Genomic DNA, 134,965 nt, shown 5'->3' with positions numbered 1-134,965 from the left:
GTTCATTTGCCACCGCTTCTTGAGTGATTGAACTAATTAAATTTCAGAACTTTTCAAACTCATTTGCTTATGTTTTTAGCTTTTTCAGAATTCAATTAAATACAACATTTCCAACTTCCTACTCTCTGTAACAGCAGTACCTAAAGTGAAACCTTTCTGTGTGGCTCACAAGTGGCATTGTAGGAAATCCCCTTTAAGCTGAAGTATTGTATTTAGCATCAGTTTTGCCATGTGGCCCATCAATAGAGTGGCATCTCATCTACCTTACAAGCAAAACTCCCTGAAGGTGGCTTCATTTCTGTACTAAGACACCCTGTTCTTCCACTTTCTCAGCAACAATCTTTCCAACATGGCATGTTTTGATCCAGCCCTTTAGTGAACATCTTATAAAAAGGGGAGAGGTATGAAACCCAGAGACCCAGCACTGTGTCCTTTAGGGATCCCCAGCTGATAGGACTGTGAAGCACCCGCTGTCCTTTCTCCAGATGCTGCTTTGCTATGTGAAATATAATAAACTTGTGGCTTGAGCATAAGCTTGAGTCTGTGTCATTCTTTACCTGTGGTCAGCACAGCTGCCAGAAAAGTTTAATGTGCAGCTGCTAGCCAGTGTGCTTTAGCAAAGCTCTGCTTGCCATCTGGGGAATGAAGAACACAGCCATGATTTGTTCAGCCTCTCTGTGTGCTTAAAGCCTCCACTTCACAGTTTTCCACTGTGAGGTATTCCTGAAAATAAATCTTACTTGACAAGTTTGAGGGATGAAGGAAATATTACTGTTTCTTTCAGTCAAGAGAACATTCTGAGAAAAAATATTTTTAATGGGACCTTTCCAATACTGTTTGCGATTAATTGCTGTTAATTATTGTCTCAATGAAGATATTCTCAGGAAGCACTTTGGATTGCGAGTAAACATATCTCTTCTTAGCAGTAAGCTTTATTATTCCTTAACACAGAGAGCCAAATACCCACAAATTGCTTGTGAAACCACCTAAAATTTCTCATACTTCCAAAATTAGTTACTTTTCTACTACCAAGCTGTGTCCTAGTTAATTAGGGCTAGATATTTGCTTAGCATTAGACATAAAAGAAATCTCAGTGGCTTCAGTGGGGTTGTTTACATATCTAAGCATTTGGTAGTTTTGAAGTGTAGTGTTCTGTGTGGAGCTTATCAGCTTTCCAACACAGTTGACTAATTATTCACTTTGTACTAAAGCTCCAATGTATGCTATAATAAATATCTCCACCTCAGAAATAAAAAGTCAGTAACAAAAGAAAATGCCTTACCCAGCACACAAGTGACTTCTCTCTACAGATTTCTATTAGGTGTGTATTTTTGCAGCTAGGTGGTCTGCAGTGGTTCCCAGGAACTCAGAGTTCACAGAGAAGTGATCTTCTGCAGAGCCTCATCAAATGAAAAGCTCCTGCCAACAGTGCTATGCAGATTTTTAAAACTAAAGATGCACTCTGAGAAGGGACATGGAGAACATTTGCTGAATTTGTTCTCTGCTCAGCAAGGCTTGCCTGTGCCTTCAAGCTCACAGGAAGCCAGTGACCTTGTATGTTTTGGCTTAAGCAAACTTGGTGGGGAATGATAAAGAAACAGTGTTCTTCAGATAACCTTCAAGCTGAAAACCATCTGGTGGAAGAACTATGTTTTGTGTTTTAAGTTACTGTTCTCTGGAGCTCCTTGAGTTGGTGCACCTTGCATTTGTCCCTGCTTGGAGCCTGTGCCCCTAGCAGCACCTGGGTGAGTGAGGTGGCCCTGAGGCGTTTACCTCAGCTCTGGAGGCATTTTCAGCAACAATTATCACTAGTGGCAACAACTTTGCAAATGGAGCAGGCTGTCAAATACATGTTTTTGGGAAGTCTTTGCAGGAGGCATACAGAAATTATATTGTCCCAGGTCTTAATTTTCAAAGGCGTTTTATAAAGTAAGAAGTGATTTAATTTTTTTCTTGGTTGAAAGCCTAACAATGTGGTGTGCATGATAACATCAGTTCCACACTAAATGCTTTTAGCTCAAGGTTTCTAACTACATTAATCAGGAAAGCCTAACAATGACTAGGGAGCAATTACAAAACCATTCCAACTATTTTTTATTCCTTTCAATTATCATGTTTACCTTAGTCACCTGATACACACCTCTTGTTTTAAGAAGGGTTTGAGATTTCTCACATTTTCAAAGCCTCAAAATAAAATTTATTTGATTTATGAATCAAAAAGAGGAGTACTGTATTCTTCATCTTCAGAAGTTGTATCTGCACACCTTCACCCACTCCTCCCCAAGAAGTTCTTTGGGCATCATGTTTCCTCTCAGCTGAGCAGCAGTTTCTCTTTCAGAATTGTGTTAACACCATTTCTTCAATGTTTCTGAGAAGTTTGCCAGATAGCAATATAAAATACTGCTTCCTCCTATCTTCTGTATCCTTCCCTCCCCCAGATTTGGACAGAAAATGATAGGAGCTGCCACATGCATGAAACTTACTGTTATCTGCACAGAGTAGGAAGGGAGCAGCTGCTGAATCCCATTTGTGCACCGCTCTGTTCAGCAAAGTCCAGTGGCATCACTTGCAAATGTATCTGAAAAATACATTTAACAAAATGTATTCTGAGGAAGAAAATTACTAATATTTTCCTTTGTTTTATGCTGGGAGCTTTTGGACACAAAGTACATGAAATCTTGAACCATATGGCATTTGCAGGAAAGCACGATTTTGCCTCTCAATTACCCAGAACCGTGCCTGGCAGTTTAAGATGATGCTCAGGAGATTACAGACACGCTTTGCAATCTTACTCTGCACCTGGTGCTGGAAGATCACTATCAAAACAGTAAGGCAGCCAGTCCTGAAATACTGTTGGATTTTAGGTCCAGACTTATCTGGAAAAGCTGCTTTAGAAAATTGCACCCAAAATTGCACCCAAATTCCTGTGAATTTTCTGTCTCTGAATAAGCAGTTCTAAGAAAAACTGTGCTTCATGCATTTGATTGTGAATTAAGGATTTTATCTTCTTAGACCTGATAATCCAATACCATTATCTGAACTGTGGCATATAATGTGGGCCCTTTTCAATGTAAGTTCTGTTTTTACATAGTTATATTTCTAATAAGCATACAGCCAAGACTGGTTTTGTGTTGCATATGAATATGCTGTTTTCTTTACACTATGGGAAAAGTGCAATGCCATGCCATGCCAAATTCTTTACTCTCAGGGTATTGGGGTGTTTTTAACACATCTTTGTGAAGCTAAGAGTTTGAAGTCATGGTGGACTCCCCAGATTCAATTTTCTGTTAAAAATTCATAAAAACAGCTTCTTCCACAGAAGATATGAAAAAGCTACTCAGCTACTCCAAAAAAAAAAAAAAAAAAAAAAAAAAAAAAAAAATAAAGAGAGAGAGAGAGAGAAAGGATGGTTATTCCAGAGACAAGATGTTGTTGCAATGCACTTTCAGACGTGGTCAATTTTCTGAAACCTCTTTCTTTTTTTTTTTTTTTTTTTTTTTTTCTTTTTTTTTTTCTTTTTTTTTTTTTTTTGTGAAGTTGATTGCAAAGAACATGTTTTGGTGCAGCTTTGATCACACTCAAGGGAAATATATGGATTAAATACCTAGTGCAGATCGTTATGGATGAGCACCATGGCTGCAACAGTTTGGAGCTTGCTTGGTCATTATGATCTATTCTTTCTTTAGATAATAGTGGGGGAACCAGGTTTTCTCTCCCTTTTTCCATTAACTGTAACCAATGTTTTGAGCAATTCCGATATTCTTTTTCTCACTTTTCAGCAGAATAATCAGTGATAGATGTATGTAATTTTAAGCAGTATAAGCTTTGAAAGAAATTATACAAAAAACATTCTTTCTTGTGCAAGGGATAAAACATTTCTTAAAACACCTGACACTAATAAAATTCTTACTTTTATGCATTCCCTTCTGAGCTGTACACTGTTTGGTATTATAGATGCTTACATCTGAGATGGGATACTTGGACCTGCATACATGTCATGCACTTTAGATGGTTTGCTGTGAGTTTGTGGGCCACAGTTTGCATTTAGATTTTTTGTGCATACTCTATGTTCATTTATGTTTTAATGCAAGGGCTGCTGGGATCAATAGGTTTTGAACTCAGCTTTCCTGAAAAATAGAATACAGTTTAGTAAAAAGTATATTTTAAAAGGGATAAATATTTCATTTTTTCTTCTTGCTAGCTTTAGTAAAAGGGACATACCATTAGCACTATTGATTCTTACCACTACTGACCCTTTCCATCTGTAGTGCTGTCTGCCTGTGGCTTATTTCCATTTTTCCTGTTATGGTGGAAGAGCTGTGCCAGCTGCTGTGCCCTCACATCTTAGGGGACTGCAGTTTCAACAAGCAAAGCAACAGGAGTGTGATCCACTACATATTCACCTAAATGTACAAGTATATAAATCATGAGGTCCTGTCAACTTCAATAAGCTTTTGCTTCTTAAGATGGCATGCAAATTGTCTTCCAAGACACAAGATAGCTGACTGCGCTAAAGATGCAATTGATTATTCTCTGTTGACATGTTTCGATGAAGGTCCAGCTGTTTGTCCTCATTGAGAAGTTCACTGAGAAGAAAGCTACAGAAGGCTGCAGGACAAACGTGGTCTGAGCCCTTCTGTGCTGGTCTCTGAGTTTCTTCAGATGGGAGCAGTGGCACACTATGAGTCTGCCAGTGTAGCACTAGGCTGCAGTTTTTTGAGGCAGCTTAATGAAAGTAGGGTCAAATCTATGGGCATACATCTACCAGCATTTATATTTAAATTCAAAGGACAGTCAGTATCAAAGCTTTGTAAGATATACTTTGCTCTGCATTGTGACAGTGAGCACGCAAAGCTGCAGACCCTGTGGATAAATGCTCTGTCATGAGTATATACTTTTAAATGTAAATAAACTAATTTGTGTGCTCTCTTTATAAAAACAAGAATTTTCATATCAACTGATCAGCACAGATTTCAAATGTATTGTATCCCTGGTTTACTCTTTACTCTCCAGTGTGCACAGCATTCACTCACAATTTTCCCCCATGACACAGACAGATGTTTTGGAGCAATACATTTCTGACTTTTCAAAGTTTGTGATTTTTCCTTTCTAACAGTTTATTACTCTGTTACATTTTTTCTGTTTTCATCATGGAAATGTTGGAGATTTCAGTGTCTCTTGTTGGCTGTGTTTCCATACACAAGGAATTCAGTTCTGTAGCATTTGTATTATGAGATCACCAAAAGACTAAATCAGGCTTTAGCATCCTTTAACCCGCAAATATTATTTTGAGCCACTGATCCCTTTAGAAACAATTGAAAGTGAAATTATTTCACAAGAAGAAGCTGCTGATCAGCAGCTCCCCCTGCATTCATAAACCCACCTTTAACGATCACTTTAAGGTCAAGGTGATGAGAAACGCTTCAAAGCAAATGCAAAGAGGTATTAATTTCCACTAGCTGTTCTCTTTAGTCGGGTTAGGGTGTCCTGCAGCTAGAGAAAGAGCTATGAAGCCTCTTTCTAGTACTTATATAATTCTCACTTTTGTCAACCTTTATTAGATCTCCAGTGCATAATCTGTCTTCTAGCCCAGACAAGTCCAAGAGGGGATAAAATAAAGGGAGAAAGTAGAATCTTTCATGAATTGCATTGTAATATAACTAGATGTAGACCTCTTGTAAGTTTATCCTGTCTTGAGGGAGGATCTTGGAATCTTAAGGTCCCTTAGACCCTACTTCTTGTGATTTATTTCTGTGCATTGTAGCCAATAAAGATCATGCTATCCCAGTACATAATGATGTACCAGAGAAGAAAAAGGAAAGCCTATGGCTAGATGATGGGCTACAAAAGAGGCTCTGTAGGCTGCATATCTTGCATTGCTGCTGAGCAAATTATGTGACTGTGGGCAGGTCAGAAAATTTCAAGTATCTAAGGGGTTTTTTTGTAACACAGCCTCAGGTTTTGAAGAAAAGCATTTTTCTTTGGTTGCAGGGTACAAGAACATTGATTAGTAGGAGTATTAAATAGTTTGCAGTTCCAAGATACTTTATAGAATTAAGTATTCTAACCTTTTTAAAAAATCCTGTATTACTAGTAAAACCAATGAGTCTACTCAAGCATTTAATTTATTACTGGTGTTAAAAAAAAATGATACCTTAGGGATACCTTAGGGATATCTTCACTTCTTTCTGCATATGAGATGTTCATACTAGCTGGCACTTCTTTTCTTCAAAATATCAGAAGCAGCCCTAGGGATAGTTCTAGCTACCCAGGAAAGGCAGACATCAAAAACCCTACAAATATTTCCTGGAAATCTGAATTTTACACTAAGGTTAAAGAGAGAAGACAGAGAGGAGCAAATTCTGCTTCTTCCTTTTCCAAAGTACAGATATTCTTATTTTTTTGATAGAGGGCAAATTTTGGAGCTTGCTTTAATGAGGACCTCTAAACATATTCTGCAAATTGAGAGTTCCCCTTTAAGTTTACTTGTTCAAACTGTTTAAACTGAAGGGGAACACAGCAAACGCAGCACTACTCAGTCATGTGTCCTGTTTGTGGTTAGTCACACAAAGCCAATTTTTTCAGATGCTAAGCTCTACTCTTTTTTTTTTTTTTTTAATAAAGAAGATTGAACACAGCTGCTCTTGACATCAAAAACAGTCACTGAACAAATAAAAAAGCACTATGCTATCAAAGTAACCACTGACATTTAGAAATTACTGCAGTGAGCTTACCTAAGAGATGCTGAGGACAAGACCTGCTATATGATGAAGTACCTTTTCTCATTTTCTTGAACCCAACCTGTGCATTTTTTCAACATATCACATCATTCAGTTTGTCTCTGGTGATGTGTTTACCCAAAAGCTGCTCTTTATCAGGAGGTTGCTGGTGTTTCCTGTCATTGCTACATCAGTCCAAGGTGTTTAGAACAATAAAAAAATGCTGCTACAGGCAATGTCACAAAATTAAATTAAAGTTAAATTGAAAAGAGACTCCTTAAAGTTATGATAACAAATGGAAGAGGAACTGGAAATGTCACAAATGGAATGTGACTGTAATACGATATTTAGAAAAAACACAAACAAACATAAAACCCCTTAAGCACCGCAGTGAGTCATGAAACCAAATATTTTTAGTTGTCTTTTGTGAATCTTCTATTTCCAAGCTTTGTTTTCCACCATAAACAATGCAGGATCCACCCTGCATCTGTGTGAGATAGAACTGGTGGCAGCCTCTGGCCATCCAATCCTCAATCGTGGCCTTCTCTATGAAGGACTGTACCCACACCGAACATTTTTCCCACATTTCTAAATAGTTGACCTGTCTGTCAGGTTTCCTAACTATCTCTTTCTTTGTCTTGCAAGGCAAATTCAAAGCTTTAATTCCACGTCAGATCCATAGATTGCTTTTTGCTGGAATTTTTAATGGCAATGAAATTGAAGAGTTTCCTAGCACCTTTCCAGGCCCACAGTGTCTCTGCAGAGAGGTGAGCCCTGGGCACTGCAGACCACCATACGAGGCAGTTCCAACACAGATAAAAATCCTGGCCTTACCTCATCTTGGTCCCTACAGGTGATTCCTGACCTGCCAAGAAGTTTTTCCCAGTCCACAAAAACTCACTTCTGAAGAGGCCACTTCTCTCCTTGCTAACCTCTTCATTGTTTTCCCTAGCAATCCCCATCCAAACCCTGCTGAGCTTCTGCTTTGACCCCAGCTGGCAACAAGCATTTGTTGGCTGGGTTTTTTTTTCCCTCAGGCTAGAGCTGCTCAGCAGCTTCCTTGCATAAGAGCAGTTCTAACTGCAAAGTTCTCCTCAAGGACAGATGACTTAAAGACTTAAACTCTCCAGCCTCTCAGTCACATGATTTGGGGAAGGATGGGGACAGGCAAGGTGGAACTTCTGCAAAAAGGCTGTTCTCCTGGAGCTAAGAGGTGTTCCCTGACACAGGCAAACCTATTCATGTGTATCCTATGCCCAATGGCCAATGCAACAGCCAGATATGCTCCTTTTAAACAAAAAGGACTGTTCCTGTAACTCAGCCATCAGAATATCCTGACCTGATCCAGCACGGATATCTCTCAGCCATGTAGATGCCATTATTCCATTCATGTGGGCTGACTGCCTGGAAACTTCTCTGCAGCCAAACCTAGAGTGGTGTCCCCTGCAGCAATTGCTGCTGGCTCACTGTCTTCTGCCAAATGCCTCTGGCTGTGTTACAGCCTTGGATTTTTTATTCTGAGTAATTTTCTCTCATTTGTTTTTATGCAAGATGTCGAGTCTCCCTTAGGAGTGTATTTTTGTGAAGGGAAATCTTGACTCCTCTTATGTTTAATTACAAAGCATGTGAGAAGGGACACTTCAGGTTGTTTTCTACTGAGTTCCTCTGGCACCATCCCTCCTTCAGGTATCCCCATTAACTGGTAGTTTTTGCAAGTGTCTTTCCAGTATAACTGAGCCTGATAGCTGATATTCCAACCAGTTGGCTTCTGTGACATGAATGCCAACAGACAGTTCAGAGTAACCTAATAACATTTATTATTTCTCCTACCTGCTTGGCAAAGTCCAGATTTCACAATGTCAAAATAATTGTAATGTTACCATCCCTAGGAGAAGTTAAACCAGCAGATTTTGCTGTGGGCTTTCAGTGAGCCAGTCAAATGAGGACAGGGGCTGCAGTCTCATTTTAAAGCATTGGTAGATGAATTGCGGTGCAATGAAAGTCTCTGTTGGCTCAGTGACAACCTGAATCAGCAGAGAGCTGGGGACTGGCAGGGATGATGCTGCCACTGCTGCTGCTGTACTTTGCTCTCCTAAGGCTCATTCTCTGCCACCAGTGGCAGAAGCGTGTGGGGAAGTGCCCTGGCTGTTCTAGGGGCCAAAGGTAATTTTAAATAAAAGCTGAATGTGTAATAGCTTTTCTTTGTCAGCTTTCTGTTATTGTATCATTATTTGGCCATTCTTTCACTCAAGCAGAAAACTGTCTCCACTGATAAAGGATGTCACAGTGTATTTCTGTTTAAATCAAATGAGCATCTTTTTTGTCAAGCAAGAAGAGAACCACTTGCTTTACTGTGTAATCCTCATGGCAGAACAGCTCATGGGGCTCCCCATAACTTCAGCATAAGTGCTCCCAGTGACAGGTACGGATTCTCCTTTCTGATACCACATGGTAACAAAATCTCTGGAAGCGGCACACTGCTGTTGCTCTGAATATCCATCTCTGCAGAAGATACCTGTGCTAATGCCAACACAGCAGAACCAAGGGCCTGCAGTTTGCCAGTCTTCTGTGACTGATTGTATTGGTAGGCTAAAGGCAGTCACTGACATTGGTAAACCATGAGGTTTTTCTCTGGCTCCATTTTGGTCGGGGAACATCCCCAGGCACACTGGATTTCATAGGGCATGCACTTACTTTACTGGCTTATACCAGCATACACAACCTACGATAGCAGAGATCCTGAGCAGGAAAGCCCAGCAATAAGCTTGAGTTTAGACAAGTAGGATAAACTTCTTGAGTAGTCTTAGAGTTTTATAAGAGTTTGGGTGAAACTGCTCACATGTTAGATGTTTCCTTGTTCGACCTACTGCATTTTGACTACCAGAAATTCCTCTAGATAATACTAACTAATAGAGACCTTAGCTGAAGAGGTGGAATCAGAGTTTATGTTTAGCAGTGAAGGAAAAAGTGATATTTATCTAGTATATCATCTGAGTAGTTTGAAACACAAAACTTAACTGGGTCCTTATTCTATAGGTCTTGATAGGGTAATTACCTTGAAAGTTATGGTGTGCAAAGACATGCAGAAGCCTTTTGGACTGCGTGGAGATTCTGGATTCAGCATCTTAGACTTTAGATTTATGGATTTATGAACTGATGGGTACAACTGACAGGAACAAAGTATGGAAATGAACAACAGGATTTAGGGCTTCTCAAGACTGAGACTGACACAAGAACTTTAATTGGCAAAGTGAATATGTGTCCTACAAAATGTCCTAGGCTAGAAAGCCAAAAAGAAATACATGCTAACAGCTATGCTTCCACAATAATTCAGAACTGCTGTTTGAAGTACTGTATATCTATTTTCAAACCCATATAGTTCAGTAGATAAGAGTGTACTTGCCAAAGCCTATGCAAAAAGCTAGAAAATTATTTTGTAAAGTTATCCTCCTTTGAAATAAACTTAAAAGGAATAAACTTATAATAAATTAAAAAGGAATAAATTTATATTAAATTACAAAGGAATGCTAATTGTCACATTTTTATTACAAAGCTTGGCTTGGATAAACTAGCATATGAAATAACTTAAAATAGCTTTTCAGTCATGTCTTTGGTGATCTGAGCTTTGAGACCTGCATAATTGAGTAGGAAAAATCTGAAAAGCTGTCATATAATTTATTTTAACTAAGAAAAGTTCCCTAGATTTGCAAAGCCAATTTTTAGAAGATGCTAAGATTCTGAAGTTTGGGGGGGGGGTTGGTTTTTTTCCTTTGTTTTGGGGATTTTTTGGGAGAAGGTTAAAAATATTGACACTAAATTCTGTTAAATGAACAGTGAAATCTGACCTTTTTTTGTAGGAAAAGTCTCTGCTTGTAGGATTTTGGAGACTTCTCATCTTCAAATTCCTCATAAACCAAGAATTTCCTCATAACATTCTTTCAAAATACATTCTTAGCTGCAGTTTTTGAATCTGAGTTCTGTTGCTGGATTTACATTTTCAAAAGCTATTCCACTGATAGAAATGGACAGGAAAGCTTATTATGCAGCTACTTATATATAGGGGAAAATATACTGGAGCAATAAAGGAAATCTTAATATTTTGGCTACTGAGATAAGCAGGATAGTAACAATGTTTAGCATAAATGTGGAGGAAGTCTTAGTTCAGAAAGAAGGAGGTAGTATCTATTTTGGGTTACAGATAAGCCACAGCCCAATGGGAAAAGAAGAAAATGTTGATTCTTTACTATAAAACTTTGTATTTTGTCTTTATTAAACAATGTATTCACACTCGCATAGCATTTCCTTTTACATGTGTCCGAAAGCAGGACAGGATGGGGGATGAGGCTCCAGAAGACAGGAAGAAAGGCTGCATAACGCCAATTTTAAACAGAGGAAAATGGAGGAAGCAGCTAATTATAGTCTTTTCAGTAGGAGGAAACCACTTGGAAGAGCCTTGGCCCTTCGGGAGAGACTAGGAAGCGAGGTAGCTGTCAGGATGGCTTCACGGGGAGTGGTCACAGCAGACAAAGAGCATCTGTCTAGGCATGGAAAGGAGGTCACATTTAAAAGCAAGCTATCTGGGGTAGAGACAAAGACTGATCCTAATCTCTTAGATATGTTAAACCTGCTTCAAGTAGCATTTACCATTGGTTTGTTTGGAGGTGGGGGTGCTAACAGCATGTTAACCACTTCTTTTTCAACATGACCTGTTTTCCTCATCTGGCAGAGACAACATGGAATTTTTTTCCTGTCAAAGGGAAACTAACAAACAAACAAACAAACCCCAATCAGGAAAACTCGTAATTCATATCAGAAACAGGCATTTTCTGAATGGATTTCAGATTTTTAGTAATATATTTCAAAGAAGATTAAATATTTAAATATGGTCATGATGCTTATTCTGAGAGAGAAATTCTGCAGGAGGCCAGGTGGGAGCACATGTCAGAGACTGTAACTGGGCTTTGACCCAGAATATTTCACATCTGGGAGGAAGTCTCCTGTTTGGGATTTCAGAGAGAGCATTATCAAAGCTACTGTATATCACAACATAAGATGGGGAGCTTAATAGGTTCATCCTGTCATTCCACTACCTTTCTGCAGTATCTTTATTCTCAAGATGCTAAGGTATTTTAGCTTGCACTGCTCATAAAAAAAATGAAATAATAATTTTTCCTAGTAGTTAACCCAGGTGCAGAGAAGTTAAGTACAAGATTTTGTAACCTTTGCTCAGGTTGGTGATTGCTCACTCACATGTCTTAGCCAGAGCAGTCAGTGGGACTGCTCATATGTTTTCCATGGTCATCATCATGAGTAAGGATGATACTACCCAGCCCAAGTGCCTGGTACACAAGGTTGCATGGGAAGTATGTGGAAGAGCTGGCAGAATTCTCCTGATTCCAGTACCTCTGCTGATCAAATAGGCAAAAGTTCAATGCTATTAAAGTAGGAAGTTATCTGCTACAGTAAAATCAAATTGCAAGTGGTAACACATTAATACAAAAGAAGGAAAAAGAGAACTGTGGACAAGCATGGCCTAGAAGTACAGACCCTGTGTAGGGAGAAAAAAATTTAGTCCACAAAGTCCTCTTGGTGACATTAGTGTTTTTACTGGGTGGAGGAGCTGTTCTCACAAACTGTTCTGTGCCATCCTATAGCCAGAGCAAGACTTCTAGGGGCAGAGGTCAATGGACAAGGAGAAGAGAAATGGGATGTCTGGTTTTTAATTAATTAAAATGTAGGTGGATGGACTCTATCTCTGAATAAAAGTTCTTGGTTTTGACCTCATTGATCAAGTCTGTGAAGTAAACAAAGCCTAATGCACAGTATTAATCATGTGACATCTTATTATAATATTGGATTAATATATTTCCCAAAGAAAAAGTTTCTATAGGACTTCATATTCTCAGTGACTGTGGAACTAGTAAGTGGGAGGAAAATACTGTAAAAGTGACCATATTTAAATTCAAAGTGCTAACAGATTAGAGAATGGTTTAGCCACCAAGCTGTAGCTATCTCACTAAGTGACCTCTATCAGCTCCACCCTTCCAGCCATTTATTTGGACTCATGGCACATAATTTTTCCCCACAAAAGATGATGCTCCTAGACCAGATCTGCTCCTCTCTTGACACTTAAAATGCTGGAGCAGGTGCTGGCGTGGGAGGCAGCAGCTTTTTATCCAGAGCCATCTCTAAGAGGGAGAATTACAGGACGGCACAGTCAGCACAGCATGCTAATTTCCATTTTCCCTGTTCTCAAGTGCAATGGGTGTTTTTAAGTTTATGGCAATGATTTCTTGAGGAGGCTTTTAAAACTCAGATACTTTTTTGTCCTATGGTAGATTGAAACAGAGCAATATTATTTGTGAGATAAATGCTAATCATTCATTAGTAAAACTTTCTGCCACTTTCCAAACCCTTTTGGCTTTGCCTCAGCTGATGGAATGTGTACATTTGGATTTATAAAAGCAGAGAGCATTTTTGACTATAGGAAATTTCTTTTAGCAATTAAATAGCAAATCAAGACAAAATAAAACTTTTTCAATTGTCTCAAATTTCAGGAAATTGTAAACAGCTTGTTTTTCTCCCCTCTCTCATTTTTCAGCTTTTCATAACAGCATAAATAAAGCTGAAGTGTTTGCTGGTTAGTTTTTGTTGTGTTGTGGGTGTTTTTTTTTGTTTTTTTTTTTTTAATGGAGACTTTACAGCCTGATGAGCAAAGGACTTCCTGAATTAACTCCATTCAGCAATCTACTGGCACTGACACTGCTCAAACACCACACACTGCTGAAGTCTACACTCTTTGTGTTGCTTCTTAAAACTAGACATTATGTATTCCTTATGGTAGCCAAAGTGCCCTTGCACAGATTTATCTCGATACTAGGAATGCTCACGGAGTTTTAATCGCACCAAAGCTGACAGACACCCCCTTACTGACCATGGACAAGCTTTGGATCAAGACTTAGGTTGAGCCACAAGTCAAGCTGTGGCTGGGCAGACAGATTAACCTCTTTTCGTGGAAGGGAGCATGACTCAGTACAATGAGCAGGCAGTTGTTCCCTGCCAACAGGCAGAGCTGTCCTTTTATATAATTTAAATTGATTGCACGTTAAACCCACCAGATTTGGAGAAGGCTGCAGAATTGGGTTGTTGCTGTCCACATATTCTCCTACATGGCAATCAGGAAGGTGAAGAGAAATGAGTCTTACATTTCCTGACTTCTTACAGTTCCTAAAACAGCGAGTAGCAGCAGTGATTTGTCAAGTTTCACTGCAGTTCCCCCTCATTGCCCTCCTCACCCAGTCCTCGCCGGGGGGAGAGCTGGCTTGCTGCAGCAACAGCAGTTCTGCCCAGACAGCAAATTTCTGTGAGCAATGAGGTCATGGAAACTCGTGACATCCAAACCCTCATTTCCAGCAATATTGATGCCTACAAAGTGCCGGCCCTCACTACAATTACACAGGTGTCTGTCTGTCTGCTATCCTGGAGCACAGGAGCATTGTTTGTGCAGGGACAGGTACTTTCGCTTGCTGTGCTAGCTTGTCTCTACTTCTTTGTTTTTTTGATAACTTATTTTTGAAGATACTTGCAGCATGACAAGGTAACCTATTTTACGGAATATCCCAGAAATATCACAGAGAGCAATTGAGTATGTACACACAGCTACCCAAACTTACCTGGTCAAAACTTCATATGCACTTTAAAAACTCTTGAGCTTGTTAAGATTTCTTAAGCATTTGTTCAAATACTATATTTTAAGATGCATACACCATTCTGTGATCACAGAAATATGACTGAATCCATGCTTAAGGTGTTTTCAATTGATTTTCATTGATTGTCTACATCAACATTATATTTGATCAAAAGCCTTCAAACCCAAAATCTGAACGTCTCTCTATCAGCGCTTTGCAGTGACAAAAAAGGGAGAAAACCCTCACATTTTTTTCCAGCCACTGCTATCTTTATAACTTCATTTCACTGCAGCTCAGATTACTTTTCTTTTGAAGGTGGCATGTATAATTATCATTTGTTGAGCTAGATGCTAACATCACCTATCTGGCCACAGATATGTAATAGAGCTGTGCTCTTAAATCTTCACAAATCATTATTTAATCTTAACCTTACAATTAAACTCTAGCTCTGTGTTGCTGGTCCACTGTCTTTCTGCTTTAGAACAGCCCCTGATCTGTGCCAGCAAGCTTGTTGTTGAGGTCACTTCCACTGTGGCCAGCATCTCCTCACCTGAGGGCTCACACCCAGAAAAACACTCAGTGATTCATCACTGCAGCCTGAAAAGACTGAATTATCCACTCAGGGATTCCTAAGCCATGAGTTTGCTGCTATGTCATCACGTGCTTTGCTCTGGATTATAGGCAACTTCCATTCCCCAGCTCTTTAAGCCTGATGGGTCAGCAGGTGTTTAATCCCCTCTGCTAGTCGTTATTTACTCATCCTCCCCTGATATGGCTTACTATGGCTGTGAGTGTGTGTGCGTGCGCTCACGCGTGTTTCAATGACCTGACCGCCACATTTCTTCACAAAGTGAATCACACTCTTCTGCCAAACCAGTCCTCCACCCATCAGCAAATAGAGCCTATTCATGCTGTCCTGATGCAATAACCATAAATAAGGATCATGTGATAAGAGCTTCAGGAAGAGCTTGAAAAACACAGCGACAAGATGGAGTCACTGAGAAGCAGCCTATACCTGGAGCGAGGCAAATGCACAGGGCTGGTGCCCCATACATGTGCTAGTGCTGAACTTCATCCTCAAAACAATGTTGGCTGTCCTCTATTTTTTCTCTAAGTTCCTTGTACTCTCACCCCTACAGACACACCTGCTGAAGAAAATGACCCAATAAACATAAGTAAACCCAGAACTGGCTCTTGTATAAGTTGCCTGTGTGGAATAGCTGGCTGCTTTTTACAGCATACCATAAAATCTCTGAAGAAACACAAGCTCAGCTTATATGCAGGCATTGAGAAATTTTTCAGAAGAATCTTAGAGTCAGAGCATAGAAATCTTGGAAAAGCCAGCCCTTGATAGCTGCTATGATGCCTATCACAAATACTTTGGAGGAAGCAGCAATTATTATACACAATAAGAATGTATATAATTTAGATTGCAATTAGATTTTCAACAGGAAGAATAGATTTATCATATACCCTTGGGCAAGGCACAACATTTTTTTCCTGTTAGATCATATAGCAACCATCAAAGTTGCATTCTGTAGAGACAGTAAGAACATAAACCAACACAAATCTTGAATTTCACTCTAATGACCTACATACCTTTAATCAACCTTCACTGCTTTATCTGTATGCATCTGCTTCAGACTGGATTAATGCATAGTTACAAAATAATTTACAAAAAGACCTGCAAAGAACTTCATAGTATCTTAGCATATTTAGGTATCTCAGAATCATCCTGACTAGCAAATGACATAATTAGACCCAAACAGCAGGGAAATTCAGGATGTTTGATAAAATATTTCTTTTTCACAAGCCTCTGGAGGAAATTCAGTGTCAGATGCATCCTGAGAAGATGGATGGTATCCTGCAATTAAGAGGCCTCTATCCTGCAAAAAAGGCATTTCCCTTTCCTACCTTCTCCACTCACCAGAATGGTATTGCTTAGTTAGGGAAAAAGAACTGAGAGATGGGGTTATTTTTTGAACAATATCATGCTAAATTTAGGTTAATCTCCTTGTCTGCCTTAGGGCGATATGCCAGAGGGATGAGGAACTGTTATCACCACATTGCTACAGAGAGGGCAAAACATGCTGTGGTGACAGATAGAATCAGTCTGAGGCAATTTTAATTTTGCCAGCCTCTGGCAGAGCGGAGGACATTCCCTTGCACTGTGTGTAATGGACTGGCTCACCCTTTCCCCAGACAAACTGGGCAGAAGCAAGGGCTGCTGGACTGAAGTAACTCCTCGTGTTTCATTAAAAGCGTTGTGAAACCACTTCATGCTGAATCCAGGAACAATCCTCTTTGCTGTCCCACTACTGCTTCTGTCTAAAAAAACCACACCATGGGTACTAACACATCTCACACAGCTTTTAGTTCCTGTACCCTTCTGCCCCGTTACCCGAGCTGCTCATGGGAGATTCAATTTCCTGAAAACTAGTTCTTGAATCTAAATTTTTATCTTGCCACTTTACATTGTAACTAGAAGGCATTCTTGCATACTATGCAGAATTCCCTGCCAAGCCACCTGCCCAAATTTCAACAGATCAGAGTATTTCTAGTAGTTCAGAGCAGTTCAACATCCTGAAAATGTACTTTTAACTAATTCTTGCAACCATTTGCTATGCCCACTAGAGTTTGGCTGCAATTACTAAATTCATTATTAGAAGCAGGTGATTATTATTATTGATAGGTAAATGGAGCATACACGTTAGAGTTTGATTTCTTTTTCAACTGTTGAACTGAGATTTTTTTTTTTTGTTTGTTTGTTTATTTAAAATACTACAATCAGATATCAGATTCATAGATATTTTAAGCCCTTAGAAAAATGGTGCTAGGAAGCATTTTTGGCTCTTTCCCAAAGTTATATGACCATGCTGATTCTGACGTGAATTTCTTTGGATGAAGCTATTCTGGTGATTATGTTTTGTGTTTGAAATAACATGATTTTTCTCATCTTGAATTTTTCTCTTCTGAGTTCTCAGATTTCCTCAGATTTTATACTCTGTTACACACTTTAAAAAAATTCCCATTAATAGGTAGTGATTACAGTGAAAACACTCCAGATAGACCTATACAAGGCCTGAAAAAACCTATCCAGTTGCACAGAGGCCAGCTGGAGAAAAGCAGCTGACTTACTGGAAAACCAGCCATATGTGATCTTCAGAAGGATTACCGGGGGGGCAAGAATTTCCATCCTGGATGCAAGGAAACCAAAGCAATTTGGGATAGAAGTTAACGTATATATTGTCTGTACCTTGGAGTCCCTTTAAACAGATACCAAAAGCATCAGTATATAATATAATAGATACTGACACAATTAAATGCACCTTAAAAATTGTAAGTTTCCTGGTTTTCTTTAATCAAAATGTGTCATAATTTATTTGGACTAGAACTCTAGCAATTGATGTTTTTAATCGGATGCACACAGCTGGACAATATTTTCAGAACCATATTTTCCATTTGCCTCACATTAGTCACTTTTGGGAAAAGATCAGCTTTCTGGGACTTCAGACCATTTGTTCCAGGGTCATCGCTTACTGACATTGAGTCTGTTTAGACAGAGGCTTTTTGACACAAATATTGCGTAAAGCATAAATATAGCATGACACTCTCAGTGACTGTCAGTTCTGTGACAGAGCTGGATGCTTCTGCTAAACAAAGCCAGGAAACAGTCAGAAGCATCTTGGAATCAAAAGGCAGGAGGTCAATGAAGGTGACCTTTTACTCACCTCATACTAACAGGACCAGGAATGCAACAAATCTAGCTTTATTTAATTCAAGTGTCATAATATCCTCTGACAAGTTCACTAGATTTATATAAGGCCTAAATTAAAATTGTAAAGCAGTTAAGTTTTTAAATTTTATATGCACATTAGATGACACTGTAAGGAAACTATTTCTAATATTGCCATTCACTGCATTTTAAGGTATATTTTCTTTCCACGAGCAACTCCCTCAAGGAGAGGATAGATTTCATTTGTGAATGTTCCAGTCTGGACTGAAATTTGGCATGAAACCATCCAGATTCATAACTCGAGCCATTTGGATTCATAACATTAATAATATTGATCAAAAGTATGCAATGCTTTCAGAAAAGCTATCTTCATCTAACGAGCCAACACCGTAACACATTTTTCTGTGCTTGTCGTGCTACAAGTGGCAGCCAAGGACAGTGCCCAGAACTCGGATGTCAAGTGGATCCTGGAGTTTTGTAGGTTCCCCAAAATTCCCCAAATTATGAAGGCTGGAGGAGCACCCTGCCAGCCATCCGCAGGAGTGCACAAGTCCTGCCTCCCAAGGCAGGAGCCCCCGGCGGCCCCAGGGAAAGCTGTCCCGGCACAGTCGAAGGTGTCCCCTCCTGCCCAGCCGTGCCAGCCTTGGGGCCACGCTCCTCCGGGCAGCACAAAGCAGCTGCAGTGCAGGAGAGGATCTGGCTCTCCAGTTTATGGCAGGAGCACACACTGGACTCCTTCTCGGCGCACAGGAGCAGACAGACGAGGTTGTGTTCAGCCGCGCACAAGCGAGTATTTATTCTGTCCTCCGCCGGCTGCCTCTCTCCCCGCCGCCCGCCTCTCGGCTTCCCGTCTCCTCCAGCAGGAGAGAAAACACGGCAGCGCAAGCCAAGGACTCGTGAGCTCCAGTTCGGCTGCTGGTATTGACTCATTGTTTGGCCTTGCTTAGTCATTTAACCTCTCTGTCCCTAGTTCCCTCCTGGAAAAGGACAAGGCAGCTGTATTTCCCTGGGCTCTCCCCAGGAAACAACCCGGGGCTATTTCGGAGAGCAGAGGCATCAGCGCTCTCCCTGGGACAGCCAGTCCTCAGCCGGGGACAGAGCAAAGTGCAAGGGGCAGAGTCATCCTGTGACTCGAGGTGTGCTGCTGCTAATCTTTAACCTCTGAGAGCCATGTTCCTGAGCTCCGGCAGCGAGATCCCTGCAGCTGCTAGAATGTATTGTACAATGAGCAGGTCTCTGCCTTTCTGACAAAGGAAATCACGGCTTACCTCGGCTTACCGACAGCGTGATCCCCTCTGCTCAGAGATGCTGGCTGGCTGCCACATTGCCCTTGGAAATAGAGCACAGAAATGTAGGACTAACAGGCCAAGCCTTGGACACAGGCATTAAATGAAGGAATGGAATTGCTATGCCTTGGAAAGTACCCACAAGTCCCTGCTAACAGCAAGGAACCTTGTAGATACCAGCCATTACACCAACAAACCTACTGCATGGAAGGCAAGTAGTGCTGCCCAAATGGCTGAACCAATACAGCATGAAGATTTGTGTCAGTGTGTTGTTGCCTGGATAATTTCCTCCTAGCAAAATTTTAAATTTCTGTGACCTTTGGTAAGGGTTATTCGCTGCCACATGTCTCACACACAGTGTGACTAGCAGTGTAACATTATGGTTTTATTATTATTATTAACAACAATGAATAGTCACTTCTCTTTTTTCCCCCCTAATTTCTAGATTTTTAAATTCTGATATGGTGGCATTTCTTTCTCAGCCATAAAAAACCCCTCAAGGGTAGAGGTTGTCACTTATCATTTGGCTTTAGGAGCTGAAGCTTAACAGAGCAATGTGATGGCTTCTGACAAAAGCCGGAAAGCTGCCAACAGAGGCACTTGCCAATATTAACAGATAAAAGAGATAGGAAAATATTTCAAAGCACCAGGGAATGCTCTTCAAATGAGAGGTGTCTTTCTACATTTACTCAGCCAGGATGAGGGCAGAAGAGGGAGCTGTGCAGTTTTGGCGCGCGTAGCTACTCTAAGCAAAGCCTGAATACTTGCCAGGGCACCAGCTGGCTGGCTGCTTTATAATTCCTATTGCTCTTGCAAGGATGCAGCATTGAAGTGCCCAGCAAGGGGGAAACTTGGGCACGTGTGTACCCCACACATCCCACGCTTGCAGGGCACGATCTGTGGGCAGGTGCAATGATGGGCTCCCATCCACCAGGCAAGGACTGTGCTGGGGGGCTTGGTCTGGGAGGAAATGCAGTTGCAGTGTGCCAGGAACAGAAGACTTGACTTCCTTTTTCCTCTCCAGAAGAGGTCAGAAAGAGTAAGCCATTTGGCCTTGGAAGACACACTTAAATCCCTGCTCCAACACAGCCTCACTCAAATGCTTCACAGCAAGTCTTCAAAATAATTTAAGCACCAGTCTTACTTAAGTGCCTGCACTCCTACAAAAACTGCCGAAGCAGGTAGCAGGTGTCCACTACCTTTGCCGACCTGTTTTTACCAGCTGGATATGACTGTGCTGGTGTAGAATCAAAGGCACAAGCAGTCCATCTCCAGGACTTGAAGGGAGATTGTGGAAGAGCCCAACCATACCCTCACCTCAGCCCGGGGCCACTGGCAGGCAGAGCACGGCTAAGGTGCAGTGTGCTATGAGCAGGTGCCAGCACATATCCTGGGCAAGTGCAGGACATGGCAAAGTGTTCAGATGTGACAGCCACAGGGCCTGAAGCAGCACCTCAGACAACAGTAACAGCTCCATTCTGATGGATAAATATCCCAAGGCAGCTGCAGCTCAGGGAGTTGCCATGGGGTAATGCTCCTGCATTCTATGCTATAGAAGCATATAATCCTGTACTAGGTCCTGTAAGGTCCCAGGTTTTGCCACCCCTTGGGGAGGCTCCTATGGTACATCAGTTCCTGCCCCAGTGAGGGACTGTGCAGTCTGCTGACAGAGATTTTGTCCCTCAGCTTCCTCCAGGCCTCTTTTTGCAGAAGGAATTATTTGGACCCAGGTAATGTTTCAGATCTCATGCCTTGGTGAAGAAAAGCCAAAGTGTGCTGCTTTGACTAGTCAGTCACATGAAGAGAAAACTCACTGTTTCAGAAGGAGGGTTTTGGCAATCTGCTCTTCACAGAGGCTATACTGCACTAAAGAGATTTAATCAATACTGCATCCACAGTAATAGGGTATGTACAGAAAACCCCATTCATTTTATATGACAAATTATACTGTATACTACCCCATAAATTCATATACCCATATCAAGTACATGGATAATTATGTGAAAGAACCTGCAACCTGCAATATGAATGTTGTCCAGACTCATGTGGAAGGACATTCTGCTTCACAGTGGGTTTGCAATCTGTTAGGACTCAGGTTGGCTCTGAAGTGCTAGTTACTTAATAGAGTTTAACATTTGGGAAGGCAGGAACTGCAGCAGGAGATGACAGCACAAAGTTTGGCAGACAGGAAAATGAAACTCCAGGGTCAAAAATAAAGTAAAAATGGGATATACTAATGATCCTACTTTGTTAATCTAAAGTTGTCTCTTGCAAATACACCCTGAAAAGACTCAATCCTTTTCAGCATCTACAGCTTGTCACCTAGAGAAGGTGGAATCCAAGACTTTCACCATTAGATAAATAAGCATGGCTTTTTTACTGTCTTTTGTAAGAACTCAGAGAGAGTTTGGAACAACTCCCCAGGCACACCTTACTGAACATGGTAAAATGATAGGGAAAAAAAGTCACAAATCAGTCCTGGTAAAAGTAAAGCTATTTCAGAGCACATGGGTTTGTGTGCTTTGCTGAGGGAACACCTCCTGCACCAACACTTGATTGAACCTCAAATTCCCTAACTTGAGAAAAAATTGTTGAATTGCATGGTTAGTGCTGTACACAACCTAAACCACTGGCCTCTGCTGAGAATACATAGGGAGCACTCATTTATTCTGCTTCTATTCACCCAGAAAATTACTTGTTCAAACAAAACTGTTTGGTTCATGGTATGGAATTAGTCCAGCTGGATGTCTGTGCAGCAGGCAGCAGAATGCACCCCCTTTAAAAAAAATGCAGTGCAAAAAAGCTGGCAAGTGTCGTGCACAAAGGCTATGAAAACACTGATTCAGGCAATCTCTTTGTTTTTTAAAATTTGCTTTGAGAGATAAACAACACAAGCAACCACAAGGCAGTCAAACCCTTCTTGCCCCAGACTCTTGCTACCCTGGGAGGAAAGCCTGAGTACTTCTCCCAGATCCTCCCAACACTGGTGGTCAGTCTTTCCTGCCCTCCTGATCACAAGGTCTTATTTCACTAAAAGCAGGCCAGGGGAGAAGAAAGGAAAAGCACAGGCATAATTAAAGCTTTCTACAATTCAGCTACAGTACCAGAACCTTTGTGGATGTATAGAGGTGTTCTCCAAGAGCAAATAACACATCAGAGGCTGAGCACAGGACTTGGGTGATGGATACCGGCTGTTGCCACCACAGCACAAATATCAGAGGGCTAGAAGTCAAGATGACATTTGCACAGTTTGTAGACCCTAATTAACACTGCAGCTTTCCCATGCAAACACTGTGAAAGTGAAAGCCTTCTGTCCATGTTTAGCTGGAGGATGTTCTATGGAGACATTAAGGTATATGCTCTCAGCCTCTGTTGAAGAAGGCTTCGTAAATTGCTGCATTTAAATATAGCACACCTTTAAATGTGAACACTGGATGGTCAAAGCTCCACAGTTATTTCTACTGCCAGGCAGCTGCACAAAAGTAGACACCCCAGCTCAGCTCCAGTGATTTTACTGGAGGCAAGTCCTGGAGAAAGCACTTTCTGGAGACAGCCCAGGGGGTCCTGAGCTTTGCTCTGAAGAGGAATGATCTGCAAGGAGTGCTGCTCTCCAGAACTGGCCCTGCATCTGTCTCTATGTGCAAGCAAATTGCAGCAAACCTAAATTCACTGATGACCTTGTACCATAGACAAGAAATGCTCATGGCAGGACATAGTGCATCTTCCTTCTGGCCATTGCAATCAAATGTGACTGGACTAAACAGATCAGTGACCTGCCAGCTGTTCTGGTTCTATGTTATATGTGTAATTAAGCATAAAGAAGAGGCAAATTTTAAATTTACAATTTGAAGTAACACATAGTTCTATTTCTGAAACTTTCTATTTTATTAATTGTACAAAGACATCTCTAAATGATTCAAAGAATCCTGAATAATAAGGAAATAAAGAAACCAACCAGCTCCAGGAACCTTTTCATGTGAAACTAGTCCTGACTGAATTAATCTAAATGATTTATTAGAACACTACAGATGCCAGTCCTTCTGCTCCCAGGGAATTAAATAAAAAGAAATAAATACTAAAATTAATTTCATGTTGAACAGATTTGATCTACTAGTGGATTTTTAGGGAACAAAACTGTGATATTAGCCAAAGGTTTTCTACAGAACAGCTTTTACTTTTACACTCGTGCTAGTGAAAAGGGGCAATAAAAACTATTATTTTTGTAAAGCTTACTGAGATTAACTTAACTTACAGAGATTCTTCAGTTTTCTAAACTTTTCAGTAAGAAAGAAGCTATTCATTTCAGTAAGATAATTTCCATAGAGCAAATGCTTCAGAATGAACTAAAACTCACTGAGCTGTTGGTATCTTTTCTTGTTCATTTGGGCACTGGAAGAGCAGTTGCAAGCCAAGCAGATACAGCTGGTCCTCATTCCCTTGTGTCTACTGCAAGCATGTATCTCTACCTTTGGCTGACTGAAATCAAACCCTCTTCTCTCCTTGCAATCTACTGATTTATCAAAATAACCCAAACAATCAGAAAACCCCAACCAACCAAAAAACCACATCCAAATACAAACAAACAAATAAACAAACAAACAAAAACCCACCCCATCTACAACCTGGAAAATAGCCATTTAAATTCCACTGTGATTTAATTATAGGCTGAAAATAACAAATATCTATCCTTCAAACATGTATAATTTTAGCCAACATTACTATATCTGAATCATCTTGAAATATGGGTTGACAGGACAAAAAAAGGTGCAGAAATAAGACTGTGTTATGGATACAGACCCATGCACTGTGTCGAAATGCAGATCACAGAAAGTACTGGCTTACACACTCCTAGGAAATAATAATAAGGATTGAGAGGGCTAATTAATAACAAGGGTAGCTACAGCACAGGCACACGTTCAGCTGTGAATAACCACAAAGGTAAGGAAGGGGTCTTAGTTAATGGGATACTTGAAAACTTGCTGTCCACATTGGGGTAGTGCTAGACTACAAGGGAAAGAAGTGGGACTATTTTGCACCCAATAAGGACAGCCCTAGAATATGGTCAACACCATTTCAACCCTGCTTCTTAAGTCTCTCAGCATACATGTCTGCCAGACATTGGCAGATACACTTGATCTCTGCCAATGAGACAGCCTCATCCAGGCCATAGCTCAAATATAAGAAATCAGAATATTTCCTCTCTTCCAACTCCATGTGCTTAAAAATCTAGGACTGGCCTAGATTTTGGCTTGCACGGTCACTGCTTTGAACTACCCTGGCAGCACTAAAAGGCTCTGAGGCTGATGTCATTGCAAGGTCTCCACACTGGAGAGCAAATCTCCAGCGGCACCATGACTGTGCAGCATCTGCACTGCATTCCTCTTGGATGAGGAAGTGTGGATCCTCACACTCTGCCAGCTCTTTTCTGCTGCACTGGATTCCTTCAAATACTATCAGATAAGCCTGAGCTGCAGCAATTTGTAGGACACCAACCTGCTACTCAGAGCATCAGGAGACCTCACAGCTGTCAGTGGTTGGGGCAGCACAGAAAGTAAAGTAATTTTTGTGCAGTCTCCCCCCAGAGCTGTACCATCCTGCCTGTGACCAATGGGTAGGATCCATAAATAAGGACTCCATAAAAACTGTTTCAGGATCTGGAAGGTGGCAGCAATATGCCTCAGGAAAGTGCTTCTGTAATGCCTTGGAGAGACAGCTGGGGGAGGAAAGACATGACTTGGCGTTTCAACACCCTGGCATGTCTGAACTCCTGTGCAACTCTCGGAAATCTGAAGGACAGATTTACAATGAAGCAAACAAAGCTGCACTAAGATCTTCTGAACCTGGACTGCAATCTGTCCACACAGATTCTGGAAGAGCAGGAAAAGGTTTCAGCTCGGTACAGAATCATGTGGCTTGGCAGACACTGCAGAAACATTGTCTGGAAAAGTCTGGCAGAGCCAGAGGTTCTCAGTTCAGTTCCTAGACTGAAAACGACTGCTCTTCCTTCTGCTAGCAACTGATAACATCTTTATGGCAATAACAACCATTTTTTTTTCTTACTAAGGCAACAAATTAAAAACCAAATTATAATTTTCAGCTTCTGTTAAGTCTAGTACAGCAGCAGCAGGAAACAAGAACAGCTCATTTTTTAATGGACTACTAACAGGAAGTTCAGAAATTGCAGGTAGTCTGAGAAACAGGCTTTGGAAACAACTAGTTTAGCTATCATTAGATCCCTGTAGAGCATCTAACGTATGGTCAAAGTTACCACAAGGTTCTGTTCAGCAGCATACCATAGGAAACATATTCCACTTAAGAAATATAATGCCACTTTGCATTATATACTTATTAACAATATAATATTTACTTAATTTATCGAGTATTAGTAAGTAAGTATATAATAAAGTAAACTTCAATTGAAGTGCAGCATTGTCACATTTTCTCTCCTTGCAGAACAAAGCATTCCTGAATGGAAGCAGTTTAATGCGTGATGATAACTCAGGAAGGGGAGTGATCTTCCTCTTTGCTGACTGTAACCTGCCATGACTATCAATATCAGAACGTGTTTATCTACACACAAATACAGCTATTATAATGTGCTTAGGTGTAGGTTTATGTGCACATATGCAAGTAGTAAATTTATACAGTAAAGATCTTTGTGAAAAATACTTGATCCCTGACAAGTCTATAATGTGCTATAACATACACTTAAAGCACATCACACTATAGCACACATCACTCCAGCAACCTGGAGCACCTGGGGACTGCAGAACATGATAAACTTGAACTCCAGAATTCTCAAATTCAAAATCACTGGTATGTGTTTTCATTGAAGTAAGCAAATCTAAGTAAATACAATTCCTCTCTGGAGGGGAGGGAGGGAGCAAGAAACCACATTTTACGTATGAGGAAACAGAAGATTATGAGAAATTCCTTTTCTGCCTGGGAACTGCATCTTTGTATTGTAACACAACATTAGTTCCCAAAATGAACTCAACCAGTTTGTGGAACATTTGGTACAGCAAACATGATGACAATAAACAACTTGCTTGAGATCACACAAAGCAAGTCAGCCATCCAGCTTCCCACAGCTCAGTCACGAAGCCTAGATCTGCACGGCACACTTGCTCCATCTGACTGGCTCTGCTGACTGAACACCAAGATTAATTAGCCTATGATTACTGTGCAGACGTGCCTTCAACAGTTCCCAATCTTAGAAAAAAAACCCCCCTTAGTGCTACTGCCTTGTATTCAAAAGAGGGCTTTCATCTCAACAAAAAACAACTTGGAAAGACGATGAGGTTTGAGTGTTTGTGAAGCATCAATTTTTCATAGCAATGACTACTTTAATTTTGTGTTTCCTACTTTTTTTTTTTTTGTTTCCAATTCCCTGTGTAAGTGATAGCTTCAGCAAAGTGGCCAGTTCAGAGCCCTGCTATTTCCAGTGATATTTTTACAGGATTTCTGAGAATTGTTCTTCACCTCTGCTCACCTCTGCTTGCTGAGATGCCCAGGCTTTTCAGATGTTTTCTGCTGAGAGCTGAGCTGAACCAGAATCTGACATGCATTCTAGGTTCTACTTGTCTTTCATACTTCTCTCTTCCTCTACAGCTATCTCATCAAGCCATTTGTAAGTAATAATTGAAATTGCTTTGGAAAACACTGAACTGTTGGAAGTGTATTTGCCTGTTTAGGGCAGGAGGTACATGTAACCAAAATTTCTTGCCGACACATCTCTCACCTGCTCCTTAGAGCTCCCTTTCAAACAGTTGTTCAGGTGTCCTCTGAACACCCTTAGAGCACTGCATGAACCACAGCAGTGCTAACTGCCAGTGAACAGTAGCACCCTTCTGGCCCTGCAATGCCTCTCATCTAACAGAGAATGTCAGCAATGCTGCTTAGTTCAAGTTCTCTGATAAATAAATAAATAAATACATACATAAAGAAATAAATCTCCCATACAAACAGGCTGCATTTCAAGTCTGTGAGAGAAGGGAGCGAAGGACCTCTGAACTGACCAGTCTGCAAGCTCAGACTTCTGCTGGGGCAGCTGAGCCCCAGGATATTTTACACCAGAACAAGTGGACTCAGCATTCACTGCAGTATTACTGGGGAGCACAGGTGCTCCCCATGACTGAGAAGGGAGCCTGAGGGACTAAAGGAACACTGCAAATCCACAAATGCCTTGCAAATGGTAGGTGGCTTGAAATTACACATTATGTTCCATTTAGTTGGGTATTTGCTATTTATGCTATTTTCTCTGGGGTGAGAGCAGGGGATGTGCTGCTTTTAAGGTCCTTTCCACAGAGCAATCAGGAGGCAGCTGCTGGAGCATAAAATTTGTTTAATCTGTGCTGAGCAAGCAGAACTTGCCTGTAAAAGCACAGCACAGACTCCATATATCCAAATGATTTCAGCACAACACATCCTAAAGTGCAGAACTACATACAAATAACCTTCTTACTTAGACTTAAACCAGGTAATAGTTCATGCCTGTAGAAATACATGCTTCTTCTTTACTTCATTCCTTTCCTTCTCTCCTCATCCTTCCCCATCCATCTCCCAACACACCTCAATTTCTGAAGGATCTGTGTTGTACCTAAACTTTATCAGAACTGTATTATGAAGACAAGTTTTCTTTCAAAAGAATTAAAACAGTTGTATGAGGAATTTTGGATGAAATGACATCAACAGACTGTCACAAAGCATCCACTGAAATAAAGTTTTTTAAAATCTCCATTATCTTCCCCATGCTTTCGGTAAGATAATAGGATCTAACTACTTGTTCAGATTTTCATCACTTTTATTGCATCTTAGGAAAAAAAAAAAAAACCAAAATAAAATCAAATCCAGTAATATGTCCATTGAAGACCTTTATAAGCAGGATTTATAAAGCCTCCCTAAACAACTACAGTTACTTGTTTTTACAAAACAGCCCCAAGTGTCCTATGGAAACATTGCAGAACATGGCTCAAGCAAGTAGAGCTGGCTGGGTAGCAGTTCTTCAGTAAAGATCTGGGGCTCAGAGTCTCAGATTTGGCTTTCCATGGGGTTGCTGCTGGTCCAGTGAGAGGTGGGAGAAGGGGAATGAGCATGGTCAGAGACCTGGAGCCTCACCAGAACAAACCAGCACCTTTGCTCATGGAGAACTCAGGTGCAAGTGCCAAGAAAAGTGCTGCCTGCCCAACATCCCCAACAGCCATGACAAGGGATAATGGGAACCAGTCACCTTGTGGGAGATTTAATCTAAACTCATAGAAAATATAATTTAAGATTTAATTGAGACCCTAGGAAAACGTGTCTAATGAATTCAGGCTGCTGAAGCAACAGAAGGTGAGAGCCTGGAGACTCACCCTCATTAAACATAATATAACCACAAATAGTTCAGGCTTGAAATGAGGACTGAGACAGGTATTTGTATGTCTTGAGACACAAGGATGGACTAGAAGCTTTCAGGGTACCTTGCAGCAATACTCCTTCTCAATAATTATTTCCTGAATTTAATCTGGGGTTTAACACTCAACCCGTATATTTTGTTGTCTGGGAGATATAACCTACTGCAGTACTGACATCTGTTTAATGATTTGATTGGGCCACACACCTCTAATTTAGTTTTCTCACAGTGAAAATGGGAGTAGGGAATAAAAAAAATCCTTAAAAACCATGTTTTTCTTCCTTGTGGAGCTAAACTTTCCATTCCCAGAGCCTAGAACATGGATTAAATTAGAACAAATGATGCCAATTTTAAGACTGCGAGGCTTCAAGCAGAAAAATATCCCCAGCTAATTTCCTGCAAGACACAAAAGCTTCTTACTTTCTTGGAAATTATAAGAGACAAGTTTATATAAAAACTCCAAATCCCAGAAATTACTGAAGGCAACATTAAAGCAGCAAACAAGGGAGGATAACAAAAATGTAGGCTGTTTGCTAGGTCACACATGCATCTAACTTGCATCACAGCAGAGCATCACTGATTCTATAATTTAAAAATTGAACCCTGCATCAATGTAAACTTCTTTACTTAATCGTTCCTTTAAAACATTAACCTGAGGCAACGGTGACTCAAAGCTTGGCGGATAATGCAATAAAGAAATCAAATGAAAAAGGATTTTTTTTACTACTTGTTAATCTCATTTAAATCTTAGCTGATCAAACCACTGGATGATGAAGTTTTGTATAATACCATGTGTGGTAGCTTCCAACTCCTGTTACATGCAATGGGTAAAATCATCAATTGCTAAGCCAATTTTGCAGCATTACAGGTAGGAAGGAAAAGCCTTTTAGATGATCTTGACTGCAGACAAAATTGGGGAAGTGGGGTCCTTTTTTTCCTCATGGGAATTATTACAAAACTCTTTCCTATTCACACAATTTTGCTAATTTTGTCTACATCAGATACTGAAAAAAGGAATTTTTTTTCTTTGACTTATAAATATATCAATTCCCAATTAATCTCCCATTTCAAGAACAAGGTCTTCACAACATAAAGACATATAGACCACAATTTTGCACAGGTGCCATTTGTGAAGGCACACTTCACAGTGTTTTTCTTCAGTTTCACAAAAAATGATACTACAATCTTCCCATATTATTTTAAGTGGGCACAATTATTGAATGGAAACTTTCCTTTTTAAGAAAACAGCAGCTACGAATTATACTTCAGTAAGTTAATGGAAGAGATGCATATTAAGATGATCAGATAACACATTTGTCTACAGCACAGATCCCTTCTGCAAATATGTATTTTCACAGGAAAAGCAGCAGTAAACTTTCTGGAGGACTGAAACAGCACATCACTGAACCAACCTGCACTGAAACAAGCAGTTATTCTGGAAGAAAAAAGAACAACCAACATCAGTTTTTATAATCCAAAAGGTTTTAAATGCTACAATTAAAAAGGGTTGTTGCTGTTCCTGTTACCTACTGGATCTGGGTGCATAATCCTACATCCTTTATTTAATGTAGAATGACGAACATTGAACAATGCTGAAGGACAAAAAATTACATCTGAAAGCAACAGATTTACTTTAATACTGGGTGAGTCATGTTTCTTTTTGTATGTGCCTATTCACTCAAGTGTGAAGTGTTTTCTGAATTATAGAACACATAACCTAGCTTCAGCCCTTCTGGAAAGACAGGTACTAAATAATTTACTGGTTGAGTCGTCCACCAAGCCACTTACACAAAGTAATCTGCTATCTTGAAGCTTTCAGCAGACTTTCAAATGAGCTCAAAGAATTACTTTGGATAAAACTCAGAAACCCAGGGGAGCTGCAGAAGTGTAGTGAAAAAAGCTCTACTCTATGGCTTATATTCTTTGAACAGGAAAACAAAACCAGGTTCAGCATTACATGTGTGTGGATAAAAGTCCATGTTACAGTGGACTTGCTTGTAAAGAAAGTCAATGCATAGAGCAAAACTGAGCAGACTTTTTAGAAGGGTCTTCTGAAGAAAAACAGATTCAAGCACTTAGCCTGAGCTTGAGGGTGTGGATCCTCCTAAAACCCTTGGAGCTGCCAGAGAAGGATGACAGCAAGCAGTTGTATGGTGGGTGGAGATGGGCTTCTGTCAGTGTGCTGAGGGAAGGGCTGCCTGAGGGAGCCTGAGGCAGGACAGAGGACTGGCAGCATCCCTGCGCAGTTCAGCAAAAGCCAACACAGAGCATGGCAGCCAGAGCACAACAAACCCCCGGAGCAATACAGGGAGCAGGGATGTGTGTGTGTATATCTATATCTGTACATATATGAACATTACAAGGCTGTGGTAGATGGTCATGCTGCTGTGGCAAGAGAATCCTAGAAAAGAGGAGTCTTGGGCAGGAAACCAATACCCTTAAAATAGAAAGAGTGAGGCAATATATTCTTCCATCACCTAGCTCAGAGTCAAAATCGGTGTGTTCCAAATTTAGAAAGCAAATGCAAACACAAAAATGAGTAGTGATGATAAGTGACAGTTAAGTAACAAAGGTGAGTGTGGCCAGAAAAAAGGCCTCCTTTAAAAATCCCAGAATGCAGAGGAGCTCTTTTCCCATGTTAATTGGATGTGCCTTTTTGTTTGCTTTCCAAACGTATTTCATTGACAAACCCAATACAATCTTGTTATTCCCCATTCCTTGAAATTCATACAACTATGAGGAAAGCTTTTTTCAGGTCATACATCACAAGAACAAGTTTCGAATTACCCACTCACTTGATCATAAACATAACTGCATCTTTGTTATATCTGTAAATTCCTATATTCACTGAGGAAACTAAAAAAGACCTACACAAATGGGGACCCCTCCCAGACATGAAGTCCTGTCTCAAACAGAGGACATGACACCCAGGACACCTGAGAAGGTGGAAGGCTACAGACCTCACCGGCTTCCAATCTAAGAACTGAACATTTGAAACTCTGTGTACAGCTAATCCCTCCTTGAAAGAGGTGCAACTAGAAATTGAAAGAGAAACACAGCTCCTAGGAATTAAAGTTCCTAGTAAAACATCTTGTTCTAGAACCAAGTCAAAAAAACAGAGCAAGACAGAAGAACATCTAGAAACCTAGAATAAGGAAGTGCAGGAGACACTGTAGATGTAAGTATGAAACTCAAGTAGCAGAAAAAAAGCCTGGAAAGATTTCCTGCCACTTGATAGGTGCAGAACTGTAGGCAATTGCATTATCCATTAGATAAAGTTTTAACATTGAGCACTAAATAAAGCAGAACACTGCCTAAATCTGTGAGGACAGAAAAAGCACCTCAGATCTACGTTATTATAATGACTTGGGAAAACACCAGACAGCTCTGTGAAATCAGCTAAACACCTTACTGAGACAACAAATGTGGATATTTGATTTTTGATATAGGTTATACAATATCAAATATAATAGAACAGAGTATTGGAAAGCTGTGTTTAAAAAAAAGTAAAATCAAACAGACTTTATATGCTCAAGAATAGTACACTGGTCTTTTAATCTATCTTGCTCATAAAATATGGCTCATTTAATTACAAGAGTCTGCATGTCAAGAATATTGTTATATGAACAAAGTATTTGCCATTTGTAACTCCTGAAATGATAAAACCAAAATAAATACAAAGCCTTTAATTATGTGGGGCTGCCTGAACTAAGTCAGAGATTTGGGCCTCTGAGCTGTATTTTTCTTTTGGAAATTCCACTTATCTAAACTTACCAGCACTCTCAAGACAAATATCCAAAATTGTGATTTCACATGAAGTCATGCATGTGGTTATATTTCTAAATTACTTACAAATTGTAAATTTAATCTTAATAACTAATCATGTAACACTGCATGTCCTTTAATTCATGTTAGCTCAAACATTTTGGTCATATAAAACCGCCTAATTATAACCCTGGGGAACCATTTGTAAAGAATTTTTTTTTTTTAATTAGAAATAAGCAAAAGGTAGCTTGAAGAAAAATCAAGAAATGGATATGTTTTGAGACTGATTACTTACAGTGTGCTTTGGTACAGGATTTTCAGTATGAACAAACGGCTTCAATGCAGATGTTCAAGCACAGATAACATCAACAGCATGCTGGGTCAAGAGCTAGTCTCTAGACTAAGACAAAAGTACTAACCAGTTGAAAATTTTAGGCTTGTATGTGTGCTTGATTTGCACACAGTCCTTGTGAATCACGTACCAGGCTGCAAGCAGCATTCCCCATTCATTCTCCTTTAATGAGAAGGCAATACATCTGGAATTGAACTGTGCTATTAACAACCCGTTGCTGTGTACCTCAGTGGAAAGACATAGAATTAAAGACTTTAAGGCTGCCTCTTCACACTCACATTGCTTTTCCACAAACTGTAGGGTGACCATGAATACAAGTTCGTGTGAATGTGATACTGCTTGAATGACACTAGATAAAAGCCAACATGCTACACGATGTTTCTGTTTTCTCTAATGCAACTCAATATTCTTTCCTTACAGTCAGTGGGAGAAACGCACCTCTTAAAGACTTTTTAGGTATGTAATCTAATGAGTTCTCCTTAATTATCCTTGACATATGTGTCAGTAAAATTCTGTAGGATGCTACTGTCATTACAGCCAGCAAACGCATGTAGGAAGAAAATATGCAACCATCAGTCTTAAAACATGAATCCATTCCTTAGGCATCAGGATCACTAATTACTATGTTGAGGATGTAAGATCAGAGTGACTGCCCATTGAGCAGAGACAAAAAAACTTGCCATAATTCAGCAACAACATAAATAGTTGAAATACTACATTAAACTCTTCAAATAGACTTGCATAAATTAAAACAAAGCAGAAGCCATCTCCTTATAATAATTCATGCTAAGTTTCATCAACTAACCAAACTGATATGGACCAGAAAAGAGGCCACAAGATTTCTAGATTACAGGTTGTCAGAATGAATAGGCAGCTTACACAGGAATATGATGCTACTGAAAGATAATCCTTGAAATGCATGTGTTAGTCTTGCATGTGACAAATTTCCAGGAGCATTTTTTGAGCACATTGTTAATGTAAGAATTATTTTTTTATATTTTAAAGGAAAACAACCTATGAATTCATAAAAGCTAATTTTGACAACTACTAGGTTCTTGGGGTTTTGCTTTTAGTTTTTTTTCCACTAAGAAAGAGCACAACTTCAGCAGTATGGACCAGAGGAACAATACAAGTCAGTTAGAAAACCAATCTATGGTTATATCTACTTTCATAAGTAGTGAGTTTAATATGCATGGATTTCTGCAGCAAGACATTTGGTGCTGCTCACCTCATGTCCACACTGTACTTCTTTTGAGGACAGAAACTCTGAACCAGCTCCAGTCTGGTCCTGTGACCATTTGGATTGCATTAGGTATGCTGCTGGAATCTAGCTTCTGGCTGATTTTCTGTTTAAAGGAAAACTAGTTTGTTTCAAAAGACTGTTCCATGGAATGAGTCTTAAGTGCTAAGCAGAGGTAACAAGAAAACAGATTTCCAAAATGCATTAAAATACACATGCTGATACATACTCAACCAAAGGGCAGAACAAACTCAGTCCCAGACATTTATATCCAGAACTTTCTGATTAAGTCTTCTTGCTCCCTCCTCACCATTATATTCCTTTTCCATAACATATTTTAGGCTGTCAATGCAAATTTTAAAGGTTTTTTTTCAGTATGGTTTCCTACGCGTATGGGCCAATATGTGGAATCCAGAGCAAGTAATTTCATATCAACTGCATGAATCTATTGCTATTGTGAAGTCTTGTGACAGAAGTAATAAAAAATAGCATTTTGATTTTTTCCCGAGTTGTGTAAACTGTTTTTAGTTGTCCTGACTTATCCTATCAGAAGTTTATTAAATAATTAAAAAAACAAGGTACAATGTGTTACAGAATATTCATTTACAGATGAAAGAAGTTTTTAAATCTTTCATATGAGAGAAAAAATATTCAAGAGAAAGACAAGAATTTTAGGAACAGCAACTACACATGTAATTATGGAATAAAGCATTTAACTTTGTTTTCTTCTTCATGTCTAACTGTGGTAAAAGCGTGTACCTGCTCACAGCAGAGGGGCTGGAACTGGATGATCTTTAACATCCTTTCCAAACCATTTTATGACATTGTGAATACAAAAACATCAGAAGAACTCTGAGATTATTTTTTAGTATTTCAATTTAATATATGTAATAAAATAAACACTAAACATCTACTGTTTATTTTAAAATCAAACACCATTTGTGTTCCAAAAAATTCTTCAATTTTAGTCTCCAGAACCTGTGGAAACTTTTTTGAACTTTATTTTTCCTTTCAATTTAGGAAGGTACATAAAAATATTAGGTACCTTCTGCATGCTAGAAAGTTAGGTGGTGAGCACTACAGAGCACGCTTTTAATTTTCAGTGACCTACATAGAAGAAAACTTAACATATCAGTAAAAAAAGGAAAGTTATCTAGCTGTGTCCTTCCCATTCCAGGCAATAACGTTACACCACCAACTGCTCCACTACCACAAAGCAGGTAGCAGGGCAGACACATTAGAAATCCTGTAACCAATTTTCTGTTTATTGCAATGAAGTTGTAGTTTGCCTGCAAAACCCGACATCCTTGAATTATCAACTGTTTCCAGCACAAATCCAAAGTGTAGCCTCATAGTAGCTACTATGAAGAATACGAAATAGAGAAATGAACTTTCCTTTGTGAACCCATCCTGCACTAGCACTCTCTCTCCTGACAGAAGACTCGGGAAGCAGGTGCCAGGACTTTAACACCTTTGCTACCAAACCCCTCATGCCTAGTGACAGCATGTGACAGGAATTGCTCCCAGCCTTCACACTGCTGGAAGTGCAGTGCCACCGCCTCAGCTGAAGTGCCCTGTTCTCCGAAACTCCTTCCCTAGCAAGTACAGCCTCTAAACAGTCCAGCTCATTTCCACCTCTGAGCTGCAGTGCGCAGGGCAGCTGGATCCCTGCAGATTGCCATGGACAGACACAGAGCACAAGCCCAAAGTGAGACACTTCAGAGCCGGCTTTTCTCAACTGATGGTGCTTTTAAGAGGAGCTAAAGAAAGGCTACAGGAGTTCTCCTCACATCATAGATCATTCAGCCAAGTTGTTTAAAGGTGGTCCCTTCATGTCCTTTCTGTAACTACACCTAAATACACACAGATAAGTTTCAGCAGCTGTTACCAGCTTTGGGTTTGAGGAGATTTAAATTGCAGTTGGATTAAACTGTAAAAAACTGTTGTTTTTCCAGGTTTTTAGAAGTGGCAATGTAGCTAAAGTTGGAAAGCACATAAAATACATCAAGATAACACTGTCATCAACATTTTGTTGCGAGTGGAACTGACTTCATTATATATTGCAAAGTAAATACATCTTTGTGGGACAGATCTTTCCAGTTTTCAAACCACAAACTTTATCTAGCCTGTAGTCTTAATTCCAATTTGCACAATAGTCACAGAAACTCTGACTGAATTCCAGGCTTCATGTTAAACTGGTGAAACTACTGCTTAGGAAAACACTTCACTATAAGATGGGCAAATTTAATTAAGTCATTTAATTTAGAAACAACCATATTACATCATTCATTTTTCCAAGACAATAGCACTTCCAGCATGGAAATACAGAAAGTTCAAATGATTAACAGTATGGAAATTCAAAATGCTAAAAAAATTTGCTATTTTTATCACAGTCAATGTCCTTATATTCCTGTCAACTTCTAAGAAGTCAAGACTTCACCAGTTTTTATATTTACAGATGTGCTTTCAAAACAGAAATAGAAAAAGAAGTTAAGGGAGAGGAGCTTGAGGGCAAACTAACTTCTCACATTTTCCTTACCATCTTCATACAATCACTTTCTCTCAAAAGTCTGACCTTATTTTTCTTTCCTAGAATAATGACTTTTAAGAAATTTCTCAAAAAAAAAAAAAAAAGAATACCAATGAGTAATTTTGGGTTTTTTTTTAAATATTGTTTGATCAATATTAACAGCTGTCCTCATTTTCTTTCACATGAGGCTTTTTGTTTATACCCCCCTCCCTTTCCCTCCACAACTTACAGGTAATTCTTCTTTTCCTCCATGTCACTGGATAATCTCTGTTCGGCTTTCACTCTTTCTCCCTTTCATCTTCTTATTCCAGTCCTCTCTGACCTACCTTAGAAACAAACTCCTATTTAATCTCCTTAGAACATCCAAAACCTGTTCTCCCCAACTTGTCTTGTTTGTGGTGAACTTTCAAACTGTATAGTTAAATGTTAACAGACAGTTGCCTTCTGGTGATAGAACTGAATTGCTGCAACGACTCATAATTCACCTAGATATCCACAGGTTTAAATAGCTCACTTAATCTCATGAGCCTTTTGGTAGCCCAGGCAGTGCACTCAGATGTCAAACTGCAACATCTTTGCAGGCAGGCAACCAAAATCAGGGAGCCCTGACCCAGATGAATCCTGAAAACTAGGACAGCTCTGACTTAAGTGAGCCACATCTACAGCAACTGTCTAAAACACATTTCATTCATATTTTGGACCTAGGAGTATTTGAAACTGGGCTGAAGTATACTACTTTATTTCATGTCAGTCCCTAAAACAAGATCATTTGGGCAGAAACTGGCTTTTAAAACCAAGACTCAGAATGGCCCATGGTTGAACACACCATACTCAGCTTCAGACTACCACTGCTGATAAGGAGGGGAAGGGACAGAAGGAATAAGTCCACAAATACATGACAGTTCCCACATATAATTTAAATCAGAATATAACTAAAGTAAGGATTGGATTTCTCTCAACATTGCTGAGTTGTTCTTCAAACTGTATTAAATTTGGGAACTAAAAGACAAATAGAAGCTCAATTTTGTTGGTTTGCCAGTGAAGTCCCTTTGTTAAGGATTTTGAACATTATGCAACCATTTAGTTACTGTGAACTGCTACAATCACTGAATAGACTGGGAAAAACAAAAAGAAAATCTACATTACCACAAGTTGGTCATCACATTTTTAAGACATGTCTCATAAATTTGTCTTACCGGTGTCTTATGTCTTTGGGTTTATGAGATCAGTTTGCTTCTTCTGGGATGCACACAACTGCAAAACAGCTAATCTTCCATCTGCAAGATTATTTTTAAGGAATGCAGAAATACATCTACCATGTATCATGAGTTCACAGGAAGGGATGAAAAGTTACCAAAGGATGTACTATTATACAAAAATAAAGTAACACCTGGACATTTATTACATTATTGTCTAAATGCTGTGAATATAAAACTCCTTTTAAGATAGAAATATCTTTGAGAAATCACAAAAATAAAGAGACTTAAAAATTTTTATGAAGCACTGTATTTCATTCCACAAAGAAGATTATGTAGACAACTAGAAGGGGAAAATATTATTAAAAAACCAAAGCAGAATAAATATTTAAAATCAGATAGACTAACCAGTTTTTACACATTCAAAGATTTTAGTCTTTTAAGGAAAAAAAAACTTACTCTTCTGAAAAATATCAATTTTTATTCTAGATTTATAAATCAAACATGGGAACAGCTATTTAATAGTAGTATACTGCCACAGAAAAAAAATTAGAAAAAACCCTGTGCAGTACTCACAAGGATTATAATTTTGGTTCTTTAATCTGCATGCTCAGTAATCATAGTTCAAAATAAAATATCAGCAATCAAATCTGTAGAGAAGGTGATGGATAGTTATTTTGCTGACTCATTCCAGAGATATACACAAGTTCCAACGAAGGGAGTGCCCAGAACTGAAGACAGGTGTGATGGAGGTGAGGGGAAGCATCCAAAAACCCTGTTAGAATTACCTTTTTGATCAACCTGCAGCTGAACCACTGACTGCTGTCAGTCAAAGGCTGCAATTACTGATCCACATGGGTTAGGAATTAGTTCCCAAGCCTTCCAGCAGATGTCCTCGCAAGGCAGGCATGTCTGGGAGGTTCAAGATGTCACCATATAAAACAGACAGATGTCGAGGAAAAGACTTAAAATAGGGGTGATATAAATGTATAAACGAATTCAAAGTATTCAGTATATTCTCAAAAGCCCAATTTAAAAACATAGGCACACGTTTATAAAAAAAGAGTGTCATCTTAAAAACTAAAAGGAAGTCACCTGAACAAGTACATTTGAAGCAGCACATCTGTTTCCACCAATGTTTCATAATTCTTACACTTCCCATGTAAACAAAACTGAAGGTTCAAAAAATGATGGTGAAAAGTACGAGCACAAGGCAAACAGCATAAAGACTCTAATCCTGCCCCCCTCCCTTCCCTTACATGTTAAAACTGACACTAATTTTATAGTGCACAGAGCCTTCTTCACTACTCCCTAGTGGCAGTGACATAAAAATGTTGTCACGAAGCTGGTATTCTTGGAAACATAAAATCCATCTGCTATTTCAGGGAACCTTAAAAAGAACAATTTCCTTAAAATAATCATCCTCATCATGACTCGTACAAATGGAAAGTTTTGATACCAAATTAAAAATATTTGACTTGCCCTTCAAAGTGGTGAGTAATCCACAGTTAACTACCACATCCACAGTTAACTACCCACAGACACCTATGAGAGAAGAGAATGATTCATCAAGTACTGGTCTACAAACTCAAAGATGGGATTCTTTACCCAGCTCTATCAGACCAATATCTCCAGCCCTCAATGCACTGCCTGCTTTAATGCAGATGTTCATGGCTTCATACCTTAAGAAGCTGTGTCGGGGAAAGGTGAAATCAGGAAGATGAGCATCACTGACTTCTTCAAGAGCAGACACAGAAATGCTGGAACTCATGGCTTACTGGGAGACCAGCCAACTGGGACATGTCTGTCACTACACTTTGGCTGGTGGAAAGAACTCCAGACTGTCCCAGCTTCTGGAAAATACGGGGAAGGTGGTTTACAATAGCTGGGACAGACTTGTCTGCCAGAGCTTCTTCAGTAGCTCAAATAACTAGGACAGATTTGTCTGCCAGAGGTTCTTTGGTGGACCATTGTGGCACTTACAGACAGAAAGCACTGTTATGTTCTACACACTGATTTAGGTCCAAGGTAACATCATCAGTTTTAGAAACAGGCTGCTCATGAAAGCTTACAGGAGTAGGGATTTTGTCAGCATTTTGTCTTAGTCTTCAGTAGTATGGGTGAATGATTTTCTGCAGGCTGATTGTTATAAATTTCAACAACAAAAGTTAAAAGAAAAAAAGCTTGGAGTCAGTGAATGACCATGGTCGACAATACAGAACTGTTACATTTCTTAACTGGCAAATGCTTTCACACCATAGAAACATCAGATAAAGCCCGTTCTGTACGTAATTTGTCCTAAGAAAAGAAGAATCCAGGTTCCACACCCTGAAAAGTAGGTAAATACAGTACTGAAGGTATTACAGTTTTTCAGCTTAACTAAGGTTCTCTTCAGCTGTCACAAAAAATACTTATAAAATTCCCTTTAACCTTTTAGTTGTGCTTTACTTATGGAAACAAAGAAAAAGAACAGAAGAATTCTATGAAATCAAAATTTCCATTTAAAATATCAAAGGACAAATACAAATGACGAACAATGGCCGAGAAAGCGCTACAGACTATTATTCATTTAAGACTACTTCACTAAACTCTGTCTTTGTCTTGAATCTTAAGCCCCTCACCCTTCAGCCACACTGAATTACAGTGCAAGCAGAGGTTAATTCTACTGGTTCTAAATAAAGACCTGCTATGGGAACAAATACACAGCTCAAAGAAAACCATAAAAAATGGTGAAGCAATCCTAATTTTAACCAGCTATTCCTCCATAGTTTTATCATGTACACATATTCCAGTTAAATCTTTACAAACTATGTCAACAAGTCATGATTTCCCCTTCTTTTCCCCATGAAAACTGTGTAAGGATAACTGTACACGTCCACGAAATAGAGGATGTCATTTTATTGGAGGTCCACAGTAACTGTATCACATTAGGGAGTGGAAGAATCTTGTGGTATGGCACAACACAATACCTCACTTAAACACTTAAACAGAAGGTTAAATGATATGCAACATGATCAAATCAGTAATTCATCATCTTCTAGGCACCACTGATTAATTTAAAATAAAATTTAATAAATTCAAAAAATATAGTCCATTAATTTGTTTGCTGTACTGTCTTTAAATGAAACAGCACTTTGAAAGTCACAAATAAAAAAGCAGCACTTTCTCTTAATACCAACACCACTGTAACACATACTGTAGCGTGGCATGCAAATCCACATCTGCAGTCTTTTGTTTTGTTTTGTATTAACAAATGGAATGGCAATTTTCTATCTCAAATATTGGTAGCATAACATGTAAGTGCAGATCATTCTGGCCACAGGTGTGGTAAGCCGTAACAAGTGTGTATTACAAGAGCATAGAACACAGAGCATGACACTTACATCCAAGAATCTCTCTCTTTTGTACTGTACATGGTGTTTGTTACAGGCTGACTTCCAACTCGCTGTACCCAAGCTTCAGGAAGTGAGATTATTGACCTTTTCTGGTTTTATTTAAAAGTAAAATGCAGTCATCCATCAAAGCACAACTGTTAACAACCTGGTCAAAAAAATGCCATAGCTCCATTGAAAAAAAATACCTTGTCCTTTTAGTAGACTCCATTAAATGATAAAGTTTCCATTACAGGCATGTTATGAAGCCTTAGAGTGGTACTGCAGTGTCATTCCTGTCAAGCACAGATTTGTAGAGACACCAGGAAATGGTGTGATGTTCAGAAAAGCTGTTCAAACCGAGCTAAGCTTTACGAGGCCACGCACTGAGTCTTCATGCAACGAGTCCTGGCTGGCCAGACTCAGGACGTGCATCGTACGGCTGTGTGCAATAGGACTTCCACTCGGCAGCATCCCAGGGGGTGACGGAGCTTCTTCAGGAGTGAGAAACTGATGGCCTTCGTGCTCCTCTTTTAATGGTATGATGTCTGTCAAACCTGAATCTGATGTGAGATTAGGCATAGAAGATGGTGGTGTTGGCTGCCCTAGAGTCAGAGTTGCACAAGGCCCACTGATAGAAGTCTTTCCTGGTAAAGGGAGCTCTTCACTAGTTATGCTTGGCTCACTCTGTAGGAGGGGGGTGGCAGCAGCCTGCAAAACGAATTTAGTGCTCTGAATGCACTGATCTTGGTCACACTGTAGAATGGAAGGGTGTCAAAATCATATAAAAACAAAACAAAGAAAAAAAAGGGAGAATATGGATAAAAAGGTATGGAAAAGAATGGGATGCAAAGAGAAAAAAAGAAAGACATTAGTATCATTCCATGGTTAGCCACCCAAACATCCCATTGCATGCTGCCCAGGAAAAAAAAAGAAAGGCATGCATAACTGAGCCAATGCTTTGGATTATTATCAAAGAAAATGATGATATACATTTACAGTGTTCATTTAAGGGTTCTTTAAAAAGCACTAGGCAATTTTTTTCCTTTTAACTGGTCTTCACATGTAGGAATTAACCTACCACAGAGGTTTTCCAGAATAAGAATTCTTTTGACAGAGATATCTTACACAGTTAGCAATAAAGCTCTATGAGTAAAATTTTTTTCTCTCACAACTTAATACATTATACATAAATTCTAGAGAATGTGCTATGCTGTACTCCATACTCCAGAGGATGTGTAGAAACCAGGCAGCACTGCAGATGCATTGAGATCAACCTTAATGATTTTTAGGCTGTTTCTTGATTAATTCTGACAATGTGACAAATCAAGGTACAAAACACAAGTTTTCTGGCAAGCACTGTCTCAATAATAAGCCAAATTCAGCATTATATAAATCCAGTTAAGCTCAGTGAGTGTTACCAGAAATAGTTTTTTTTTGGCTCTACACAATTCCTAAAAACAGTTTATACAAAATTACCACTCATTCCTTGAGATGAAAAGACAGGTATGCATTTCAATAATGTCCAGCTAGCTAAGTAGGTAGTATATCTACTGCCAAATTAAGTTTCTTTAACATGAACTGGCATGATTTTTGAGAGCTCCTAAGGAAAAAAATATTTAATTCATTGCCTGATCAGTTATAACATTGCGGTTTTTCAAAATCTTGTTAAGTTTTATTTGCCAAAGTACTGATCTGCTGGGTAAGAAAAACACTACGATCAGTGAATACAACTACAAATGCAATGAAGAATATTTGGAGGCAAGCAAGCTGAATAAAAGACATATCCAGAGGTAAGACATCCTGTTCACTGTTATTTCAAGTATTCTGTTAAAGCACTATGTTCTACTCTATGACTGACTTAGATTTTTATCAAATTACTACATATCCATAATCTATTTAGATATTCCTGATCGTAACCATTGTTACTAACATTACAGAAATTCTATAAAATGCCCACTTGAGTTTAAGAAGCCACTGTGCCACACTCTCTGAAAACTTATGGGAAGACTTTTGCCTCCTTTATTGTATGATGAAAACCATGATTAACAATGCTTCCTCTGTTATTTTCAGGTTCTCCAATTTCACCACTGAATAGCTTAATGATGGATGCACACACTTAGCATTCAGCAAGTGTGCAAGCAGACTACTTGGTCATAAGAGATAGGTAGTGTTTAAAACACATCTAAGTGGTTTAGGACTCCCAGACCAATTACTTTTGACGGGCAGAAGCTCAGTCTTTACTCAGGTATGTATTTCCAAGACTTCTGCCTTCAGAAAGATAAATGGACTGACCTCCTGTTACATAAATTGAGTTCATATAAATTGCAAGCAATCTTCCCCCCACAAAATGATGAACAGCCTCAGCCAAACAACTAAAGTGGTTCCCTATCATTTCAGAGGGATTACTCACAGGCTTAAAGCCATAACCTTGCTTAAGTACTAAGTACCTTACCAAGAAGAAAACTGTCAGCATCTTTTAAAGTCAAGCTTTCAATTAGTAATTCAGTGTGAATAACTCATTCTTGATTAATATCTTGTTATTCACGCCTGCCTTTTTAAATTAAAACTTCAACCAACCTTACTATGCAGACCTTAAAAATATGTTAACTGAATTTTCAAGCTTCAAAAAGACCAACAAACCCCATTTTCTCTGAAAGGCAGTAGCCAAAGAACAAGTTCAATAACAAAGGAATGCTTATAACCACTGGGGTACAGTGAAAACAAATAATGTTAGCAGTTAACTTATTGCTTTAGTGAACCTTCAGCTCTGATCTTCAAAAAGAAATCATTAACATGTTCCAGGCAATACAAGTACACAGCTTTGTATTAGCTGAAGATAATTTACTTGAACTCATTGTATAGTCTGAATTCATTCTCTTCTTATGGAACACTACTGCTCTTCAGTTAAATTAATATCGAAAAGATAAAGTAGCCTCATAAAGCTCCATTAAATAGTGTTATAACTTCAGGTGCTAAATATCTCTTCATTTTCCATGCACTTGTCACTTCCCTAAAGCCTCTCATTTAGATAAATTTCAAGTTTTCTTTTTCTTGTCTGTTCAACACTGATCAGCACAAAATCCTTAGGAAAATACAGGCTGTAAAGAGCTTTCGAAAGGGAACTACTGCAGGATCTAAAAGCCAGAAAAAGTATGTGTGTTCTATGAGGCTCTCAAAAACATCTGATACAAACAACACATAATATACAGGGAAACTATTCTTGAGTCTAAACAGCCAACACACAACTAGAACAAGGAAATCATATTTGTTATAGGGTTGGCATGCTGGTTTTTTGTCAGTTTTGTTATTTCACTCTTTACTGAATGAAATTTAGGGCAGGAAGTGTTAGCTGCTACTAATCACATGAATTATCCAACACCAGAATTTCAAATGAAACAAAAAAGCCTATGACTGTAAGAAAAAGGAAGCTAAGCATTAAAAGCTAAAAAAAATCTACTGCAAAAATTATTCCACCAGCATCTTCTTATTTCAAATAAGCGGACTTTATTTTTCACTTAAAATTTCCACTGTTTCAGAGAAACAGCAGATTCTGAAGGTAGGACAAGTTTAATAAGTTCTGCAAGTACAGAAGTTCAACTAAAGATATGCATAGAAGTTTTTACATATCTATTTATTCCCACATAAAAAGGAACAAATTGAAGCAAATAAGACAAAACCTAGAATTCTGTGTTTATTTCACAAATAATAAATATAAACTACTAAGGAAAAATATTTTTTTATTTTTCTGAAGAAAATCTGTTTTTTCTAAGCTACACAGAAAATATGATAACGTTGTACATGGCAATATATTTTTCACATTTCTAAATGTGATTGTTTTGAAATAATCAGAATTATTTTCTTTAAATATTAAATAAACTTAGTTTAGAAGTTCCTAAATGCTAGTAACATTCAGGAATTGTTACAGTTCTCAGAAGATGGAAAAAAGCAGGTTGAATAGTCTCACAATCTCTGAATAAAGTACAAACAACATGGAGTTCAGAGGAGGCTTACAGTGGCCTGAAGTTGGCATGAAGTTACGGGAAGAATGTTGAAATCCTATATTCTGGATACACCAAATGGGTAAAGAGTGGAGGGATAGAGCTGTGTAACTGTTGCCAGCAGGTGTAGCATTTCACAATCAAAATCAGTGTGTTGTGGATATTGTGCAACAGCTGAGCCACAAGCCCCACCAAGTCAATGGCTCCACTATCAAGCAGTACAGTGACAGTAGAGGAGTAGATAGAGATTCATGATGAGTAGATCTATGAAGGGAAACACTTCTGAAGCCAAACAGGAAGCTACACTTGGCCCAGAGACTTTACTTCAGATTGGAGACTGCTTGTTCTTACGGACTGAAAGTCTGGGAATGCTTAGAGCAACTTGGGTGCATTCCAGGGGCGTATCTTCTAAAATAAATCTAATTCATGTGTTCCAACACTGCTCTGAGATGAGAATAAAAATGCAGTAAACATGCACTATCAAAAGAATTGCTCCTAAAACATATCTCAACCCAAAGCAAATGCTGAAATTTATTTACTTGCCCATAACCCATTTTACCTGTGAAGTAAAATGCATTGAGGAAACACCTCTATCAACCGTGAATGTGGAAATGTTGACTTGGTAAGAGCCCTGAGTTCTGTTTTGGGCATCTGGGAAGTACGTCAGTAAATATCAAGGAAACACACTTGCAAAACTCCCAGAAAAATGGGTTGTGGTCCTTGCCAATTCTGTTATTGTCATGATAGAAATACTTACTCCTAATAATGCAAATATAAAAAGCAAAGGAAAAAGTACACAAGGATGGTCAGAGTTAATGCTCCCTGAGTCAGCTGGATCTGTTTCCAGATCAGTAACAGAAATACTTAAGTGAACATGTGGGAGAGGACTTTCCTGCACTTAGCACTGGTAATAAATGTTGTGCACGTACTACAGTTCATACAACTTTCAGCAGTACATACACATAAGAAAACACTTTGAAGAATTTGCATCCAGGAAAGGAAATGGAGAATTAAAACCAAGGGAATTTGGTACACACAGAACTACCTATACACTGAAGAAGAAATGTCTAGGAATGCAGGAATACAAGGAAATTTCTTAAAAACAAGGAAATAAACCTATCCTGACATGGTGTCAAACCAAAGTGAAGTCTATCATTTTATAAGGCATTAGAGAATTCCTAGAGATATCATAGTAAATATAAACCAAACTAATTCCTCCAAAAAACTTTAAGGAGTGAGACAGATTCTGTGTTTTCCCCTAATGGATTACTGAAGAATAAAATACTCTATATGAAACCCCAAGAAACAACTGCAGCTTTAAGAAAAAATTAAGTACTACAGTGGTCCAGATCCAAGTAGTGGTAATTTATGGGTTTATGGATAAATAAGAACTTTTTTCAGAACACAAAGAAAATAAGCTTTAAAATAAAAGAGAAAGAATAAATTGCAGAGAAAATTATTATTTCATAATGGGTGAGATACTGTGCTACATACAAAAAAATTTCTTAAGAATAAGGAAAATATTTGGGTAATCAAACTAATGACGAGCTCATAAAAATAATCAGCAATAAAATGCAATAGGGAATTACTTTGGAAGTTACCAGTAACTATGCTTTTCATGTGGATAAAGATATTAATAAGTTGGTTAATGAATTTACCAGTGTTTTCAAATTATATTGAAGAAGAAATTAAAAACATTGGGAATGCACCAGGAAAATAATTGTATGTGCTTCCAGCCTACATGGAAGTAAATATAGATTCAGCTTTTAGTAAAACAGTTCTCTCCTTTTATGGAGAGAACATGAGAAAAACCTCTTCTATGAAGATCTAGAAAAAAACCAAAATCACAGTATGGGTCTATCAAGCACTGATTATAGCTATGACTCTCACTTTCTGAGATTGTGACAAACTGGATCACTACCATGAGTAGGGTAGATTCTGTAATAAATATTCAAAGTCTGAGAGGCAAAACTACCACAAAAGCTATTAAATACAGAAAGAGTGCCCCACAAATGGTATCCTGAAAAAGAGATAATGTATTGCACTGAAAACCAGCGTCTGGCAACTTTACACTTAGCCTGATATTTATTTTGAACTTAACGGCAAAAATGAAGCTATGCTAAAAGTTTCATTAAAATCAATGAAAAGAGAGTATTATACTAAGCAACCCAGAGACTTAATGAGGGATGAGAGACTCGTTGGGTGAAACACAAGAATTCTGTCTAGAAAGCCACAAGTCACTGACTTCTATAAAGAGCTGCTGAGGGAGCTGGGGTTGTTTAGTCTGAAGATGAGGCTCAGAGGAGACCTCATTGCTCTTTACAACTCCCTGAAAGGAGGTTTTAGCCAGGTGAGGGTTGGGCTCTTCTCCCAGGCAACCAGTGACAGGACAGGAGGACATTATCTTAAGCTGCACCAGGGGAGGTTTAGGTTGGACATTTGGAAGGAGTTCTTCACAGATGGGGTGATTACACTTTGGAACAGGCTACCTAGGGAGTGGTGGCGTCACCATGCTTGGAGGTGTTTAAGAAAAGACTGGATGTGGCACTGAGTGCCATGGTCTAGTTGACAAGGTGGTGTTTGATCATAGGCTGGACTCGATTTCAAAGGTCTTTTCCAACCCAGCTGATTCTGTAAAAGATTCGAGGGAAGAAAGGGAAGTGAAAGAAGGAAGGAAAAAGAGAAGACAAGTGAGAGAGAATATGCTCATTTAAATCTTTATTTTTTTCGTCAATGATGAGAAGAGATATTTTAGCATACTGTGGATTAAGCAGGGTAACATCTAAACATGAAGACCTGATGTAATACATTCTGCAAGAAAATCAAGAGAGATACACCACAAAGGTGTACTGAAACACAATTCAGACTTCTAGCAATTTATTTCTTGTAATCAAAAGCATTAAGCTTGTTAAAGTAGTATAAATATCTCTGATAATGTATAAATGGCCAAGCTTCTGTGATTTGAAATGTACTATGGTCTTACAGCTATGATCTACACATGCTCCTTCAAGTCAAGGAATTTCACATTGTCTGTCTTTATCTGAAATCATAATACCACCTCCAGTACCAGATATATCCCCTTCAACAGGGAAGGGAAAATAGTATTGGAGAGATGGGTAAACTAAGCCGGTTTTGTTTACAACAAAACTCAAGGGAGAAATTTTAATGCTGATAGCCAGCAGTCCTTAGAAACCAATTGGTCTTGGATACAGACCAAGAGAAAAGATGCCCTGAGAAAAATGGCATCACAGTCTTTCAAAATAGTCCTTCAAATCAAAGAAGACATATTACATTTTTCAAGCTTTTTCTAAGAGGTCATTTTCCAGAGTGAAATCTGCACATTTCTAAGCAATTCTGCTAACTGGTAAAGAACGCAGGCTTTTCCCAGCTCATGTGGATAAAAGCTCATTTCCCAGCTCATTCTAGGATATAAGAAGAAATCTTTGAAGAATTTGTGGAATTAGAGGTACTACACTCTAAAATTGTAACAGCTACCTGTTTGACTTAAAGTAATACCATAACAGATTTCTCCATTTCTAGAGACAAACTTAGTCAATTTTTTACCAAACTGGCAAAGATTTTCTCATTAATATCTAGGAATAATAATAGTGTCTAAATTCTTGCAATGATAAAGACAATTTAATGCTATGAACACACTGTGGGTTTATGGTCCTCACAAATAACAAGCCTTGACAGCGTCAGAAAGTTTGGGTAATCCCTGAAAGACCTCAGCCCATTTCTAACGTTTGCTTTCTCTTTTTTTTTTTTTTAAACTCCCTTTTCTCTCTTCAGAGTTATAATATTTTGAATAAAATTTACATAGAGCTTTACCTTGTTCTGCTCAACTGTACCTAAGAAGATTCAGACTTAACACCATGTCTCTAATACATTTTCTTATTAAGGAGACTAACAAATCTATTTAATTCTCAAAACATTAAGTAAAACCAGCTTAGGAACTACAGTAAAAATTTTATATGAGTTTATCAGTGACACTAAAACTAATCTGTCTGAGAAGCGTGCGTCTTTTCTTCTTTTGTTCAAAAGAAAGGCTGAACTATGTCAGAAGGCCTGGTGGCTTCCTCTTTTTTGGCAGAAGGAGGGTATCCGTAACTCACGTCTTCTTTGACAAAGTATTAGAACCCACACGCTGTAGAGATATGTGGACAGCAATTCAGAAATAGGCACATATGCAAGATGGTTGCCTTCAGGAAAAGATCTCTTTCCAATTATTCTCTTCTTCTTGGCACTGGAAATCCTATCTTCCATTATGATAGCCAATACTACCAGCAAAAAACCAAAGTAAATACTACTGGCACAGTTTCAAAGATGCTTAAAGAACTTTTGTTGTAGCAATTCAGTTGCCTTTTTTTGTTCTGGTTCAGTGTTCTCCTGCTCTTTCTTCAAAATATTTCTTCCCTAGAAACTCCTCTTTGTTCATCTTTGCTTTTTAAAATACATTAGTCTATACAAAACCACAGTGCACAAGCAAAGAAGGAAAGAGTATGAAGAAAGTGCCACACAAAATAACAATTAGCTGGAAAATGACGAACCAGAGTAAGTCCACGATACTTGAATATTCCAGTTCAAAACAAAGTAGGTGTCAACAGCAAAAGTCAAAATGCCAGTATATTCAATAAATCAACAGCGTAGAAAAGACTCTTTTTTTTTAGAATCCATGAGCAGTAACTATTACACTGTGTGAAATGTACATTAAAAACAGCCTTGGATTTTGGTTTTTTTCTTTACTGTTATTAAACAACTCATTCCACCCAGTGTGTCAGCTGTATCCAGTTAGTTATTACTTGATTAGTTCACATGAAAGTGGAGAAGAAAAACATTGACAGGAATCCTGATGAACAACACTATGGGATGATTCCTACCATGTTGCTCTGAGACTGTGTGGCCCCATACATGGTAATGCCATTTGATGGTCCTGCTAATTGCGGTGTATCTGGCTGTATAAATCCTCTTCTGTCAATTAAGCTACAAAACAATCACAGTAAAGGAAAATTATTAGAGACACTGCTGATGAATAACTATCTCCTCTCAATAAAAAGAAATAAAAACTTTCTATCATACAACAGACCTTAATACCTTCTAATGTCCCCTTTTAGTCAAAAGAAATACTGGACTTCATTTTCTACTCATCAGTAAGGTACTTGTTTTCTTTGTGATACTGCCTGTCACACACACTGCTACTTTTTTTGATCTTTATCACATAGACTTAGAAGCTCACCAGCAGATACCACAAAACCAAAGAATTTTAAACCACAGGTGAAAAAACAAATGACAAAACTCACTTAGGGCAATTTGATTCAGTATCTCTTTTAAAGGTTCTTTTCTTTTTTACCAGCTTCCACATCTAAACTGAAACTAATTAATCATAAAATTTAGCAAGAATGAAGAAAAGTTCACCTTTATTTCTGACAGACAACTTAACTTGCCAGGTGTTTCATGACAGCTACTTAACACTGCTTATAGTGTTCCACTGTGCTTACCAAATTGATGCACTCATAAAATTTCTTATTTCTAAGAAAATGCTCTGTGGAGAAATTACTAAATGTAAGCAAAAAAATCTGTGTAAGATTATAAACTACTTATGCAGAATGAAATAATCCAACCTAGTTAAAGATTAAAGATGCCTAAAGAAGTTATATAATTTGTTGCACCAGAATACTGGTTAGACCTATGCTGACAGGCAAGATTCAAATTAAGATCTGAAAGTAACTGTTGAGGACATGTAAAATACATTCTGAATTTGCTAGCACAGGTTTAAAAAGGATAGATGATCTTTAAAATAAGTTAGAAAAGTTCTGGTTATTTACAAATCCTCTCTTCACCTGCATTCCATGCTCAAAGGCACTTGAACATTTTCAATTTTGAGCTGAAATTACTTATAAGCCACTTTTCCTGAATTTAAGAAAAAACTTAATATTTAGTGACTTGGGACATAGCTGAGATTAAAAGTAAAAGAAGCAAGCTTAAAATTTACATGTTACAGTCAGTAAATTTTCCCTGTGGTCACACAATACCTCCCTGCAGAACCTCTATATATACATGCCAATGTCTGAATAAGTAATGTTGCTAAATGAATTTAGGAAAAAATGCACAAACTCTCCTAAAACACATGAGTCTGGTCCAATTGTGTTTTGCTACTTTTATCAGCCTAATATACTATTTCATATACTGAGAAACATGATGTAGTTTTAATAAAGATTTCCATTTGGAGTCAAAAGAATTTGAAGTGCTGCATTGAGCTTTTATGTCACATACTTTTATCAAAAGCAAAATTTCAGAATTAAAAGGTTGGCTTCAGGCAACATCTCTACAGGCAGGAAGCAGAGACAAAGCTATTCACTCTCACCAGGGGTAACCCTATATGTGGAAATCTCTATTATGTTGTTTCCTCTTTAGGAAAAGATGTCAGTCTCCCCTGTTCAACTCTGACTGCTCGTAGAAGAACCACCTCTGACATTCCTGACAGCAAAGCCAGAAATCTCACTCCAATTAAACACCTGAGACTCTGGACTATAACGTCATTTACTTTCTTCTTCAGATTCATAACTTTGCAATTCCAGGTAAAGCAGAACAAACCAACCAAGGAGCAGGCCACAAAATTATCTACAAGTTTTTCTGCTCCTCTCTACACTGGAACGGGCCTCTACTGTGTATGTGGTACATGAACTGCCTAATCAGTGAGCACTGGAATAAGAAAATAATTAAGTTTTTCTGGCTGCCAGTTTTATTTCTCTAGTCTCAGCTGCGTACATTTTCTTCAAGCTGAAAAAAACATCTCCATCCTCAAATATATAAATATTTCAGACTTCCAAAGGTGAAAATGTATTCCACAAAACATATTCCCTTACGTGTTCTTTGGGATTGCTTTGGTGTAAGACCACCAAAATAATTTAAATGTATATACATTAACAGTATTAAATTAAAAAAAAAAACAAAAAAACAACTGTCAATTTAAATACAACATTTCAGAGTTAAAAGACAAAAATCAACAATTATCAAGTTAGTTGTAGATTTAAGGTTCCTCAACTCTCCTCAACTCATGTTACACTTGTTAGGTATGTAAAAGTCTCATAAACTTCCAGGATAACCTTCATGCCACAGGTAACTACTAGAAATTTTTTCTTGCTATAAGCTATTAACTGCAGCAGTGAAAGTTCAAATAACAAACAAGCTTAGTTCCATTTCAGATGTAATTTTACAATACCTGATCACTAACTTAGTTTAAACACAATTTACCAACTTATTTCTTTACCACTGAAGAAAAACTTAAAGCTTCTAACAGACATTAATCCAAAACTTTCACTTTGTTGAGAAAACTTAAATAATCAAAAACAGTATTTTTTTCATTAATAATCACATGCTAACAATACTTTTGACACTCCTACCTTGGAGAAAGGGGCCCACAGAGAGCAGCACAGCAATTAGTAAAGATGTTGCCATAACTGTAGGGATTATAGTTTTCTTTACCTCTTTTATTTGACCATGATCCTTTAATCTGAAGAGATATGAACAATATGCATCACATGTAATACAATACAGAAAATGGCTGTGAGAAATTAAGGTTGCAACATGCTATTTGCAGAAGAGACCACGGAAAATCCATAATGACACTTTCCAAACAATTTAACGAGTTCTGGGTTGTTATGAAGGCTGGACCCTACAAGCACATGCTTTAACTCCATAGATGTAGACAACCCAGAATCTCAAGAGATCAATATACTCGAAACAGGAATTTCAGCATCTAAACATAATGGTCCAAGTTCAATTTTACAAATATTATAGCATGTTTTACAGAAGAGGCTCAATTGCAAAATATGACTAAAGCCAGCAATTGAGCACTTCTTTTCCATACTCCTGGGTAAGTTTTCAAGCTGCGCAATATCCCACAACATTATCTTCCCTAAAGTTCACAAAAGGTTCAAAAATATTGTAAAGCAAATGCAGCCATTGCTACCTTTTACTGCATATTACATTTTCCCTTAGCTAGTTTGCTTTTCTGTTTGTGAGATACTTAAGAGCCTGAGTAAAACGTCTTGCTGCATTCAATTTATGTTTTAAATTAAATTACTGAACAGTTTTCTTGATATTCAGACATGTTCAACTGCTGCAGATCCCTGCAATCTATCTTTCAACAATCCAGAAGAGACTTTTATTTGAGGGAAGAGGGTGGAAGCACACTAAGTCCATCTAGAGAGAAAACCTTAGCGTAAACCTAATGACTAAGGAATAACCGAGTATCTCATCTGTCTTCTTAACAAGGTAGATTTCTTCCACATCAGGCTACTTGCTCTGGTACTTGATGCTGAAGCACAATTCATTTTGACCCTGCTTGGGAAGTGTTTTTCTGGTTGATTGGTACTTACTGTAAAATTTATAATTTTAACTGTGACCTTAAACAATAACAAAACATATTTGACAATATTAAAGATGCTATTTTTGTATCTACCAGATACCTATGAAGAAGGTACAATAGGAAGCTACAATAAAATAACTTAAAGCTTGCAGTGCTTTGTTAGATCACTTATTAAATTTCCAAAAGCTTTCTATAGAATCAGTTCCCAAGTTAATTTTGTATATTCCTTTCATTCATTACATATTTCTCCTTTTACTTAGGGAAGGACACATGAGGACTCCACACAGAATTAAGCATAATTCAACACCAAAATAAAGGAATCCTATATGCAAGATAGACACCTGTAGAAATGAGAAAGTTGATCTTTAAGTTAATTATATACTCTTTGCCAGAGGTTTTGGACCTCAGAATGGCAAAAAAATTTCAGAGGTAAGATAAAATAAAGGATGAAATTTTTGTTTAGAGAATTCAACACACTTTTCAAGTTTCACAGTAAGCAATTTTTGAGTTAAAGGATATTTACCACTCCCAGTGAAAAGGAGATACTGTAAAGTACTCACTAATTTCCAACTGTATAAAATATACTTGTTTGTCTCCTCCCTCCTGCATTTTCCTATGTCAAGACAGAGATCCTACATGTGCAAACCACAATGGACATACTAAGTATATAACGAGCACATCTTGAAACCACAAAAAATATAGTCAAAAAGATTTCACCTGATTTTTGAATCAAGCATGAGCATATTACTTTCCTTCTTTCCTACTGAGGTATTCACAAAATGATGCAGACATGTCTGTTTTTAAGAAAAACCTCCTCATTACTATTTAGAAATACATATGTAGAAATATACTACAAACTTACATCTTCATTTGTTGTTTGATTGGAGCTGATCAAATACGTATGAAAACCTGAGAGGCCAACAATGGACCATACTGAGAAAAAACACACCACAGCTTCCAGCACAGTAATTAAAAGTCAAGGAAATATATGCAAATGGGAAAAGAATCCAAAACCAAGTAGTTAACAAACACAAAATACAGGGTAGTCCACAAGTCCTTTGAGATCTCTGAGTACTTCAAAGGGGTCAGAAAAAAATAAACTCTAGGCATCTGCCTAGCCCAGACACAGCACCACCCCTGCCAAACACTGGAGGAGCGTGTGCCCAGCCAGCAGACTGTTGCTATGAGGTGCAATGTCCAGGGCTGCACACCCCAGGTACAGGGGTGGGAGCTCTCATGTGTGACTTACAGGGAACAGCACATGGACAGGCTCAGCACAAGCATCCTCACCTCCAACGGAGAAGCAAAGGTGTGAACATCCACGGATTGGTATACTAGGAAAAACAGTCAGCACTCAACATTGCATATTTACTACAGTTTATATAATTCTTTTAACTCTAAAGAAGTCATTATCTCATAAGACAAAGTTGCTTCTAAACTTTATAGGATCAAGCATAAAGAGGAACTTTCCAAACTTTCTGCAGAAGGCTTTCTTCTATAGCTTTTATTTGTTTATTTACACAAAACAGCCATGAACTCAGAATGCACCTGCTTTGAGAATGCTATTTTCTATAATACTTCAATATTTTTTGGATTTATTTTAAGGGAACACGATTCGACAGAAGAAAAAGCTTTGGTTCCTAGAAAAATACATAGAATTTATCACTAGGAACAAAATGATGAGAAAAGAATAGGATAAAAATAATCTGTATATTAAACATATCAACCTTTAGTGAAGTCAGTTTCCAAGACAACATCAACTCAAAATTTTCCAGAATAAGGACTCAGCCTTAGAACACAGAAAATACACTGAACCTATCAACAGAAGAAAAATATGACAGCTCCTCACCATTACACAGAGACATAGCCTGGAAATGGCATGGATGGACATAAATACTTGCAATAAAAAATCCTAACATTAGTTAAAAGTGAAAGTTTTGTATTGCAGGGCCGCTCAGCCCTAATGAACTGGGAAATACCTGAAGTGTCTATATAATCTTCCCTAGGACCTATTTCAGAGTGGTTTAAAGCCAGAAAAGAGCCACTTGCACTCTGAGCAGATCTGCTGCAAAAGCAGCAGGGTGACCAAAGTGCACTGCTGAGCAGCAGGTTCACTACTCTCTGCCTCTCATTTCCTCCTCAGGCTGTGTCAAATCAAACCAACACAAGACAGGAACTCTGACTCTCTGCAACAGCTACAGAAAGAAGTATGAGGGATAATGGGTAAGGAAACAGACTCTTGGCAGAGGGTTCCAAAACGTGTAAAAGAAGGAAACAGCCCAAAACATCATGCACCACACAAACTGGGCTTTCAAAGAGTAGAAATAGTAAGTAAGGCTGCAGATGAGCACTGTTGGGTAGAATCTACATACCAGAAGGAAGATTCACCAGGTCAGAAAAGAAGAACCTTAGAGGGAAAAGAGCTCCCTGTAACCTGAACCAACAGGATGTTCCTCATCACAGTTACACTCAAAAGGGTACTGAAAAGTGTGTTTTCCCCTCCATGGCATAATTCCTACTGGGATTTAAAAAAAAATGAATTCCTTTCAGTTCAAGAGCTCTTTCAGTTCCCCATAGGAAGGGACACTTTTCAGTTCCCCACACAATGATCCAAAAACAACTTGAGAACAGCAGGGGTAGTTTACATCAAATTAACCATAATCCACTAATTCAACCTAAGTCAATTAACTGTGAAACAAATACAAAAAAGCAATGTATTCTCAACAAAGTATAACCTTGTAACACGTTATGGTGTAATATCTTACTAGCATCATACAGTATAATTTTTTATTTTCACTTAGTATCTCGCACAGGGCTGTTAGCAAGATTTAAATGGCCATGTTCTCTGTGCCTGAACTGACTGGCTCCAGAGTAGCATTCCCAATACTATTTGGACAATCTAATTTTTTACTGTTCTTAATTGTAACCTAGCTTTTAAATTGTCCAACATATCAGTATCAAGCCAGGCATTTCTGCAAGATGTGCTACTAAGCCTTTTAAAGCAGCATCTCTCTGAACAAAAATTATGAATTCCAGGCCATTGTTCCTGTACAAAAATCCTAAAATGCATAAGCAATTCTCTTTTGATTTAAAGAAAACAGAAAGCTATTATCAGTTTGAAAATAGTTTGAGAGAATTCTCTTTTGTAAGAATTGACTGTAATTGTTTTAACTGGAAGACACTGGTGTGCTATTTAGAACTGTTTGTTTGTACTTTTAAAAAATATTTGTGCAGAAAAGTCTGAACATGGCTTTAAAAAGGGAGTTTACAGCTCAGTGTTTCTACCTGATGAAGACAAGCACCCAAAAAAAGTATCTGCAGAATTTGACACTTGGGAAAATTACCTGGAAAGAGGTCTCTATGCACAACTACGAACGACAGCTTTTTCTTCCTACCTTTGTGTGCAAAAGCAAACTGTGTGAGGCAGAATGGACACATGGGAAAGAATTCTTCTTACAGTGTCTTTGTGAGAGGTGAAAACCGTTTATTCAGACAGGAACCATCCAAAACATACACATAAGCAATGGGAAGCTTACTGTCTGTACAGAAACTAAGCAGTGGTTTCATCAGTTTCCCATTTTTTTATTATGTTAGCTGCTTTCTAGCTCCATTCTCATTGAGTAGAAAATATACAGAAGGCTCCCATTAAGTGATAAAAAGTGCATGGAGCATTTCAGAATAGAACCACAGAATGGCTTGTGTTGGAAGGGACCTTAAAGGTAATACTGTTCCAACCCCTCTGCCATGAGTAGGGACATCATCCACTAGACCAGCTTGCTCAGAGCCACCTCAAACCCGGCTGTGAACATTTCCAGAGATGGGGCATTGGGGCAACCTGTTCACATGTCTCACCACTCTCATTGCAGAAACTTTGTTATGGTAAATCTACCCCTGCTCTATTTCAGCACAAAACCTTGTTCTGTCACTACAGGCTCTGCTAAGAAGTCTCTTTGTTTTTCTTAGGAGACTTCTTTACATACTGACAAACCACAATGAGATCTCCCCAGAGCCTTGTCTTTTCCAGGCTGAACAACAACTGTAGTCCCTGTGTATGCAATTTACACACTGCTATGTCACTTAATGCAAGTTGCTATTTGAAAATGATTTCTCTAAAAACATAAAGCAGTTTCAAAAATCGAGTTCTTCAAGGAAAGCATGTTGTTTCTGTTGTTCCAAAATCTATTTTTTCTATCCCAAAAATAATCAGCCAATTTGGATACCTTCAGTTGTAAAAGCAGAACAATTCATGAATCTTTTTAGTGAAACCACAGCATGTTTATAGTGCAAAATGTATTTATGAATTCCACCACAAAACATGAAGCATATTTAATGGACTTGGAAACTACAGATCTTTGTCAAGAGTACTGCTCTGCAAAACATGAAGAATAAAAACCACTCCAGGCTATAGTCTCTTTCCTACCTCCAACATGTGGCAAGAAATCCTATTGGGTAGGAAGTGATGAAATCATTAACTGATAAAGTCTAAAAGCACACATTCAACAATAGCAAGGAAACAAGCAAAACCATCTCAGATGTTATTTTGCAACAAAATCTACAATATGTTTCTGTGAAAGGATATCTTGCAGGACTGTCCTTCAGAGCATTGAGGAACCCTGTCTGTTGAGAACCTGTAGAAATAGAACCCAAAATTACCAGCCAAGTAAGAAACTGGACTATGGGCTGTTTTTACTATAATTAAAATAATTAACATTTAAAGATAACCAAATAATCATAGAATAGATTTACTAATATGAATCTGAGAATATGTTGCTCAGCAGCAACAACATTAGAAAAGCCCTTGAGCAACTTATCAGGTTTAGCATCTGCAGAATATTTTCTCAGTCATACCAAATTGATGCACACATACTTTTCCATGAACGAGATTTCTGATTACCCTTGCTCTTTTCAGACCTAATATGGAAACAAAAATTATAACCTCCTATTTAGTTTTGAAATATCATTTTTCAAAGTAACTTTTTTACTTGGAAAATTTATTTGATAACCTCAGATTCCCAACTTTCCATCCTTTGTTTTGGACACAAAGCTCTCGTATTTATAATTCTGCTCCTACTGCACCTACACAGAAGATCTTTCTAATAGGTTACTATTGCCCCTGGGCAAATAAAATACAATCTAGTCGCTGAAAACAGCTCAAAAGTAGCATGAGCCCATCAACTAGAAATGTAGAAGCATGCAAAATAAAAAAGCACTTGGGTTCCATAACCATGCGATATTAATCAATTAGGGTTATTTCACAATTTGCTGATTGCAACAAGTGAATTTGTTGTAGAAACTGACTTAATGTGACATAGCTACAGGCACACAGTTTGAACTTTACTGTATAACATAAATTATTTAAATGCATCAGGCTGAAAGTTTTCCCCAGAGCAAAAATCTTCCACTTAGCTAAATTAATCTGAAGATCTGCATGGAGAGAAGAATCTTGTCTTGACAAGAATAAAGAAATATATGTATAATTCTCTAGACCTAACTGGTCAATTTTACTGTTTATTGTTACAAGTGGGAAGTTACTTACCTTGTATTTCTGAGCCTTTTCAGACTCTTTTAATTGGTTCTTAGTGTCAAGGTACTAGACTAATAGAACTTTCCCTGCCTTCTTACTATTTTTAGCATCCTTAATGGCAATGGCAGCAGATAGGTGTGATTTCTATACCCTACTGCTGGTCACACTCTTCCAGGCAGAAGGGGAAGGCTGTTCACTGCAACAAACAGGTGAAATACTGATGCCTCAAACAGAGATGAGTAACTGTAAAGACAGATACTACTATGGGAAATGTGTTCAACCTGGGGAGAGGGAAGAAAATCTTGCAAGACAGTACCTCTAGTAAGTGATTTACAAATTAGTTTTATCATCTTCAGCAATGTTATGTGCACAAACTCTTAAACCTAGAAAGAACAAATTTCCAATGTATGTCTCAGAAGGCCACAGAAAACAAAAATATGTATCTTATATCTCATCACCCCTTAGGCCCACCAAAATCTGTAAAATGCCAGCTTGCAAGATGCATTATAAAAATATACAAACTTTAAAAAATTGTCTAAATCAAGAGGCATTAAAATAATTTTTCCAGGACTTATGTATTACTTTGAAATATTGTCATAGTCTGAGGAAGGAAGGAAGGTCATAGTCTGAGGTCTAAAAGCCAGGACTTCCTTCAGTCATGCTAACAAAAAGCAATCTATGCCAAGAACAAAGGTTCAGACTCAGTAACTGAGAATCCTGCTTAATGGTTAGCATCACCTAAAGAACTGAAGAGCTACAAACCAGAACACAAATTGTTGAGTGGTAAATGATTAGAAAGGCAGACAGGAGGACTTCTAGAGGCATGGTGGGCACAAAGTGAGTGGAGTGATAAGAGAACCTTATTTGTAAAGAACTCTGTTTTGGACACTGTCAAGACTATAGCAGACAAATTTGAAAGCTTGGCTGGAAGCTCCAGTGTATCAATTAAACATCAAGGAACTAATCACATTTCATACCTGCTCCCATTGCCTTTGAGGACTGACCAATCTTTAGAGTTTAACAACATTTTTTCTTGTCTCATTCTAGGTAGATGAACCTCCATGGCAAGAATATTTTGCAGCTGACAGGCAATTCAGCATTTAACATTTACTATACGTAATCTGTAACACCTACACAATGCTCAAGTGCTTCTCAACCACACAGAGGCACAACTAATTACTCCGCTCTTTGTCTAAATCATACTCAAGAGTTAGGTTTGGACACTGCAAATTTAAAACCCACTAGATAAACCTAATTAACATACATAAAATGAAATACTGACATTATATTGATAAATCATATACTGAAAACTAAACAAAAAGCACTGAAATCCTTGTGAAACGAAGGTAGGTTAGTGTCAAAACCAGCCTTACATTGTCAGACTAGGAATGTTTTCAACTACTGAACACTAGTCAAGATTGCAGAAAAAACCCGTGTGTCTTTCTTCTTAAAATGTATAAGGTGTGCATGTATATGCTCATGTATGCCCAGATAAATAACAAGCATTTTATTAATGGCAAGCGTTCTTTTTCCAATAATTTTCCTTTTTTAAACAATATATACATTTTATCTCTGCTTTTTTCAACTGGTATTAGAAATGCTGTATCTGGTAGTGGAAACAAGTTGTTCATTCAGACTCCCTCAAAATTACATATCCCTGTTCTAGCCTATGAACTAGACATCTGAGCTATAGGAGGGCCTCTCAGTGCTTGCATCATAGTTTTGCAAAGAACAAGTAAGAGCAGGAATTCTGCTCTTTAAAACACAACTTTTCCCTGCATGTTGTAAACAGCTTTGGAAATTGAGCACAATCTGACATATTTTTTCCAGTAAAACAGTCTCTGAATATTATCATTATCAAGTTAGCTTTATAAATGTGTTATATACTGAAATTATTATTTCTATCAGGTTTCTGTTGCAATACAGAATACAAAGGAACACACAGATCACATTTTCAAACTGGTTAAAGAAACACTCTTTAAGGGAATATCCTATATAATAAGTGAAAAATATAGAACGCTCTTCTAGAGATAATGGATTAAAAAACCCAACACACAAAAGGTGTTTAAAGACAAGTCATGTAACCTGTCACCATAAATGTCACCATCATCATCATATAGGAGCCAACAAAATTAGTTAGGGGTACGGAATCAAAAGACAGTACCCAAAAGAGTTTTGACCTCATACACAACCCAGAATACAAATAAAAATTAGTCTCAAACTCATTAATATTTCTGATTCATATGACTCTATTATGAATTAGCTATTCTCAGAAGGTCTATGCAAATGGAAAAAAAAATATTAAGAATAGGGTTGAGAATGATGTAAAGCTAAACAGCAAACTACCAAAAGTATTGCTCCAATCTATTTTCTAGTAATTTACCCTTTGTCTGGATGGCACAGAAAAAAAAGCACACAGAAGTTCTTTAGGTAAATGATACTACCTGTATACTTGAACATACAGTATATGTGATGCTTTTCCAATTAATCATCCATAAAAGGACAAAAAAAAAAATAAAAAAAAATTAAGACTGCATTAAGGTAAAGCCAGTGACTACTATGAGCAGTGCCTACTATAGACCAGAATGGGACTCACTGGGGATTGTGAAGCTTCAGAGAAAAGGCAAATAAACAAACAAATAAATAAATAAATAAACCCTGAATGATCAAAATATTAACTTAAAAAAACTCAAGCAAATGGCTACATACGTAATCTGATTTCACCAGCATACTTACGAAGGATGACGTGGGTGATAACGAATGCAAATATAAAGACTGTCAGAAAGGACAGAGATAAAATAAACATATAAAAAAATCTGTAGTTTCTTTTCCCCACACAGTTGCCTACCCAGGGACAGTGGTGATCAAACCGTTCTGAAATGAGAGGCAGAAGAAAAAAAAATGGAAAACAATTAATAAAATGCTGTTAATTCAAAAAAATGCTCTCTGAATACTATATTAAAATTCATGATTAATCTGGCATTTGCAAAGTAGCCACAGAGAAGTTCTTATTTAGAAAGGAACAAAAAATAGAAAAGAAAAAAAAGGAGCACTTGAATGAAACCTTACAGTTTTTAAAGAAATCAAAGCATGGCTGAGGTGAGTTCCTGTTAAACTAACAGCCTTATTGTGACAAATTGTGCAGTCAGACCAGCAAGCATGTATTTATGCATTGTCACATGGAGCACTAGCGCCCCAGTTGTATTTGAGTTTTTCAAAACAAGGTGGCTTTTTTCCTTCAGTGCATCTTCTACTCAAAATTGGAATTTCTGAGGTTCTCTCCTTTGCATCTGTCATGATCACACCTCTGACTTATGCCTACTACCATATCATCCATCCATCTGGGGCATGAAATATTTACACCTTCTCACTTCCTTTTATTGCTTCATTCAAGATATTCTTCATTCTAGACCACCTATTTTTCCACTTGGAGTTGATGCTGTCATACAAGATCATTAAAAATAGCAGAATCATTCACATCAAACATTTTTCAAATGTTAAAATTAAAATACATCATATAAAACCTCGTAATCTGCATACTGTGTTACCCTTTGCCCTATAGTCTCTGTCTCCTTTTTACTAAGCGAAACCCTTTCTCTTTACCTTCCTGAGAGAACTCGTTCCTGAGATAGGAAAGGCCAGGGTGGATCAGAAACAAGTGTCCCCAACATGGGGGAAATGCCTCAGTGCTGAACAGCAGCAGAGGGAATGGCTTACTCAACTTCTCCCCAGGCAGCCTGGATCCACCCTCCACGTCCCAGTATGCTGGGAATGAAACACAGCTATTGCCAGGAAACAAACTTGCATTTCCTAACTTTACTTTGGAGAGATTACACTGACAGAATTTTAAGGTCTTTAATCAAATCCAAGACCACAAGACAGATGCATTCATGCTGACTCTTTCTTTCACCCTCTGATCCTTGTCCAAATCCTGGCTTGTTTTCTGTGATTTTTATGCCTCCACTGACGTACTATCAAACTATTTGTAACTCCACGGGAAAGGCGAGCTATAAATCCAAAGTCCTTTAAGCCCTGTGTTAGAAAGGCACATCTGACCAAGTACACCAGCTTATTTTAGTTGTGGATTTATGTTAAAGGCCTATATTAGAGGTTTTTCTTGAAGGATGTATTTAGTATTATCTTCCTTTTTAAAAAGTCAAAACAACATGCACAACAGATTTCTGAGTCTACCAGACTTTCAGGGGCTTTTTAAAAAATGGCGTTACATAACAGCTGTTTGGACCACATGTTTCTGCCATAAATCTGTTTCAAATTCCAACAGGGCTATTCAAGGTGAAGTTACTGAACTTTCTTAGGATAAGGCTTCAAAATACTGTGATTGAGGGAGTACTGCTAAGAATACCAGGAACTAAACACTCTGGGTAGGTGAGGTTTCTCAGTGCACTACAGTTGTATTCCCAAAATAAACTGATATTGCATTTTAAAATGCTTGTCTTTAAATCTGTGCTTCTGAATGAGCCCTCATATTCTGATAAACACTCTACTTCATTTAAATTCATTCATATATACAACTCATAAGCAAGCAACACCACAAAGAAACATAGCTACAGAGACATTTTAAAAAGCAGAATCCTTGGGTATTTTTGTACCCTACTGCTAAAGAAATACATTACACGTGTCTTGGAAGATGAATTCCGTATACACAGATTCATTCTCCTCTATGCTGACACAGTAGGAAATTGATTATAAAATAGATACAGACTTAAGGCTGTTTCTAGCCATGAAACAACATTTAGATATATGCAGACATCTATTTGATGGATTCAGATAAATGCAGAAAAAACTACGCACATACACACAACCCCTCCATTGATAAACTCATGTTCCTATACATACACACACTCCTTACGGAGGACTGACTTGCTGTTTTTAACCTATTTGTCAGTCCTCTTCAATTTCCATCTTCAAACTTTCCTGGTGAACTGAAAAGCTCTGCTTTTTCAACAAATACCTTACTAATTATTGTGAACTTGAGTAACTATATAAGATATTTACAAAGGAGGAATGGACCAAAAAGGCTGGATACAAAAACCACTACTACAGTATTAAACTGGAATCAACTCGAATGAAAAAAGAGGCATATTAAAAAGGTTTACATGAATCTTATGATAAATACATTTCATCTCTTTTTTTCTCAGTCAGAAAATAGAAAGGCATGTGACATGCCACAAAACAGTATATTAAAAGGCAAGACATTATTCTACTCAGCAGAATACAAATATGCAAATGCAATTTAAAGATAATAGCCTTACAGCTTGTGAGCTGCTCTGCTTAGTTATTAATGCAAGAGAAAACTGCCAACCTGGCAAAATGAAGAGACAAATGCTAAGCAGAAACTTCTACTGCTGTTAAGAAACATAAAATCCATTAAATCTGGAGGTGCTTCTTCTTCCTTAGAAAAACACATGACCTAATAAGTATTAATGAAGAAGTAACACAATGTCTTAAGGTTCACCTTCAGCATTCTGGATGCCTAACAACTGAACAACCAATGATTTTGTAAGGAAGATCTATCTGACATCTCCACTTGGACAATGTTGGCAGCAAAATTAAGACAACTTAATTGAGAAATGAAAAACTGCTGATGCTGAGAAAAACTGGAATTCCAGCCCTCATGAACTTAAAATGCAAAGCAAATAGAAATGCAATTTCTTGTTGTGAAGAACAGACTGTTAAGATGTCACGACTGCAGTTCTGGATAGTTAACATACTACTGTATTCAAACAAACATTTGTCGCAAGGTTAATGTAAAAAATTTTGAGGAAAACACAAAACATTGGTAATATAAACTCTTGTCAATATAACTGTATTAGAACTCGTAATGAGGGAAGAAGAAAGCTGAAGCACTCTATGGATAGCAACATTGTGATATATCATCCTCCTACACTTCAACAAACAGTTCAAACAAAAGCAGCAAGATATGTCTTCTTGATGTTACAGCTGTATTTTGTATCTACCTAATCAAGAATTACTGATAGAACAGATGGCCCAGTTTCTACCATTTCAGCAGTTCTGTGAAGTCTTTTGCCTGTGTGTTCATGGCTCTCCATTCATAGGCCAAGCCTGGTGCTTATTTTACCCGGCAGGGAGCAGGTTGACAGAGCCAGATAAACCTATAGTTATGGCTTTCTTATGCCTATCTCCTCAAATCACCTCATCAGACAAACACCAAAGTTGGTCCAAGTGAAGCACTGAGAACACACTGCCAGAGAAGGGATAAAATAACACCTTCAGAAGCAGCTAAGTGTTAATTCAGCCTAGCTGTGACACCAATCTTACTACAGGGTAAGCAGTTATCACAACTGCAGGAGAAATACACTTTTCATTAATTTTTCAGGATCTGAGATCAAAACCTGAAGCAAATTTAAAAAGCCTGAAAAAATGTGTGAAGAGTTTACAAGGTCAATGAAAAGAGGAGATGAGTAAATGGAGACTATAAATGCTGCTGTACAAGTCACAGAAAACCAAAGACGTTTGTATTGCAGAAATTGTCAGTAACAGTAACAAAGACTATTTCATTACTCTTTCCCAAGTGATCAGCATCTTTGAATTTAAATAATAACTTCTAAGGATAGCCAGCAACCCCGTAACTAAATCCAAAGGATGAGGCTTCACAAGATAATTGAACCAACCCAAAACCTTTGCAGCCGTGAAAGAGATGGTCAAATGTTGCATTTCCTGCCACTTCATCCCATTTCCTTCTTCCATTGTGTAAGCTGATAATGAATCAGCTCAGTTCCCTGGACTGGCAGGAAAGAAAAAAAAATTTTGCTCATTGATGAGTGGGAAAAACTGACTTACCAATGGCTGTGTTACTAAATGGTCTGTGAACAGGCACAAACAAGAAAATCACGGAAATAAGGAAAAGAAGAAATAAAGAAGAGGAAGACATTCAAATCCCTTTGGATGCAGCAAGCTGTCAGCATGACTGAGCCGTCTCATTAACACTCACCCAAGTGGTCTGATTAACACTCACCTAATAATCTATGCTAACTGGATGACAGAAAAACAATATACATTCCCCATTTTTTACCTTCCCTGAAACATTTATATGTAAAACTTGCATATGAAACATTAATTACTGGATATCTCAGATAAAAACAAAACTGAGAACATTTCCCATTTTACTAAGCAATGGTCTTACACATACAGCTTTTCCTTCAGAAGCCACACCAAAGCATGTTCCTTGCTGCTCAGAACCAGAGAGTCAAATCTCTACTTTTCCATAGCACAGCATGTAGACGCCTAAATACTTAAATGTTCGGCTTCCATTCTTCAATCACCATGCTCCAGGAAACCATGCACAAAATTACCCAAATGCTTTCCTTCCCTTTTCAAAACATTTAATGAAAGCCTAATAATTTACAAGGAACACAAAAGCATTTTTAAATGGAACATTTATAGGCCAGCTTGGCCCTTCAGTTTGCAGTATTTATTAACCGTTTCCTCTTTTCTTTGCTCAGCTGCACACCAGCTCACATTTTCTAAAGCTCAATGTGAAGGTAGGACTCAAAGACAAGAAGTCGACAGGTACAAATATATCTAGGTCACGTTACTACGAGATACCAGTGAGCAAGAGTAAGAATTCATTTGGTAATTTTTCCACCCTGTGCAAGTAAAACATTGTAGGACAAAGAAAAAAACCTTAGGCATTCCCTGAATGTTACCATCTTTATTTAAAACATGCAAACATGCATCCCATGACTGGAAAGAGTCAAGAGCCCACTGTGCAAATCCTGCATCAGTAGGAAGTCACATTACAGCTCAACCAACTGGGCCACGATTACTCAAAATTACTTTTGAGAGCAGCAGTAGCACAACACAGGACTACAATGTCCATTGTCAAGGACTTACACTGAGTAATTATGTAGAAAGACTGACATCTGCACGTACTTATAATGGTGACAATTAAAGCTTTTTGAAGGACTATGATGTCATGATATGATCACATCTATTCAGGCTTCTTGACTTCACATTTTGTACAACAAATAGTACTTTCAGAATTTGATTGCTCTTGAAATGTTTAAGAAAACAAATGAGGTTTTTAAAAGTCCATATAAGAAATATGTTTTATTACAAAGAGTATTTCTTTTCTTCTAAGATACAGAAGTCCAATCCCAACTGCTGAAAGTAATGCACACAGGCACAAAAGCAAATATAACCATTACATTAAGTCCTTTACAGTCAGTTCAAAATATCTGATAATTTAACATAACAAAAAATTTATATCCAATAATCATAGCATATTCATAAAAACTATCCTTAGCTCCAATGTTCAGTTTTACCGACTGAAATCATCACTACTAAGACAATTATTTTAAAAATAATATTGAAAAAACCACCCCCACTGATAGGATTTGCCATCAACTGGCAACAGCAATCAAATACTTGGATCAATTTATCTTACACACCATTCACCTGCTTGACAGTCATTCCCCTGACAATACCTTTGCTGTTACTTTTGTGGAGTGAAATCTGAGTAGAAATTTAAATGAAAAAAGCAGTGAGTAACAAAAGATCAATTGCAAGTTATATTTATAGGCACACAGATGTTATTTTAGAACATTTGTTATGGACAATGCATAATGGATCCTCTAAATCACCAAGCTTCAGCACTTTCATACACTGATTCCAAATTAAAACACCCCATGAAAACCAAACAGAAAGAAAGCATCTTCTGGCCTCATGTTAACATTTAGGAAATACTTACCAAAAGTTTAGTTCAAATTACATTCTGGACACTAATCTCTACAAGGTGATGCAAACTGAAACAGTAATGTAACACCAGGAAAGATGGGCCTCTATAAATGAAATAAGTTAATAATGTGCATGGGTATCTACAACAGAAAGTCAATCAGAAAATCAAACACAAGGGCTACTTAACGTGTATTTCACTTTCATGACTGTTTAAACTGTTCCAGACAGCTATGATATTTGGGTGGGGTTTTAAGAAAATAAGTTGCAATGACAATTTTTTGCATGCTAATCAATGTCAATATTTGCAGACTATTGCACTTCACAAAAAGAAAATAAACATGCTTAATTTTCAAAATAAAAATAGCAATAGATTTATTAGGAAAACATCCAGCCATTGCCCTAGGATAGCTCATAGTAATTAAACTGTATTGTCACATAGATCACTTCACTGCACCCTCTAATAATAAATATTGACTAATTAACAAACTCCTTTGACTGCATGTGCATTAATGGTGACATTTTCAAAGGCAGCAGCAGCAGTTTAGAATGGCTGCCCTTTGAGAGGTACAAAGAGTGCACAGTGAAGGACCTCACTGCTTAACAATCCCTCTTTACGTACGCATTCGAGTACATACACCCTGGCATACCCAGACGAGTGCCTGACACACACCCAGCTGTGGAGGAAGAGATTTTAAAAACCCAAATTTGTCTCTAGAGGAAGCATAGTATCCTTACCAAGTAACAGCATCCACAAAGTTTATGGATTAGTTTCTCTCTTTTCTACAGGAAGGCACATTTTTTTTACACACTTCCGTTGCTGTCTTTTACCAGAATTTGAATTTTTTAACCATTCTGTAAATTGTTACTGCATTGACTGTAAATATGTGTTTATTTTCTTAGGTTCCTAATTTTTTTAATGGATAATTTCTCTCTTTAATTTTTACTCTGACACCTTCATGTTTAGATCATCATTTACACAGTCAGATATTCTGATCATCTTCGCATTTTTTCATATGCAGACCAATGCATAAGCCACAACCTCTCTTAAGTAACCTATAGTATGATTTTCTTTCTTAAAGAGACTGACATATTTTGCAGTCTGCTGGCTTGGGATTTAGAAACCCTGACACACATGCCATGCTCCCTGAATTTCCAAAGTACATCTAATTTTACAAGTGGCACAATCATAAATAATACATCACTTCTGAGAGTGCTCGTGTGTACTCCATTTGGTAGCTCCTTGTTCTACTTTTTTGGAGCACCCAAACAAAAAGAGTCCAAGCCATTTCTCACCTGTAAAACTGGGAAAAATACATAAGAAAAGAAAGAAAAAAGAAAAGAATGGTCACAGCAGCCAAATTTGTGCTTTTAACTGTTCAGCAAAAGAGTAATTTCAAGACAACTGCAGCTAAGGTTTAACAGGTTCAAAATGAACTGAAAATTGTACTCTATTCACTGCAGGAAATATAAGGAAGGAAATAAGCAAAGGCCATGAAAAGGAAGTGAAGGCAAGAAAGGAAATAATAAGGTAATGAAGAAAGAGTTCAATTCTACAGAATTAAATCTCTACAGAATAGAGTTTAATTCTACAGAACAGAATTCTACAGAAAACCAAGTAAACCAATGTCCTGACATTCACACTGATTATAAAGGACTACAAAGTCCTGAGAAAATTGTTCTCAGAAACATTGTCTGTGTTAGAAAAGCCAAACTGTTACAATGCCACCTCTCAGTCTGCTTTTGAAGTAATTGGTCTTCTTCAGCCAGGAAGATGGTGGTATCTGGAGTAACTACTGGGAAAAGCTTGTCCCCAGAACACACCGGCAATTCTCACTATCTTACATTGTCTGTGTTATGTGTGCTTTGGAAATTAATTCCCCATATTGTTTAGATATAGCCACCTGCTTCTTGTTCAGCTTTCATTATAGAAATCAAATTAAACAAGACAAAAATTATTTATTAAAACCAAACAAAACAAAAGGATATTACACAGTCAATGTTGCAATGACCAAAAAGAAATAAAAAAGCCACCATTAGGTCATTTCAGGAGCAAGTCCAACCATTGCCTTCTTTCTAGCATTCCACAGTGCCATCAAAACCTCTTGTCAAGACACAGCAATAACTACCTTAAGCTCAGAATTTATGTCTGGTTTGGTTACTTGTATCCTGAAGTCTTTATCTCTTGTTTTCAGATGCATATTATGCTTAACTCATTTGTAATTCTTAAGTGGCATAATGGTACACAAAACCCTTGAGGGGCTAACTTCCACTGACATTCACAGGGCCAGTAAAGAAAGCAAATCAGGAACACACCCAAGGTAAGTGCTTCAGGGAACACTTATTCAACTAAATTTTTTAAGGTATTACATAAATGGAGCAAACTACATTTGTATGAAAATAGAGATTTTTCTGGACACTACTAGGAAAATACTGTAGAGCTAAAGGAGTCTGAAATATTACCATGGCTACAACTCAAATTAGCTCATTTCCTATTTTTTTCTTATTTTAAGCTATTTGCTGTTATTCTTTATCTATTTTGTTATCTAGAAATATCACATAGACATTTCTAAAACTAGTGGTGAAACAAAAATCAAACAAGGTCAAGTAACAGATACGCTTACTAAATAATTAGACTGAAATAAAGAGTAACTTTTTCTATGTACTTACATATTTAAAATGCTGCAATAGATTCCTTACAGAATAAAAAACATTAATAGAAAACACAGAATGAAAGAACCTCTTTCACACTGCATTCATTTGCCAAGTATCATAAAACACCTTTAGGTAAAAGTAGCACACTGTTTTTTCTGAGCAGTGAGTGCCGGTTTGAGGACAGACTCCATTCCTGTACCACAGAGTCTCTGTAGCTGGTTTGTAACTGTAGCAAAATCTTTGGAAAGATGTGGTAAAAAGGAATGCATGGTCATACTGGTAGTGAACCGCTTAAATATCATATATTATGTGTAAATAGCCCAAGTTACTTAAATATCTATATGCATGTGAAGCAAGACTACTTGTGCTTAGGTTTGGTTAAATCAGTAACGAACTAACACACAGTGGCACAAGAACATTCATCATATTAAAAGATTTATTCAGAAACTAAATAAAAGCATCATCATATAGACAATACTAACTTAGAAGTGGTGGCAAACTGCATAACATACTCTGATTAAGTGTACACTCTCACATTGTTACATTTCCACAGGTACATGAGCCATCCAATTTTCTTGACACCAATTTTTAAGAGAAAATTAATTGCAGGTACTCGTGGATTTCACTTTTTGCATTCAGTACACCCAAATACTTATATGACAAACACCTGTATCTAATAAGGAAACAAAGCTACTATATAGTGCACCCTGAAAAAGTCAATTTATTCTAATTCCCACTATAAACACTGAGGAGAATAATCATAGCAAATTCATTACTTTAAAACAAATAATTCAAAATTTAAAAACGTGCAAGGGGAAATTACAATGATCATACCTATCCTATGAGCAGAAAAGACATCTCAGTTTTGTAAGTCATTTGCTCACTCTTTTCTGATAAATATTAATAATAATTCATATCTGTTTTTTCATCACAGATACCATCAGGAAACTGTGTAAGTTGTTTCCCTGCCATCACAAATTTTATGTTTTACAGAATAGGTTTTCCAGATATGGTATGAAAAGGACACAAATTACAGAAAAAAACCTATAGGAAAATCCTTCATACCAGTGCATTAAAAAAACCAAAACATTATTTTAAAATAAGCTTCAGGTTGTACAGGGGAAGTTGCTCTTATCTTTGCTCTCTTGGTAAAGACAACAGCTTTTCAACTTTTATTTATCACAGTGGTCAACAACTGTATTTACATATTGCTGAGCAACATCACAACACTGTAATGTTAAAGTGACACATTTGCTAAAATATTTTTCTGAAAAATGTACCAACTGCAATTCATAAGCATCCCTACTTGCTCACTAAAAGCACGCTCAATAGCTTTTGCAACACTCAAAAAATTTTAATACATCAGAAAAATTTATTTACTGAAGGAACCATCTACAGATACCAATCAATTCTATAGGGTGAGAAGGCTAATAAGCTTTTCAGTCTGATGTAAGTGCACTCCCTAAATGAGTATCATCTAAACATAAAACTCCAATTCTTCCAATGACTGCTTTATATCTAAAAATATCACTGCTGAATGCTGCAATTACATTTCTCAGTTGGAGACATCTTTGTACATTATTTTTTTGAATGTGTAAGATCCAGACTCAACAGTGTGCTAATCAACTGCACTAAACTGCAAATGTGATCTAATTAACTGGAAACCACTAAGATCTGATTGGTAGGGGTTTCTTGGTTTGCTTTTAAATCCAAGCATATCTTAATCACCTTGTCTGACCTCTGCAGAAAATAGTAATGAAAAAGGACAAGATATTCAGAGAGAAAAAAACCAACCCCATAATTATAAAATATGCTTAGGTCCTGACAACATGTACTTACTCTCAAAATAGCATGTTTGCCCAGTAATTTCTTATGGATTCTGACCTAAGTATGTCTAGTCATAAAACTGCTCAAAGGTAGGAATCACCTACAGTGTGTATTTTGGTCACACAGCCCTAACCATTTGCACCATGCCTTACAGTTTGTAACTGATGGACTGGAGAAGCAGCTCCTTGCCCTCAATTTAGTTTGGTGAAAAAAAACAATTCTGAGACTCCTAAAAAGTTTGGAAAGGTCATCGCACATTATATGTGGCCTTATTCAAGCTGGGTGTGTTCTTTGTCATTAGGGCAAGTTAGGAAAGATGTTTGCATCAGAAAATAATCTCCTTTCTTAGAGTGGCAACATTGCTAGGCCAAGTCTCCTTTTCTGCCTCCTCTAAAATTCTTAACCTTTAACAGATCTTGTAAGAAAGGAAGATGAACAGAGCAAGTCACCTCATGACTCATCTTGTCACTGGTTTTTTTTTCTGTCTCCTATGAAAAGTATTCATAACAAGATATAAGTTACTAAATTGAACATATGCCACATCTTTTTTTTTACTCACCTACGCAGTTATCACAAAGGCTGCAATGTGAGGCACGAGGTGGGCGGAAAATCTTGCAAGTAAAACAATATTTTAGTTTCACTGTCTGTCCATTGATGATCACTTCTTTTGTTCTGGGAGGGGGGCGATATCCTCCTGAACTGCAGCCATTTGCTATATCTAAGCATGAAAATACAAGACATGAAATGTTGCACATGAACTATGATGTACGCACAAAACTGTCCTTGATGGCAATCTATAGCAAATTTCAAATTTGTATTTACACATTTAAAAGAAGCAATTTTTCCCTTTCTAATTCTCAAGTAATAAGCAGTAAAGAGATATTTCATTGCAAATAGCATCCAAAGCCAATCAATCTGAATCAAAGAAATCATCCAAACCCAATTCTCAAATGCTGACAATGACCTTGATCCCAGAATTCTTACAGTTTTATATCCCCTAATAGTTCTTAGATAACATATTAAGGACAACTATAACTACTGGTTTACGACAGCAAAACTTGGAATTACCTTTACAAGTGTCTTAATTTTTTTCAGAATTTCTGTAATAATAAAAAAATTCCCTAGAAGTGCTGCAGAAATTCTACAGCCTAAAAGGGAATCTGCACATTTACTTAAGCAACAGCAGCTCTGTCGTCTGAATCTGGTGAATGTTGAGATCTCTTGCATGCTGTGATACAACAGAGCACATTCACAAAAGTATTTTACAGCTTTGGCTGTTTAGAAGTTTGAACACCCAACTCCCAGTGTTACTTCTACACACCTTGAAGTTTGTTGCACAAAACCAGTTTCCAACTACTTTGCTTGATACAAGTGGTAGAGTTTTGTTTCTAAGCTTCCTTTTGCTTTATTTTAGAATATTACCAATCATTTTTCGAGCGTCTAAAGGATTGATTAGGCTAATAAAGTGCGATTTTGCTCAAGCTGAGCTTTACTCTGAAACTTCAACATGTAAAAGTGGTGCATTTTTCTAGGTTTATCTGTTCTTGTGTAATCTTAATCAAATCAAACCACAGAAGTAAAAAAGAAACCCCTAAATTTATTACACTTGGATAACAGATTAGCGTAAATAAAATATTTTCTAATATATGAATGAAAATACATTTCAAGATCACAGTCAAGTCACTTGAACAACTGCGTTTTAAGTTGTCCCACTTTCATGGGGGGCTTGTTACTAAAAGATCTATGACTTGTATTTGAGCTCAAATTGCTAGAAATATCACCCACAATTTCTATTTCTGCCAATTATACAACCTACAAATTATGTATTTTCCAAAAGGGCAGTAAGAAAATCTCCCACCTAGCAAGGCATTCAAGCTGGCAACAGCACAGCTGTGCTAGCAAAGGCGCAATTGTACGATGTGCTGATTTGGTGGCAAATCCAACTTAAGGAGTTCTCATCTGCAAAGTGCTTACCCATAAATATGATCCATAAATATGCATCAATAAATAAAAGTCTTTGTGGGACACCACTGTAAACCTGACCATTAAAACAACTAGACTTTAGAAAACTCTAATGGAGAAGAGGATAAAATTAAGGGAGCAACAGCTGAGATGGATGGAATCTGGATATAAAGCTCCTAATCATCCATTATGAGAATGAAGTGGTGAATACTGAAAAAAGAGCAGCTTAGAAGCAGCCTCCTGCAGCCTGATGTGGTAAAGACATTCACCTGTGTCGGATATAAAGCAACTCCTGCAATGTGTTTATGATGCTTGGCCAGGTCCTACAGTCTGCACGTGGAAGCATGGATTATTGTGTGGTTCCCATAACAGTTATACTAATTTTGACCTCAAGGCCAATGCTACTTGACAAATATTTTTGACTAAGTAATGCTACTAGGGTATTTCAGCATATAAGCTGAGAATATGTTCTTTGAAAGATACAGCACAACTGTGCTCATAGTATTTAAAGCTTTAGATAGAGACATGGATGTTACCTAAATCCAGAAGACAGGGAAGAATTTCTTCTAATTCACATTACATTATGAAAGCTTCCGGTGACATTATAACCAATGGGCTTGTAATAGTCACAGTCTTTCTAGAAATCTTTGGGCATTACAAAACACAATGTTAGAGCCATTTCTGACCATATTTTGGTCAAGATAAGACTGAAACTGTGAACATAAATACAGGTCATTAGCCCTACTTAATCTTTTTTATTGAATAAAGCATTTAACACATGCTGGCATGGCATATTCATTATTAAACTAAAGATTTTCATTTGATACTCAAATTTAGGTGCATAATTATAAAAAAATACTACTAAAGCCTGAATTTCATCTAGGTGTAGCTTTGTATGCTAGAAATACTGATGCATTGAATTTCCTAACATATCAGTAATATTTCAGATTTTTTTCTTTTACAAAATACTATTCCTGAGTATGCACATAATCATTGAAAGAAAATTACTTAAACCAGTCAAGGGGAATTGTTTAGAGGAAAAATGCTCTTTTTCCTAGATAAACATTTATTTTGTAAAAGGCACATTGACTAAATCCAGTTATTTCCCCTCCTTTCAAGAAACTCATAAAGTGCACCACAATTATTTCAGATGGGCTCTGGCAGAATCTCAAAGGCAACTTCTCTCTTCTCTGGTGGAGAAGTGAGAATACCGTCCAGCCCATTTTATTTACAATACCAGTCTTCTAAGAGGATTTCCTCCCAAACATTTGCAGGGAAGTTCACAGAGACAGCAAATCCTAGCTCTCCAAGGCAAATTAATCTTGAAATCCAAGGGTGGAAGCTCATGCAAATTAAATCAGTGTAAACAGTCTTGCTGACTTTCCAAGGACTGAGAATTTTTCTCAAAATCCTAAATTGCATAATCAAACCTGAATGTTCCAATCTTTCTGTTTACTAACATTTTTTTCCTGGAAACAAGCTGCAGACCAAGGTCAAATGTGCTTGGATTTAATACAATTTATCTAACCTAAAAGTGCTAAACATGTCCTGGTCTCACTGTGAATTTTCAGACTGTAATTTGCCTTCAATTCAACTGCTCATACTTGGGGTCTAACACAGTTAAATCTTCAATATATGAGGTCTCTTTGAGGAATAGAAAGCTTAACCTTTATGGAATCACCTTCCCCAAATAAACTGTGTTTGACCACTACTACATTTCACTCATCCAACCTATCACTGATGTAGTAATGCAAGTTCTTTGACAAAAAAGCTAACATTTACCCACTCATGGGATTGCCATCCATCCTCTCTGCTCTGATGCATTTTGTAACTTCTCTAGCAGGGTTAACTGTTCATGCACTAGATGGGGCTCCAGCATTTTTATTACCATAATTACAAAAACCTCATGCATGCAATTCATGGCCTTGCAGGACCTGAAGACCTGAACTGCTCCAAGAAAGATACTCCAAGTATTTAATGGAGATACAGCACAACCTAGCAACCTTCTAATGGGACAACAAACTCCACTTAGATTTCTCAATTTATTATGCTACAAACAAATAAGCGGTGCTGATGAAAGAAGCTGAAAGTTTGTATACGTATCACTAGGACTCTCCTGCTCAATCTAGAGTTGGATTTTTTGGTCAATGTTCCTAAGAACTTGAAACAAACAGCCTCTAGAAGGCAACCCTACATCGTCTCTATACAAGCTTCATAACCATATCATGCAATGTTTGTTGACAACTTTAAAAGGACACAATTTCAATCTTCAAACAATATTATTTGAGAAGTCAGTAAACTGAAACAATTCTAATGTTTCCTGAGGACTAAACAAAAAGGTAATGAAAAGAATCTTTATGTATAACCCATCACATCTGAAAAACAATAGAAAAAAATCCCAACCAAAACAAAACAAAGCCTGCCAACAATGCAAATCTCTAAGAAATGTCTTCCTCTGTGTTTAACCATTTAAGGTACCAGTTTCGCCAACAGTTGGCTACAGGACAAAAAAGTAATTTATTTCTTGGAGGGAAGAGAACTTTAATAAAATACTTTTGTTTCCAGACAGTAATCTCAGGGACAAACAATAGTGGGGACCTGGTTTAGACTGAAACCAGCAGCTGCTAACTTCATTCTTCACATAGTTCTTCATCTGATAGCCATCAAGTGATACTGACCACATATTGCTCCTGACTTTAAGGACTTGCTGCCTTAGATTTTTCTGAAATAATGTATTATTTTCTTAAAAGTAGTTTCAAGATCTTCTTGAAGCCTAAAACTTCATGTGAATAGTATGCTCATTCCCAGAAAGAAATGTAATCTTTAGCGATTTGCTGAGGGAAAGCATAGACAGGAAGAGCTTTCCAAGACTTACCTGACACACAGAGTAATGTCACTATACTTATTTTAAGAATGTTGATTGAGAGTGCAGTATCAGGTACAACTATAAGCCTAGGAAGCTGGTTTCCCACCTTTGTAAAGAAAGCAAAACCTGATAACCACAAATGGTATGTATTTGTTCAGGCCATTGCCAGTTCTATGAAATGCCTGTGCTGTGGCACGGATTTAATTTTATAAGGCTATAATGAAATCAAATTGTGCATTTCAAAAAAAAAATGAAAGACAAGCAAGGAATTTTGAAGAACTCTCAAATGTGGTCTTGAGCATCAGCATAAATTGGACAGCCAAGACATAAACAATTTGCAGAGAGAGTGTGCTGGTGTAGCTCATACACTGAGCTCAGAGCTTGGAAAACACAAAAGCAAGCAAGCAGAAGCTGTCCTGTGAACTGGTCTGAGCTAGTTGTATGGATTAAATGAGGAAGAGACACATAACTAAAGACAGCCTAAAGAAAAATCCAAAGCATTTTAAGGCTGGAAGAATAAATTACTGTGACCATCTTTTCATTTATCTGCATCACCTACCCGATGCAAACAAGATCGATTTTGTGGAAGAATTGTTAAACTTGTATACATCAACTGAACAAATGCTTTCCTACCTACAAAACCCATTCTCCTCGATTGGGTTATCCTTCTAAGGCTTCATATTCAGAAGTTTACAATTTTTCCACTTGAAGTGACTTAACACTGACCTAAACCCCAAGAGAGACACGTAACTGCAAAGAGGTTACAAAGTAAGACTGCTCTTAGTATTTTGTGTTTCCATAGAAGAAAAAGCTCCTCTCGATATAATATTTTGTGTGATTGCAGAAGCCATGCTTATATGCATCATGACAATAATGTAATTACAGCTAGGATACCCCTGGAAAAAATTATTTTTCAATTTTAATGAAAGTTATAATTGAAGTAGAAATACTACATCAGTACATTTGATGTTGCATTAAAGAAAGAAAAAATCCTGCTGCATTTCAGTGAAATTTTAGCACTTTTTAAGCAAATAGTTACCCTCAGTGATTTTCACATTTTATAAGTTGCTTTTGTTCTAGTATGTTATATGAAAACCCCAGAAAACTAGAGGATTTTAAGACTTTTGCTTCTCCTCTCTCTTAGGCCAAATGCACATATGTATTAAATACTCTTACAGGTCCTGTTTTCCAGATTTCTCTGTTTCGCTGCCTTCCACTTGAGTTTCTACATATGTTGTGGAAAACCAGACAGTGAACTGAGCCCTTGTCACCACTGGGTAGCCCAGAATGTCACTTCTTCTGGTTCATGTAACGACTCTTCTTCTAACATCCTTCCAAAAAGGATTTCCTCTTTTTGTCATACCACAGCGCTAACTCAATCTGTTTGCAAATAACACTCATGTCTCCTCTTCCTGCACCATTCACCACTTAGACCCTTCCCATTAGTATTTGATTTCCACTTGTATTCATGCATTTTGTGGTTTTTCCCTAACATAGTTCAAACTATTTAAAATACATTAAAAAAAAATCAAATCCAGTGATTGCAAATTTCTCCATCTCAGCACCAACTTCAGAGTTAAGCATACTCCTCATGAGCCCACAATCAGTCTCTGAAAGGCCCTATCTGAGCACTTCGCATTTGCTAACGTGTCTTTTTGAAAAGGTACTTACTGACATAGTGGCAATGTCATCTAGAACTTATTTCCAAAACTTATATAGAAAGAATCTTATGCAAGACATCATCAAGAGCTTAATTAGAGTGAAAAATTAAAGCACATCTTCTGCTTTCCCACCAAGACAGTTACTCTTTCAATGAAGGGTATCAGATTGGTTACACTTGATTTTCTCTTGAAATTGTTTGTTTCTTGTTTTGAGACTTGAATAGCCACAAGTCCCAACCCTTTGACAGTCCCTATTCTTGTAATTTGATCATGTAGCATGTCTTTCCAGACAGAGAACAGTTTCTAGTGATAGAATTGACAGATTTCTATTAAAGCAGAAAACTAGATAAACCAATAAAGATACAGTATAGTAGATTAACAGACTTTTAAACTACAACTACTTACTTTCTTCTGACCTGCTCTTTCTATCAGCTATCAAGAAGCATACAAGTTATCTTCTGAGATCAAAGCAGTGTTGAATTCTACAGATTGTCCTCTGCTATTTCTCATTTCCCAATTAACACAGCACGCCTTCAGCTTTTCCTTCTTCCTCTGACCTCTAACAGAACCTGTCCTGTTGTCTTCTACTGCTGCTTGCATTGATTGTAACTGACTTTATTCTCCTTCTGCCTTTCCCAATATGCTTGTGCCATCCTTTTATACTGACCTTTAGGAACTATCTCCACTTCTGGCACTAGTGTCTTTTCGACTACAATCAAATACAGTCAAAATGGCCTCTTATTACACTTCCCAACCTTCCTCTGTGTGAGGATAGCTTGATGATCTGCATTAAATACAGTAGTTTTGAATAACAGAAGTTCCATTTGTTTTTTGGACAATTTCTTTTTTTTCAGTTAGTTTAACTTTTTTTTTTTTGTTTACCTATGAACACAGCAAATTCTCAAGAAATAACTGCTTTCCATTTCTGCAGGGGGTAGTAACAGCAGCATCACAGCTCTCTTAGTCCCCCATTCTTCACATGAAGAATGATGTTTCTACCTAGGCCTACCTAGGCTGATAGCCTAGGAAGAAACATTTTTCGCTCTTAATATGACCACCATGTTCCCAGAAAGACACCTGAAAGGACAAAGTACTGTCAGCTTCTTTAGAAGGTCTTATTTTGAGAACCATTCTTCCTAATCAGCTCATTCTATTCTAAAAAATAAAGTTTTATATGTTTCAAGAGAACTTCAAAATAGCATTCTTAAATCACAATTCCTTGTCTTGGGACACAACTGTTTCTCAGTGCATCTGTAATGATTTCTGGTAGGCTGCTTCCCAAAGAGACTAGTAGGGCAGGGTAAGACTCGAGTACCTAAGAATGATTAGAATAAAGTAAAAGCCACAGACAGGACAGGTTACATAAACACATTTTAGAAAAGAAACTATTTGGTAAAGGCATTATTTTTAGGTGAGTTATCTGAAGAACTTCCTTGTCTAAAATAAATTACTGTTAACCTTGCACCCCATCTTTAGAAGGCACCTCAAGTTGAAAGGTACAGCAAGTTACAAGGCAATCCAGCCTAAATGATAGTTTTGGAAAATCTAGTCTTCTTTTCAACTGCAGGAGCCATTCAGCTTTTCCTGCTGCACAGATACCATTCCACTAGGATATACTTTTTACAGGTACATTAAAAAACCATACTGTAACAGTACAAAAATGTTTCTTTCCGTTTCCATTGTTGAATCCAGAATCACAATTTTAGGGCAGAATGATTCTGCCTAGCTTGTTCCTCTATTAGACTTGCCCTCAAGTCTCAGAAGCTCTCATGCTTGGGAACTCCACATTTGCTGGCACTGTGATTCCTCGCTTCAATACTCCACTGGCCCTACTTAGAAGAGTACTGCCTTTGCTACTGCTGAAGAAAAGACAATGGCTTTGATCAGCTCAGCAGCCTCAACCTATGAACAAGTATGCAATACCATTTAAAAAGAATTATAATTTGTAAACACAAGTTCTGAAACTGTTGCACACAGGAACATTCTGACTGTCCTCTCTACTACATTCAATTTGTAATTTTAGTTTTGCATTTCGCCAAATCTCTGACAGATGACAACATAAAATTATTGTCATGAGCTGCTTATTTGAAATAATTTATTTCCTGACATAGATCAATGTTTCTGTGAACACAAGGCAAATAAGCAATTCCTTGAACAGGAACCTGTACCTGTGTTTTGAACTAAAGGAGGTACCTTATTCTAAGTAAAGAATTCCTCGAAGGGGATCAAAAAAGTAAACCATAACACTGGTTACAAAAAGGTGCTAAATTAATGTTTCATTATATTTTTCCATATTTTTTATGCACTTCTGAAATTCAGATGAATAGCAAACGTTTTAATACTGCTACCATAAAAAGCCTAGGACTGCACATCCTATCAAGGATGTTGCAAGTATTTCTCTTGTGCTTGCACAGACCTGTTACCTGTTTTTTCAATTACATGAGGAAGCATTTCTCTGAAACTATTTCAGAAAAATGGGACTTCCACTGACTATCATATCAAAGCAGATATAGTAGTATTTAGTAAGGTTGAGAAGCCTACTAAGCACATAAACCCACTATTTATGAAGCAGCTCTGCAAACACAATGTGTGTTTTCTTATCCAGGTGGCACATTTTAGCTATTCAGCATATTTGTACCAGTAGAAGTCCCACTCACAGAATTTAGTTAACAGTACTCTTGCTAAGTTAGAATGGCTAAAATCTAGCTCTCTAATTATTTATTATGCTGGCTTTACTCAAAAAAGTAACATTTTTACTGTATACTAACACAGAGACTTTTCCAACTCTTTTGTAATATAAATAACATAATTAAATTCAGTTAAATTCTGGAAAAACACTGTTTTAATAATGCACAACTGTAGATCTTTTGCAGTATCAGCTTTCTTGTCAAAAACACTTCACAAAGTATTCTCTTATGTACCACAGAGAGATTTCTACCAGGCTTGCTGAGAAGTATTTACAGTAATAACTGTCACTGTAAAAGGCCAGGGTTTTGTTTACTTTCTTGGTGAAGAACTGATCAATCATCTTTCCACAGGAATCACTGCAACGTCACCAGACATTACAGCCCCAAAACAATCACTGTGGCAAGGTAGGAGTAACTCCTCCCATGAGCAGAGCAGCACACTGCCTTCACACAGTACATGCACCCTCGGGAGGAAAGCGAAGAGACAACAGACCTTCGGTGTTACCTATTTGTCTCTCTAGATCTGCTGCCTCATCTGGTGTTGCGCGGGGGAGGACACCAGGATCACTGAAACTAGTACGCAGCAGGGTCCCCATCACGAAAAAGAAAAGAATCCCACCAATTGCAGGTATAGCAGGCGTAATCTTCTCTGACAAATATGGGCAACTGGAAAAAGAAAAAGAGTCAACAATCAACAACACATAATGCAATTTGCTCTCAAAAACTGTTTACCTCTATAAATGCACGTGAAGAATTCACTTTCTTCTCTTGATACATTACTAGCTTTGGAATGTTTATTGAAGCTGAAATTTCTTTGTATATGTTCATGACACTTCTGCAGTTTTCCATAACATGCTCGATATAATAAAGGCACACGAAGCATAATAACAACCTCACTATATACAATACTCATTTATGTAAGAAAATAAAATATTTTTATCACAGCATAGTAAGCTTATATATTTCTTCATCTGCTGCCCAATTACATAAAAGTAAATTGGGCAGAGAAAGGGGAAATAACCTGAAGAAGCCCATAGCATGAAGAAATAAGCCACACTGAAAGATATCATTAAGTCTATAAAATGGATTTATCATCCACCAGAAAGATGGTGCTCAAGAATATGCAACACATTCCTTTAACAGTCTTGGTGTATACCAGTATTGTAACATCTCTACTGTTTTTCTTTTTTAACCCATTACTTGTAACTTAGTAAATTTGTTTGCTCATTTACAGAGTAAGAAGAATGCAAATGACAGTTCAACATACCTGGGAGCAAACAATCCAAGGGCATCATCAACAGCCCTTGACCAGGGCAAAAATGACTCTATGTTTACCAGATTTACAATATACATGCAGGGTTTAAGACTGCATTACAGTTTAAGCAAATTTTCCCCTGTGCTTCATATATGATTAAATCAAAATGGACAGAAACACTGGAATCCAACCAATACACAAATATAAGTATCTCTTTACAGCTCTGCAAAAAGAATGGATATGAACACTTGGACATTACAGAAGCACTGCAGCACCATCTTAGAAAATACACAGGCTGAGGACTCTCTTCATAGCTCTTACATTAAGTAGGTGTATGTAGAACACCAAGTTGGCTTCATGTACTTCTGGTGTCAGCATAAGAAGTCATAAAATAAGCCTAAAAACAGATGTCAACAATCAACACATTCTAGGCCTTAGGGCTTCATCTAAAGTTTCTAGGTATCGATCAAGTTTAATTAATGTTATCTTCCCTTTTTCTGCTGACTGCCTTAAATGATGATTCAGACATGCAAGCTTTTGCACTGCAAGTCAGATAACCTCACTGGAATGTTAACTCTAAGCAAGCGATGACAATGTCAGCTCCACTGTCCATCACTTCTGCAACAGGATGGGGAAAAAATGGAAACACTTTTCATACCAGCTGCCATGTACAAAGCATTTATCTCCCCACATAACCCTATTAAAAATACTTGGCTGCTTCACCAAACCTAGGGGGTTTCATGGATGCAGTGAGTCCATATGCATTACATGGTGCACACCATAACAAATGGTAATTATCTCTTCCTACATTAATGCGGTACTACAGGTGCAGCAAGTTACAAAAGATTAAAAAGACAACTGGGTATTAAAGGTGAGCACCAAGAGATACTGGGGTTTCACATAACAAATTGAAATACTAGGAAACATCCTTCAAATGTATGCTTTTAGGAAGATCTTCAAAGATCCAGATTTATGAAATCAGTGCTAGCTAAAGGAAGCAGCAGCAAAATGTAAGCTTTGGTAGCTATAAGCCGTGCTCCTCTCATGTCGGGAGAAACCGGTCAGAACGAACAGCCAAAGAGAAGCTTTCATACTGCATGAATGTCCTACTGCTCAATTTATTTCTCGCCACAAAGGACTACTGAAATCAAAACCACTGTAATGTGCTCAGAGAAGAGTACAGATAGGCTGCAAGAACATATTTTTAAAAGGATGAGAGGGAACATGTACATTAATGAACACTAAATATAGCACAGTTCTCTCACTCTTCTGTTGCATTATTCATTACACGTACCCAAGAAATTGCAACTATGCTGAAGTGTGTTGACCAAACAAGAGCTGTATGTGTGTGAAAGGTAGCATGAGATAATCTCAGGGTAGTGCAGTAGGCACAGTACAATTTCAACACTTGCCAACACAAAACCAGCAATGGCATTACATACACAAATTCTCACTGATACTCACAGGATGGAAACTAAGGGCCATCATGACTCTAACATTTCCTTTTAACAGTAATTCCATACGAAAATTGGTAGAAAGAAAAAACTGATGTGCTGAAATACTAAGAAAGACCAATACTGCTGAGAAGTGATGTTTTCAGTATAGTAAAAAAGCACAGAAAAATCTCTCTCTGCCTTGCTGAACCAAGTCCATCTGCAGTGAAAAAATCCCTACCCTCAAAGCCCTGTATAATATTCACAATAAGCAAGTGTGAGGTAATCTGCTTTGCCTAAAGTTGCTTTCAAGGTTTAACAACATGTATTTTACCACCTTTGACTTGAAATTAATTCAGCAATAATGCAGAAAAGACTGAAGATGGCATCTTTGGGAATAATAGCCAAGTAATATTCCACCAATTAAAAATATTTCAAGCTGAGAAACCAGTTTCTTACTCCTCTTTAGAGAGATTCAGACAGTAAGTCTGCGCTGGACCATTAAATACAGTCTGATTTATGTACAGACCATATAATATTACATGGGCTTGCAGAGAGCTCAATTAAATCTCTCCTTTAAAAACATCCAATTAATTTTTGAAATACTTGTGAGATAAATCTAAAAAAAAACAAACCAAACAAAAGCCAGCAGATACCATTAGACCTTTTTCTTCACATTTGTTTAAAAAAAGGGGATATAACAAATGTATTTGTACTGCTACATTAAGTCAATATTATTTTAAACACTTCTAGTGTTACTACTTTTAGAATTGTCAAATACTGAACACAGAAAAATATTATCCCTCATATTTGCTCAGATTCCTTAATTAATTTAATTGAGGATGGAAGCTTTAGCTGAGGAAGGAAAGCTTCAGGCAGCAGCTTTCCTCAGATACTACAAGAAGTATCTTTTTTGGAAGGTATTTTCAGTGTGTTTTTAAAGGAAACATTAGTGGGTATTTCCTGACAGCAAATTTCAGAATTTTCCCTGCAGAGGGACTCCCTGTGCAGAGACCTGCCCGCTGCCAGTAGCACTTTGATAAACAGCAGAGAGCTCCAGGACAGATGTCTGTCCTACCACAGAGCAAGCAGTGACAAACCTTTTCCAATTGGCACTTGGTAACAACTAGATGTGAACTGGCATCCTCAGTTTACATCTTAGGGTAAAACAGTTGTTTTTAATCAGCATCTGAAAGGACAGCAAGTACTAACTAGGTCTATCCCAGAAAACACATTTTTAGAAACTATTACTAGACCACAGACCCCAATAGAAACTGTTACTGTGAAAATAGCTTTTTCAGATAAAAATGTTTGGATCCGCATACAGCAAACTGTAACATAACTTGAAGTTTTGAATTAATTGAGAACTTTGATACTTTTAGCCCTGCTTTTTGCTTGGCTTCTCAGCTGCTTTTTTGAAGCATCATGTGAAAGTTTGCACGAGTGTAGGAGGGAAATAAAATCTGGTGGAAGACTAGTCTGTCACAGCTCGATAAAAATAAAAACACCCTGGCACAGAGGAGATAATTATCAAGCATCACCCCTGTGAACAAAGGATGCAGGGGAAGTACAAAAGCAACTCTTACCACCCAGCAGCCTTAGTAACTGTGTAACCACACTCCCTGTGGCTACTGAGATCAGCAGAAAAATACACATAGAAACTGTGCTGAGGAGCACAGAGTCCTACAACCTTCGAGCATTGTCATTAGAAAAGGGGAGGAAAGAAAAAAAGTCTCCTGAAGGCCTTTCCTGGAAAGATGACTGCTTTCCTGAAAGGTTCACTGACAGTTATTCACTGATGGGGAGACTCAGTACATGACAAATCTATCCAGTATGGGTATCTGGAGAGAGGCTGAGCCTTTTTTTTTTTTTTTTTTTTTTTAAGGGTTTTATACGTTGAAAATTTAAATTAATATTTGCTCAGTTGGCATGCAGAAAACAATAAAAGTACAAATTTAATGCAAAGATGAAATAGCTATCACACTTAATTACACTAATTTAAAAAAACCCAACCCTACAAGCTTGGCTTGCAAGACTGCTAAGAGGATACACTATGTCAAGCTGCTCATCAATATAAAACTCTTTGTAGCAGACATATGTACCCTAGGAAAAATATAAATATAGTTGAGCAATGTAACATAAACAAATAAAATTATTGTCCCTTTTCCTGCATCATCAGCTTCATTTCTGGTTTTACACGTAGTGCCTGTTCAATACACCAGTGGCTACTGGCATGCAGGTGATGTCCAGCAGAAGGCTGGCACTGTGCACCCTGGGTTCAGCTCCATGTGTTACAAGTCAACATCAAAATGAGACTGGGCTGCTTTCTTTAAACTAGCCCAAGGGGTTTGTTGTTTCTACTTCCACTCTCATTTATGGCTCTTCTCAGCTTACCCTTCATTTCAACTCTACTGCATCACTGCTCCAAGACACTGTCCCAAACTTCTGTCCTTATGTCATCAAAAATCTTCATCAGGTTCTTTTGTGAGCGAAATTAGTTTACTAAAGTGTATGAAAATGGTGCTATTTTTTTAACTTATCTTTGTGTCACTCTAACAAACCAAACATGCGCTTGAAAAGGCTATTGGCACAAAGCAAGGGAGAAGGAAGCACACATGAAACCACAGGGAGAGGGAAATTTGGATGGTGGGAGGAGACCTAGTTTCAGCAGCTGTCAGTAAGGTTTTCATTCAAACCACAGCCTCTTGTGAAACCATGTTCTAACCTTGACCTCTTCCAATTTAGAGATGGCAACAGAATGCCCATATATAGATAGATTAAAGGCACAGCAAGACTCTGGGCTAGAAGAACAAAAATAGTTTATAACTTATTTTTCTAATGATAAGTTGCCAGTGCAACCAAGGACATGCATGAAGAGCAACACAGGCAGAGGAAGACGTAAAGATGGGCAAAACTTGAGGGCACAGCAAAATCCTTGGAGGCTGCTGCCTGATGAAGAATTTATAAAGATAAACAGGACAAAAAGAATGATCAGAGTGAAATACTTTAACTATCATGGGGTTTGGAGGCTTCCTTTTTTTTACTTGTTTTTTTTCAGAAGCATGCTGTTGGCACACAAAAAATGTAGTATTATTTGAGTATAGATTAGTCCAAATAATGTAAATTCCTAACAAGATTAGCTAAGGAAGTTTTGCATTAGTTTCCTACATCTGCTTCATTCTTTTGTACAGCTTTTTAAATCCCTATTGAATTGTTTTAAGGGATATTAAGGAACACAGAGATTGATTTCAATAGGATTTGAAATTCACTTTTACAAAATTAATGTATTTCATTATTATTTGTTTTGTGCTTTCTAAGTCATACACTCTTTCATTTTACAATGGCAAAGCAGCTTCAAAAACTTACTTGATAAAATACAAGACAAAAATCACTCTTCTGACACTTTGCTTCATTTTAAATTAAGGAAATCTGGAATGTTGCAAGCATGTGAAGACTATGGAAAACAGAATAGTTGTCAAACAAAAGGCAGAATGACAACAGGAACAGAATCAATAGTCAGAATACTACCTCCACATCATCTTAATAATCTAAAATATTATGTCTTAATCAGAAAGACATATTTATCGAATGGATTCAGATGAGAGCCATTGTCAATTTATTCTCTATTTTACAGTATTAGATACACCTTATTTTTTTTGATACTTGCTATATTTCTAATTCAATTTAAAATTAATTCTAATTGAAAATAATTTTTAAGTGGACACACATATAAACTAATAGTGATTCTAGTGTGTAACTAAGTATCCTAGCCTCAACCAGCATGTAGACATGATTACTTAAAACAAAGATTAATATGATGAAATCGCACACATTACTGAACCAGCATGATCCTTAAACCTAATAAGGCAAGTGCTTCATAGGTTCACTCCAACCTACTACAAAATAAAATTAACTTAACATTCCCCTGAACAGCAAAAGCTCAACAATTGGTCTTTGAAGTCTGATGCAGAAACTGGATGCAGTTTGGTCTTTAAAGCTGCTCAAACCCATGAGCAATTACTAAGAATGAGGGAATTCAGGGACCTCTCTCCTCTGGTTCAAATCTGCAAGCATTCAATGGAACTCCTTACAGCACTGACTCCATTAAATTGTAATGCATTACCATTGAAGTAAGATGTACGCTGCTTGCATTTGGATGTAGGAGTTCAGATGAAGCAAAGCAAGCACTCTTGATTAGGACATTGTAGAAGGCAAACTCTCTCCTACAAGTAAAGATCTCAAGATCTCCAATGTAGCACATATACAACAATCAAATTAACAGCCTTACATGACCTCCCAATTTTTATTGCTAAATGAATTAATTCTATTGATCCGCTGTCAAACTCCAAAGCTGGAATAAATAAAATGCATAATGCAAAATGAACCTATCTGCAAAACAGATGTGATTACTGAAGCTCCTGCAAGGGCAATTATATCTCACTTTGTTCTAGAAGTAAGGAACATCTTTGTTTTACAAAACACTATTTTAAAAACTTTGATTCCATCAACTGTTGACCAGAAATTTCCAAGCAAGGTAGTAAGAAAAGGGGGAATGTCTACCAAACTGGTAGATACAGTGAATGTCTGACTTACTAGAAATGCAAGTATAACACATTCTCAAAAAACAAACTTAGAAAAGGCATAGCTTCCAAACATGCAGCAAACTGAAGTCTTGCTTTATTGCTATTTCTGTTCCCTAATTACTTACTTGAAAAACTAAAAATATATTTGTACTTAAAATTTCCAGTTTTGCATGCAGTGCAAGAATTGGTTTTCATAATCTAAGACCACCAATCAATGAATTCCACTAAATACATAAACTTGTGATTTCTTTTAAACAGCCCATATAGAACACTTTCTTTCCTGTTGTGCTTCATATTGCTTCCTTATTACCTCTTATTATTTCCTGTTATGTGATTTTATAACTAAACCATCAGGTTAATCCCAAGTACTAATGAACCGAAATTAAAACTGGGACAAAACAAGCGGAAATGCTTTACGCCACAACTAAGTCCCTAAAGGAGTGTGAGCTTTGAGATGATTTTTCACAGGATCCTCTGGAAACTGAAGCACACACAAATAAGCTGATGCCAGTTATTGGACTCTGAGCTTTCAATGAGCCATAGCTTGTTTTCACCCTCCCCAGTCTATACGGTCTAAAGGCTAGATGTAAAGCCTAGCTCTTGCTGAAGGGCAAAGGCCTTTCAATGCAATCCCTACCTCTGGCCACACTCCACTGTCACTTACCCTGTACAGTACAAATGAGCTGGCTAACACTGAGTTAAAATAGAAGAATTGATCTTCATCTGTTCCCTTTTCCCAAAAAAAAACAAACCCACCAAACAAAAAAAATTCCCAAAAATATTCATTTTCTGTTTGATCAATTTCCCAAACAATTTAATTCACTGTGCAATTAATGAGTGCCAGAGAACAGGTAGGAGCACACAGAAGGCAGGATGAAGTTCAACTGTGATTTCTAGATCCACTCAGCTGCTATGTGGAAATCCCACCCATAATCATAATCTTAGGAATAGTGGATCCTATGTCCTATTGCCATGATTTCACCTGGCAGGTATCTAAACTCCACACAGTTGCTCATTTACCCTGGATTATTTTTTTTTTTTACTCTTCTTTTCTCTGTAGTTCTCTGTATCACAAGTCTTTTGTATAGAACACACAAATGAACTTTCATCTAAAATACAGTAAAAAAATATTTACATTTAACTTCTCAGCAAAAGCCACTATAAAAAAAGCCTTTGAATATTCATTGAAAAGCAGATACAGCACTTCCTAGGGCTCCTTTATTTATAAAAATGGAGAATTGATAATGCTACCCATGCTACATATCAAAAGTATATATCACATTGTTATAAATAGAGCAACAGGAAACATAAAGCGAGGAGGAGGATAAAACCAAGAGAGCTTAATCTCCTCTTCCCGAAAAGAAGCAGAACTGAGCAATTCAGCAACTTGATCATAGAAAGACTCAAGAGGCTTGTTTGTAGTAACTTCACTGCCACGGGTCTCCACAAGTGCCAAAGGAGTTTTACCTGAAATGGCATCCTTTGCTTTCTCCTGCTGCCTCCTCACAGTCTCGTGTGAATCTCTTGTCCCACACTTAGCACTCATTGGAGAGGCAGACTGGCATACTGCAGGCTACTTCAGACTAAAAAAAACCCCAACAACTAATTTGCACTCATGATTCCTAAGCAGCACCAGATCTCCATATCTAAAAATGGGTCAGTTTAAATATATCAACTTGCAAAGACCAGCTTGAGGCAAATAATTTATTTCATAGAAAAAGTAAAGCACACAGTGCTTCATCTACACAGAGAGCATCACCACTACAAATATTTGGATTAGCAATATAATTGAAACAACTAGGAATAGCTGTTTACTGTTTTGCCTTAAAACTGAGATTTGGGTGCAAGTCACAGAAGTCCAGGCATGAAAAGTTTAAGAAATACATTGCTTCTGCTTTCATTTGCAAGAAAGATTGCTTCTGAATCACCAGAGTTTAACAATGTCATAGCATTTAATTACCTTCAGGGATGTGTGCAGAAAAGACTGCAGTGTTTGATAAAGCAACACTTTTGTCTGAGTAGTTCCTTTATTGAAGACATTTAAATGCTCTTTCTAGAGTTCTATGTTAAATACTTATCAAACCTAGATAAGCGTGTTCAAATTGAAAATCAGTGGCTTTATCATATTATACTTTTCTCTGTACTTCCACAAACACATCATCGAGGGGCACTTTCCTCTTGGGAAAGGCCATTGACTGAAATTATTAATTTCATAGTCTCTTCCTGAATACTTCTATAATTCACCAAAAGTTATTTCTACCATACATCAGTGCTGCATTAAATTAGGTGATTAATAATTAATAATTCTGTATTAAATAAAGGTGATTAAATCATCCATTTAAATAAGAAAAAACATATTCCAGCATATTCTCTCTTAAGCCAGCAACATCAAGAAATACAGATCACAGAAAAGTACAATTAAGTTATCATACAAATGTTACTCCAAAAATTAAAAACTAAGGATGAAAATCATCCCTGTGAATGGTTTAAAGTTCAGGGTATCACAGAAGATTCTGTAGCAAGTGCAACAACAAAAAAATTTCCACATTTAAAATAATTATGCTCTTCCCACAAATGTCACTTAAGAACTACAGTTGTAGTTGTAACTTTACACTTACATAACATCCAGTAACCAAGTATTTTGACTGCTAATGCATAAACCAGATCTGAACGTAAAATGAACAAAGAAATGCCCAGTTTTTACAGTTTCTTTAAAATATTTTGTTCAAAATTCCCACTCAGTTTTAATTTTTTTGTCATATGCAAATTTCCTTTAATATTGCTTCACTGAGATTTTCAAGCCTTTTCCCAACTAATATGCTATTTTGTCCAGTAATTATCACAACTCCTAATTTTAATGTAAACCAAAATAGGATTTCAAGTAGGGGAGATTAACAAACACAGGGTGTTACTGCTATCCTTCTTTGAAAATGTAATTTAGTTCTTCAATTTAACATGTCTATTTTTGTCAGACTGCCAAAACTTCTAAAAATTGTCACAAGAAGGTGAAACAAAGAAAAGGTCTTTGTTACATCCACTGTGACTATAAACTTCAAATTCTTTTCTTCTTCTAACATTTCAATTATGCAACTTGCTAGCACCTGTATATGACATGATCCCCACTGAAGGAATACTTTTTTTGCTAGTATTTATACAGGCATCAGCAGACAGCTTTGCAAGTGGAATGATGTGAACTTTCTCCTTAAGGCAAATCAACCATGAGAATCAGAGAAAAGCTCAGTTACTTCATTGTTCCCAGAATATACTCTCTGGAATTGCAACACAAGATTTATTCCCCATCTTTCCACTGTCAAACGTGTTCTGCTGTCCACCTTCCAGTTTCAGATGCTGACATAAAAACCATTCCCACAGTCGCTCTCAACCATGCAAAAACCACACCAAGTCTTGCTCTTCACTTTGGCACTTTTACATAAACAGGAAAACAGTGGGGCACGAAGCTAAATAGCAATGGAAATCTTTTGAATACCCAAAACAATTGCACAGAAGCTAAAATAAAACAAATGTTGCAACTGGCTGTACAAAATGACATCACATTACAGCCTGTGTCTCCGTAGTGCGCCATCTCTAACGTACATCAGCGATGTGCAATCTATTTCACTGAGTCCTTCGAGCACTGATATCATGAGCTCCACCTTTTGCCGCGGTGTCCTGTCTTTAACAAATTTTGCAGCTTTAGCCAGTCCCTCAGACTCTCTCCTGGCTGAGAAGCTGCCCGAGCCCTTTTGCCAAATCTAAATGCACATATTCCTCATGCACCAGATATTCCTCATGCACCAGAGGGGAGCTGCCGATTTTACAACACTCCACCATTGTCCCAATTTATCTGGGGATATTCGCCACTGAATTTCAAGAGAAGCTGCTACCCTGGGTTAATCAGTGGCTTCATACACAGCAACACAAACCGACCGTAATCAGGAGGAAGATCCAGAGTTTGGTAACCTTCTACAGCTTCTTCTAAACTGTCTTCTGATTGCATCTATTCTCCATGGCAAAACTTGCCTTTCATGTTGGCAGAACATACTACAGCCAAAGACATGAGCTACATGGAACTAAGAAGCATGCTGATTATGTCACTTCAAATAGCTACACTAAATGAAAGGATAAATGACCAATGTGTTGCTCTTCCTTCCTGTGTCCCTTACATGACAACAAAGTTCAGGAGTTTTCAGGTTTGTGCCCAATTTCTGAATAGTTTTTCTATGAAAAGGTGCAACATAATGTGGATTTATAGCATTTTCTGTCTGCAAGTGTTCAGAAAGGAGCAACGTTGGTACATCTAGCTCCTAGTTCTAAAAATTACACTAAAGCTCATGGTGAATAAATGACAGAGCAAAGTGTACATCCAACACTGCAGCAAAGTAAGCAATTTCTACTTACAAGTAAAGGACAGACCAGGAGCACAAGCTTCTGTTTCCTCACAGGTATACAAAACCCCTTTTTCCTAGATCACTTCCATTCTTTTCTCATATTTCACAGTTTGTCTGATACATTTCTGTTCTGTTAATGAAGTCAAAGTTTACAAGGATACAGAAGATTATGATGAGATTTTGCTGAATGGATGAAAAAAGGACTGAAGACTATGCATCTTAAAAAAACAAGACATTATATTAAACCACACTCTAACCTAGAGAGAAACTTCTCTTTCAAATTTATGTTAATTAAAATGCTAAACATTACATTTTTGACCTGAACTGCAATACAACATTAATAACCTCGATGTCCCAAATACATACTAACAACCTTGCTTAAAACACGCAGAAAATACTAGGGCTGGAGGGAAATAGAAGTGAACATGCAAGAGCTACGAGTACAATTATTCTATTCAGAAAAGCTACAAACCTTAAAAGAGCAAGCAACATGGCAAATACCAAGTCACCAGTACAGCTGTATTCATTCTCCCTAAAGATTTTTAATGCAACTACTCTTGATTTAAAATTCATAGCCACAAATTCATATGAGCCCTATTACTGGTGTCTTGAATCCTCACCAACACTGAGAAATACTAAGATAAGAGCTCTCTGCAATTTTTCAGTCTGTCAGAATAGTAAAGAGCCATTAAAATGTAATAGTCCACATCTGCCAACCCAGAACCACTGCCAGGCTTGTGTTTCAGGCTCATGTACTACGCAAAGGGTATGATCATCTCACTGTGAGCATCCTCAGGACAGCACTAATCTCCCTCTTTGAACATGAATGCATTCTGCTGCTTCTCAACAGCAGTGATAATTATTCATAGCATCTTCAGCTGTATTTTGTTCTGTAACCTAAAAAAAAGAGTAAACACTTGTTCTGAAAGCCTGTCCTACCCCAGGGTAAGGTTCCAGGAAAAGGACAGCATTTAGGAACATGATTAACACTGACTGTAATAGAACCTAGTGTCCATATGAATCCAGTCTTTGTGAGAGTTTCATTCATTCGTACTTTATTAACCCCTTCTCTCTTGTTCACGGAAACATACATAAAACTGACAAAAATAATTAAAACATCTGTAGGCACACCGCCCTTGACAAAAACCTCTCAAGGTATTTCTCATATGGTACTGAAGAACTAAATTATATATTAAATCCCTATGCCAAAGTAATCAGCAAAAGCAAGCAAAAGGCAAACAAAGGCCCTGGCAGCATTACTGGCCAGAAGCAGTCTATTAGGGTCAAACTGGTATAGGGAAGTGTCTAGATTACAAAATAAGTACTGAAATTATCTTTGAAATATATGGCGTGAACCCCCCAGTTGTTAATATGCTACATTACAACCCTACAGTGCAATCATCTCTATTTTGTATATGATGTTATAATATTCACACTAAAATTAGCTAAAACTATATATGCATTTCAAAACAACAAAGAAGCATTCCTTATTTTTTGAACTACTCTGCAGTCATATGTTTGTAGCTTAGCCAACCCTCTGCAGCTGCTTCGACACCATGCCAATGCCTTCACTTCCTCAGCCTTCCTATCCTTAGGAAACAATCTCTGGAGACCTAATGAGTATTGCACAAACAATACTGTATCCTCCAACTGTTGCTAAATGCAAAATCCATCTTTGCTTCTTTTGTTTCTTTTGAAGGACACTGAACGTGTGCACTAGATTTTATTTTTTGGTTGATGAAATAATATTTTATTTCCATTCAAAGAGGAGACAGATCAACCTAAGAGAGGCCCATTATAATAGAGGTCAGAAACAGTTCAGAGGATGGGGCGGGAGACTAGGAATTAGTAAAGCTGGCTTCCTGGATCAGCCAGCATTCTGTCGCGTGACCTTGTGCAAAGGCAATTCACTGCACTATGATCCCTCTCCTTTTTTGGAGCATACACCTCTCCAGGACACATTCAAGACAAAATGATGCGCCAAATCCTATATGACTATAAAAATTGCCCTGGTTATTTATTTTTTATTGGGGGATTTTTTTTTGCTGCCACTGAACCCTGATGATGGTCTTGGACACTACTGTACAAAAACATTGTCCAAGCAGCAAGCAAATCAGCTGGAATCTCTAGGTAATACTGAAATACAAATAATTACTAACAGGAAACACTGCTTGGCTTACACAATACAATAGGAGAAGAAAAAGGAGGAGAACTTAAAATAGAAACTCCATATGTTACTAAGCTGATTATTAGTTGTCTCATTAAAAAAATGCTATGTTTACAAAAAAATTAAGAAAATTTATCAATCCAAAAGTGTTCCAGCTTCTCCTAAAGAAACAAGGTGATTGTCCTTTATATGTTTTAATCTTGCTTTATAAAATTATACAATTTAGCTTCAAACAATAACTTTATTGGTTTTCAAATATATTTAATAGGAACCTGATGCTGACAGACACATTAGGAAGTCTCTTTCCAAGTACAGGCAGCACATCTTTGTCAATATTTTAGACAATAACTCTAAGGAAAGTACTTCTAAGTTTTGGGGGGTAAAAAGTTTCTAGAGATATCTGAATTCTCTTTTTTTCTGTGGAGTGAATGATATTGAGAAAAAAGCATGTTCCAAGAAAGTAATTTCATTCAAAAAAAGCCTTAGACTTTCTGAATTTCAGGATCTGAGCCTTGAAGCAATCAGATATTATCTATCTGCTACTGTGAGGAATAACAGTAGTCCATATAGACCAAAGTAATTTCCTCCATCACCAACATGCTGAGAGTAACTTTTTGTTGAGAGTCCAAATGAAGCTCCTCTTCCTCTCAGCCAGGTTAGTCATTTCCACTCCTGCCTTGTGCTGACACAATGTTCCAGGGAGTAAGTGCTAGAGTGAGAATTCAGATGGCTGGTCGCTTGTTTTTAAAATTGCTGATTTTCATTGTTTAGAGCTGTCTGTGACTTACTGTTGATTGTTAATAAATAGATGATCACCAACTATCAAAGATGTGAAATAATATTCAGTTAAACTGTAAACAAAGCTACAAGAGAGAAAAGCTTTGAAATATTTTCAGGGAAAAATCAGACACCTCCATTTAATTTGAGGCACAGCATAGGACTGACTCCAGCACAGTAAGTACTATGCAGTAACACTGAACTTAAAGGAAAGCAACAGACATTCACAGATAATATGAATAGGTGCTTTTAAGCAATACTTGCAGCCCATTATAACTGAGATGACTGATCAAAGAAATAAGCCGAAGCACATAAAAATCCCTAGCCCTTTCAACATTTTACTCTTGAACTCCACAGAATTTTACAGACAAAACTTTTTTGAAACAGAAATTCCAATTCCACTCAGCCTCTTCAAAACACTTATCTAAGTTAAAATAGGTCATCATCTGCAGAGATATGAACTATATTTACAAAGCAAATTCTATCATTACCATCATAAGGGAAGTTTCACTTCGCTCCTTTCTCTTGTAGTTGATTTTGTTATATAGCAGTTCTCTGAATACTAGATAATGAAAAAAGTGTTGGTATTATATGAGAGTTACTGCTACTTGATATAAGATTTGTTTGATTTGCAATTTCCTCTTGTGTCAAGCAAAAAAATATTAGCTGTATGATTTTACTCAGTAGAATTGGAATCTTCTTGGGATAGAACAACAGTTAAATTGTTAGTGTTGATATATATTCTCCACACTACAACATATAGTTAGTTATAATACTTCAATAACTATATGATTTCTAGGCTTAAGTAAATTATAAAATAGTCCTATGATTCCATGGGTAAAAACCTCCTACACTGTCAAACTTCCCTTATTTTCCACTTTCCTTCTTTAAATCCTGAATACAGACACCAGGCATTTTGCACCTTCTGCTTCCAAGAAAAGCACATCTCCACATCAGTCTCTCCAGCATTTACTGTTAGAAATCTCTGCTTCAGAAACTGGGCAAATCTGTATTTGTTCCCAATGCCTGTATGAATTCATTAAATCAACTCCAGCAAACACAGAATGAATCACATGAGCCTAATCCAAACGCCAAATGCTCAGTGCCATCTCTAAGATGACACAAACACCTCTAAATTGGGAAAGGATTAACACTGGAGAGGGACTACAAATGGACTCAGTAGTGATGCTTACTGACCATTTTTGAGCCATGAAGCACCAAAACACCATCCTTCAAAACTAGTAGCTTTCCTTAGTTCACAGCCCTTTCCTGTGAACAGATGAATCCCTGTGGTCAGTATTGAAGAGTCCTGAGTGTTGGTTGTCCTTCCACCCACCATGCACATTAGCCACGAGACATGGATAGCAGCCATAAAACAGCACCTTGTGTTCACACTGAAATTAAACTTTTAAAAGATGGCTATCCAGGGATGCATCCTGCTAAACAGTTCTTATAAATAAAAATGCAACCACTTTTTTTATTCCTACTTAGGTAATAAGACTATCCCAGCACCTGACAAATACTTCAGTGCTCCAACACTGCAGACTCCAGACAGAGGACAATTCCCTCTGCTCAGCAGTGAAACACCTACAGAGACTACACCTGAGAGCCTCTTTATAGAGAAGGATGTTGTGACTCAGTGGTTTCAATTATCTCAAACTGGCAGGAAAGAGCTGTATTCCAGTGCTATAAACCTATAATAAAATAGAAAAGAATAATTTTGGGGGGAAAGGCATTTTCAATGCAGCACTGAATGAATAGCTTCATTTTTGTTCCTTTCAGCACTGCTTCCTTTCCAACAAAAGCAAATTTTGAGTGACAGGAAAGTACATTTCCCTCTCTGCCCTGCAGCTCACTCTGACTGTGCAATCAATGGCAAAGTCTGAAATGGGAAAAAAGAAACCCACCAAAACCCAACAGTGCAGTGAATGATGAATGCCATACAAAAATATATGTCCTTGTATGGCCTGGAGCTTCAGAAAAGAAAAGAAAGATCCCTGAAGAAATACAAACATCCAAAAGACAGACAATCCTTAGTTAACACTTCTTCTTTTTTTTTTTTTTTAAGTAGTCATACTAACTACCTGCACGCCACCACTACCGTTTTGTTAAGGGACATGATATTGAGTAAATTGGGTCAACACAATGGCAATGACCAGCAAGTGCCATCTTGTTGATAAAGTACAAAAATACACTTCATAAAAATCCACATCTAGTCAGACTTTCATGTGTTATAGAGGCGACACTTAAGACTAGATTTGTGCATTATTTTAACCAGCAACACTTCTTTTTCACTTGGTCGAACAAAGCAGAATGGAAAGACACTATCAACTGCACTTTGAATTTAGTCATGTCTCATTCACACTCAAGAGTTGCATCATCTTAATTAAAGGCAGGACTGTAAGCAAGTTGAAGGAGCTTTATAATAGGTAAATCACTCAACTCACTTTAGGTTAATTTATGTGTAATTCTACTCACCAAAGCAAAAATGTCTAACAGAGGCATTAGGAAGGAAATACAGAAACTCACTGTGCGCACAAGCTTTAACTTAAACTTGTTTTCTCATGAAGTCAGCACCCGGATTTCGGATCTTGGAGTCATAAAGAGTAATAATGGAGTTTTGGTTTCCACACCCATGTGAAAGCTGGATACACAGACACAGCATAGGGTTAAAGAATTCTTCAGCTACAAGAACAGCAGAGGAATCAATATGGATGGGAACTGTAGTCACTACAGGAAAGTTGATGAAAGAACTGAACCTGAATGACTCTTTCAGGAGAGGTTAGAAGAGTAATTAGTAATAACAAACACTTGCATTTGAATAGATGAAGCCTGGAAGATACAATGTGAAAAATTAGAAATAACAGTAATGATAATCCAGAAAACTGAATAAAGCGTCATATTAAACCAGAAATTAAGCAGGAAGTTTTTGTAACAAGTCAAAGAAAGTAGTTATGTTACCATATGAATAGCAAGCAACAAATAATTGCATTTTGAAACCAATTCTGACAAGAACTCTGAATTTGCCTTAATTACCATAAAACGTGCTTTACAATGCACTTTGAAAGACCAAACTGAAGAAAGTAAACAAAGTACAATGAAAGTCTCATCTCCCACTATTATTCTTTCCATATTTACTGATCAACTGAGATGAACTAATAATACTTAAAGAAATTCCTGCTTCTTGTCCTATCCAGACACACACTGCCTAATTCAAGGTCCCACACTCTTCGCAAAAACACCTGCACAGTGACCCAAACCCTTATTCTGCTCCAGATTGCCAAAATCCTCTACCTCATCTAAACCATAAGAGGAGCTCATAAAAACAGAATAGCCCATTAATATAAAAGACAAAGAATACAGAGGAATTTCTGGAGAACACAGTCCATTGCATTTGCCAATACAATCACATTTTTACCATAGTTGCTTTGACAATTTAGATTTTCCACATATAAGTCAAAAAGCCAACATGAAGTGGTTAACCCTCTATTTGACAGCCTGCTTCAATTTTTTTTCTCAAATTAGCACACTTTTTAAAAGCAGATTACTGATCCTAGATTACTACTACAGTAAACAACCCTAATTTATTAACAGGGCTGCTATGAAGCAAATTTATCTTATGAAAACATATGAATTAGCTTCACTGAAAACAGCTGTTTGAATCCAATTTTCAAAGAAAAAAGAAAAATATATGTTTTTCAGAAAAAAATATAAATGGAGAAAAAATCTAAATTCGGTCATACACAAAATAAACCAAGGCACACATAATAGTAAATGAATCTATAGATAACAGAAAGTAATGGATTCTGCAAATTACCCCCTAACAAAGAAATGTAAAAGTCTGTATCTTTGATCTACAGCAAATAAAGTGACTTTAGGGAAAGTCTAGGCTTGATTACAGTTATTCAAATTTACACTTTTTTGCTAAGAGCTAAAAATATATTCTTGATGGACTCCTGAAAACCAGGGAAAAGCTCACTTATATTAAATAATAATCTCCTTAATAATTATTAACTTGTATAAAAATAGTAAAATTCTATCTGTAAGAAACTTTTAATAATAATGTTAAAGCTGCACATTTAAAGACTTTTAGCCAAAAGAATTATCCTCATCTAATTTTTTTTTAATTTATAGGAAACTAATACTAATCCTTAGATTAAGAGTGGCACAGAAATAAGAAAAAAAGATCAACCAAGAGCTGAGGCAGAAAATTATGTTAACATTTCGTACGGAAAGCTTCACAAGAAAGGATTAGTACAGTTTGTAAGAAACTCATTCAGAGTATTTATAAGTTACAATAGGCATATTGGTTAAGATATTATGCAAAATATGAAGGATAAAAAGTCCAACTTCAGTAAAAAGAATTTTAAGTCACTGTAATGTACAAGTGGAAAATGATATGTTTAAAAGGTGAGGTCTAAAATCTGCAAGTCCTAAAAAAAAACCCATGAGGCAGAGATCAAGGAATTCTGATCCCTTGCAGAGCAGCTTTGGTAGGACAGACCAGCAATATGGTTTTGAAATGTGCAAAATTAGAACTTTAATGTAGGGTGTATTTGGAATATGACTGCTCTGTAGCATGAGAAATCAGAGAGACCACAGACAGAGGTAGCACTCCACGTGACAGAAGGAGTCAATTAGTCCTGCTCTGCCCAAAACCCCTGCACTGCCCAGTCCTGGTGCCCACCCCATGCCAGGAGCCAGCCCAGCTCCCTCTGCAGCAGAAGGGCTGGGCAAGGCATGGGCAAGGCATGGGCAAGGCATGGGCAAGGGCACTTCCAGCTGCAGCAGCTCCTGCAGGAAATCACAGCCTAGTCCATGGAGCTTTGGAACCGGAGCACGGGAGAGGAAAGTGCCATAACCACAGCAGTGGGAGTGCATTACAAAGATCATGGCTCTCTTCTGCCAACAGTAACCTGACATTGGATTGTCTCAGCTGAAGAAACTGCTGCCTCACTCTTTGAAACAAACACCCCAAAACTTCTGAAGTTTGCTATTTTTTCAATACCTATTTTCATATTCAACCTTTGCCGAGGTTTTGCAAGGGTTTTTTACAGAGACTCATTTTGATATTCTCTGGCTGAGCATGAAATTCATCCCCAGTAGACAGCCAACACAAACAGCATTTAAGGTCTTTTTTTCTAGTACTACATTCGCTGCCTCACTCGCATTTGAAAAAATCCTGCTGTAAAAGCAGCCACTATTGTAAAGCAGTAGGCCATTAAGTCATCATTTTGCCTCAATATTTCATTTTGCTTCCTCAAAACCACTTCAAAATGTTATTTTTACTCATGGTATTGCTAAATACAACTACTAAAAGCTTAGAAAAAATCTTCATTATAAATAACACTAATTTCCCTCTCAGCAAAACATTACATCATGCTGCTACCAAAGCAATCAGAAAAGCTGGCAGTCACATACCAGATACAGAAACAGGGTATATCAAATACTCCACAACACATCATGTTAAATATCATCCAAATTGAAGAGTTTTTTAACTACAGAAACTTAAAATTAGTCTTCTATTAAAGCTTCCAAAGGTGACGGCCAAGGTTACAGGACTTCCAACTGAGACTAGATACTTGAATTGTCTATATGAAATTATAAGCATCTTGACTGCTCACCATAATAGGAAGCTTCCTTGCAAAACAGGGCAAAAAAGGAAATTAAAGATGTTTTGCACTAAAATCCATCCCCTCATGCAGAGTCACAGAATTTATACCATCTCTAAACTCTTCTGAAATAGCTGCGCATGTAAATCTCACAAGCCCCTAGGAATCTGCTAGACTTCTTTGTCTTCACATGTCTTGAACAAAAACAAGAATCTAATACCATACACAAGTCTGGACAGATACGCATGCCTACATCCTTACACATCTGAGTGCACACACACATACACACACGTGTTCTGACCCTCATGGTCCCAAGGAGCTTTGAAGTGCTTCCAGTGTAACTGTATCTAGCTATGGAGCAACCCAAAATCTAATTTGACATTTTATCTCTGAAGAACAAAGACAGGTGACACAGGCATTAGCTAGTGCAGGGGTATTTGAGAAATCTGAGGAAGGAAAATGAAAAAAGGTTCAAAGCAAAGGCTTAGCACTAGCAGTGTCAGAGTGATGCTTTTTTTAAACCAACTGTAAAAAACTGACCTAAACCTCTACAAAGGGGTAATTTGACAATACACAAAAAAATAATATATTAAAAGTCAACATAAAGAACCTTGCCACTTCTAACATTAGCTAGCTTTAAGTCTGAACTTAAATCAGTGAGAGTCCATTCTGACAAGAGAGATTTACAGCTGTATCTTCACACTATGGTACTACTAATCATAATATATATGGTACTCAAAGGAATAAAAAATATATTTGGCCTGAACAAAGCTGGAAATTCTTTTCTCTTCCAGGAAATCTGATAAAGCAAGCTCAGAAGAAATATTTCTGACATTGTTTTCTCTCATCAGAACTAACTATTCCAATTAAGCAATTGGTTTAAAACCAGCAAGTCTGTTGCAGAGCAGCACAAATACATGTAAGAAAGAGGACGTAAAACGGACAGTGCAATTCCGTAAGTTGTAACAGTCATATTATTCTTTGGCCTAAAAAAATCCATCCAAAAGAAAATGTTCTATCATAAAATAAATCCATCTTCAAAAAATAATAAAATTAAATTTAGGATTGAATTAAAAAAAAAAAAAACAAATAGAGAAAATTATATTCTGATTAGTGCACTTAAACCCATTTTAACTTTGCAACAGGAGTGATGCATTCCAGAACAAACCTCCTTGCTTTCTTTGACCATTTTTCGAAACAACACCAGGTTGTGAAGTAACTTTTTTTTTCTTGGCTAAAAAATGTGCTGTGAATCATCAAGAAAACCATTACACAGCACTTTCTGAGCTCTGCTAATTCCTTTCAGACAAAGAACAGCAGTTTTCATCCTTTCTGGAGCCACTTTCAGTAGGGTCAAGGCACTTCAAAACATCATTACAATTAAACCTGTTCTCTGTATACACTTACACAGCAGTAGCATATGACTGTAAATTCACAACTCCTCTATAAGGCAATTTTCAAGAAAAGGCTTTGCTAAATTTGTGCCAATCTTTTACTACAAGTATCAGCAGTATACAGGAAGAACAAAATTGCCAGGCTGCACTCTAGATTATGAAAAACAGAAAGGAAAAGTGACAGAATATCACACAGAAGATGAAACTGGATGCAGACAGAATAAATGGTTGACAAAACAGGCAAAATTCAAAACATTAATGCAACACACCAGGCATTACTGAAAAACCAAAGAGAAGCCACACTTTAATCTCAATAGAAAAATGAAAATTTTGTTAATTGTGATCTTTGTCCTCAAAATGCTTGAAACTAAATTTTTCACTGTTAAAACCACACTCTTTTGTGAAAGTTTCACATTTTTGTATGAACTGTATCAATAGCCTTAGATCAAGGATGAGAGAACATCTAAAAAACCCTGTTACATGCTGGTTCTACCTAAAGAGTGAAAACAGTAAGACAAGACGCTAAGATGTTCCTGAATGACCTCTGCTCTCTGCCTGGATTATTTCAGAGGAAATTTCTTTTAGAGGATTTTTTTTTTTTTTTTTTTTACTCATGGGAACATTGCCTGTTGCCATTAAATACTTCCCTGTAAGATTTATATTAGCCTACCAATTATGTAGCAAGTGTTCCTTTATCTGACAATGCACACTTATTACTCCATGGCTGATGCTCCATCCCCAAAGCGTTCCTGGCCAGGCTGCATGGAGCTTTGAGCAACCTGCTCTAGTGGAACAGGGCTGGGAATAGATGATCTCTAAGCTCTCTTCCAGTCCAAACAATTTAATCATTTTATGACCTTTTTGTGTATTAAAAGCCACATACTTTGCTTTTAAAGAAAATAAAGTTATTCCTGTCACTTTTGCTTTGAAAATAATATATTGTCTGCTAGTATCTGCATCAATACTGATCAGAGATTATTGAACTCTTGGGGAAGTGGAGAAAAAAACTGAGCAAAAAAGGAATAATATTGATTCTTCATATTAATCTCTTTGGAAATAGACATTTCCAAGAGTACTTCACAGACATTTACAATGTGCAACCAAGTATTCTGCATCTTGACATACCTAATCCAGGGAAAAATCTCCGAAATACATTTCCTATGTGCAATCACAAGATGTTAACAAGTTTAAGAGTTGGAACTTGAAAAAAATATACTAGGAAAACCATTCTGAGATAGAATGTGTTTAAAAATAAGGACAGGAAAGAGACATGCCAAAACTGAAGAGAGGTAGAAAACATTTGAATAGAAAAAATATTAACAAACAGGCTGATAAATACATTGCATATTCTGACATTTTTGTTATGTAGAGCCTTCACAGAGAGTACAGCATGTTACAGCAGGAGGTCCTGTACAAGAGCTCCAGTTTAAATCCTCCCAACTCAAAAAATCTCCTGCTGGGAGATTTTTATCTGATGAACTTAATTAACAGCAAGTTTAATATAGGGTCTCTGAAGTATACTGTTGGTTTTCACTCAGAATAGCAAAACCAAAACAAGACAGACATAAGCAGCAAAGGGCATGAATTCTGTTTGTCTCACAAAATGTATGTGTTATCTCCCCCTTCCTTCCCACAGGGTAGAAGGGAGAGCTATGAGAAAACATACAGCCCTGCTGAACAGAACATCCATCACACAGAGCTGACCCACCCTGCTGCAGGATGGTATCAGATACACTAGGCTCTTTCCTAAATACTCAAGTTTCTTTTTGGATGCCAAAGAGGTTATTTCTGGAATTATGAAAATTTTACAAATCTCTTCCCATGACCTTTCTGACATTCAAACTTTGATGAATAGCTCCCACACTAGATTGCTCATTCTGAGAAGAAAATTTCATGTTCCTTTTCCTTAGTAGCAGATAAATTATGGATTGTCCACAGCAATGATTAAACACAGTTTACAAATACACTGGCATATCAGTCATTTGTTCTTAACCCCAAAACGCCTGACCTTTTTTCTGGCATGACATTTTTCTTTTCAACCTTACAATGGCCCTTGTCAAAATCAACTTTTAAAAGCTGTTCTGTTCCAGATCTCACCCGTGTCATAGGTTCTGCAGGCTATTCCTAGTTATACAGCTAGGAACAGACACCATGCCTAGAGACAAATCAAACTGTAAAATCAAGCACTCCAAAGTCAGCAAATGTCAAAGTCATTGCCAGAAGCAATGGGCAGGATGCCTGGGAGCCTTGATATGCCCTTGCCCTGTGTGCATGCATTATGGAGAGTTTTTATTTATAGAATTACATCCTACTACCACCAACAAGGCTGCTCCCTGATTCAGTTAAAAAGAAGAATCAACACCCATTTACTGAGCAACTACTCAGTACTTTTGTTTTCTTCTCAGCATTTGAAATACAGTTTGAGACCTTCTCTACTGAGCACTACTCAAGTTTTTGTAAAAAGGTGGACTCCTTAATTTCCTGGTGTGGTATTCAATAAGGCTCATAACTGAATCAACTAAGTATCTTACAAAACACTGTCCTAAATATACATCCCTAAAACCTATAAAGCATTACCTCAAAATTTGAGATGGAAGAATTCAGGCACAGAAAGGCAAAAAACATTCAAGGTTTTGGTGTTAAAAGTGAAACACTCGGCAGGATAGGTGTAGACTACATCCAGACTAGGTGTACTTGCACAGTATTTTCATTATATATAAAAGTAGAACTTTATATTTACTTAACATAAAATTACCATTAATTCAATTGCACATGAGAGCTTAGAGCACTTTTCTTAGTTAAATTCTAGATTCTCAAGTCAAACCAAAAAATCCCACAAATAGTGACTACAGAAATTCTGGTTTTATTTTATATAGCATCACCAAAAGAAACCTGGGAAATGTAGGAATACTGCCCAGATCTCAACACAATACTAACCTCTACTCTGTAACTAAATTCTAAAATAAAGTTAACAATATGGCTAGTAGTCCCAAGCTTCTCAAATATATATACTTGGCTGAAAAATGTAGGTCACCATACTAAAAATAAGAGGATTAGCTATGAAAGGCTGAAACTTTGTTACAGGGTAGGGGGAGGACACACAACATGTCCAAAAGCAAACCATGCAAGACAGAAAACTACGCTACTACCAAAACATACACACTGAAAGCAATTTTGCACTTTAATGCAGCAGCATGCCAGACAGCAACATAATGAAGGGAATGGAAAATAACACCATATTTGAAGGTCTGTTAATACTATGTGGGTCAGATACTAATATCCCAAAACCTGGCTGAAAAGAACCCTCTCATACAAGTCTGCAAAGCCATTAGGTATTTTGTCCACTGCCAAAATGCTTTTTTAGTCCCCAGACAGTGTGGGAATTGATGAATACTAGGGACATGAACACCTGACACACAAAAAAAAAAAAAAAAAAAAAAAAAAAAAAAAAAAAAAAAAAAAATACAACTTCTGTAGAATATTGTGAAAAAAAGAATTCTAGAAGAATTATAGATCCAACTAACACATGCTCAAAAATAAATGAGAGGTTATTAAAATCTATGGCAGATGTTTGTGCAATCCTATTCTGATAATGCTGTTTAATGAAAGCTCTGTACCACAAATTCAGAGCAAAGATAATTAATAAAAAGCTGAAATAATTGGGTTACTATTAATTAATTTACAGAACTGTATTAAATTATTTGTACTAAATAAAACCACAATAAAAACATTTGTGTTCAAATCAATCTGTCATTTTTGCACTATATTCATATATCATATGTAAAAGACAAAGGGCATAGCAGAATTTCCAAACCAAAAAATTTATTCAATGGAATTAAGACAGAGCATATGGACCTATGTATATACTGTGTGCATATATGCATTCCTATTCTACAGATATAGCTGTTAAACATGTTATCAACCTGAAAAGTCAGGATCAATTTCAAATCACTGCCATAATGCAGAAGTACATTTTTTCCAACAAACAAGGAAGTGAAGCAATCATGAGAGCAAAACTAGCACAAAAATTGGTGTCTTCTCACTCCCTAGACATCTTTAAATGAAGGATGGATAAACTTCTGGCAAAAGCATTATAGCTAAGCACAAACTGAAACTGCATTTTGGTCAGTGAAGTCAAAAGGTTCATTATCAGGAGACCTGAATGAAAGATAAAGACTTGTTGTACGTAAAGGATGCCAGACTTTGCAATTTAATGGTCCCTTCTAGCCACAAACGCCATGAAGAATTCTCCCAAACAAAACCATGTAACAAATACATTATTACAACCAATTTAATCAAGGCCACACTCACTACCCTAAACGTCTATCCTCTTTGCCAGAGGGAAAGATCTCCTTTGGAGGTGTTATCCACAAGGTAGAACAGCATCCTTAGGATGCTACACATCCTCCTTCCTTATATTCAAATTCAATTTGCTATGTACTTGATCCTATTTACTCCTCCATCTCCATACTCTTTGTCTCCCTCAAAAACACTGATGTTCTTTTTTAAAGAAGGTTAAATCAATTAGGAGAGCAGTCTTGGGTTGTTGTTGTTGTCTTGCTTAGTTTTTTTCTTTTTAATTACATTCTCAATTAAAATAATTTCTGTCAGCAGGCAGCTTAATATAATATTCAAACCATGGCTATTTACCAAAACAGTAACTGTCTCTCACAGCTACTAAGCAAAGTCAAATTACCCTTAAAGGACAGAGCTGTACAGCACTTAGTCAGCAAGCAAAAAAATCTTTGCTTGTATAAATAGATCTACATAAAATTTTTGAAATATAGTTACTCTTGCTGTGATACATAGTTATCATATCAGTACTTCTCACAAGAGAGCCTTACAGTTCCAGACAATAAAGTAATCGCTTTAAAGATGAGTTCAGCTAGTGATCACTTTAAATAGCTATCATTAGGCCTAAAAAGCATTAAAACTACCTGGGGCCAGGTTCCAAAATGTATTTAAGGTGTCTCTCTGAATTTCTACTGATTTCATCAGGAAGCCAGGTATCTGAACATCTCTGTGCACCCAAGTCCACTTGTACAATAATCCCGTAGAGATCAACTTTATTATGAGAAAGATGGAACAGTTTATTTTTGCTGTTATATAAAAGCAAAATTAATAGTAGCATGATTTAAGAGGCCATTTATTTCAAATAAAACCCCCTCATTAATACATCACAACCAGGAGTTTACATATCTGAAGTTACCAGAAAGACAGTCCACTATCCTAAAAATATATACAAGCATCCTGTTTAGGCCAAGTGGATGACATGTGTTTGCCGAAAACAAACTTGCCAATTCCTCTGTCCTCTACAGAGCTCAATACTATTAAACTTAAGCAGCAGTGAAAAACAAGCAGAAAAATCTATATGGCTTAGCTAACATTTTAATCAAATTTTAACTACATATTATGCATGCAAGTTTCAGAGGGCTCTCAAACTAAAAATGTGGCAGCTGAGAGGCGTCTGTCTCAGTCAGACACACATGAAAGCATTGCCTGTCTCTGGACTGTCCAAGGAAAAGACAGGTAACAGTATAAATTCCAAAGAAACATCCTGTGTCAATCACCTGCAATAGTTACTCTCCCTAGCTGCAGATCCAGCCTTTGCAACTGCCTTACAGAATCCCTTGGCCAAGCCGGACAAACAATTACAGAACTCTCTCATGTATTTTCTAATAATTTAGAATATATACAAAAGAAAATCCAAAAGCAAACACAGATCTTTTCAAGAGGCAGATATAAACTATTACATGGCTTACTGCTGAGATTGTAACCAATAGCCTTAAAGTATCTCAGTAGAAAAAAAAAAAAAAAAAGGACATGATTTTGGGAGAAGACACTATGAAAACCCCGAACTGTTGCATTTGGCATGTTGTTTTCATAAGAGAAAACTAGAGTATATCCAAGACAGTATCACTCTTTCACTTGTATTACGTTTTGATGTGCGTGACCTGCACTTCTAGGATTTTGGCCATATTCTCCTTCCACTCAGGCTGTGATTACAGGCATAAATTGAGGGAGCATGCCATCTCAGCTCCCAGTTTTCATAACAATTTTTAAGTTTCAACTGTTTATCTACTTCTGACTGAAAGAATCCAAAGAGAGAGAAAGTAAGGGAAACATACAAAAGCACATTAATTATATTTGACATTAAATATCATTCCAGTATTTTCACCACACTTTAAAACACCGTGTACAGTGTGTCCACATATACAAAAACCACTCAAAATTCTCTGCTGGCCATTCCACCACACAAGGAAGGTGAAGAACTAAAATTAAGTTCCATTTTATTGTCATCTTAGACATTTTAAGGACTAGAGTGCAGACAATCACACTGTCCATCTACTCTCTCTTTTCCAGCTGTTTGTCTGTAACATCCAAGACTGGGACAAACCTTTCACACTATTTTGAGAAAGTACAAAGAACTAAAGAGTATCTAACAACACATTTGTTCTAATTAAAATCAAAATGTAGAGGTGACAAAGAAGTCAGTACTCCACTAAATAGCTTTTATATTGGAGATACTGTGGGAGAAGGGTAAAAGGGTGCTGGGGGCAGGTATTATATCTGAGGGTTTTCCATGGCATTTTCCCAGAGAGGAGATGCAGTTATCTTAGAAGGATTTTACAGAAGATTTAAAAAGCAGCTTCACTAATTTTTTCTTATAAAAATACACTTTTAAACAGAAATGCCTTTTTCACAGTATATATGTTAGAAGCAATGAAAACACAGGTTTACGAGTTAAAAAAGAAGAGTTTATTAAATATATAAGGGAAAAATAATGGTGATTATTGTGAAACTGGGTAAATAAGATTGTATTTTCTGCTGCATTTCTGTTAAGTATGATGTAATGTAATTCTTTGCCTGCAAGGAAGGAGGAAACCAATTTTGATAACAAGGCTAAATTTATGAATTAAGAAACTATGCCAAAACAAGCTACTCTTTACTTACCCTGCAGAATGACTGACACATCCAAAATAATAATTTGGAGTAATTCTTACTTTGACAGGAGTTACTCATATTTCTGCTGACTATAACAAAGAAAAACATTTGCTTTCTCCCGCAAGCAACTATGCAAGAGCATATTTTTAGTAATTACAGTATTCAGAAGAATCCCTGGATCTAGACTCCTGCTCTCTGAAAAGGAGCACTAAAACATGCTCAGTTTATAAAAACTACAACTGGTCCACAAAATTGCTCAAACCACTTCTTCATCTTTAAGTAGACTTGCTTTAACATCTTTAAGTCTCCTGACCATAGATATTACTGATTAATTCAGGACGGGACTCCACAAAAAGATATCAGGGTCTACAGACAGCCACGAAATAAAAGAGCCCCAAATTAGTTTTCCTTCATGTTCAAAGGTAGCCTTTACACCCTTTCAGCAAAATGCTGAAAACCACAGCATTCTCTATAAACATTTCTACAAATATAAAGCATGTCATCTATAACAGTATTTCCTGTATACCTTTCTGTGAGTTTACAGCGGACATTTTACAAATCCCTCTTCCTCTGTAAACATGGAAATCCCAGCAAACATCTGGCAGGACGCCAAAAGTAAACCACTGTGCAAGTAGCAAGGGAGCTGGGGGCTGCACATACAAAGCACTCAAGTAACAGAGTATTTCCCACTGCCTACACACAAGACCAAAATCTACTGCTGTACTGCCATCACAGATGAGAAAGGCAAGTCAGGGAAATCCATTTGTGTCATTGCATGCCCAGTGGCCATCACTCAATGCTAACAAGCCAAAAATCTATAGGAAGTACATTTACTGGTACTACTCAAAGATGTGGAAAGAGGAGGCTGTTTTGTTTTAGTCTTGCTAAACCTGAGTTGCCAGATACTTCCTATAAGATGTCACTGAAAGAGCCTGAGAGATCTAGACCTGCCCAGTCAGATGCATCTGAGTCGCCAACACAAAGATGCTAGTCTGTGTCTTCCACGATTATATTTGTTTCTAGTCAGCTCCAATTCACCAAGGCACATTGATTGTTTTGACGAGGTTTAGAAATGAACTGTCCTTATAGCCCTGTCTATCCCTTCCCTTATCTTTGGATAATCTCATCCATAAACAAATACTGAAAACAGCCTGGGCTCTTTCCAGAAACTTTTTTAAGAGAGGCATGGCAGAAATGAAACAGTATATCCATGTATACTGCTTAAATTATAAATAGTTTGCATCAAAAAAATCATCCTGAGAAGTCACCCTATTTTTCCACTGAGAAGGAAGTCAGACTGGCTCATTTGCAAAGGAGATTTTACAGATGATTTAATATAATCTTCATTATCTGCTAGAAACGAAGACCCAGATCTATTTAAACAAACTCCATACAGCATAAACTTGGATCAGCTAGCCAAAGTACAGGATCTACTCAAACCCCAACTACAGCACATACAAGACACAATAACAATCCATATTCCAAAACATACCCAAAGAAAACTTTGATTTAGATTTCCAGAATACCCTGCAGATACCCATTCTGATTAATTTCAAAGTCTTTCAGATCACTCTTAAATGTATAAAATAAAAGAGAGGCATACAAAGAAATTAATTGAACTATCTGGCATGCTTTACTTCACACTTGCATTCCTTAACTTAGGAAAATCAGATAAAGAAAATTAATGGACTCTGCAGCAGGATTTTAATAATTTAGGAAAAAGATCAGAAGGTAATTTCAATTTGCACTTTTCAGATCTTGAGAGAGGACTGTACTACAGAAAAAAAATCAGAAAAAAAAATTGCATTACAAAAATCTTTTATAACATACAGAAGTGTAGAATTAAGCAAAATATTTAAAATTAGAAAAGATCCACATAGGATTTTTAAAAAAGGCAAGAACAGGCAGTATGGGATGAATAATGAACTTGCTCATCAAAAAGTTTTTCATTATGCCTTAACTATGCCAGCAATTACTCAGTGCAAACCTAATGAAAACTTTAAAAGTTGCAATGGTAAATTAAAAAAAAACAACCCAACTCCCACATATCATTGATTTTGTGACCTTTTGTCTTATATCAAAGGAGTTCGCCATTGTCTCTTTGCAGAATTCTGCAACTGATAGTACTCACAGAAATATTAGTACCTTTCAACAGTAATGAAACTGGCTATTATTCAAGTGATGACCTATTTTCTCTTTCCCAAGAACTCTAAGAATTTTTTTAAAATCAATGATTTTGGAAACACAAAACAATCTGGTCTACTCACTTTCCAGAATCAAAATCTGTGATGTTGGTAAACCTCACATACAAAATCCAAGTACGTTAACAGCTGCCAAACCAGGAAGAGAAGTACTTTGGTGACTACATTTTTGATCTAAAATAACAAAGACATAATTCTATCATTATGAAATGACATATAAAAAGCATACTTCCCAATTAATTTTACCAATTGCATGCACCTCAAAATAAGGCCTAAATCTAACATAAGTTAGTGTCAGAAAAAAACCCCAACAAAGTAAATAAAGCAGTCTTGAAGTGTATCTCAAAGAAAGTGCTCTAAGTCACATGCCAGTCCAAGCTATGATGGCTATTTACATAGTGCATTACAAAAAAAAAGGCAAAATATATGAAGAAACTGCCTGCTGGCTTAAAGGCACTGAGACACCTAGGTCTCTTTAACACAAAGTTTTCATCTAATCTGAAGTTATACACCTAAAAATACCAACTGAGAATAAAGACTACTACATGATTTTGGGTCAATCTCAATGAAGTATTATAAATAAGAGGTGGGTCAATCTACTAAATAGTTAATTTTTTTCAAGTATTCCTAATATTTATTTACAAGTAGATAAATTTTTTCAATGTATGACTAAATATTCCTAGATTCACAGAAAATTGAAGTGCTTTCTGTCAAAAATTCAACACAATAAAATATATTCAAGTAGTTAATGGAAAAAATAGAACATTATGTTCTTGATAAACACACACAAACTTTATACAAGCATAGCTATGGATTTAGAACCAAACCATTTCAAGTATTATATCTTTATTCTGCATGATACATTATCTTCTAATCTCTGAGATACAAATCATGTCAGCTAATATTAAAGATTTTAAAATTGTACATTTATCACTCAATGGAAGCAGAAGAAAGATGGTAGGAGAACTATGACCCTCTCCCTTCCACTGGCTAATTCTCAAACATATCCAAGTAATAATTCCAGTACCAATTTTAATTCCATTCCTCAGAAATCATTATGAACTCCTTGGAAGGACCAGCTGAAATAGCTAAGGGCAACACCAAGCCCTAACTGATTTGTCTAGCATAACCCACAGCAATATGTTCCTATTTCTACACACTACCTCATAAAGTCTACAATCAATTAAACTGCCATATCTGAAAAATCGTTAACACTACTTACCTTAAATTTGTCATTTCCACAGTATATCAGACTTTAGGAAAAAAAAAAGGAAGAAAACCCAACAAAACAGGACAAAGATGAAATTAGTTGCAAAGTCCCACTGTCAAGGAACAAGGCAGGCCTACAAAGAAACTCATTTATTTTCATACAGTGAAGAGGATGCCCCAAAAGCAGTATTTTTAATAGGCATGAGGTGGGGAGGAGGAGGAATATATTTGAACTTAAAATCGACAGGTAGCCTTTTTCCCTCCTCAGACAGATGCACAAGTAATATGATACCAGGCAGTTATGATCCATTCCTAGCCCAAAAACTTTTAACATTCAGCTGTGAAAGCTTTACTGTCCCCATATAGTTATTTAAACATTGAGTATTTTTTTAGTAGCATAGAACATTACAACCACAGAACAGAAGCACACACAAAGTAAAATAGTTTGGCATCCACTCATAACACAGAGCTCTTCTCTCTCCTTTTTAATGCACCATCACAGCCCTGGTCACAGATAGAGAGTAGCAAGAGAGCAGGATTCCACACCTTAGGAAACAAGCTACAAGTGACCTGTAACCAACAGACCAGGTCAGCTGGTCTTTGCTTGTTGAGTGCTGTAGAGACTATCAGCAGCAGTGGGTGAGAACAACTATCTACAGCACACAAACCAGATGTCAAAGATCTGCAAAACAACCTGCTCAGAGGTGGCTGTTAACTATTCAAATTACTTATCTGAACATTCAAATAAAGCACAGTAATTACAGCCATGCCGCAAGATCCAGGTGTTTTCTCACTGCAAATTGGTCTCACACATATTTAAGAAATAATTTCTATGAAGTCTTGTCCCAAATGTACTTCACCAGTGCAAGAGAAGGAAGCTACCCTCCACGTGCCATTGTGGGCCACTCAACTCAAGATCGGTTCTGCAGTTTGTTTGCCTATGCCTTCATTGCCTGTCTTTGTCTATCACTAAGTCACCTGGCTAAATTGAGGTTTTCATTACTCATTCAGATTCCAAAGCTAACACAGGACAGGTAAACCTGCTAAGATAATTCTAAGAACTAGTTCATTAAAATTTAGGTGTTTAGTAAGGCAAAGAATAACAACAAATTCCATAAGCACTTATTTTATGTAGTCCATATCAAACATATTTTCACACACTATTGATTTTTAATATCTCTCTTGTCAGTGCTACTGAAACTCACTGGAAGGTCATAACATATACTATAATTTAGAAATTCACATATTTAGAACTCAGTAAATCACATGGAAGCCCTTTGGAAGATTTGCAAGTTTCATTCTACCTTTGATCTTAGTTCAATAAATTTAGGATACTGGACCACACAGTCTCTAATAAGGTAACCACATAAGCTTCCCCAGTGGCAGAATATGGCTGTAGGTACTTGCCCTTTCCATGCCACATGTCAAGACAGCTGATAAGTGTACATATACAGCTCCAGGGCTTCCCAGAAACTATGCACACACTATTCAAGAAATCAGGCAGGCAAGAGCTAAACACCACTCCTAATTACTTGATCCAGCCTACCTCTAGCCATCAAAGAAGCTGTGGGCATCACCAAGCTCTTATCTGTCATTATTCTTCCACGGGGAATAAAGGGGCCCCATTCTTCTCTGTTACAACAAAATACATGTCATAGGTGACATCTGAAAAAAATATGCCCAGGACTACAGCACCATCTGTTTCAAAAACCCCACGGGCTTTGCAAGAGATAGACTAACAAATCTCCTTAGTGGGCAATAAGCAAGTTGTATGTTCACTAAGTGGGGTGTGATTTTTCCTACTAACAATAAAATACATTTACAACTAGATGATTAATATGAACAGACAAACAGATCATGCTTTATAACAAAATGATTTTTTTAATGTATTAAGACTGGAAAATACCATCCAATCAATTGGCAATCTATGAAATTTTTCATGTCATACTTCATTAATTACCTTTCCTAAGACATCAGTGAATATTTATATTGATTTCTTCACACACAGTCAACTATGATTACTCTAAACTCTAGATTGTAGGTTCCTTTTAAAACTTTTACGTGACTTACAACAGCATCTCTGTTTTTCAAAGTTCACTTTCTAATATCACCTCTATGTAGTAATAGCTGGAATGCATTACATAACTGACATAATTATATTCTATTCAATATACAGCACACTCCTTCTCCCAGACCCCAGCTGTGCTGCATTATTAATAAAGAGAAGAAAAACAACAGTTCCAGATAAAATCCTTCTAGTATTTCATAGATATATGCATAAATAATGGCAGTGGAACCATCTTTGGAAGTTACTTTTCTTCAAGAAAAGATCACAAATCACTTCAGATTTACCATGCCTTGCAAACAACTTCTAGTGATGACAATTCCACAATCTTCCTAGGAAATCTATTTCAGTTCTCATCCATACTTGTTCTTGGAAAAGGTTCTTTTCTCCTAAAGTCTAAGTTCTAACCTGAATTCTTCCTCCTGCAACTTAAAAGTCGTAACGTCCTGTCACATCCCAAGCAATGTGGAGAACTATTTTTTTATCATACTTCTACATAACCAAAGGAATAAATGTAACTCTCAGCACCATCCTCTCTGACTAAAATAAACCCCAGCCTTTTTTAAGTTATCTGAGGTCATGAGAGGGTAGGGGAAGAGAAGGAAGAAATTCTTGTGATTAAGAAAACTGCCAGTTTTAGTGATGGGTTCTCTATTTTTGAGACAAATAAAAGGGAAGGTGTTTAGGAAATTAAAACAAAAATATTCAAAACAATTCTCAATTTAATAACCCAACCTACCCTTTGTTAGGAAAGCAATACCCAAGGAAATACAGTATCTTCCATTATATTGCCTGCATATTATAGGCATTATATTATAATGCCTATAGGCATAATAATATATATAGGCCTGTATATTACAATGTCATGCACCATCAGGACTATTAGGAAGGAGAGTGAGTTCTCCAGTAAAAGCAACATGCTCAAGTAATTAAATACATGCCTCTTCTGATCTACAGTAACAGTTTACACTGATGCTAGCAGGATTTGACAATTTTTACACACATCATAAGTACTGCCTGTGACATCTTCCAAATATGTTAAGATTTCACTTCACAGAAATCATCATTCAAATCTGAGAATAATCTGATCTAATCTGGTTTCTGAATGGATTCTTAAAGCCCTGTCATAGTTCAGTGCCCCTCATTAATAATAGGTTTCTTTTTACAAATTTTTGCATTGTTGTTTTGCTCTACACAAAGTACACAATTTGTTGATTTGCTATCCTGCATCTAACCAAGCAATGCTGCAAGGAGAAATGTACTATTCTGAAGGGTTTGGTTTGACTATGTTAGTCCTACTGGCAGAATACTGAAAACAGAGATTCTGAAGAACAGTTTTAAGTATAAGCATGTGAAAAAAAGAAGGCTGTAGAAAAAAAATCTGGGAAGATACCATCTTAAAATACAGTACCTGTATTGTAAGCACAACTACATATCAGATACCTCTTAGTAAAGAATGTAGTTTGTCCACAGTCAGAAAGCAAAAAAAAAAAAAAAAAACCAAAAAAAAACCCACAAAAAAAAAAAAAAAAAAAAAAAGAAAAACCAAACAAATATTGCATCTGTCAGTGGCCATTTTCTCCTTTTCATGTGCCAAACTCCACCTTACAGATATACCTTTATTAAACTGATGACATAGCTGTGTTCACAACCATGAGATGAAGAGAGATGCAGATTACCAGACTCAAGCTCACCCAGCAGACAGCCTTATGTATCAAAAGTCACAAACAGTAGTAAAATTTAGTTGATGTCTTGTCAGAAGAAAAAGATAGCTCCTTTCAAACTCTGCTGTCATCAAATAAAGGAAAAGGTTTGTTTGTGGATGAACTTTGCTTAAAGAAAATTCCAGAATTCCAGTGGAACCTGCCTATACAAGAATCCATGGCATTCAGCTACTTTAACAAGACATGCTCCTCATTCATTTCCACCACTTCTGCAATCCCTTCAGTGTCCTGTGGGTCTTTGCTTTAAATGAGGGCAGTCAGTGGCACAACATTATATATGAAGGGTCAGTAGTTCTGAAACGCATTCATTCCCATTGCTCAAAAAGACAGCTGGACATAGTGACCTTCAGAACAAGGTCCATCTTTTTTCCCAGGCTTTGTGCAAGAAAAATAAACTTAAAATGGCAGGGAGCCCTCATAACTAGCTGAGGAAGCAGCCAGTGCCAATCTTCCTGCAAAAAAATCTACCCCAAGTCAGACTGGAATAATAAATAACAACAAACAGCAAAGCAAACGTAGCTCTGCTTCTCCATCCTGACAGCTGTTTAGTATTAACTAGGTTTTGTGCCTGCTGACCAACAGCTGAAAAAAATCTCTACTGGAGCAAAAAGTTTCATCCAGCATGTCTGTCACACACATGCACACACCTCTGAGTTGCCTGTAGTCTGATCAATGCCTGACCTCTTACAACTACTACTTACAGTTAAACACTACTTCAATGTATTTATTCTTTTTTCATCCATACTAGACCAATGCTGTCACTGGAGAACCAAGATGATCTCCTCAGTTTCCTCCACTGGTAAATGAACTTTAGTCCACTTCAGTCAACATAAGCTGTCTACTCAAAAGGTAGAGTCATCTTACAAACTGAAAATAAATTTAGAACTATGATATATGACCAAAGCTGAAGCAGTAAGTTTTCTGCACCTTCAAAACAAAACAAAACAAAAAAATAATATTTAATGCTGATACAGAAAGAGCACAAATGAAAGCTGATTGTCAGAATCAGAATGCAGGAATTGTGTTGGAAGTAATGACAAAAAATGATAGCAAACAAGAAGGTTCTGAAGCACTACAATATGAAAATCAAAACCAGTCGATATAGGGCTGGTGTGCCTAATTATCAAACTATCTGCATTACATTACCTTGTGAAGAACAGCATCTTAAGCACATAAAATGGTCACAAAATGAAAAGGGTAAACACTAAAAACTAAAAACCATTACATCATGGACCTTGCTAACCTACATTTGCTAAGAATTCCATGTCATCAAGACCTAGACAGTTTCACTGGTCACTTTTGTACACATGTTTCACTACTGATGTGTAGTTAAATCAAATAGCTGCACTTATGCAATTTGCTTAGAACTTTGACTCAAAAGCAGTATCAGTATTTAGGGTTACAAAGCAGGGTTTATATTTTTTATCCCTATACAAGCAGCATTTAGCCACACTTGATCAAGTATTCTGTACAATGCATTAGGTACCACGTTAAAAACAGGTGATGCATCAAGCCACCTTGTTTCATACAGCAGAGCAGTAGCCTCCTGTGCAGAACACTCAGTTCTATTAATTCACTAATGTACTCTGTTGCCTGCAAAGAACACCTCCCAGTTTCTTCCAGTAACTACAGTGAGTAACTACACTGTTGAGCAGAAGAGGCAGTGCTGCCCCTTTTATGGCTCTCTGAAAAGACCCAGAGGAAGATACATCAATCCACAGAACATAACAGTAAAGAACAAGCACATACAAGAGAAGAGAAGGGAAAATAATGATTTGAGAAGAAGTATGTGGAGAAGAACAGAAATAGTGTCTGTTTGGGAACTTACTTGTCTAATAATTAGACACAGAAAAGCCATTCTAAAACAAACTGTGAGATTGCTACATTCAAGACTGCCAAAATGAAATAAAATGCCAGCATGCCTGTAGAAGTTAAATCTGATACTCTTCCGCCAGGCTCCCCTTCTTCTGTCGTATGCCTTTCAGTTTTAAGACTTCCACCTCAAATGCCCCCAGAGAATCTGTTTCCTTTACACCTTTACATGGGACAGTTCTGGAGATGAACGGGAGTTTACATAAAGATGATTTCTGCATAGTAACACTGTACAGATCCTGAGATTGCAGAAACTGGAAGGCAAATGGTGAATGAACCAATTTAAAGAGTTTCTCCATTTATGCTGCCTACAGCCACAGGTGAAAGCAGCCCCACAGAGCAGAGCTTAATTCCCAAAACCAGCTGTGCTACCAAACTCGTGATTAGGCTGGCATTGCTTAAAACCGTAATTTCAGTGAAGGAGTTCTGCCTTGCCCTCAGGGAGGCATGTTCAGCATAGGCACAGCTATCAGATTTTACTTGTTAAAAATCAAGTTCTTGGCAAATGTCAGTACTTTTATGAAGACAACACAACACACATCTTTGAGAGACCACCACACATTCATACTCCTGCCTATGTATAACCAAGAGTCAGAATAACCCACGATCTCTTCTACATGTTACCTGCAAGCCAATCTCCCAGGTCTTTCTCTGACCATTATCATACTAGAAGTCAAAAAAAGAACAAAATGCTGGTCAGAGCTACAGAGCTTCCCCATCATGAAAGATTAGCACAAGAGAAATCAAGAACGGTAAAATGGAAGAGTATTTCTGGACTGAAAAAAAAAAAAAAAAAAAATGAAACTTTGAAGCGCTACCAGTATAGCTGCCCATTACAGTTCTCTTTCCTGACCTCCCCTTAAAACAAATATATAAATAACCAAACTCCAAAGGAGTCAAATAACAAAGTTCTATGCCCCATGCTGTCATTCCCAGCATTCTTAACTCTGCACCAATGAAGCAGGACTGATGAACACTGTCAGTGTTTCATCACAAGTCTTGCCAACATTTCATATCTATTCACAACTATTTTTCATATGCTTATTTTTTACTTTCAGGCTCTGAAGTGAGAGGGATGTTGATAGGACACAACATGCATAAGCAACTTAAGAGTACAGTCCAACTATGTCTACAGTACTGGATGCAGTAACAACTGAAAAATCCAGCATGTGTATCCAAAATTGTTATCGCCTTACCTACAGGTACTAAATAAATATGGAAACAAAACAACTTTCCCTTGAGTATATTAAATTTATTTCCAGAAGCAAATACTATAGCAGTTCAGTTCTTCTCCGCTCCGTGTTCCCCCTCAACTCCCAACTCTTCTGCATGTATTGAACAACCTTCCAAAACTGTCCATCTTTTCATAAGAATATGAGGACAAGTATAGCTGGCCTAGGGGTGCACTCATTCTGAATGAATAACAGAACTATGCAACTCTTATCTGTGGGGATCAACTTCAGTAACAAATTATATGCTCCCTGTATCTTTGACCTTTACTGTGCAGTCAGAAATAATACTTGCAATAAAGCTGAAATTAAAATATTATTGTATGCGACAGTATTATTTCAATAAAATGTCACTTTTGCATTGAACTAAGAAGCAACAAACTTTTTGATCTCCTTTTGCAAAAGGCATTTCTTTGTTGCAACAGCAAGAACTAGTGCCAACAACTGTTTATAGAAGTTTCAGAACAGAAAATAAAACTTAGTATCACCAAGAACAGTCAACCACTGGGTAAATGCACCTTCAGACAATCATTTAGCAACCTGAATTGTTGGTTAAAGTTTTCTAGGATGCAATAATAGAAAGGTATGTGCATTGGGAAGGGCATGTTTACTTTTCAATCAAGCTGGATATCAGCCCATAACAGTTTCACTCACTGGGACTCAAGTATGTCAGTTGTTTTTCACATTCATAGTCAATTGCCTGTTTCCGAAACTCGAGTTTGAGCTGAGTAAAAAAGCAAAATTATTTTACTCCACCCAGTCCTTATAGGCTTTCCTCTGCAATGTCCCTCTGCCCTCCAGCACACTACTTGTGATATACTCAAGTACTGGAAATGAGATTCCAGCTTTCAGAGACTAGTATTAAAAACAATGCACAGTGCAGCTTGATCCTAAAAGAGCCTGTGGAGGAAAAAAATTCCAAATTCTACTCTAAAGATGAACACTGATCTCATCAGTGATGAGAAGTCTCAAATCCTCCACACCTCAAGGTGAAGAGAGTCTTCTGAGTTTTGGGTCTTGTAAAAGAATGATTATCCTTTCAAGATCTTATATTGAATGATATTAATCTCTGTCAGATTTCAGTCCACAACTTCTTCCAAGTCTTCTGCTCTATAGACAATTCCTTCTGCTCTAATTAGCTTTAGGTGTCTTATTTCACAAAATCATTTTAAAGGCCATTTTTTAATCGCACTGTGAATAGAGACATACACTCCAATAGTCTCTTGCATGCAGGCTGTTCAGATTTCCATTAACTGCTTTATCATCTTTCCTTCAACCTCCTAAGATGAAAGTTTCAACATTTACAACAGTAAACAAACCAACAAAACAAAAACCCCACCCAAGCATGCAACAAAACGGGACTGTGAAGAAACATGCTATTTATTCCCTATGTTGTTTGCTATCTCAGAGAAATGGCAAGGATTGACAATACTGATTCAGTTTAGCATATTTTGAGCTAACTCAGCTGTTTTTATAAAGACTAAAGTCAAGAAGCATTCAGGGAGCTTTCCATAGGCTCTGCTATCAAATGCAATACAATGCATTGGCTCTGCAGTCTGGAAATGGGGAACACAGACTACCCAAGAAATTATGCAGGAAGAAACACTGCTCCAGTTACTGCCCCTGTATTGTGTTACAATGTGGATGTCTTCAAAAAAAAAATCAGAAAATCTCTAAGACATGAACAACTAAGCGGTGCTGTTTGAAAGATGCTGCGGTTCAAGTTCTACAAACTACAATCCAGTTACTTCAGAAATAAAGAATGGTTAAAAAGTCCAAACTCTGCAGATTTTCATTAAGCAACTAAGATTTTCTGTTCACACCCTCACAGATGCCAAAGAGCCAAGACTACTTAACAAGTTTCCTAAAGCTGGGATACAGTTCCAAAGCACAGTGGAGATGATCTGACAACCTCCTGCCTCCCACTAGTAATAACATTTTTTCTGCATTTTCAGAGATTCAGCTCAGTGATCTAAAGCAGCAGAAAGTTTTTCTTTGTGTAGGCAGAAGGGAAGGACAGTCTTTGTGCAGGAAGGAAACTCCCTGAAGTGGCTCACCATTGGGTGGGGAAAACAGCAGAGCAAGACAAAAGAAGGTACATCTGAGGCCTGGAGAAGGGAAGAGGTGGGTCCATCCTTTTCAGCACTCTGTAACCATCAGATTTATCGTCCTGCAATGGAGACTTGTAAACAGAAAGGAAACTAGGATGCTCCTATAAAATACGCTCAAGTGTTGTTTGAATTCTTGAGCAGAATGTCAACTTCTGGCTTCTCAAAGAAAGCAGGCAGGTATACAGACATGAAGTTTACTCTATAAACCCAGTGCTTTGGATATGTGGTATGGGAAGATGTCCCCCTTGGCTTTCACCAGCCTTGGAGAAACTTAATTCTGACAGCTGCTATGGGACATAAAAATTAATTCATATATATAATCTTTTGCTTCAATAAAATACACACTGTATCATTTAAGCTTTCTTCTCTTATTATTTTATTTCCAGTTTTTAATCCAGAACTGGACACTTGCCTTGCTGGAATTATTTACACATTTAATTTTTTAAGCAAATCACCCTTTATAGGGAGCTTGGACTAATCTGACATATCTAGGGTGTTTTCCATTCCCCAAAGATAACTAATCTAGCTTTAGCAGCTTTTCAGCTGCTAAAGTAGTTTCATTCATGTCTAGGAGTTTTGAAGCTGGAACACACTATCATTTAAGGTACAGAAACTGGTCTTGTCAAGTAGCAGGCTCAAGGAGGAAGCTGAACCTGCAGGATCCAAAGGACTTCTGGACCTGGCTCAAGCGCTAGGAGACAGACCCATGATTTCACATACTTGCATAATGATATAGGCAAACAATGCAGATTACAGGGAAAAAAAAAAAAGTGCTCATTTTTTATGACTATGGAAAGGGAAAAATTAAATCTTTCAACTTTACTGCCTTCACACCCCTTCTACAGCAACAGTGATCTTAGCCTATTAAAAGTGAACAAGTGTTTAGGAATATTGATGGAAGGAGAGAAAGGTTTACGAAAGCAAGACTAAGACAACCAGCTGAACATATAACACTGCTGGAACAACTGTATACAGAGACATTCTTCTGTATGAAATTTATTAAAACTTAATGCTGTTATTTATAAGAAAAGAAAATACTAACTATAATTCAGCAAAAGCCAGATGAATAGTAGAGGGCAAAACTTGGAGAGGAACAGCAGAAAAGGCAGGAAAAGAACCTCGAAAAACTGTTAGAAAATGCACTTTGAACTGAGAAAGCCACATTCAAATGTGAGAAAAGAGAAGGGTCAGAAAGAACAGCTATGAATTTCACTTTTGTTAGACTGAGACTTTAGGTTCATATTTTACGACCAGATAAAACTGAAGTTCTCAAAGTATGTAGGTGATAATGAGTCATCAAAACAAGATTAAAATTATCTTGCTAGATTAAAAGCATCTTGCTTTGCTGTGTTATGGTAAGTTCTCTGATTTCCACAGATATTACAGAACAGCTGAAGAACTCTGAAAATTTGGTTTAACTTCTCCAGATCAAAGCAGGGTCAGCTAGAGAAGACTGCTCAGGTCTGTATCTGGCTGGTTTTCAGTATGTCCATAGTCTCCCTGGGTAACCTATGCCCATGCCAAATCATCCTCACAGCAAAAAAACCCCCACAAATCAAAACAAAACAGGCAAGCAGACTAAAAAAAAAGAATTAACAAAAAAACTCCACCCTTCTTTCTTCTGTTTTAAAGGTAATTTATTTTGTGTCTTGTTATTGAACACAACTGAGAAGGGTCCAAGGCTCTTTTTTTTCATTCCCTCTCCCCAGTCAGGTACTTATTAAATAGGATTCCCCCATGAACTTTCTCTACTCCAAACTAACGCACTGAAGCAAATCAGCAGTGAATATGCTCCTTTAAATGTGCACTCCAATCCTTGGTATCACACCATGCAGCACACTTCATGAACCCATCTAACCTGACTAATGATAGAATTTACTTGCTGTTCCCACACCCAGTGCCTCTCAGCCCTGGAAAGAGTTCAAATCATGTTCAATAACAAAAGTATCTAAAAAACTGTATTCTTTCCTCATATAGGCACATTATGAGCTTCAGCTCTACGGAAACCATACTCACAAGAAGCAAGTTTATTAATGAGTTGTAGTGCTGATGAGAGACAAGCCACAGCTATTACAGCATTTACTGTGCTTCACAGTACTTTCAGCTACTCTACACAGTTCCAAATAAGGAACAATTCTAACTCTTCCATATACTAACTGAACACCAGAAAACCCTTTTTACTAATAAAAGTGTTTACTAAGGAACATGCACAGATGTGCCATGAAAACCCACACCACGTGCACAATCAAGCATGCCAGCAAAATTTAATCACAGGCTGATCTGACACTTGCTTCTCTGCCCGGAATCATGGCATTTGTAACCACTGGGGTACCTCACAAGTGCAATGGACATGCAAGACCAAGAGTGCAAACTCCTGATATACAGACAATGCTATACAGTTCAAAAAAGAGGGGATACAAAATTTATCAAAATCAGAGAAATTTTGTATTGGCATTCCTTTTGCAAGGTGGTGGGAAGAGGAAGCTTCCAATTCCTGACCATGTTTTTAATCTACATTCATAATTTGTAGTATTATGCAAAGTATTTCTGTTAAAATACTAATAAATTCTAATATATCTGCTCCTTGCTCTTAAGAGCTGATATATATTGATCACAGGTACAAGAAACATACTAAAGCCTTCAAACCAACGTCATAGATTCATTCACTGCAGACAGCGTAAAAATGTTATCTTGCACTTAAACTACAATATGAAATTCACAAACTTCAGATTCTATGTACATCAACTTATAAGCTCAGGTTTTCTGTTTTCAGTTTGTTTTTCAGTACTCTATTTGATTTGTTTCATAATTTATTGTTTAAAATAAGAGTAAAATTTATAGAAGCAGCTGAACTGACTGCATATTTACTATAATAAATGCACACTGCCAGTATTTATTGCAGTAAGCAACTTCAGAGGACAGCAGGGGTGGAAAAACACAAAACAAAACCAGCTGTGATCTCATTAGCCAAGCTCATTATGTAAGCCCTCATCAGGCACCATCCCACATTATTTTGTGAATAAACCCTATGGACACTGATGAAATGGAAGTGATCATACACAGAATTGTATCATCATATATAATCATATCTCACTACAGCACACTGTCAACTTAGTAACTGAAGTTCTAGGATCCATTTGGATAAGAGCTCCACTGATGCACACTGCAGAAAGCCCCCTCTGCCTATTCACTGCCTTATGAGCAGGAGCTCAAATACAAACAGAAACCACACAGTAAGGGACAGGGCATGTGTTGCCCAAACCTGAAACTTCAAAACAACTTCAGCATCCTTCCATAAGTATGCTTTATGTTATTATAACTTAGTACTTCTGCTACATGCAAAATGTAAACAGAATTTTATTTGGGGCTATTAAACATAGGCTTCATCTTGATTTCTCAATTTGACTCTTTGATTTATAAATAATGACCCACTTTACAGTTTTGTATTAAGTTCTGAAAAACAAATGAGCTGTAATTATATGAAGTTTAATAAACTTTTGTAGTTCCAGCTGACTTCAGGGGATTTTCCCCCTTTTCCATCAGCTTTGTCACATGAAAGATGAGCTGCACTGCAATGTGCAAACTTTCACTGGTAGCCTGGACCTGAAGTGATCATCAGCTACTACAGCATCACTTGCAAGAATCACCTATTGGGATAAGAAAAATTTCCCAGATAAAGCTGTTCAACTTTTTAAGCAATTTTTCAAAATGTTACAGTATTTTAAGCTAGTGTTGTAGGGGTTTTTGACCGGGCCATTTTGAAACAAGCGCACACCTTAGAAAGTTAAAAAAAATCTCAGATTTCTCTTCTGCAGCAATTTTCACTTTCTCATTAATTAGTTTGTGTTTTAGTGCTACAGTCAACAGTTCTAGAATGCACTAGAATGGAGAGACCATTTCCATTAGAAAATTTATTTTGCTGGGGTTTTGACTATTTAAAAAGTAAAACTTAGGTGTTAAGATCTACAAAAAAAACCCAGATATTTTTCCATACAGAATTTTGCCAACCCTCTTCCTGTCCACACTCAGAAGAAAATTTCTTGGTCATCCAGATTCACTGAGATACTCCATTTTGCATGAAATGCCATTTACAAAATAATAATGTAACATGACAGCTAAGACAGAAATTAAATCATATAGCAACAAAGGTATTTTTTGCATAATTAGTCCAATTTTCAATATGAATTAAAAGAATACTTTACATGAACCTAAACATATAACATGAATACTGAGAAACTAACTTGAAAAAACACCTGAAAAAGACCATCTTTCCTTTAAAACACAAATGAAAATTTCTGCTGAGTTGATAGGAGAAGTCTTCCAAGAAGAACAGACAGAGATTTCAATAGTGTAAATTTATTTAATATGACTACACCAGTCTCCAAAAGATACATTTTATACCTTTAAAACACATTCATTCATTCAAAGGGGCAATAGCACCTACTCAGGGAAGGACAAAATAAAACAGGCATAATATGCACATATCAACAATAGAAGCCTCAAACTTTTCAGTGATAAATTAAGATAGATTGTATCAAACAACTGTCACAAGATTACAAGTCAAAACTCATATTCTGGAGATTGAAGATGTAGAGAAGTATTAGCCATCAGCATTGTAAACATTTGAAGATACATATACACATTCATGCATACACACACACACATATATATATATATATATATTTATATATAAATAAAAGAACTAAACTATTAAAATTACCTTTTTCCCCCCTTCTCTGGAACGAATATAAAATGGTCCAGGTAAGGATTTACACCTATCTACAACACTGATGGTGAGCCTAGAAATTACCCACCAGGCAGTAGTGATTGAGTTTCCCAAGGCTTTGGGTGGCATCAGGCAAAGTTGATCACTAATGTTCACAATTCATGTGTATTGATGATTCAAAGCTACACAATTATTTCCTCAAGGTCCCCAAATAATATAGTATCTGAGAAGCCAACATCCCAGAAGCTGACATCCCACTATACTATTATAGTCTCTATTTTCATTTCCCTGCCCCTCCACAAAGAAAATATAGAAATATAAGTAGAAAAATTAAAAAAGTGTTCAAAACTTCTCCATGAAACAGCAGATAAATGCCATCAACTAAGCTAAATATAAAAAAAAAATCCCCAGCCAAAACAAAAACAAAACCACCAAAAACCAACAAACCAAACACCCTCATAAAAAAAGAAAAAAAGCTGTTTAACAGCTGTTTTGGAAAGCAGGTTAGTGTTACAAAACCATTAAATGGTTCTACAGTTTCAGGGGAAGTCACGACTTCTAAAAACATGAGAGATTATCTTTCTTTCTGTTATCCTCACAGAATTTTACTCTGAAAAATAAAGCACTTAATCATTGTCCACTTCCATGTAAATAGACCTAGCCTTGAACAGAAGTCATGACCTAATGTCAAATGCCATAAGTTAATTTCTGGGCAGAATGATTTCAATTTATATCATACAATTCATTCAAAGCAGGTTTACACGTTTATACTGACACACCTGCTCAGTGACATGCTATTTTTGAGATATGGTAGTACAAAACTACCCTATTTTGGCCAGGGAGAAACTTCAGCAGACACACTTGCTCAGATCACTGAGAAACTCAAGAGAGTCTACTTTTGTAATGAAGAAAAGTCCCTCATCAAGAAAAAAAACATTAGATGTACTTAGTACATGGCAGATATTTGATTCTGACAGTTATTATTTTCAGGGCAATTAAATGCAAAGAATAAACATTCTGCTTGGAATGCATACAGTCCCTTAGAAATCATTTGCTCAATACAAAGTGAAAACCATAAAGATTAGACTTACTGTATTCCATGTCTTTTTCAGTAAGTTATCAGAGATGTGTAAAATGACAAAATAAGGAACAGAAATATTCCTCTGGTTTAATTTTAATGACAGCTTTAAAAAAAACCAACAAAGTAAAACTGGGAGGAAAGAACACCTACTCAACACTGCACTCACCTATGCACAATTAGGCAGTGACTGCCTTCCATGTAGAAAAGGATGTAGTTCTCTTGTTGAATAACAATTTTAGTTTATATACTATAATTTTTGCTTTACAATCCATTTTGACGTCTTCAACTGGAAATGCCCTATAAATTTAGAGCAGCTTTTAACAGTTGAAGTTGGATTGCTAGCACTTTCTTCTAAGAACTCATCGTTTAAGGACATGGTCATTAGGAGACACAAGTAACTTACTTGTCTTAAAGATAAAGGGGGTTATTAGATTAACATTCCACCTACTTGACATACAGTGTCATGCTAAGAGACTGCCTCTTGCAAGAGCACAAAACACCTGCCATAAGATGAGAAGGGTTGTTGATACCACAGTGAAAATGCTCAGCTTACTGACACCAGCGTTTACACACAGAGGTTTGTCGCAGTGAGCAGCAAGTTACACCACTCCACCACAGAAGTTCAATATTGAACAATCCACACACAGCATCAGAAAGTGTGACTCATGAATGTCCTTCAGTCACACCAGTTTTCAAAGTGGGAGGCATGGAAAAGATTGCCAGCAACTCTGAGAGCACAGAAATCAATGGTTTGTGCACACATATGCACATAGCCTCAGTTTAAATAATTTTCCAGCACACATCTTTTCCAAGAAAATGCATTTACACAAATGCTCACTAAAAAAACCAAAAAAATTTAAAAATCAAGTGTTAGTTAGCTAAAAACAAACAAACTAAAAACCCCTCCAGCTTGCTGAATCAGTGCAAGCATCAAGAGGTATCAGAAGTGACAGAGCTCTGATTCACATTTAGAGAGAAAAGCTGCACTGCTTCAGCCCTTCCAGCATCCTACCATCTGTTTCAACCTTCTTCCAGAGCCACTCACCCTGCAAATAAGTTGACAGAAGAAAACATGACTGTGCTGGAGTCAATTCAGTTCAGTCGGCACCTTCACTCAAACCCACGTTTTATGGGAAGTTTAATTTGCCTGCTTGAGCTGAAGCAGCTCAGGTGAAGACATGTTCCTCCCTGCAACCTGCCCAGTAAAGCCCAAGAGGAAAGGCAGCACCCAGAGGCAACACAGCCGAGGTCATCAGCCACCACTCTGAAACTCATGATCTTGTGCATCCACATGAGATTTGCCTTTTAACAACAATACATTTGTTTCACAAATCCTACTGTGTTAAATATATCACTCAGCATCCATTTTGCTTTTCTGTGACCTACAGAAATAGGATCCCAAACGACCATGAGCATAATAAGCTCTTATTTCTTTTGAATATGCATACCAAGCTAAGTGCAGTAAGTATGAAGTATGTTAGTTCTGCCTCTACTGCACAAATAAAGACTTTACACACATGTAAATACAATTGTTGAACTGGCTACACACAGCAACAGATCTACCCTTCAGTTACAGATGCTATCTTTGCTCTGTGGAGAGGAGTTTGTTTTCTAAGCTTTAAATGCAGCTACCTTGATAAATGAGTGCTAAATAGTTTGGGAAAATATACATCTCTGTGTACTGGTGTAAGGCAAAGGAAAAAACCAAAATGCAACACAAGGCCAAATTTACAAGAAAAAAAGAAGAAACAGCTAAATAACTCAAGGTTAGGGTTAGAAAAAAATTTCAAGGTAAAGTAAATACCCACATTTCAAAGACAAATTCAGTAATTTGTGGTGTCTCATTTTGATCAATTTAAAATAGGCATAGTTTTTAAAAAACAACTTAGCACAGCATCCCTCTTAGGACCCAAAAGTGCTTGCAATCATTCACGTTACATTTAATAAACAAGTTAAAGCAGATATAAAACTGCTTGTTATTTGCAATCTCTTCCTTTGGAAAGGGAGGGAAGCAGGACTTATAAATATTTTACCTGCTTGAAAACTCATGGTTTCTTGTTTTTCTTTTAAGCAAATTCTGGCTTATCTCTTTGAAAATAAAAAAGAACAGTGAAATGATAAAAGGAAGAAGTGGTGATGCACTTCGAGTATATGAGAGATAAAAGTCAACACAGAGAAAGGAATAAAATCAGCTGAAAGCAGAAGCTGGAGAAAAAAAATAGCAAAAAAGCATAAATATAAAGAAACAAAGAATACAATGGCATGACTCAATGTCAAAAGCTATACAGGTCAAGATGCATGACATACCTTTGCTTTTGGAGACACAGGATTTACTGACTCTGAGAAATGTATTTCTTCCCTCAAGACTATTCCAAAGCACATGAGATACAGCTCTGGATGCATGGATGTCAAGAGTAAAATAGAAGGGAGGGAAATCACACTGAAGGAACAAATGAAGCCAAAGTATAAAAGACAACTGTTTATGTTAGCATGATGCTTTCCAAGGAATTAGCTGTCCAAGTAATCTTTCCTACCTCCCCCGCCTTCCCAGCCTGTAACCAAGGAATGATTTGAACCATGAGTACCCATTTTCAAGTTTCCAAAACCAAAGGGAATAAAATAATTTATTTCCACTGTAGCAAAAAAAGAACCAACATTTCCACAAACATACAGGGTACCTTCCTCTTCAGTGGCAGTTTGACCTTATGTTTCAGACACACATGGCACATGTTCATTTAAAAACCACTTTGCTCCACAGGTACACGAAGGATTGAAAGACATTTCTGTCATATTCAATAAATGGCTGGTTAGTGAGGAATGCCATCATCAAAACAGCCAATAATGGCAGTGACACTTAACACTCAGGATGTTATCACTGATCAATAAATAGTAACTTCACACTACTAGGAACAGACCCAAGTAGAAACTGCTTAAAAGTAACACTCTTCAATAAGAGACTCTCCTCTTTTTTGAACATAAACAATCCTCTGCAGTTTAACCATCACAGACATACTGAACACCATTCTCACAGTCTTTAGATTTGGGTTTTAATTAGCCTTCTGAGGATGACTAATAGTTTTTCAATACAAGTGCTTTCTAAAGACCAAAATCTATCTTATCATTATAAAAATGAAATATCATTGTCACTCTCTACTTTGATTTTCCTTAGGAGTGCAAGTGATACAAGAATGACTCAAGACCAGTACACACACAGAGAATTTATACAGTTCCATTATATAAAGCCCAAGATTCCTCCCTGCTTCAAGACTGCCAGTAAGAATAAGCACCAACTATATATGAAAATCCGTGACTAAAAATCTTGTCAATCACATACAGTTACACTGCAAGTACTCTCAAATACACAATGGAAGTTGCAGAATTCAACTCTGGTAGAGCATGTAGCTGACAGCAGTGATGAAATCAGAAGGTGATGAACAGCTAGCAGCTCATCCTGCCTTAGCAGTTCTGAATCACGCAGCTGCTAAGAAAATTTACCTCTGAAAGATCAACGTGTTAAAACATATAAATAAATAGCAAATGGTTACTTAATAAATCAGTTTTACAAACCTGATTATAAAACATTATACTTTCAATCCTATATTTACATTCTGGTAACCGCAGGAAGTCCAGCAGGCTTCAGAGGCTGTGCTGAAGGTGATGAGATTGCACACAGACAGAAGTCTCATCCCGCATAGAAGAGCTTTCCAAAAGCTTAATCATGGCAAACAGAATAGAGTAGCACCCAGTCCTAAAGCAATACTGTCATACTATTAGAGGTTACACCTTTAATACCCGTTTAAAACCAGGAAAGTAAACACACTTGCAGTGTGGATACCATCATTGTCTGTGCTATTTAAACTACTCAAATGATACTCAAGCCACTTCATAATGTCTGCAGAAGATTTACATTTAATAAACCCCCCTAAAGTTACCTGGAGCCCCTAATGACAATCTACTGAGCTCACACATATTTAACCACTCATTACCTGCTGAGCATTTTTACCTTCTTTACTGCTACCACTATTGTTAAGATGATCTGCATTTAACAGGTACAATATAGGGTTTGTTAATGTCCTAATCTTCTTGCTTGAAGACACCAAGTAATGAATGACCTTTGGTTTTCAACTGCACTGCTTAGCAAAACAATTTCTGGAGGCAGCATTGAAGCTTGGTTATAAATAATAGTTCTTATTGCAGAAAAAAAAAAGTAATTTGAAGATATTTTACTACCACAAGTCAAAACACAATAATTTAAAGCAGGTAAAGGAGCACTAACCCTTTAAGATAACTCAATTATTCTTACAAGAAGTGTTTTAGCAGTGTGAACTTCTTTGTACTTGGTTCCTAAATAAAAGTAAGTAAATAAAAGTTACACAATATTGCTCACATCAAATGCCTAATTCTTTACTGCCATGTGTAGTTTAAATTAACTACTACAACATAAGAGTAAAAATCAGTATATTTGATTTGCTGTCACTGTGTGTTCACTTTACACAGTTGAAAAGGACTCCAGAGCTACAGAGAAAAAGGCCCTAGAAGGATGCCAGAAGCTTTAAAAAAATACAATCAAAACCTCCGAAGTAAATGTAGCTTAAACTAAGACTAAACTCTCATACAAGTTATCACAAAGAGAAAGTAATGCTGTTACCTAGTGGTGGAAAGCTAGGAACATACAAAATTGTACAACTCTTTTTTCTCTTCACTTTGAATATCATCTACAAGCTATTAAAATGATGTTAAGAGAAAAAAAAAATCATGCCCAATTAAAAAAACTAATGAAAATACTATTTTCTTGTATTCAGATCTGTTTCAAAGGGTCAGTATTTTTGCATGTGCCAGTTTTGATTCTCAGAGTAACCGACAGATGAGGAGCCTCATCATTTCCTGGTCATCCCAAACCTGCTGTTTTACACACCTCTTTCAACACCAGTAAGAGCTGGAAACCTGTGGTATAAAAGCAACTGCAACTCTCATTAGTTTTCCACAGAGTATGATAACCCAAACTGTATTGTGTACCCCTCAGCATCTTATCAGATGGTATTTTCAATTAATCAATATTGGTGGAATTCAGTCAGCATCCTCTCCTAAATAAAAATGCTAATTTTGCTTTCAGCCAGAAACTAGAGGAGGAGAAGGAATATATGAAGACTTTAAAGTCACTTACTCAAAGGCAAAGAAGAGTCCACTGGTGACCAAGATGAGAACAAGAGTCAGGTAGAAGACTCCAGTCTGTCGAGCCATCATGATCCTCCCATTGCAGAAGAATTTGTTTCTTCCAGGAAAAACCTCCCATTTTCTCTTGGGAACTGATTTCTTTTTCTTATGGGGAGACTCCATGGGAGACGAAGAGCTGTGTGTGCTGATCTGACTGTATTCACAGTCTTTCATGGGCCCACTACCACCTCCAGGAGTCATCAAGAAAGAGTAAAATGTGGGGAGAACCCCACCAAAAATATATACAAATATATATGTGCAAATATTCTTCTGACCAAGAGAGCCCTCTCCACCAGCCCCAGTTAATAAAAAAGGCAAATAAAATGATATAAAGTCTGCTACCAGACTAGCAATAGGTGTATCATGCAAACACCACTTAACTCTTCAGAAACCAAAGCTGTCACATCAGAAACGCTTGAGAGGGATCCTTCCTTCCTCCACCAGTTACAAAACAGCCACGTAGGACAATCCTTTTAAAAACAACTTATCACAAAACAGGACAAAAAGAAAAAAAAAAGTAATTATAAATCAGTTAGGCTTTCAAAAAAAAAATCAGTCTTTTTAAATCAAGTTTATTTTCAAATGGGGAGGTTTTTTCCTTCCCACGCACACCCTGAGAGTTTTCTCCGAGGGTCAGAAGGTTGGTCAAGGCAAGGTTTAGCAATCGAGTCTATCATTCATAGAGATTTGTTATAATCCTCCTTTGCGCAGCAGATTCCACTGCTAAAAATGACCATTCCTAAGACGCTCCCTCGAGAGACACGCGAAACAAATCATTAAGGGGGAGGGGAGGAAAAAAATAAAAATAATAATAAAAAAAAGGCAAGAAAGGAACCAGGCTGCAACTCCAGCTTCCGAAGAACACTTGAAGCTCTCCTCTTCCTGAAAGCCGCAGTCCAGCGGGAAGCGGCCGCCGCTCCGCGCAGACCTAGGGGCGCAGAGCTCCCCTGTCACCACTCCACAGGAAGGGATTCTCCCGAGCCCGTGGCAGCCCGGGGCACGGCCGGTCGCCGACAGACACCAGTGCTTCGGGAGCGGGTCCTCCTCATCCTCCCTGCCCGCGCCTCTCCCTACACAACAGGTCCCCGCCGCCGCCTCATGCTCCCCAGCGCCTCGGCCCCGCGGGAGGGAGGTTGGGAGGCAGGGGACAGGGAGGCTTCTCCGCCGCTAGATCTCTGCCAGGACTTCTCCCTCCCCGCACCATCCTCGCCGCCCGGCTCAGCGCCGCCGCGGCCGCTCGCACCCCGCCCCGCCGCAGGCGCTCGCCCACGGCCCGCGGCGGTGCCGGGCCCCCCCCCGCATCCCGCCCCCTCCCCCGGCGCACAGGAGCGGCTCCCCGCCGGCGTCCCTGGCTTCGCTGTGCTCTGGCCCCGCAGCGAGGGGAGAAAAACGCCCAGCTTCCCCCTTCGCGAACCAGTGAGCGGCGACTTTCT

The 134,965-nt window shown here is 37.4% G+C and overlaps 1 protein-coding gene and 1 long non-coding RNA gene across 7 annotated transcripts; both read right to left on the bottom strand.

Annotated features, from left to right (window-relative positions):
• Window positions 1-4,037: 4,037 nt before the first annotated feature.
• On the bottom strand, window positions 4,038-19,565 carry LOC137470892 (uncharacterized). Its single transcript, XR_010997299.1, has 4 exons — window positions 19,412-19,565; window positions 13,835-13,946; window positions 4,244-4,403; window positions 4,038-4,127 (listed from the first exon to the last, which is right to left on the bottom strand). It is a non-coding gene; the product is annotated as an uncharacterized lncRNA (long non-coding RNA).
• Window positions 19,566-40,787: 21,222 nt separating this feature from the next.
• On the bottom strand, window positions 40,788-134,757 carry ZDHHC14 (zinc finger DHHC-type palmitoyltransferase 14). Of its 6 annotated transcripts, none has more exons than XM_068184677.1 (9): window positions 133,483-134,757; window positions 82,040-82,212; window positions 72,930-73,088; window positions 61,910-62,047; window positions 58,229-58,277; window positions 54,512-54,614; window positions 52,682-52,791; window positions 50,159-50,261; window positions 40,788-42,033 (listed from the first exon to the last, which is right to left on the bottom strand). In XM_068184677.1, exons 1-9 carry the CDS (start codon window positions 133,731-133,733, stop codon window positions 41,632-41,634), a joined length of 1,488 nt encoding a protein of 495 aa, XP_068040778.1. In that variant the 5' UTR covers window positions 133,734-134,757; the 3' UTR covers window positions 40,788-41,631. The 6 variants fall into 6 exon arrangements, with proteins under 6 accessions (XP_068040778.1, XP_068040780.1, XP_068040782.1 ...); XM_068184679.1 differs by having other exon boundaries at window positions 40,788-41,988; XM_068184681.1 differs by having other exon boundaries at window positions 61,910-61,948.
• Window positions 134,758-134,965: the final 208 nt, after the last annotated feature.

This window comes from Anomalospiza imberbis, chromosome 3, assembly GCF_031753505.1.
Source record: "Anomalospiza imberbis isolate Cuckoo-Finch-1a 21T00152 chromosome 3, ASM3175350v1, whole genome shotgun sequence".
NCBI lineage: Eukaryota > Metazoa > Chordata > Aves > Passeriformes > Viduidae > Anomalospiza > Anomalospiza imberbis.
Note: the sequence above shows the minus strand (reverse complement) of the source record. Positions and strands in the feature narration are given on the sequence as shown.

Excerpts from the sequence above, each read along its gene's own strand:
- ZDHHC14 (XM_068184677.1), bottom strand. The coding sequence starts at position 133,733 with ATGACTCCTGGAGGTGGTAGTGGGCCCATGAAAGACTGTGAATACAGT. Across the intron at positions 82,213-133,482 it reads GGACTCTTCTTTGCCTTTGA|TTGCCCATATTTGTCAGAGA; the intron begins GTAAGTGACTTT and ends TTCTTTTTCCAG. Across the intron at positions 58,278-61,909 it reads TATCACCCACGTCATCCTTC|GTTCTCAACAGACAGGGTTC; the intron begins GTAAGTATGCTG and ends CTATTTCTACAG.